Here is a 144,179-nt window from a genome sequence, read left to right on the forward strand (position 1 = left end):
ATAGAAGAATAGTGCATTGGCATGTTGAATTTTTCCAGCCAGCCTTTGCTGACCTATAAACCTTTGTGACTGGAACAAATGCAAATAGAGCTGACTTGCCTCACAAACTACTGAAGGGTATTCAAACCGAGTTGTGTCTAACAGGCTAACAATAACCCACTGTCCCACCCATGCAAAACACAAAGTCTGGGAAAAACAGCTTTAGAAAAGCACTTGACGGAGACATAAAACGCAGACCACGCCAGGAAAAAAAAAGCCATCTTGCTTCCTACCTCTTCCTCTAAAAAGCAATAATAAAAAAGTAATTGGGAGTAAAAATCATCCATTAAAATGAAGAATGCACAATTTTAAAAACAGACAAGGAATTAACAACTGAAAAACTCGAGGACTGCATCATCTGAAGTCAGATTGGGTTTCAGCCATCAAATTGCATGTCCTGAAAGCAAACCCACAGTAAATAACACTATCTTAAAAATGGTTGTGTGCTAACAGATTACGCACTACTAGCACTGAACTAAGTAACACTTTCGCAAAGAGTGTTTAAGAGTAAAAGTGCTCAACTACAGAAATCCCTGCATTACATTTCTCTTTGAATGATTACTATTCTCCCATTTTTACTTGGGAAAGGGAGGTATCTGAAAGTACTGACCTCTCCAGCTTTCATATGGCCTGAAAAATAGCTACAGATGAGGAAGATCAAACTCGTATAGTAATTCAGCAAAATAAGGCACTGCTGTACAGCATTTATTCACTGAAACACATTTTTTGTGAGGGAATTAAAATAGTGAAGCGGATGGCTCTTTTCCTGAGTATGTGCATGCCCTCGCTATCCTTTTATTTGACTCTGCATAGGCCTGTGACTACAGCCCAGGTAGCCATCCCTTGGTCTGCTTCCATCAAAGACCAATTAAAGCAGACCCACTCCCTGTGCAGAAAGAAAGGGATGAACAAGAGCAAAGCAACATAGGGAAAAATGTGGTGCTGTCTCAGTGCTCCTGCTGTTTGCTAGGCAGAGTCATTAGTGATTGTCTGACCCTACACTTCATCCTGTGCTTGCACTCACTGCTTGAACATTCATTAGGTAAGCCATATCATTTTCATTTTAATACTATAAGATAAATTCAGGTATCTGATTTATCACACCTAAATTTAGGTAGCCAGACATCTCATTTTCTGAAGCTGTGTGTGTAAGCAGGGAAGAAAAAGGGGCACTTCCTGATGAGCATTCAGATTACTGACTCTGTTGGAAGCCTAGTCTAAGCAAACTTCTAATCTGGTACTTTAATTTAGTCCCCAAATCTAATCTCCCTAAAGCACAAAGAATCAGGCCAGAGCACTAGTCCTACAAGCAGCTGCTATTAGTCTTCTTTCATTCAGCAAACTCCTTGTGTGTATAAAATTGATTGTAAGTTCTTAGATTCTAAGCATGGTGGAAAGATACATTTTTTGAAACCTTTTCAACATCTGGCCTTTAAGAACAGTGTCAAGGGAAGTTGAGAAGATTTGTCTCAAGTTTCCATTAAAGCATGTATGATATACAGTCATTTCATAAACATTCCCCCATGTTCAGAAACAATGCAGAGACAACTAGCACCAGGAATAGTCTAAAAGAGAGCGCAAAAGACAAGTTTGCTTTTCTACCACCTAATAGCAAAAGGTAAGGCATCACCCCTGTAAGAGGCTACTGAATTTCAACTGGAAGGGGCAAGTCCCTTCTGGACCAAACTGCTGTGTAAGCATATACTAGGAGGTTTAAAATGTAGTTTAGCTAGCTGTAGAACCACTTCAGAAGAACTGATTTATATGCAGTGACAGATGCAAAAAATGTCCAAAATAAGTAACATATCTGCGAGGAATTCCCAGGGATGAACTAAAAATCTGCCATGTTCTTTAAGAAAGGAGATAATATATCCTCAACTCTCTTCTTTTTTAAAAAAAGCATTGTAAATTCCATCACTGTTAAAGAAATATATGACACATCCATATAGGCTTTCATGAGTGGTGAGCCCACAGTGGAGATAAGAACATCCAGTCAGAGGAGTACAACTTAACATGACACTTCACACATATGTCACATCTTACATGAAACTCAAAAGAGGGGAAGAGTTGCATAGCAGTTTTGGAAACAACAGACTTTTTCAGTGATCCCATTTGTCGTCTTGTAAGAAGAATAGTTGAGTAGATGTCTCAGTCAATTTAACTTTGAATGCAGACTAAATGGCCTTTTCAGCCCAGGAGTTATTTAAAGAAACTCCTTTACATCAGATGGAAAAAGCAGCAACAGCAGAGATTAGATATGATATCAAAAGGTATTAATTGGGATACCTTTAATGCCATTAAAACCTTAGCAAGCAAAGAAGCGCACAGATGAGATGAAAAAATAGAGCACTTGCAAAAGGATACTCATGTAGAAGGTGAGCTTACATACCCTGTAAGCTTAAGAATGAGCTCAGAAAGCCTGCCTTTTATGGCCTGACATTTTTGGTCAGTGATCTATTTGTAGCAGGCTGTTGCCTTTTCAATCACAAAAGCAGCACCACTTTTACACCCATAGCTAAATGAAAATGGCACAGGGTTTGCTTCAGCCAGCTCCTTAGTGCAATGTTCTCCAGTGCTGAAACGGGTCAGAATCATTACAGTAGCACCAGTTGCCACTTTCCTGGTAAGCACTTCATGTTATACATGCTAAAGGACAAAGGTTTGAATAAGAAAATCTCTGGAAAATGAAGTTTGCTCTTGGCAAGGCAAGGCAAGATTGACTGGGACTAATATACCAAAAAATTAACAGGGAAAAAACCAAAACCACAAGCTTTCTCTCACGTAAACTCTTTTCCTGGCTTCACAGCTACAACAATACTACAGTTTATTGGTTAAAGACAATGGAACAGACTCTAAGACCTTCATTCAGTTTCCAGCCTTGATTCAGATCAAGTGCATGATCCTTGAAAACCAGGTTAACTGTTCCTAGAATCTGAAATAAGGATGCTGCTGCTTTCGTCTTCCAAGCCTGTTCATTGACACTGACTCCAGGTATAATGGTCTCTCAGTGCATAGACAGTTGTACCACCCAAAATGAATCCTGACTGGAGCTGGCTCTGCCGTTATGCAATTAGAGGTGAAATTATATTCCCATGGAGCCAGATATATCAGTTAAACACCCATTTGTCAGAGGCTCAAAGTAAAGAGTTGGAGGGCTTGACCTCCAAACTGTACTGCTAAGTGTGAGAGGTTCTTCAGACATTCTGAAGCAAGAGGAGCACATGCACAGCTGAATAACTTCAGGGGATGCTTACATCTCTATGGCTCTATAGCCTTTAGCCTCTTGTAGGCAATCACAATCCGTACCCATAAGGCTGAAGAATGCTGTGTGATCTCTGCTGCCAAGGCAGATTACACATAAACAAGATGATGGCAAAATGTTCCTCTGCAATTTCCATAAAATACACAGGCACAATTTAGCCCTTATTATGCATTTCATTGAGCACTACGTTTCATGCTTTAGTATAATCAGGATTAGGACAGATAATACACAAACTTGATTTAAACAACCCACCTCCTCATCCCATACTTTGTATTTTTTATCTAGCCTTTCTTACGCCATAAAGTAACACCTGATATGTGGTAGGTATGCACTGATATTTCCTTGTAGAATTTTCTGTGCTGCAGGATTGGAAGCATCCTTTCTTTATAAAGGATGTTATCACTGCTAGACAACTTAAGTATGTCTGTTTAGATAATATGAGAAAACATCCCTGTTCTTGTATTCCTGTGAACTGAAAATTTTCTCATGCACTGATCAGTTTCAGTTTAGCTCATCCTTGTTTGAACAGAGTAGCATTATCCCACATTGGGACAGAAAGAGCAAATCTTGCTCTTAACACAATATTTTGTTCCAGGATTAAAAGTTGAAATACTAAGACAAATTCAAGCAAGATCTGAATTCTGCATCTAAGTCTATACAGATAAGCTTGTTGAGACAAGGTATAAAGAACAAGTAAAACAAATAAACAAGGACTGCAGAGAGAATTTAATCCAAACTCAGCCCCAGAAATCAACCAGAATTTGGAGAGGATGCTTTTGACTGGGTTGTTAGCACTGAGTTAGTTTGGTTTCATCCTGGAGAGTGGTTACCTCCCTATGTAAAATTGTATATATTTAGTAAATCTTTGCATGAAAGGGACAATTCATACTGACACTATGGTTTTCAGGATATTGTAAACAAACAGGTGATAGAAGAGATGACTGATTAATTTTAAAAGGATAGTGAGAGAAGGTATTCTTTCAGGGTAAGTGCCACAGAAGACTTTTGCTACAGGATTTGGGATGTGAAGGCATTCTCGAGCAACCAATGTCTGTGAAGTTCTGTCAGATCAAGTCACACATAGTTATAAACATAAAAATATGAATCTAGATATAAAACCCAGATGTTTATCAGGTGCGTCTGACTTAAAAGCAACATTTTCCAATTAATTTAAACAACAAAACTCGGGCAGGGGAAGGGGGAATGATGGTGACAGTCCTGACTGTATCATCAAAACCTAATCCTTTGATAGTTCTAACAGTGCTTTAATAAAAAGTCAGATTTTGGCTTCTTTTTGTTTTACATTTAATGCAACTTCTGTGGCTTTTGCTGAGACAAAAATTAAATTGGTCAATTTTTAGTTTAGGAAATTTCCAGGAAATGCTTGTCCCAGTTACGTTTGCTAATATTTTTCTATGAATATGTCTATTCTTCACAGTATTACACACAGTGTTTCTCTTAGGCTGCTTGTCCTTATTCTGGAGGGCAAAGGGGACAACATGATTCTTCAGAAAAACAAATTGCTGCATCTCCCCTGAACAACTTTATAGCCCATTTTCTTATTTTCAACACAGCAGCATGGGCAGCGGCATAGAAATCTTATGCCACTTCCATGAGATCACCAAAGATCTACAGAATCTTCCTCTTGACTGTACTTTCTTCCACTCTAAATATAATGCAAACATCCTTTGTTAGTCGACACAAAGGTCAATTTGTATGATGCTGCAGTATAGACTGGTGAGTGCTGGACCTAGATCCATGTAGGCCCCAGACCTATTACAATAATTTACCAAAATGAATTTAGCTGTTAATATTACACTGGTGTTACCAGTACTGCAGTTCACTACTTGTATCACATGATGCTGGGAGAAGATGTGAAAAATGGCTTATACTGAAAATACTGATGGATCTTGAGGAATAAAAAGCCTGTTGTCCTACCACAGTGAAGTCTGTTCAAGTTTTGCTGTAGCTTTCAAAGAAAGTAGGATCCATCCTCTTAATTTCTGGTCTTTGCTGTAAATCAAGTTGCTATGAATTATAGATCAGAGCTTTAGGAGCTGACGGGTAAATGTTAAGAGATTTGCACAATTAGCATGAGATTCACATATGTGTGACGAGGGAGACAAGTCTTTCTGATTATTCATTTTTTTAATTTAAGATGCTTTCTTCTGTTCAGATACTTTCTCTAATATTCCCAAAAGTAAGTTCATGACTGAGGTAAAATACTGCTCCCTCTTAATTTTAGAAACAACAGTCAAAACCAGCGTAACAAGCATACTATCTGTAACACCACAAAATAGGACGCCACACAGGGTTATATACCTAGTTATACAAAAGGGTTGCCTGGCCAAAACATTTGGAATGGGCCATTAGGAAGTCTCCAAATGCTGAATTGAACAGCCAAGCAATACAATTACATCAATTGTTCTGCACTAAGGCAGTCTGTAGCAGGCCTGTGAAGTGGGAGGCATTTCCCACGCCTGCTTTAGGCAGCGGTAAATCACCTAGGTTGTTCACCATCCTTCTGAGCTTACAGTTTGTCCCAGCGTACTGTAGATGTCATTACTGGAGAGGGGGCAGGGGACGTGCATTGGATATGCCTCATTTCCCTGACAGAGATGCCCCTTAACAAAATACTGTAAATGAATCTCACATTTAAGAGAAGCATTTTCATTTTTAGGCTGTTCACTCACAGGTGGTGATGCAGAATAAATTTAAGCCACTTTCTCTGAGGCTATGGCAGACCACGCTATAAACAACTGAATCAGTAGAAAAGAAAAAGAATTCACATACTGTCTCAAAATGAATCCCTGGTTAAATACATGGAATTACGCCCTTAATTATTCCAAGAATTAATTTATTTAGTTATTGTCTTCACTGGGAGAAGCTAACACAATAATATGCTCATGCTCCAGACAAACTTCCTGATTGCTTTATATTCAGACTTGCAGACATTCATACCCTTAGTTATTCAAATAATGAATCTATCTACTATCTATTTTCTTTATTTGGGAAATTAATATGGTCATGCTGTAGACAATCTTCTGCATAGTTTTAATTGCTGACTTCTTCTGCCTGCCTTTTAAAATAGTATTTCTGTATACTGCACTAAGACCATTTAAAAAAACCCCAAAACTTTAGCTAAACTGGGAACTACAGGAATAATCATAGAATCATAGAACGGTTTGGGTTGGAAAGGACCTGAAGATCATCTAGTTCCAAATGCCCTGCCATGGGCAGGGACACCTCACCCTAGACCATGTTGCCCAGGGCTCTGTCCAGCCTGGCCTTAACACTGACAGGGATGGAGCATCTACCACTTCTTTGACCAACCTGTTCCAATGCTGCACCACACTTACAGTAAAGAACTTCTTCCTTATATCTAAACTGATTTTCCCCTGTTTAAGTTTGAACCCATTACTCCTTGTCCTATCAGTACAGTCCCTAATGAAGAGGCCCTCTCCAGCGTCCTTGTAGGCCCCCTTCAGATACTGGAAGGCTGCTATGAGGTCTCCACACAGCCTTCTCTTCCACAGGCTGAACAGCTCCATCAGCCTGTATCACATCAGAGATCTTCTATGTTAAATACTCTCAAAAACTACGGTAGTCTCAAAAATCATTGTACATTGATGTAAACATATCCTCTCCAACAACTTTCTATTCTTGAAAGTTTATTCATCCTTTCTTTGCTAATTTTTTGTGGAACATAATAGAAACACAGCACTGCATCTCTCTGAGGCCTGATTATTTCATTTTAACTATCCATTCTGCTTTTTGTGGGTTGATTTTATACAGCTACTTCTATGTTTTCTCATGTTTTCATTTGTAGCACAATATAAAAACCACATGGATATATGAGACAATTCAAAGTTGTGCTTCAGGAACATCAAAACGGGCCTTGGACCAGATTCTTTCTTTATATATCTGAAATCACTGCATATAGATATTGGATCCATGCATACTGGTAAGATTTTTCCAGATGTAGTCTCTCTCACTTCTCTAGACTGCATATCGGACACCCTGATAACAGTATTTTAATAGGGAAAACCTACAGAAAGGAAAATTAATTCTGTTCACCGTGAAAGTGTGTTTATAAGAAACTGCCACAACATTCTACCTTCATTCATGCACAGCGTGTGTTGAAATGCACATGGTATTGATCTGAGAGAAAGAGGATGGATAACTTTACCTCCTATAAGAATATTACAGTAAGTGTGTCACAGGGTAAATACAATTTCATTATATTCTGTTAGTGAATTACAGGTTCTATCTGAAGGCATTGTAACAATCCTATATTCCATATATGTATTATGCTACTTGTGAACTTCATTCTTTGGTCTAAATCAGATGAGAAAAAGCAATACAAACAAGGTAGATACCTAACATCCTTCTACTGCATGATTTTTTCCAGCAAAGAACAGCATTAATTTGTGCTAGAAATATTGCTATCTGCCCTTTTTTGTATCATGGAATGCAGTTTATTTTTATTATCTGAATGCTCTTTTTGTCAGGCCACACTCCCTTGGGAAGGAGGGGCTGTTTCCCAACATAAGAACAGACAACTCAAGAATTTGTAGCTCTACACTATGAGTGGAATAGATATTGCCAGCCCCTTTAGGGTCACATTTTTTGAAGGGGATCATCTTTCTTACTCAAGGCCTGCTTTGCAGAAGCACCCAGCTCTCGCACATACAAAGCAGAGTGGCCATGGTTTTAAAAGCACTGAGCTTCTGGGTGTAGGTCTCTTTTGCAAATCTTGCTCCAGCTCCCCATTTTGAAAACTGTAGATACTTAGCTCTAGATTTCTGGCTTTAGCATACAGATGCCACTAAATTTCAGAAGGCCATAATGTAGATGAGCACCAATCATGTGAGACTATACACATTAGTGGAAATAAGCCTGAAGAACTGAGCCCTATGGTGAGCTAAAGCGTCAAGACGATAGCTATTATTATCAGATGAGCATACATCCCAGACTTGTTTAACGAGTACAGATATATCACATTGAAAGACAGAGACTAACATGTTCCATGAACTATAGTTGTAGTGGCATCAATTGTTTACAACTTCTGTAAAATTCTCCAAGGACAACTTCTGCCTTGCCTGATGAAAAGGGGAGCACTGTATTAAATATAGCAGCAGCCTTCTTTTTATTTATTACTCTAACACAAAGAATATTTTTTTCATAAGTCATAAAGCAGATTTCAAGGATCTATATTAATCTGTGACTTCTGTTTCAGTTATTGTGAGATACCACAACAAATACCTGCACTATATTTAAGAAACATGCATGAACGTATTTAACATCACTGGAACATACTGAAATATGTTCTGTGTTGGAAAAGAAATCTCACAACTGAAACACTTTTAACATTTAAAATGTTTTGTAAAAGACAGCATCAAATGCCAAAAACATTTGATGCATGGTGGGTTATTGAGTATTAATATGGAATTTCTGTTCAGGCTTTCTGTTCATTACTGTTCATTACTTTTCTTACAAAAGCATAACAAAACTCAGATAGTACAAGTACTTGTGGGATCTCAGAAAAAGATGACATACTCTTATGAGAAAAGACAAAATCTTGATATTTATTCCTCTGAAATTGCCTCTTCTAAAACAATTCATATACAAAACAAATGGTATCAAGCTTATCCGGCACAGTATATGTCCTCTGGTATTTGTCTAATAAGATTTGTATACTGATCCTTCACTTGAGCAGCCACTTCTTAAGCATCACCTCATGAGTGTCACTTCACTTACACTTCCTGGGTTGCCCTCACTAGTTTTAAAATGCAGACATCTGAGAATGGGGGAAAACATTGCTTCACATTATCTTTAATGAAAAGTGAGTTTCATAGTCTTCCTAGTTTAATACTGGATTATTTCACTACAAGCAGAGTTCACTGAATATAAAATGCTAAGTTTGTTACTTTTCTAGTGGCAGTTCTGTTCATATAGGTAACATTTGTGCAGTCCTTGCACTGTACGATTGTGCTTTCAAGGCAGAGACTTCAGAGTGCTTTACTGTCCATAAAAACTCTGGAATAGTTTCCAGAGCATTTCTAAAAAGAGTTCCATGGCTCAAAATCCTCTGCTGTGTAGCACAAAGAAAAACAGCTACAAGACACAGATGCTTACAAGAAAAGCTTTCTCAATCCTGCCTTCTTAGTACAAAACTTCACATACAATTGACTTCTTAGGGCATTTAGGAAAACAATCGCCATCTGCAGTTAATTGTCATCCATATTTCAGTTATTAATTTTTATCCCCTTACTTCCAAGTAAGGGGGTTAAAAAGCTGCCTCCATGAAAAATGTTGTGCATATTTATAATCCAGTTTATAAATAAATCTTTTTCATTGCTCTTTGTGCTTAAAGATGGAAGAGAGATAATTTATACAGGAAGTTCTATCCACACACTGTAAATATACTGCAGAAGTTACACAGAATGAAAATGCTGCGGTATAACAGCTTTATCTCTATTATCCTCCTAACCACAAGACCCCTAAACTGTAAAGCCAAGAGCAATAAAGATCATCAGAAATGAATGCTGATATAACATTAATACCACACATGACATCACTGTATCTTGTGCATGTACAATGAAAATATCAAGAGGGTTGTTATTTTTTCTGGTTTCGTACATTATGGTGTGTCAGCCTCTAAAACCCTCAGAGGTGTAAGGAAAAATAGAAATAATATATTAAAAAATCACTAAATATAACCCAGTATAGCTTTTTTAATGTTCAAAACTCATTATTTTAAGACCTTTTCTCCAGAGATTACTAGTAACAAGTGCCATGTGTCCCAAAAACTGTGACTTGCTCCTTTCCAACAGCATAAAGACTTTTTTCATACAGATTTTAAACATGCCACTGAGCCATTGACTGTTGTGGACTCCTGGGCATAAGGCCAAAATAATTTTGGGGAGAAATTCCATGTATGCAAAGGGAGAAAAAATGAAATAGCTCCCTGGTAAAGATATATGTGTGTGCATGTCTTGCTAAGAGTAGCTTTGAGTTACTAGAAGAGATTATGAAAGCTCTTCCCAGAGATTAAGTATTGATGAACCAGCTACAAAAACAAAGGTCCATGACAAATTACGATTTATTTATGAGTATTGGCCAAAGATGTGTACATATGTACATGAGAACATTACATACTCACACATGAGAATACACCATTATTCCAGAACTACTGAATAAAAATAGATGATCCCTTCACTATGGCACAGGAAATAAGTGCTTCCTTATCCTGACAGTGAAAGCCTTAACTATGAGACAAAGCAAGCCTGATGATACTCAGTAAGAGAGTTATCCTCCAAGAGCTTTAGCTGCCAAAAAGCAGCAGTGCTGAGATTTAAAAACATGAGCAATATTCCTAGATGTAGTTGGTCAGTCTCATAAACTCTGTCCATAGTGAGGGACAACTCTAGTTTTCTGATCATCCAAGCCTGAGTTACACTGCTGATGTGCTGTGCAGCTTCCTCTCCACTTACATGCCCAGGATTTTATACAGCAGAAGGAAGGCAGTGTCTGCCAGTCTTATGGTCATAACAATCAGTAAGCTTGCAAAATATACAGCTGGGAACTAAGAATCTGGAATACAAGGCAAAGGGCATCTGCCCTTAAACAGATAACCTGCAAAGATCTGTTGTCAGCATCTGACAACAGACTCAGTTGCAGTGCTGCTAGACATCTCCAACTTACTTCTTTACTCTTACCATCTCCATGCCCATACCTACTGCTTCCACACAGGATTGAATGAGCTAGTCAGACCAATCCAATTAGTTTCTTCTCCTATACACGAGAAGAAGATTCAGTCAAAATCACAATCATCACAGAATACCATGTGAATTTGCCATAAGCATCATATCCATTGCAAAATTTAGACAAGTATCAGAGGGAAAAAAAGATATAAATGTTTTAAAGCAGCAATCATCTATTTTTCAGTTTGTACACTGCCTAGCACAACAAAGTAAAGGTTAGTTATCAGTATGACAAATATAGAAATAGCTCCGAAATATCTACTGGGCTAAGATGGAAAGTCTTGTTTCTGAACATTTGGCTGCAGCATCACCAGAGTAGCAAATCGAGAATGCAGATAACATCATGAATGGTTTCGTTTCCCATGTTTTTTAGAAATGTTTAAATTAGAAAAACATAAGGGAAATGGAGAAGGAATAACTTTGATAATTAATTTTTCACTTTCATTTTTAAATGTCAATGAAATAGCATTACTGTCACCTGATTTTCAAAGGCAGTCCAACACACGATGCCATAGGTGATGCTAAATTAATTTTAATCAACACTGTCAAGGATGGTAGGTTTTTGTTAGATGAACAGATCATACAGTGCTAATTCTTATTCCAAGTGGGTTTTAGGAAACCTGTCCCTGGCTTGGAATATTCTACAAGGCTAACCAAATTCTTCTGTTATTATGAAGAGTTTACACAGTTCTGGTTTTGCAAAAGTTATACCCTCTGACTCCATTTTGAGAATGGAAAAGTTTATATACTAAGAACAGAGAGTGAGAAAAAGCTGCCTTAATGTACAGATTTTTATCTGTGCCTGAGTAGTGTGGCCCATAACATCCTAGCCCTAGGACTTACACTCTCAGGATAGTGGAAGACAGCTTTAAGAAGAGCCAAAAAGGTCTAAATGCCCATATGTGATATTGTCTGAGTCTGAAAATGCAATCCTTTAATATTCAAATGTAATAAAATAGCAACGTTCTACACAAGGTGGTAGGTGAGAAACAAAAAGTGGATAAAATACTTAAACAGAGTAAAATAACTAATACATTTGCTATGTTCTCTCAGCTCCACATACGCTTAGGACTACATACCTAAACTGAATTCACTGCATTCACTGTTACAAGTATACAAGGAAAAGTAACAACCCTCTGTGCCTTCCTGTCTTATGTTTATTATATGCTTGTGCACAGCTTGCTTTACTTCTAGAAGGCATCAGACCATGGAAAAAGTGAATGCTTTTATTTCCTGACTTGCCTGATACTGTGGTAAATTGTTCTTCTGTCCTAATCAAATTAAAAAACATTTCCTATTACTGAAAGAAAAATAAATATGTTGATTCTTTTTGATTATCATCGCAACAGAAATCATGCTCTGAAAAGGTTAAGTATGTGCCAAATACAATACATATATAGTAGCTCTACGTAAGTCAAATAAAGGAGCTTCTGCAATCTTTACTTTAAATAGATTCCTAAAAGTTTTTGTTTGTCAAAGTTCTATAGAATATACTTAACTTAAAAAGGATCAATAAAAATAATTTGCCTTCAGTGAAAGTTCTTATTTAGATGATTATTCTCATTAACTTCAGTTTAATAGCCACTCACACAGGAAAGGCTTTACCAGACTGGGTCTGACTGAGTTTGGCGTAGAATATTGTACTGAAGAGCCTGAAAGACAGAAAGCATAGAAACACCAGGAGGTAGACTAACTAAAGACATTTCATTGGGAACTCTGGTTGAACAAATACGTTTTCTATGAGTCAGAAGCACCCTTGCAGAGCTTGACCTTGTGCAACATCTTTTTGTAGTTTGCTGCATGAGGAGCTAAGAAAAGGAGGATAATGATTGGAAGGTGATGGCCCAGGAGAGAAGGAAAGTTTAAGCCTGTCTGTTCTGGTAGCTACTAAACAAGAGCAGAAGACAGGCAGGTATGTTTGGAGAGCTCAGAATTTTTGTGCAACAGGGTAGCTGTGCTAGTGTGCTGCTCTGACTTCTTAGTTGTCTGTATAATAGATTGACACACTCTCTTCATGTTTCAAAACCAAGTGCATCTCATACAGACTAAACCAGGTTTCTTCAAAACTGCACTGAAAAGCCAATTGTTGGTCCTCAGCTTTTTGCCCAGAAAAGTTTATTTTGCATGTTTATTTTACTACCATCACGTCAAATAAAAGCAGCTCTTTTTGTGCAGCACTCCAAATGTGCCATATTCCAAATAAAGGCACGCGTCATTTGGGAGGCTTGTTCATTCAGGTCAGGCAGGTGCAGGTGCATGCACTGGATGTGAGAGCTATTTCTTTGCTTCACTCTCAGGAGGGTGCAGTACCTCTGCTCCTCTGCAAGCTCTCTCCTTTTAGCTGCTGTGCTGCATGTTGTCAGATTCACAGAGGGAGCAGGTCTTCCTGAATAACTCCTTAAAGTGCTGCCTCACTGCTCAGCCTTTATCAGATGTTGGACAGTACCATGTTTGCATGAAACACAGTAGGTTCAAACAAGAATTGCTAAAAAAATAAAATAAAAATCCAATGTAGTTACAAATCTGATTTCCCTCTTAGCTAAAACCTAAGACATTAAATTTAGAAGGTCGTGAGTTCTCCTAGCTCTTCATATAATTTTTCCAGAACAGAAGAGATACAAAGTGGCCTCAGGCTTTAGCCAGAACTTGAGGAGAGAGACAGAAGGAGGAAAAAGGGACTTATTTGTTCAAATGCACCATTTATCATGCTTTAATTAAATACATCTCAGGAATTTTCCCAGAATTGTAGAGGGAGGAGGACCACAGAGCTTGTAAGAGACATTTAGGACTTGTAGCCACAGTCTGTATCTTCCTATCTGCACAACATTCTGTAAACAGGCTACTTTAAATTAAGCCACATGCTGACCATAACAGCCCTGGACTTCCTAGTACTATTAGTTGTCCTCAAAATGCTTACTGCCCAAATTTTCATCTTCATGAAACACAGAGAAAATATTCTCTGTCAAAAACACTTGTAAACCCTGCGATTACTACTTTGAAATCCTCATATGCTAAGGTCATGCATAATTGCAAAGACTCAGACGATGCTCATTCAGGTTTAACTGTGCACAGCAGCCCCAGAGGACTACTCATATGAGTAAAGTGAGGCAGGAGTAAGAGTTGGCAAAATCAAAGGCCTGTGAAACTATTCTTTTCTTTCTAGTTTATAGTAAAGGGATAGAGGGACTGGCTGCTAACAGTCATTGAGATCTTTTCTTGAAGAGGCAGATTAATCATATTCTATCCAGCAAATGCCACTAGCAAAGTTGAGAGCTGTGGCTGCCGCAAACTCCACTTATTTTCTCAGACTCTGCTCCTCAAGCTGTCCATGCTTAATTCTGTTGGCTTACATTTGCCTGGACCTTTTTCATGTACCAGCTGGTATTTACCCCCAGTGTGACACATCATAGATAAACTGACACAGACTATGCCCTCTCCCCAGCTTTACACAGATTACAGACACTTATTACAAATAAACAAACAGAACCATGCTATGCAACTGATGTTCATCTTTTTTAGGGACTACATTTGCAGGAAAAAGGACTGATATAAAATATTTTTTTAAATTATTTCTTTCAGTAGTTACTAAATTTATTCAATGATTTTTTTTAATATGCCTTTTTACATACTGAATTGTGATGTAATTTTGGTTTCTGTCTCAATAATGTTCTGTGTCCATAGTTCCGGTTAAATTTCTTGAAGTTAATAGGATTCTTATTGAGAAAGTGAGGATTGGCCTAAGACCCTGTACTCCTGAGTGATATGAACAGCAGTATTCAGTGACCTCCAGTTCTGCCTCAGCACCTTATTCTTACTGCCTTGTGCAATCTTCTCCTCCCTTTAGCAAGAATGTTTTTAAACTTGAGCTCTTCATTTCCAGTTCCAGTGTCGAGGGACTAAATTTGAAAGAGCTTCAGCTTTCATTAGCAAATCATCAGTACCAACAAAACCACAAGCAACAAAAAAAGCACATCAGCATGCTTTTCAGCACTGTCGCTAACTGACATCTTCTCCTTCCCTGAGCTTTTTGTGTTTTGGGGGATTTTTTGTTGTTGGTTCTTTAATCAGTGAAACTAGACTATTGAGCTTTGAGAAGGAAAAGAGAGCCAGTCCTTTCATTTTATAATTAGTGGAAATTCAGTAGTGGCATTAACAGCTGTCTCTTTCAAAGAAGCGCTTAGCATCATCTATGCACAAGTTATAGCACAGACTGGGGAGAAATACTAGCAACAACATGTTTCACATCCATACCGGTGACACACTAGCAATTGCGCTTCACTAAAGGACAGTCCAAACTCGTTGTTTGGGCAGGCTAATGGCTTTGTTTGGCTCTTTTTGAGAACATTAACTTTTCATTTTTTACTTTTTGATTAACAATGTGGAGCAAAGAACGCACAAGAGAAGCAGACAGAAAGACAGACAGAGTGTCCCACATGATGAGATCAATTAGGCAATCATTTTGGACATGTTCAGACAAAGAAGGTGGTCTCCTTGGAAACTGCAATCACATGCACACACACTCAGAATAACTTCTCCCACGTTCTATTCTCTGCTCAGTACAACAAACTTGGATGTAAGCTCCCAGGGACAATTGCACATCCAGTGTCACCAGACTTGTCAGGGTTTCAAACTCCACAAAACAGGCTCTGACAAATTTACCACAGATTGGAGTATTAAAAGGTATATTAGGGGGGTGATGAAGAGGGGGGAGGCACAGAATCCAAAGTTTAAAGTTGAAAATTAAGACTTTCTAGAAAGCAAGATAGGACAAAAATACCTCTTAAAATCTTGAAAGGCTTCAGAAAACTCTCTGACATAAAATAAAAGAGTGAAAGAGTGAGTTTACTACTGGGACAAGAAAACACCCCAGATACTTAGTAGACATTTTTTGGTTTCAATTTGAAAAATAGGGGAAATAACATTTTATATCCGCATTTGCAAAAAACTCTTTGAACCACAGTGTTCTTGTTTACCAGGAGTATTTTACTACTGAAACAAAACCCACCCTCTTCTTTAAGACTGTGATATAATCTTTAATATAATGAGTGATAAAACTCAGACGTTACAAAAATTGGTATTAACTGTATTAACCATTATACCAACAAAAAGTGTTCATTTAAAAGATGAGAGCAAGATTAAAGACTTTTTTCAAGAAAGTGCAATTGCATAAGGTTAGACTCCTTAAAAATAAAATGTTTCAGTCTTCTATAACATTAACCTACAAACTGGACTTTTTACCATATTTAATAGCTTTCATTCTATTAATTTCTTCATATTAAAAACGTATGTCATGAGAATGTACTATAGCTTAATTAATATGAGAGAGACTTGGTGCACAGTACCCAGACAAAGCACAAACTGGAACATAGTTCTATGTAACAATAGGTGAAATACCTTCCTTAGCAATCCATACACAGGATTCAATTAACCTTGAAATGAACTTCACTTTTTCAGGCAAAAAGACAAAATTTTCTGACTGGAAGCTTTCCTAACCAAACAGTGCCAACATAAGCACTGAAAGAGCCAACTAACCCTGGAAGAGAAAAGATAATTTACCAGAGCTTCCATTTCACCCTGCACGAAAGTTCCGTATAGGAACTCCCTGCAAGTCCTGCAACAGCAACTTGAAAGTTAAAATAACATGGTATGACACACTTATCAGGACTAAAACTGTCAGCGGAGCCTGAACCTACCGTCTCGTACTGCTTGAGTAACTTTGAACTCTTCAGCTGTTCAATGACAAAGGCATTATTAGTATTGGGATCAAACAATAAAGGAAAATGAATTAGTCCCACATAGTACACTAGTAATTAGACTGGTAAAGACATTCCTTTTTCAAATGGACCTCCAGATGCTGTAGTAAATTCCTCCTTTGCCATCTGAAAGCAGATGCAAATTGGAGCACAGAACAAATCACCACAAATGCTTAAAAAGGGATAAAATATAGAAAAATCTGATCCAAATTTAAATTTTGAGCTAAACCCATGTTTCACAATAAGTAGGTCTATTGGAAAGATTTACACAGGATTCTTTTCCCATTTTGAATCCCAAAGGAAGCATTAAAATGGAAGGAGCACACTTGTCCTCTTCCTTCTGCCAAACAGCTTTTTACAAGAGGTACATGTTGAAACATATTTTTTAAACCTAGCCTAACACTCATAACAAGCACATTTTTCTTTCAAGAAACTGAATCAAACTGCAAAAGCTCTGCTGCTCAACAGATTCAGTTTCATGACTTCATCTATTTAGTTTTGCAGCTACAACACATCCTGCTTCTAAACTATTAAGTGGGGAGGATTAAAAGCATAAATTCCTAAATTCATAAAGCTACAAAGGAAGCAATTTCATTACCATAAAAGAGGCCAAAGATATAGAGCTCCTGCTGATTTCAGTGTGAGCCTTATGGGCTTCTGAGAAACCCCATTTCTGCAACAGTCCCTGAGCCGGCCTTTGCATACACTCAGCACGTGTTATTTGTAATCTCAGATTAAGTACAGGGCATTGCTGTGTAAGGAAGGATACACAGAAGGGGGTTCTTGGACTAATTTTCAAAGTTACAAAGTTACCAGCAAAAGGTAAAACTGATTTGTGGATCTTGCAAATCAGATCTCTCTATGCTTTTAGCAATGAAAACTTCAGGTGAACTACAACATTCTTCTTTTAAAAATTCAGAAATTTTAGCATGTTATTCTTTTGTCTTGATTTCACTGAATCATTTTTCATACAGAATGGTGGAAAAAACCCTAAACCTTAAAAATTATAGCAGTTGCTCTTAAATCTCTTCGGTGCAATTGATTATATGAAGTATTTTAAGTTTTGCACAAGTGTGACCCACCCATTTTTGAGATTCTTCAGTTCAGTCTAGTGCTTAGAAATGCTCACAAGCCAAGTCATACAGGCAGGCAAAGTCTCAGGGCATTTTAGGAGTTCCTCCCGGCAACCTGCTACCTTCCATTAATACAGGATATTAACATGTAGATTCTAAATCCTTGCATAAAGGTGATCCCACATTTCAAGCGAGGGTCTCTTTCCAGGGACTGCTGCAGGCCCAGAGCAGATTGTTCCTCCACTGCCTGTTACATGGAAGTCTGTGCTGCCAGGCTTTCCTGGGGAAATCTGCTGGCCAGGTGAAACAGGAAAATCATAACAAGCTGATTGAGTGCCTGCAGAAGTCAGGCGTTCTTCCAACAGACCTCAGCTTTCCCCCATTGCAGATTCACGGAGCTGGACTGCTGGGAGAGTAAGGGGAGGAGGTTGGCTGGACAGAATGAAGAATTCCTTTCCAGTTCCTTTTTCCTCACTCTTTCCACCACCCGCTTTCCTAGACATCCTGAGCACCCCCTGCTGAGATAGATGTTTTGACTTTCCCATGTTGAAATCTCACCATTCTACTCCTTTGCAAGAGGGATGTGTTTGTTGTCATTATCTTGAAGTATCAAAATACTTCCAAATTAAATACATCTTTTTTTTTTTCTTTAAATGTTTAATGTGTTAAAGAATCACAGTACATTCATTTCTACTTAGAATTACTAGAAAGAACACATTATAAACTGGTTTCCAAGCAAAATACTATCCAGTCTCTTAAAATATGAATACGGTTTTCTTCTTAGATCTAGGTGCTGATCTCAAGTCCAAGGACTCCATAAACACATTGTGACACAACTGTTTTTACTTTCCATCTGCAACCAGAAGAGACTGTCACAACCTAATTCAAGATGTGAAGTCCCACAAAAATCTCAATTATTTCTGTCTGATAAATATTTTAATTACCAAAGACATATAAATCTCAGAAATCACCATTAGGGAAATACTGATCAAGTGCAGACTGGTCTTAGCATCAACAGTACTTCTGTCCACTCTTACTTCTTCCTTGCCAGTTACCATCCAAGTCCTATGTTCAACAGTGCTCATTTGGAGGAATTATTTACCAAAACAAGCAGTACTCTTTCAAAGAGTAGATTAGCCCCACTCTGAGTATGAGACAGCATGTATGGGACTGCATGAATCACACTGGGGAGTAGTGATGGAGACTGTGCCAAGCTTCAGAACTCCTCATCAGTCTATGGCAGTTTACAGGGCTTTCCCCCCCCCCCCCAGCTTTAGTTCTGCACCAGAATACGTGTATGTGTTACCAAGGGCTTCATACATGTTTTACAGATTAGGAAAGTGATCAACAGATAAGTAACTTCATCAGTGTTATGCCCACAGAGGTCTGTGACAAAGCTGGGAAAGGAATTACCTTGTCTTACTGCCTTAAACTTTGGTCCTTCAGTCATCAAAGTCTCTCAAAGGCCAGTGTTAGGTCTTACCTAAATGTGTGTAACTCCTTCAAAATGCATCCTCAGGTATGATTTGATGCATTTCTGCTGTTGTAGCTCACAGACATGGCGTAAAAAGGACTTTTAAGACTACCACTCTTTCTACTGTAGAAGGCAAACTTTTAACACTTAAGATGTTAGAAATTCACCCTGAATATTCCTGGCACAAAGAATAAAATAGTAGGCAGAAACATGTAATATTATGTTTTCAAATCAGTAAACACTGTCGCCTAGAAGCTTGCACAGAACCAGTAATCCTATGACAGAAAATCACTGTTGCTGTTCAACACAGAAAAAGAGGTTCAATAAAAATGTGAAAATTGCTCCTTCTTTACAACTTCACATATGTGCTACTGTATTGACTCATTCAGAAAAGCTCTTAAGCAAAGGAAATCAGACCAAAACCAAATTACAAGCAATTGGCATCGTACAAGCTTTACTGTAAATTCAGTAAAAGCAATGAAAAAAAAACCATTGGTGAAATCATAATATTAACAGCTTCATGCCTACTACCTAGGAAGTTACAATATATCACATATTCTCTCATGACCCTATGCCCATATGTTTAGGTACTCTAGTGCTGTACATATGGAAAAAATAAAGAACTCCTTTTTTACTGCCACAAATTTCCACACACTTTCCATTCCCTTCTAAATGGCTGACTCACACAGATGAAAAGATGACAGATACTGTGGTGGGATCATGGCTTCTTCTAACCACAATACAGACACCTGGAGAAATGCTAAATGGGGCTTAACAGTCTCACAGTGTTGCCAAAGAGTCAATCAGATGCTTTCCTGTACAGCCACCTACAGCTTGTGATGAGCCTGTGATGAGTCACCTGGACATGGTTCCACTTCCATCCTCTAGCATAAGACTGCTAAGCATTTGGCAACACTGTCCTGAGTAATCTGACCAGGTTGCTTTCTGCTGCTTTCATTTTCTGGGGTAATAAAAATGAAGACTATCCTGATTTATGTCTGCAAAACACTTTGTGTTTCTTCCCACAGAAGAAAAATGGAAAGTGCTTCATTCTTGGATTGCCAAGCTTATATTCACTGAAGTCAATAAAAAAATAAATTCCAGAGGTTTCAGTGAGCCTTGGATCAGGTGCTAGGAACCTTCCAAAGTGGCGTATCAAACCAGAAACATATGAGGTGGTATTTTTCTTGTAAAAAAAGAGAAGCTGTGTGTTAAATAACACACTAAAAACTTTTCATTACAGAAAGCCACTTTAACAACGCACTTGAACAAATAAAAAGATGGAAGCTGAACCCCAGAAGAGCTGTGTACCTTCAATTTTAAAGAGATACAGGGAAAAGAAATATACCTAAAATTAAGGAAAATTCATCTGAACTAAAACAAAATCTATACACATTACTAGATTTTGGAATTGTCACAGCATTTCACATGCCAAACATGCTGCCATTTTCCATTCTTTGTGGCAAAAGGGCATTTTCTTGCTACATTTTTCTAGCCATCAATATATATATACAAGTTTCTAAATTTAGAAATATTTAACATTATTAAAAGAGGCTGATTTAGAAAAAGAAGAACAGGTCAAAATACACAAATCAGAATAGCAATACAGGTATCAAAACCTGACAGGACATGTCTTAAAAGTTGACATGCTCTGACCCAGCTCCTTACGATTGTATCACAACATGGTAGCATATATCCAGAGATTAAAATGCAGCCTTAGCTGGTGCTCTTTACAGTGTCAGCTACTTGTTCAAAAAGCCTATCTCTTCAACCCAGTTTCAGGTATTCTACAGTGTTCTGAGGACAGATGGAATAGCTAAGGATAGACTGGATCACAATCCCCTTACTAGAAGGTTGCACTTTTGCCTCATGGTAAGATGGGCTCAATTTTCCTTCCCCATGAGAAAGAAGCTGAAGTGTGCTTCCAAACTGAAACATAGATTTGTACTAAACTTGCAAGGCAGTGTAGAACTAGGCTCCAGGTTTTAACCCTCTACCATATTTAACCTCTTTGTTAAGGCATTCTTAGTAAGCTCATATATTAAGCAACAACTCAGAAGGCTTAAGAAGCAGCATCTCCCCAGCACATAGAAGAAAAAGTAGAATTCCTCTCCAGCTGTGCACAGCTGTGCATATTTCAACCAGTTATTATAGAATTAAGAATAATTGAGTTTGCAAGGGACCTCAGGTGGTCTCAAGTCCCACCTCCTGCTCTATGTAGGTGCAACTATTAGGTTATACCCGGTTACTCACAACTTCATTCAGCTGGGTCTTGAACTCCTCCAAATGTGGTGAGTCCACAACCAGTCTGAGCAACCTGTTTCATTCCCTGAATGACCTCATGGTAAATTTTTTTTCCATACATCCAGCTTGAACCTCTCTTTTTGATTTATGTTCATTGTCTCTGTATCCTCTCTTCATCATTGCTGGGACTCCATCATCTCAATAACCTCCCCTGTGGATACTGCAAGATTGTTATTAGAGCCCTCTGCCTCTTGAAGCTTTCTCTTGTCTGAACTTAACAGACTCCACTTCCTCAGTCTCCCCTTCAAAGACAAAGCTGTAGTCCCCTGACTATCCTGATGGCCCTTTACTGAACTCTCTACAGTTACTCAGTGCCTCAGTGCCTTTCTCGTAGTGAAGGCCCCTAAACTGGATGGAATTTTCTAAGCGAGGTCTTAAGAATATTATGTAAAGCGAATAATCTCTTCCCCCAGACTGCTGTTGTGACTGTGTTTCTGCTACTATAGCCAAGGATGTCGTTAGCCATCATCACCGCCAGGGCACAGGGACTGGCTCACACTCACTGCTGCCTGCCAAGACACCCATAGCAGAGCTGCTCCCCTAACCTGTATCACTGCAGGGGGATTCTTCCTTCCAAAGTACATGACTTCACATTTATTCCGGTTGAATTTTTTAGGGTTCCTATTGGCCCATTTCTCCAGCCTGTCTAGGTCATTCTGGATGATATTTCTGCCCTCAAGACCGGTCCCTACAATTTGATGTCATCTGCAAATTTCTGAAACATGCAATCAAATCACTTCCTCCAGTGATTGACTGCATGTTTATGCAATCACTGAAAGTGTTCAATGGCAGAAGTCCCAGCAGAAATCCTGTGGTGCTCTCCTAGTCACTACCTCCTACTAGAGTACAACCCATTACTACCCTCTGAACCCAATCATCCAACCATTTTTATTCATTTATTTGTCCACCCATCTAGATCATAACATTCTAAATTGTACATAAGAATATTTGGAGGCATGATCCAAAAAATCTTGCTGAAGTCAAGATAAATTACATCTTCTGCTCTCACTCATCCACAGCCTCATCCAGCTGGTTTATCATAGAAGGCAATCAGTAAAACCTTGGTAAATCCATGCTGATTGTTTCCAGTCATTGTAATTTCCCTCCAAATAACGTGTTGATATTTACTATCTACTCAGTGCCCCAAAGTACAGTCTATAAGCTATAGGTATGTAGAAGCTACCAGCCCACACACTTTGTCACTGAAACTAGCAGCAGAGACGTTACTTCAAGAAATGTTATTACTTCTGTACACATTGTGAACAAAACTTGTTCATTTGAACCATACAAAGCTTTGCTGCACAACATTGGCTACAGCATTCAACTTCAGTCATAAATAAGAGTATGCATATGTACATATGTATATGCATGTATTTATAGAGGCATATATAAAGATAAAGCAGTAACTTTTCAACCTCAGTTGTCAGAGTTCAGTATTGATTCCTGTCCCTTTTAGACTGCTGGTCAACTCTGATTAGCTGAGGTATTTTAAAAACAATCCTGCACTATGAAACCTAACTGAAAAAAAGGCAAATAAACCATTTCTTATTGCTTCCAAAATAATAAAAGCTAATAACTGACTCTAACATGTGGTATACTGCATACTACAATACGTACTGCAACTCAAAAAATTGCGTATTGCAACACATAAATATTCTACAGCATTTAATATGATGTTAACAACCGACGGTTAGATGTGGTGGTCCTGCTGTGGAATTACAGATTAATTAGATCTCTCAGAAATAAAAAAGCATGGTAATGAAAGGTATATGCTTTTAGAATAATTTCTATAGAAAAGCACATATTTATTCAATATAACAAATTTCTACAGCCCTTTTCCACAGAAGAATATTGCCTGAGATGAAAAATAACACATGCAACGTTCTTTTAGCAAGTCTCATACCTGCATGCTTTTGAGACTTCATTCTTGTTTCTGCTGGTAGGTGTTACATATATTTGTAATACGGACCATCTGATAAGCATTTTCCAAGACTTCTACTTCTACATGAATAGAAATAAATTTCCAGCACCTGGATGTCACAGCATAAAGACAGTAATTGAAAACCATGCTTACAAGTACAGAGAAGTATCTAGAAGCAGCATAAACATAATGGAAATCTTAGGCAGAAGCATAAAATCTGCAGGACCCTATACCACATCTGACTAGGATATAAGAACTGCTGCCAAAAGTGATAAACTGACCATACTATGAGAAATGTAGTACGAAGCAAGAGAAAAACGCCTTACGAGACACACAAAGTTCTTCCAAATGTCTGATATTATCAGTAGGGTTTGGGCTGCCTTTTTATAAAATTACTGTTGCATTGATGAACAAATGACTGACATGATTCATTCACAGTTGCAAAAATCCCCAATTTTGCACCTTTAAATACTGGGGAATTAGAAGCACTTCTGTGAGACTTTGACCACAGCTTCTGCTCTACTGACTTGAAGGAAAATATATCTCAGATAGAATTGTCTCAAGTTATAGTAATGCAGGTATTGATAAACAGATGTTAATTACTTTTGATGCTGCAAACCTATAAAAGACTGAGCTGAAATTTATTGTACCTTTCTACTTTATCTACCTTTTCTGACATGTATTACCTTATTTAAAATACACTGGTGACATTGGCTACATCCTAATGAATGGCTATGGTTTGATTTTCGAATTTCAGTTTGCCTTTGCACTTCAAAGAATAAATAGTCCACTGTTGATATAAAGGAATTTATATGAAGTGGTTGAAAGAGTTAATGCAGAACCTGAATAAGACATAGCAGCACAAACAGTTTTTTTTCATATATAAAATGTTGTTAAATTCCACTTATATCACTCAGAACTTATCTCCAGACAAAGCTGCATTTAGAAAAATGGGTATAATTTAAACATACTGTGTTATCAAAAGCCCTTCTTTACTGTTGACATTAACTTCATAGAAAATTGTGATAGGAAGATATGGAAGGAAAAAAAAATCATGAAGTAGTATTTTCTGTCTATAACTTTAAGGAAAAGTTTTAATACTGCAATTTGACAAGAATGCCTTTCAGAAACTTGATTGTTAACAGACCCTAGTAAAAAGTTTTATTTCAAAAATGACATTGAGTATTTCAGTTTGTAAGCTTTAAAAACATTTATGTAATGTTTGAGAAACTTCAAAATGGGAAAGAAAATGGGATTTAGGTTGTTTTTTAAAATACAGTTCAAATGACACAAGCACAAAACTGATTCAATTGGAATCCTTCTCTTTTCACAAAATAATACGATTTCTACAAGCAGTATTTTTTATTAGTTTCTTACACAGAAAAAAGAAGTTCCATGCATTCCAATGTGGAAACAGTCTGTGAGATCCCATATTGCTCAAGTGTCTCAACAGAGCATCTTCCTGATTAAAATTTCAGAAACCTGTAGTAAAATCTCCCACCCTTTGCTGAGAACAAGGGAGAAGGTCTAAAATGGGCTATAAAAGACCACAGAATCATAGAACAGTTAGGGTTGGAAGGGACCTTAAGGTCATCTAGTTATAACACCCCCTTCCATGACCATCTTGCAGAGCAATGTATCACACTGAAGTTAGTTGCCTATTCACACAGCTCTCAATTTCAAAAGCATGTGGTATGGCCAAGGCCTTATTACATAAAAATATTTCTTTTCTGAAGTCAAACATCTCTTAAAAAATGAAACCCGCTTTTAGGCACACTTCTTATTTCCAGCGGAGTTGTTGAGTAACTGGTAATTTTACTCTTTTCTAAAGTCTTCAGTAATCTGGCCAGAAGATATAAGTCTATAAAACAGGTATGTGAAAGATACAATATAAGCTTCACTCTGGTAGAATAAAGAGCTGGAAAGAAGGATTAGCAACAGAAGAGCAACAATGCAGAAAAGCAATGCGTAGGAAGAACAGAAAGACTGGAAACAATACTGTAGGTAGCTACAACAGCACCAAACCTGTACCCATTAAGTAACTACAATTATGTAGTGCAAGATTAAGAAGTATGTTGTCACTCTTTTAGAACTATAATTTCTCATTCTGATGTACTGATCTTCACTTTTACTTACTGGCATGAAGCAGAATTCTTCAGTTAAAGAGAGCTGATCTATTTATAGCTGAAATCATGCCCTATCCCTGGGAAACATCATCAACTCAATTTCAGGGACTCTGTATGCTTAGTGACCAGAATCATAAGAGGATCACTGAGAAGGAAACACACTTAAGTGAGTTTTCAAACCTTTTAACCATGGCTATATGGGAATCTCACACACCAGGAAAGCCAAGATATTAACTCCTGGGACTTTGCAGAAGCCCCTGCTTGTCTTGACAAGACCACATTTTTTTTCCAGAAAACAGTATGAAGCTATTTTATGGATTCTGGTTTGAGATCGGCAGTGATTTTGGATTAAGAATTGGCTTTAGCTTCATACAAGAGGTTAATGAGGTTGACAAAGCACAATTTATATTAGCCTTAAGATACCATTACATTTAATTGTAAGAGGCTTGCAACCTAAGGTAGGCTTCAGTCACTCTCAGTTAGAAGGCCTATTCTTCTTAGCCATCTACTGTAAGGAAAGCATCATGCAAAGGCCACATTTACTTCAACTGAATATGGTCAGTATTCTTACAATCCCGAATAAAATTCCATATTTTATATTTTTCACAAGCAGTAATTTGCTTCATGCCTTTATTAATTACCAGTGCTGCTTAAAAACCTTCTAACACTTCATAGTCCATCTCCTACTCTTCCAACTATATCATATCCTAAAGTGAATTCATATTTTCTAGCACAACAAAAACTTTGTTTCCCCTTAAATGCTAATATATGTTTTACCCCAAAAGATGTGGACACACATTCCAGATTAAAATTACATGTAGAATTTAACAGTTTAAAAAATAGAAGGTAAATTAATTTAAAAATCCTGAAAACTGCCTGCACATACCTAGCAACATTAGAATAAATGTTGAAGAGAGTGCAAGTTCAGTGAAAGTCCTTTTTGTTCATGGAGAATTCAAACAAGACATGGAGAGACATAGCACCATCATCTAATACTGCAACTTCATCCTAAACTGCCCAGTAACTTTCAGTCACAAGGTTCAAGTGGATATAAACTAGTTATTAAACAATCTTTCCCCTTTTGAGACAGCTCAAACAGTGGCTTCACTTAGTGTCTCTCACCTGGAAGTGGCCAGCGCAAAGAATAGATTTAATATTATTGAAAACTGGAACTCTAAAACTTTGATTTTGGGAGAAAAAGTGTGTAAGTATACAAAGAGAATGCAGTTCAAATAACTTCTCACTGATCAGAATTCAGGCCTGCTCTGAGTGTAATCATATATCAATTAATGACATGCAGCATTAAGTCTGAATGTGAAACTGAAGAACATTCTAATATATATATTTACAATCTCAGTATTTTAAAGAACAGTATGTTTGAAAATATCGCAGCACTGAGTCGGACTTAAACTGAGTTTAAGTCTGTTGCTGGTTTCCAACATGCCATATATGCCACACCTATAGATACTTTAACATGTGTCTTCCCCCACCAGCAGTCTTCTGCATCTCTTTGAACCAGAACTACTAATCACAGCAATTTGTCACAAGTGAGCAGGGAAACTTTAAGTGCCCTGCGCAGAAAGTTTTCACTAGCAAGTTTTGGTAATACCTATCTAGCAAATCGTGTATTTCCAAAAGATATAGTATTCTATTCTGCCAGGATGCAATTATCTAGGAGGAAGGGACTATGTATTTCAGCATAGTATGTGTTCAGCTGAAAGTAATACTGCTTTTTAACTTCACGCCAGAATTCTGCACTTAGGTCCTCTTAGTATCACTTCCTCAGTAACAAGAGGGACTGTTTCAAAAAGTAAGAAGTGAAGAACTTTACCTTTGTCTCTTCAGAAGTGTGTTTTTATCCTACGTTGCTATATTCAAACATTGTCAGGAAGTCAATGTAAGAAACTTCAGCCATAACATTAGTTCTAAAACCTCAGTTACAGTATGTATTTTGAATGCTATCCCATATCAGAAGCAATTTCCTGTCTCAGAAATTCATACTAATGTTCCGTAAGTATTACAGAATCACCTATACCTACAAGAATGTGAGAGTAGAACTGATCAATTCTTTTCTTTTGCCCCTTAGTATGATATTTTCTTCACATCTTTATGAATAACTTATGTCAATTCCACAAAGAGCACTCAGGGTGTAAAGCTCCTTTTTGGTATTATTTAGAGGTTCAGACCTAGGAGTAGAATATTTATTACCACTATTAAATGTGATCTGTGGTGCCATATGTCTATAAGCAACTATGTGCACACAAAGTTGCAAAGCAGGTTCTGTACTCTCCCCAGCTTTAACTGGGTACATTGTACCTACCAGTACAGAAGCTTTAATCGGGATGATACAAAGACAAGGTTATTGAGGTCATCCTACTATACAAAAAGAGAAGCAAGATTCATGGAAAAAAGGGTAAAGAGATTACTACAAAAACCATGAGATTGCTGCACAGTGAATAAGAAGCACTCCAACCAGATATTCTCCTAGCAGTTCTTGTCCTCTTTCCTACCTTTGCCTCTTCTCTGCATATGTAGGTGTTTAATTCCATCATTCAAGAACTTAACTGGAGAAAATGAGAATGAAATAGGAAATGTGTTTGGATTGCAGAATGTAAAGAATAAGCATGAGTTCTAAACTCTTATGAAACATGAACCATGAGGTTACCTTTTCATTTCTTGCCCTAAACATGTTATATGCTGGCAAAAAAAAAAAATAAATCATGGAATAAATGAAAGATGTTTAGTTTTTGAAAACATACCCACTTGATTACTGTGAGGGTGGTGAGGTACTGGAATGGGTTGCCCAGGGAAGTAGTGAATGCTCCATCCCTGGCAGTGTTCAAGACCAGGTTGGATGAAGCCTTGAGTGATATGGTTTAGTGTGAGGTGTCCCTGCCCATGGCAGGGGGGTTGGAACTAGATGATCTTGAGGTCCTTTCCAACCCTAACTATTCTATGATTCGATGATTCTATGATGAAGTATTGAAAAATCACAACTCATTTTTATCTTTTTCTTAAATATGGTATTTAACTGAGTAATTATTCAAGTCCCATAGATTCCATGAGGACAAGAAGCTGGATAGACTTTTCTGTTTATTAAATCATATATTTCCCATACAAACACGGCTTTACTAGAGCAAGAGAAGTACAAACTCCACTTCTGAGAAAAAAGAAAAAAAGAGGGGGGGGGGGGGGGAAGGCAAACTCTTGCTTCCTGTTATGTTTCATGTTATCTTTCAAAAGTTCAGCAGCTAAAAGCTACCATGAAACAAGCCTGAGTGTTTAATGAGACAAAACCTGGCAAATAACACATTTCATGGGACTAAGTTGGACTTTTTCTTCAAGCTAGTCAATAAATTGTATTTAATGCAAGAAAAGTACTGCCTATAGCTCTTTAAAGAAATATTAAAGGACTGGTGAAAAGCAGGAATGTATTCATTTGGGAACAACCTTTACTGCTCATGCCTCAGAAATTACTTTAAAAACTAAACTACTTGGAACAAAGAGAGTCTCTGCACATCAGCTGAAAGGTAAGGGTAATTTGATGAACTAGTATCTATATGAAATATATCCTACACTCTTTATGTAACTCCTACTGCAGTTTGGTTTTAAATAGGGTAAAGCCAAAACCAATTTGTTCTTATAATTTAAAAATTGCTTATTTGGTATCTGAGAGATTTTTCATTTGAATGTCTAAAAAGATTGTTCTCCCTGTATTTCTGCATTGAACTTTCTCTTCTGATAATGGTGAAATTTAAGCAACATGCTTAGCTTCATTCTTCCTTCTTTATACCTCAGCTATTCACATCTACTGCCCCAATTTCTGTTACTATTGATTTTTCTGTTTCAGTAGCATTCCATACCTTCCATACCTTCCCCCTTCATTCATTTCTATATTACTGATACAGTGTATTACTTAATGCCTTTCCACCCTATCACCCTGGATGCTCGTGTAACCGCTATATGGTAAAGGATGACTCAGTGTGGTGAGTTCACCTGCATCAATACAAACTAAACAATGCATGCTTCTGTTTTATCAGATTGCTCTTTAGGAAATCATGACACAATGTTTCACCTTCTACATTGCAGTCCCTTTGCACACAGCAATGAAAGGGTTTTTTTTCCTTCACTCAACTCAGATTTCAGTGCTTTCTACACAGTCTTCTGGCCCAATGCACATTTAGTTTTGAGTTCAAGCCATTGAGTAAGTTCAGCAGAGGGTCAAATAAGGGCATCTCTTTAACCAAAGTCCCAATTCTTAAAGTTACATTGAAATGTTTGCATGTATTTTATTATGCTATTCATGGAAATGGAAAACTAAATTATGTATCCTTTTTCCTACAAATGTTCCTTTTGCTGTATTCATATATAAGGTATTTTTTTACTGACATTTCTACTTGCAACTATAATACATTGCTATTTGCATCTCTACAAGACCATTAAGGTTTATCTAGAAAGAAACATCCTTTTAAAACTAAAAGTAAATACAGCATAATCTCTACCCAGACTTACAAGCAGTCATTCACTCTTTATCTATCAGCATTTTAGTATCATTTTCAATCAAATCAATTATATTGTATCTAAGAGAGAAAAGAGACTAGAAGTCATTCATTGAAGAAAGCTGTAGACTAACAATTCTTTTAGTCTTTTAAGCCATTCAAAGTGCTGAACTACTAGTTACACAGTTAATGCTGGAAACTAAAGAGGGAAATGCTGTCCAGGAAGACTAAAACGGAGCAATTGTGTATCTCTCTGTGCACAGTGAGGATCCTCAAAGAAGAAAATATATGTTACAATAAATGACAGAAAAGAGATTTTAGGAGCACCCATGCAGATAACACTTTTTGTCAGATATTCTACCACTGATTTCTAGGGAAGTGTTCCACGGAAGTTCCGAAGTCTCCATTTCTGTACATCACCTGCAGTGATTCAGGAAAAGCAAATCTCAAATAGCCTCTAAGTCACACAGCAGTATATAAACTTACAGTCTTGGAGGGGGAGAAAAGAAGTGCTGTATAGGCAAGTATCTCTTAATGCAAAAAGGTGGAGTATGAGGAGCATCTTTTTTACAAGCCTACTAGGTTGTGTTCTGTTTTCAATCTTCTTTAGTTTCATGGTTTGGTTGGTTTTTGTTTTGTTGTTGGTTTTGGTGTGGGGTTTTTTTTTCCATTTTTATGTACTTTTATTCTTTGTTTTTTCTAAATACTGAACCTCCTTGATTCTCCTGTTCTTCAAGCTGAGCACTGACAAAATCCATCAAACAAGAATGAACCTGTCCCTGGACAAATTATTCTTGCAATTTGGAGGTTGTATCCAGAAACTTTTCCCTTTAGCTGAGTGATTCTGCCCCTGGGAAGGTGTGGTCATCGGCAGTCACATAATATTAGCATTCAACATATCCATGAGTGATCTCATCTTTCTACAACCCCAGGGTATCATTGTTTCTCCATTTTTCCAGCACTCTCCTCTGTCTGAATTAGCACTGCAGTCATTACCAGTGTTAGCCAAGAATTTAAACTTTCAGAAATCTTGCACATATAAGAATCACCCATACAGTCTCTATGGGAAAGCAGTCACGAAGATCTTCTTTCTCAACAGATCTCCATGTATATACAGAAGAGCTCAAACAGACAATTTGATAGAGACTGTTTGGTTCAACTGGTTTTGAAACCATGGACAAGCAGTCTCAGCTTTACTGAAGCAGCACTTACTATGGAGTCCCTGTTACAAATTTGTTTCACTCAAACATCTGCACTGACACATTGAAAACAAGTAGCAAATGTCCAACCAAGATCGAACCAAAACTGAGATCTGACAAAACAAATGCTAATTTTCACAAATTAGTACATGTACATGTGAGGTACGCTCATACAGCCACACCAGCTGAATGAATATCTATATTCTTTCTTAACATAATTTGTGCTTTAAGTAGGTGTGAGTTTGGGGTCTCTGAACTCACACTTCCTGCTGTAAAATTCTAAGTGATATGTAACATTTGCTTTGGTGTTAGACAGTTTATGTCACAGAAACCATTCAAGTTCGACTGCAACAAGAAGCAGAAAGAAGATGATGGTTATTGCAGCAGTAATAGTCATGATTTTATAACTTTACTTATCCACATGCTATTAAACTACAGGAATACCAAGGAGCTCCACATATCATGAGATGCCCCATCACCATGCCTGTGTGATACAGCACCACTGATATGGTTAAAATAATGGTAAGATGCTCATCAACATAATGAAAAAACATGCTGGATAGCAGAATTCTTTGCTGGGTTGGAAAGTGGCTGGATAGTCGAGCCCAAAGAGTGGTGGTAAATGGCATCACATCCAGTTGGCAACCAGTCCCTAGTGGTGTCCCTCAGGGCTCAGTGCTAGAGACTGTGTTGTTTAATATCTTCACTGATGATCTGGGTCAGAGGATTAAGTGCACCCTCCATAAATTCACAGATAACACCAAGCTGGCTGGTAGTGTTGATCTGCTGGAGGACTGGAGGATAGGAAGTGATCTGCAGAGGAATTTGCACAGGCTGGGTCAATGGGCTGTAGATAGTGGCATGAGGTGCAACAAGGCAAAGTGCCAGGTCATGCACCTAGGCCACAACAACCCCATGCAATGCTCCAGGCTTGGAGAAGAGTAACTAGAAAGCTGCTCAATGGAAAAGGACCTGGGGGTGCTGACTGATAGCCACTGAACATGAGCCAGTTTGTGCCAAGCAGCCAAGAAGTCTAGAGAAGACAAGGCTCAAGGGGGACCTTATCACTCTCTACAACTACCTGAAAGGAGGATGTAGTGAGGTGGGTGTTGGTGTTTTCTCCCAGGTAACAAGTGATAGGACAAGAGGTAACATCCTCAAGCTGTGCCAGGGGAGGCTTGGACTGGATATTAGAAAACATTTCTTCACCGAAAGTGTGTTCATGCATTGGAACAGGCTGCCCAGAGAAGTGGTGGAATCACCATTCCTGGAAGTGTTCAAAACCTGTGTAGATAAGCCCTTAGTGACATGGTTTAATAGTGGTCTTGGCAGTCCTGGGGTAACAGTTGGACTTGGTGATCTTTAAGGTCTTTTCCAACCTAGTTAATTCTAGGATTCTATGCTGATATATGTAGAACTCCTTCATTCAATTATTGTCCCAATCATAATACACTCTTATTGTGCTATCTAATGGGTTCACAATACAAAGATGCTATATATATGAATACTAAAAAAAAAAAAATAGCACCTTTGCTTTCAAAATATCAATAGGGGCTCTCTTAAATTACTTTATTAGTAGCAAGTGGTCATGGATCCTTGCATTTTTCTCAACTAAGAACTGGGCCATGACTGAATCTGAATTTCAATTCCACCTGTGTATCTGGCAGAGCTTTTACAACTATTCCACACACTGCCTGGAATACTATGGTTTGGTTCATTAAAAGTATATATTCTAGTTTGGACAGGAATTCGAAACCAGTTCCCAGAGATGTGAAACTAATATTGCAAAGCCCTCCAGGAAGCTCTATTTTACACATGTATCTATAGGGATGTGTGTCTTGTATTTTATTATACTTATATATACTGCTGAAATTTATTGGCCCTCTGATGTCCTTTATCAGACTTAACCTGATTTCAACATGTTCAACATTGAGTGGATTCCTCAAATCCAACCTGTGGACAATTCTTTACAGGTTTGTTTTTACTATTCCCAGTGTAGCATATAAGTAAAAGGAAGAGGAGGATAAAGACTAGGACATCTGAAAAACACCTGTTAAAACTTGCTGTGCTGTCATTTACATGAATACATTTTAGATCCAACTGTATCCCTGGAAAACACAAACTGAAGCTTTATTGCTGCTAAGTTGTGAAGGCAATCATACAGAAACTGTGAGCTGCCTTGCTTCAAACTCTCATTTTCCCCAAAGTTTCTACAAATATGGAAAGCAATTTAATTTCCTGAGGTGACCAAGACTAAATGAAAACTAAAGGAAAACATACAGAAAAATTTAAATGCCTTTGACAACGAACAAATTTCTCTGAGTTTGAGAGTTAACTCACCCCTACAAAAAATGAAGTGTGACAACTGACCATTCCTATTCTTATTTTAGGGGTTGAGCCAATGCACCATAACTGATCTGAGTAAAACTAAATACTTTGCCTGTAGAGACAATGAAAAAACCCCACCAAATTTAGTAAAGCAACAGTTCCACAGGACATACTCATTTTCTTCCCTATAAACTTTATAATACTTTAAAGCAAAAGAGGCAAGGAACAGCAAAGTCCCTTAGTTTTCCCAGATAACATCTTCAATGGGCTTCTTCTTAGTGATAGGTGTCATTGCCACTTGCTGATTGATCTCTAGTAGGAGACTTGCCAAGCGTGTATCAAAGACACAGTTTTCTAAACTTAGAGATAATACTAGAGCATAATGCTGGTTCTTGAGGGCTAGTTCTTAAGGACAGATGCAGCATATACCAAGCAATTTTAGTATGCCCCAAATTCCTTCCAAGGTCTCAAAAGTCAACAAGAACAAAAAAACCCAAAGTTAAACCCAATAATTCATATTGGCCAAGCAGAGCTGAATGAAAAGCAAATAGGCAGCAATTCTCCTCTTTCTTTTCTATACTAGTACTATATGCAAAATATTTGACAGTATTGATTGTTTTCTTAAACAGAAGGTTCGCAATACGTAAAGTAGACAGCAATTAGACTGGCATGATACACCAGTGGTGGGAGAAACAGCCCCTTCCCCAACACCATCTTTCACAGGCTTTGTAATTCAGAGAAAAGCAGACTCAGAACTGTGTCAACAAGGCCTGCTGGATGGGGAAAATGAGGTTGCCTTCAGATCTGAACTCTGTAAAGCAGCCAACAGAAGAGCTCCAGTGAGATCCTCCATAAAGTCAGGATGGTTTTAAAGCCCACAGATTGAACTTGAGAAGGATAAATATTCTCAAGTATTGTTTAGGAGAGAGATTGCATGGACTAAAATTGTGCCAGGGAGCACACTAAAAATCTGAAAGCATGGGATGAATATCCAGTGTCTGAGTCACCCACATCTTGGCCCCATTTAGTTTGCAAGGATAGCTGTAAGCATTGTTTTCCACATGCAATTGGATATCGGCGTCTGGCTTCTCAGCACAGGAGAGGAAGCTGGTGTTGGAGAACCAGCAGTGAGGGGAGTTCAGTGACAGCAGCCTAGCAGAATACTAAACAGGCCCCTCAGGGAATTGTGCAGAGTCATAAGTACTAAGATACTGAGGTGCACAGGGTCCATGAAGTCTCAGAGGGGAAATGTAAAAGAAGTATTTCTTTAGGGAGACCCAACACAATTCAAGGGACGATACATGTCTGTACACCTATTTTCAAGAGAAAATGACTTCTTGGGTATGGCTGCTACCCTGCTCTTGCCTGAATTATGTATTCTGAGATGCACAAGACACCCAACAGGTTTTCTCAGGTGAAAACAGAGGCTGTTTTTCTTGTGCAGAAAGTGAAGGGCATACAGGGGATGTACAAGCGCCTCTCACAGAGCAAATAGCATCTCTCTCAGAGCCATGAAGATGGAAGGAGGGTAAGTAAGGCAGGTTATTGAAGTAAAAACAGAGCTTTTGAGAAGTCACCTGTGCAACCTCCCAAAAACTGAGACAGCCCAATGCCACCTAAAGTTGGAAACCTATGTCCTCCTATCTGTATTACAAGGTTATTTGAATAGGTGCTTCATAAGAACTTAGGACTTAATACCTCCAACAAAAGCCTCAAGGATACTCCTGGTTAGCTGGGCAGTAGAGAAGAGCCTCTATCTATTTTTCTATGAAGTATCTACCTGTGCCTGTTCAGACTTGATGATTGAGTGTATAAAATTGGTATATTTCTAATTAGCCCTTAGGATCCTACAGCATTTCTGAGGCACAGCTGCTTATTTTATAACTAAAAAAATAAATCCTGAAATTTCATTAGTTACCACAGTATCAACAGTAAGACTGTGAAAGCACATGAAGTGTATGCTGATGTGTGCATTAGCCACAAGAAGTCATCTAAATTCCAGCTGGGGAATCTTAGGGTTAGTGAGTGCAGCACTGAAAACACACTGAGTGGTTTTCAAATTGAACCCTTCTCTGACCTGCAAGAAAGTGAATCTGTAAGTCATTGAGAGAAAGAAACAAAGATAGACACAGGGAAAGGAATGAATTAAACACAAAATCCCCAGGATGCCATGTTTAGTCATTCTTTCAACTATTAACACACTGGAAAGAATTAATACTCTTACGCATGGCAGAGAAATAGCATTGTAGTTACTGCCTTTCTGCAGAATAGCAGCTCACTGGAGTCCCAGAGAAAAGGAAGTACATCTCAGATCTTAAGCTGTTGCTTTACTAGAAGAAAAAATAATTACCGAGATAAACTGTGAAGTATTACAGGGACTGCACTGTAGTAGGGACTGAACCACTGCATTGCTGAATCTTACTAGGTCTACCAAGAGGTACAAAAGTTGCAGATAAGACAAAGGCTAAAGTAAAATTCTTGCATATTCATGTTGATTTTAGAATGAGAAATTCTAAAAGCAAGGAATAACCAGAATGGAAGTTTTACCCACACACACACAATCAATGAGAGACTGTTGGGGAAATGTTGTGGTTTACAATTTATCTGGCAGTAGTACTTAGTTGCCACAACAAGGGATCACAGCCATGCAGCCTTGGGTATAACAGTACTTGTCATCACAGGTTACTACAGTCTTGAGAGTCACCAGACTCCCTAAACTCAGTGGAGAGAGGGGCTTTGCCATCATACTTACTGCTCTCTCCTGAACAGAGAGATTTTGCCTGTGGAAAACATAAGTATCCATACTAGTTGAGATTTTTTTTTACATTTTGGTCCTTTTCAAAGAGATAGAAACAAGGAGTTTTCTCTCCCTCTCTTTTAGAAACCCCAACAGGATTTAGTACTGAATTTAGTGAGTAGAACTCTACCTCAGTTCTAGTCTTACACCATTTCAAATATGAGTAATACTAGAGCAGCTATTCTATTAATGTATTTTCCTTTACATCTCTTAAACATGACCACCGGGAAGCATCTCTCAACCCATCCAGAAGTATGGAACTCATTGTTTAATACCGCAGAGTTTTTTATACAGGTTTATATAATCTCTGTTCAGCTGCTGTTAGGCTGCCAAAAAATAGAGTCATACTGATTTTGTGAGGGTTTTTGCAGTCCAGATGCTTGCACAGAAGAAACAGGATGTATACAACCCATTCACTAAAACTTTTATATGAAAAAATAGTTATTTTGACCTCTCTCAAAAGCTATTTTTAAAAAAGAATAGTAATGACGTCTGAAATGAAAACTCATAGCCAGATTACCTGCTCCAAGCCTTTCTTTTCATCCAATAGGTGGAGTCTCTCCTATCTAAACAACTAATTCATTTATTGGTACTGAATTATAAAAGCATCATTGCATGAGATACAAAGACAAAGATAAATCAAAAGAATGTGTATACATTACATTCAGACCAGCATAATAAAAAATATGCACTTTCTTTTCCAGTTTGCCTGTTTACTTAGCTAAAGGTTTTAGAACATGCTGACAGTTCTCCTTACCCACTTCCCTTCTTTCTCTTTTTGGTGGCTTACCACAGATGACTATCATTTGACCTATAATTAAACTGTTTGATGATGTGTTGCCATAAAATTATTCAGCTACATTACATGATGCAAGCACTTTTGTGTTTTTCACAATCTCTAATCCAGCACATTTCTGCTTCTTGTTAAGGAAAGATATAAGTGGTTCTCCTAAGAATGTACTTCTTTTTTCAATATGAAACCAAGTCTTTGCAGTTCAAGGCTGTAAAGATAGTAAATACAAGCACAGGAAAATAGAATGTAACAGAAATATGAGACCTAAGTCTTAAATCTAGGTGATAGTGTGTCCCAAATACACACACCTTCTTTATCAGTGTGTATTTTTCACTGTTATTTTACAATCCATATTTAGTAAATTCACAGAAAACCAGTATTAACATACAGAAAGATCAGAGAGCTTGAAACAATTAGCTATGATGGGTCTTTAAAATTCACTTACTTCAGTGTTAAATTTAAATGATAGAAACATAACCAAAGTGGGATGCCTGCTTACTGTCAGTAAATACAATGTAAAACTCAATACAGCTCCTGTTGGAGGATGATTTGCCTTTCTGTTCACAGGGACTAGAAGGAAAGGGAAGTAGGCTTGTCAATGCTTCCAGTTCTACTAATGCCTTCAGGTTTGTTCTGCACAATGTTAGTAAAATCTCTGCAAATATCTGTCTGGATAGTCTTGTTATAGTTAAAATTGTGTTTATTATGTTTAAATTATATCAAGTAAGTGAACTAAGCTGTACCAAAAATGTCCCCATTAATCTAAGATTGAACACACAGAGCACTAAACTATTTGTTTTGTATTGTCATATAATTATACTGGTATAGCAATTCTGGCAAATACACTTTTGTGGACAAGACCTCAGAATCATATTTAGACCAAAATGAAAGAGGTTAGTCTAGAATTGAAATAGTAGTTCTGCCCCTGAACACCATATGAAGCTTGACTAAACCAGCCAAATATGCCAGTGCAACAGTTACTGACAAAAAAGCCGTAATAGAAAGCCATAATGACTCAACAAACCAGAGGTTGTTTGAAAATGAAGAGCACAACAATATTAGCTGACACTAGCACAGAGGTTTATTATTCCTAGTACAAATGGTTTGATTTTCACACAAGTTCCAGCTGAAGAATAAGAATGGAAATGGAAGAAAGTGCCTTGAAACCTTCTCTGGCTTTGGGCAAGAAAAAAATCTTCTTATGGAACAGAGTAGGGTATAATAGAGCAATTACATTTCAGAAGAAATTCTGCTGGTCTATAAGTGACTTCCTAGCCAATATCTTGAATCATCTGTGTCACTGCAGTAGTGCCTCTGACAGAAAAGTCAGGGTGCAAAAGGAACAGAAGCCAACAATTTATTTACAAAGCTTATCTAACTTCTCAACTGTAATATTCAAAAAGGGGGAAAAATAATATCTTTGTGCAGAAATGCTTTACTGTTTTGTGGCTTTTACTATCCTTGTAAATACACATACATATTTAATCAAGACCAAGGACTTCACTCTGCACACTTGAAAATCAGGATCAATACTCTGAAAAGCTGTCACATGGAGTGAGCTAAAACCAAGATTTAAGAGCCTAAATGCTTTGAAAATTCTTCCTCAGACTGCTGGTATCCTTTCAAATATTGTTTAGCTTTCTGCTGTCCCTTACTTGTATTGTAACAGTACTGAAATGAAATTTTAAATCCAAATAAAACATCTGAAATAATAGGCACTGGATTAAGGCACACAGTGTTCTACTGCTATTTCTCTTCTAATGCTACTTACTACTTACATATTTGTAAGCAGATAGTTTTAGTATTAGCTCTCAGTAAAGAAACCCCCCAAAGCATTTTCAGGAACAAGAACAAAAAATTCCTGGGCACATGCTCAGCTTCCTCCTCTTGAGTCTGACAAGCAAATCTGTTTGCCCTCTCTTAACTTCAGCTTTCTACAAAGAAAATGCAAAAACATACAAACTTAGTGAATTACCATAACTGTTCAGGAATCAGAGAGTTTAGCTATATAGTGGTCTGGTGATCTATTTTGCCATCAAACTCAGTGAATGACTTCATTTTGTCCCATCTTTTGCTTGTCATATAAATAGGCCTTCTGTCTATCAAGTAGCATTAGATATACCATGTGATGCTGATGTCTAATTTACTGCATTCATAACCTCTCTTTCGCAATGACCTCACAGTAATAACAGCTTTTGTTTTCACATAAAATAAGCTGACATAAAATGATTCTAGAAAAGTATTTGTTATATTTATTTATATATATATATAATGAAAATTACATGTGGAATGTTTTTAAGGAGTTCAGTTACAGAAGTCTTGGAATTATCTCTTGTGTGTTTCGGGTTTTTGTTGGTTTTTGGTTTTGAGGGGGGAGCACATAAGTAAATTAGTACTGACAAAACCTTTGATGAATGTTTGATCAGATAATACACATTCAGACTTATAATACCTCTTTCTTAAACCAGGGGAAAGTGAACCAGGATTTTTAAGATACAAGTGTGACAAGCTACATGGAGATAGCCATTTTACATGCTATTATCACACACTTCTCCAGTCTTAAATACCCCGAATTCTTTGTCCTTCTTCTCTTCCCTTCACCATTCCTATCTGCTTCACCTCTATTTTCTGTGAGATACCATAAGTACTATAGGACATACATATTCTTGGGGCACATAGCCAACTATTTTAAAACACAAATCACACTATTTCCTTTTACTGAAAAATGCACATGACTTGTGGAGAGTTGCCAGAGTTGCTACCAGTTTCTTTCAGCTTTCCCAGCACTTTGTAAATTCAACCCATCATCTAGAGTACTCCAGCACTAATGAGAATGATCCATTCAGAGTCTGACTTCAAGTCAATATTGTTCTTCCTGTTCTAGCTCAGTTCAGTTAGCCAAGAAGATAGGTGCCCTCATACATATTAAATGAAATTATTAAGCCTGGCTCCACACAAAACTTTGCAAAATGCCACCTGTCACAAGTCCTATGTACTCAAAACATCTCAGAAATCTGACCATTCATACCCCTTTGGCTCCTTGCAGACCCACTGCCATAAGTAGGTAGAGACTGATTAAGTTTCTAATTTTCACAGCACCCAAAAGGCCAAGAAATTTCACTAATCTGACAAATCAATAAAAGTGATTTTGCAATCCCCTTCCCTGTAGTCCATGAACAACTTTTGCCTTACTCTACTGGGATGATCGAAATCTACATGCAGATTCCTTTTCTCCTACATATACATGTTAGAAACACCAAATCTCTTCCAAGAACAAATCCAGAACATGAAGTAGGAAATAATCTCATTTGATTAGAAGGACCTGCTAGATCACTTTTACTTGATTCTTTTTAGTATATTTCAAATCATGTCTAGTAACATTTCACAATAATCAACATGCTTATATATGTAGAAGGCTGAACAAGCGATTGTGACCTCCAGATAGTACAGTGATATTGTATAATGCATCAATCCCTTGCTTAGTCTGACAAATATGAGTCACTGACACCTTAGATTTCCTTTAAGAAAATGAAGAAAGAGGGTGAAACAAGTTGCAGCTAGTTTCACCTGCAAGCTAACCTAATGACTCATTTCAAACTCCTTTCTAAAGCATTCCATAAATCTAGCGTTGGTGGTCCAAGATTTATCATATCAAGTTTTTAAACTTGTATCTTCCCTGCCTCTGAAAGACTGATGTCATTCTTCATTAATTCCTCACAAAGTAGCATTATTAACTGCCTTTTCCTCATATTGAGAGATTACTTCCTAAGAAAATGTTTTGAGTTCACAGAACACACACTGACACAATGCAGCACAACATCAATATACAGGAGAGATGAAAAATGCATTTGTGCATATTGAATGAAGTCCAGTTTATCTTCATTTTACCAGTCTTTCGAGGTTCATGTACACTCAGAGTCAGGAAGACATATCATTGACAACATAACCCTTCAATTATGCAATTAGATTGATTAAGAGATAAGTGACCTTAATGAATACTTTGTTGCTAGTGCCTTTTCTTTATCAAAGATCCCATCAGTGATTTTACTAAATGCTTCCTCCCTTCAAAGGGGACGTCATGCACAACATGTATTATCATAGTCTAACACTAAAAGTTTTCACATAAAATCATCCAACTTAATAACAGAATAAAAACAGAAGTTACGTCAAAGTACATGATGGGAAAGACCAGAAAAGTTTTGGAGGGAGCAGGAGGGATGAAGAGAAAGAAAGTGGGAGGGAGTGAGAAGGAAAGAGGCTACTTTTCAGTCAGGAAACCATATTCCTGAATACAAGTAAAATAGCAGGTAGGAAAAGTCCCCCCGAAATATTTGAAGTGATGCATTATTTGAACGGAACAACCAACTATTGCTGAAGTCACTAATGTTGCTTCAGGCAGAATCTCCTGCATGCAAATGGATTTTCACTCCTCTCTTCCAGATCACAAAAGGCAGGGGATGATACTCACTGGAGTAAATACAGCTTTTCCCCTGCTCTTTCCCTCAGTGCACGAGCCAGCAGACTTGCCAAGGAACTCAATATTCCACTCCTTTGCCATCATTTCCATAAATCCAAAGAAAATGTTAAATTGCACTAAATGAAATAAGCAAGTTCCAGTATGTGCAAAACATTTAATACAAAAGTATAATCAGACTACATAATTGACCATGCCTTGAAGTTTGCGCTCTCATTAAGCTTTGTAATTTCTAAGGTAAAGTTGAAGTGACTTGAGGAGAACTCAGTATGAACAAGGACTTCAAGGATTAAACTTCATATAATAATACAGTATATTACAATGCATACCACCTATTTTACTATGAATGGTCTCAGGACATGCGCATTCATGCAATTCAGTAGTCTATAAGATTGGGATTTTTCTGGTGATATTATTTCAGTTGGAAATACCAGGCCACTCTGAAGTGTTTTCATGAACCAGGTAAAATTTCTGGCTAGAGTGAGTAATTCCTAAAACCAGAAAATAAGTCAGCCATTAGTGTACTCATCTGTACTGTGAGAGATGTGGCTTTACCTGGCTGAATGCTTTGGCCAACAAGATCTTCATGGATAGATACCACATTTTCTCTTGCTTCAAATTTTTTTTCAGGAATTTCTTCTTACACACAGATATTCAGCCAATTCAAATGACAAAATTTGAAGCTTAATTTGGATAGAAGTCTCCTCTCCACTCTGATATCACACAAAACACTGCACAGCACCACCACCTTGGAACAGAAAAGCCTCATGCAATCTCACTTTCAGAGACCTAATTCAAGGCAGGACACAAAAGATTAAGGAATCTCAAATCTTTGGCGCATCACACATTTGGTCTAAATCTCCTTAGCTCTAGAAACCCACCTGGAACAACAGGGACATAAGTTTTTCTTTCTCCTTCTACCTAGTAGATCAATGCTCTCTTATATCTCCTCAAGGCTGAGGTCACAAATTCACCACTTTCCCAGCTTTTTTCTCATCCTTGAAAAGGAAAACTAGGAGAGATCTCTGGGTTCCTTTTGTCTGTCAGATGATGGCTAAGTGGGCTAAGACGTTTTGTTTTAATACTTGTCCCATGTTTTTAAACTTAATTTTGATACAACTTTAGGTTTGTGACTCAGAATTTCTGCTTCACGGCTGTCAGCAGGTAAGAGGGAAGTACTAATGCATTTTGGAAACTATTTTTACCTGGCTTATGTATTCAAGCTTATCTTTTAAACAGAAAATGTATACCAATATATACAGGTATTCCTAAGGAAAAGAGAGAACTATGTATTCATCACATGAATCTAGATGCTGGCTATACAAGTATACATCTAAATTATCAGTGTTCAAAGTTTGGCACTTAATTATATTATAAAATGTCAGTGTAAAATAGACAAGAATTTTGCCTGGGAAACGAATTGAAAACTCAGGTGTCTAAGGGTCCTTGCAACCCAGGAGTCAAGTACTGGATGAAATGAAAGTATCAACATGTTTTTGTTTTGTTTTGTTTTTTCCAGCAGCTTCTGTCTTCTCCTCTTTTTTACTTCTGTGGAATTGTGTATAACTAAAGCTTTGTCAAACATTATTGACAAACCAACACACATATTTACAGTTCCAGCTTTAAATTGTAGTTTTATTTATAAACATTTCCCATATTTTTCACAACACTTACTAAGCTCTCTCTGGTGGTTGATTTCCCCACCATATATGTTTTCATTTGTCCCATGTTACTGTATTGCAATAAAAATATCTATTATCTATACTCCATGAAAACTGGAGTTGGACTGAAAACAGAAAAACCCCCAATGCATTTATTATGTATTTATATCTCTCTTATGCTAAACAGAAAGGGGAAATGTAAAATTTATATAGTGAAATAGTATTTTGCTACAAATAAAGGAAAGACTTTTGCTAGGTAAAGCTCAAATTTTGAAGGAGAAAAACAGATAAATACTTTACATGCAGTTTATGGTACTATTAGGAAATTTGTTTCAAGGGTAAATTCCCTGTATCATAAGTTAAAGGTGAACAAGTAGGTATTCTTAGTGAACAACAATGGACAAGATTAGTTCTGTTCCTATATGCTGCTGTCTTACTGAATGACCTTGCTTCAAAGTTTCAATTCCACATCTCACTTTTGCCTTTGCAGTATGAAACTTGGAATGTGGATTACTTCCATAAAATAGTACAACATTTATGCATATATAAATATACATCAATATACCAGATAACGTATTTTGTAAGCATTTAAGTAAACAAGTACCTTTGTCCATATTGTTATCTTCACCTCAGTGCATACATATGAAATGGATCTCTCATAAGAAGAAGAAAACAAAAAAACAACCCAAACACAACAAACCACCTGCACAAAACAGACTTCTACATCCACATGTCTCTCGCTGATTAGTTTAGCAGAGGTATGTAATGGAAAGAGACATTCACGTCATCAGAAGAGCCTTGCACAAAGTAGCAACAAAAAGAATTTCTACTCTTTGCCGTATGAACTGCCCAGTAAGGTAAGTTAATGTCCCATTTCTCATTCAACTCCAATGTAATTCATCTGAGGCACATGAATTTAGTGGACAATAACTTACATAAAAAGCATTTTCACCAAGACATCCAACTTATTAACTTCGTTAAAATCAGAGGGGATCCCTCAAAAGCAAGATTTGCAGATCACTATAAATTTACAGACTGCTTGTTATATTTGTCAGTCATTTTTGCCCCAATGGAAGAACAACCTCTGAAACCCTAGTTTTAAGATTTACAAGTATACTACATTCACAAATAGGTCACATCCTAGAACCCCCTTTGATACTGAAGACCCTGTAACTTACAGGAAGTAAACAGGATTAAGACTTGCAACTGAATGAGATTCTTCTAGAAAAGGCAGTATTTATGGTGCCTAGTTTTCAGAGGATTTGATCACTTGTGATTCTAGTAGATTGAGAATTTATACAGATAAGAATCTGTATTTTAAAAGAACGGCACTGAAAACAGAAACAACAGATGGCATAAAAAAGATATGATATCTATTTAAACCTACCACCTTAAGGAACTACCAACCAAATTATTTTCCATTAAGTCAGGCAAGTTTAGCAAGTAACAACTGAACTTAAATCAGTTCCTTCTGCCTAAGACATTGTTCTCTTATGTGGTTTTAAGAAGTCAAATGGCAGCAAGCTAACCTTAACTGTTCCTTGTTTAGCTTGCACCATTTAAATAAAAAACACATCTGTTTTTACAGATATAACATCTTTACGTTCTTCCGCACCCCCACACTGGGAGGAAGAAGGGCATTTGTCTACTAATTTTGCTCTGTACATGGGAAATGTTATTCATCATGTAGAGCATGGATGCAATTAAGTAACCACATTGAGAGCTGCTGTTCTGTTTCTTAAACAACAAAGTTAACTTGAGTAGACTTTGTCTTTATCAAGGTGGAATGGTTCCTTCAACCAAGCTGGCAAAGTTCAGCTAAAATGCTGTGCCTGGTAATGCGTACAGTGACAGATAGATTGAGACAAATGAGAGAATCCAAAAGTTTACAAGAATGAGAACCACTTGACAAAACAGGACTTAATAATGAAATTCTGTGACCTGGGCATCTTAATTCTGTGAAGAAAAGATTGAGGAGACATTATCACAACTGCATATGCATTTGAAGATGGTTATTAAGATGGTAGTTTTCCAATTTTGTCACATCTGTATGGCAGGACTTGACAGAATTGTACACCATGGGGTTAATGTGATTAATTTACAGGAAAGGAATGTTTGGTTGTTTAGGTCATATGAAAACTTGCTAAGTATAAAGAAAGGTATGCACTAAAACAAGTTACCTAGTAAAGTGGTGGAATTTTGGAATTATTGGAACACTGGGGCTGTTCAGCCTTGAGAAGAGAAGGCTGCATGGAGACCTTGGCAGAGCAGCCTTCCAGTATCTGAAGGGGCGTTATAGGGATGCTGGGGTTGGACTGTTCATTAGCAACTGTAGTGACAGGACAAGGGGTAACAGGTTCAAACTTAAACAGGGGAAGTTTAGATCAGATATAAGGAAGAAATTCTTTACTGTTAGGGTGGTGAGGTACTGGAATGGGTTGCCCAGGAAAGTTCTGAATGCTCCGTCCCTGGAGGTGTTCGAGGAAGGTTGGACAGAGTCTTGGGTGATATGGCTTAATGTGAGGTGCCCCTGCCCATGGCAGGGGGGTTGGAACTAGATGATCTTAAGGTCCTTTCCACCCAAACTATTCTATGATTCTATGATTATATTTCTATAATAAATAATAATGTTATTACAATTATTATAATTATTATTCACATTATTGGAATTTTTATAAAACAGGATAAATAACATCTCTCAGGAATAAGGTATACATATACTTAATGCTCAGTGAAAGCAGAAGGCAGGAGGATTCAAGATGATGTTTCTAGGTATTATTTCCTTCAAAGGGTTATTTTCTTCTTTTCCCTAGTGCACCTGGTTGTTTTTTGGTTTTTTTTTTGTAGAGTTCAGGAATTTAAAAATACCAACCATGACTAAATTAAATTTCCCTCTTAGAACAGGAAAGCAATACTGATGTCTCCAGGCCATTTATTTTTTCCTCTCATAAGTAAATAAATTTGTCTACAAACTAAAGTAAATATAAAATTGGTCCGTGAAGAAATCCAACACTTGTTCCTAAGACCCTTGGCAGAACAAAGCAGACTCTTTAGACTTATTGTGAAAGCAAAACTCATTGAAATCTTATATACAAGCTTTACTCAAATGTATGTGTAGGCTTTGTGGGTTTTGATACTATTCTTTAAAAATAACTGCCTTTTTTCTCATTCAACTGAACTCTTCTTCCCTAGAGACTTTCCTTTAAAACTGCCTAGCCATTGAAATAGCTGCTACTTCTATAGACTTCCAGGATATCAAGACATTACCTTCAATTAAATTATTTTTTTAAAGCTAAGTTCCCTAGTCACAGCAGAAATGGGGTGCAAACTGACCATAAACAATCACTTGTCCCCACTGTGTCCCTCTCCACCTCGCAAATCAGTCAAACTACATGGACAACATCTTAGATCAATGTTTGCATAAAGAATTTCAGGAATTATTTCAAGGATTTAATTCTAAGCAAAGGCAAATCCCAGAAAAAAAAAAGTATATATATAATCATCAAGAGAAAAAAACTCTGATTCCAAGTTCTTTAATAAGAAAATCAATTCTTCAAACATAGGAGCACTAGTACACAGAAAGAATAAAAGAGGATATGGCCAACAGGTGGAAAAGTAATCCATGCTACAGAGGAAAGAACATTTCTCGACATATGTCAAGAAAAGTGGAAGGATAAAGGTTTGAAATATGTGTGCTGTGAAACTTGTGTGCAGTGTTCAGAAGAACATGTACAGAACAATATGAGATAGAGGAGGCTATCTCACCTACTAATCTATTTCTTGTTTTGCTCAGATTTCCCAGGAGTTCCATTGTGATTCTAAAATCCCTCAGTTGTGTAAATCCTGCTCTGTACTTAAAATAGTTCTGTAATGTTTTGTGGCCTGGAGGCATTGATACCTATTCTCAACTTTAATTCTCTTTTAATACAGATTTTGCCAAGAATATATGCCAGCACTTCAGAAAACTGTTAAACAAATCACTTCAGGGGAAGTTACTTCTTAAAACACAGTGCTTGGCCTCAGGTAATCACAAGGTGCAGCAGCTGTCATGGCTACAGACTATTAAGGATATAACACTGGATCAACTGTTTTCATTCTTGGAGAGGCTCCAAAAGGTGGTATTAGGCAATAGCTCTTCTATCTAGAAAACTCATATGCTGGATAATATGGAGTCCTCCAATCCTCTTTGATCCAGTGAGTGTATGAGTCACTGTGGTGCTGTGGCCAAGTACCAGTGTAAAATCCCCCAACCCTTCCCATCCAATTTCAGCTGGATATTGCACTGCTCGGCTTCTGTCCCAGAGAGTGCCGTTTGTACAGACAGGCTGTGTGATTTTAAACAGCTGGTCCACATCACTGTATATTCATTGTATTTTAGCGGCAGGTGAAAGGAATTGTGCACTTCAATCTAATTGTATGTACAAGTGATACACTATAGTTTTCTAAAGACACTAATGAGAGGTTTTTAAAGTATTCTAAGAACTTTCTGAGCAAATAGGAAAAAGGTACTGTAAATGTAATCATTCATTTTGCATGTTCTATATTCTTACAATACCCTTGCCATGAGTTTGAAATAAGCATGGGAATACTGTGCAAAGTCACATACCTACTGTTAAATTTTTGAAAAGGCATTCTCAGACTCTCACACTGTACTATGGGGTTCCCAGGGTCAACGGTCTGTAGCCAATGTACAATTTAAAGAAGAAAATCAAGCAACACTTCTATTAAACACTCTAGTTCTGCTAGACTTTGCTGAGCCTGTTAGAGAAGACTGATTTTTTTCCTGGATGATAACGTTGCACAAGTAAACAGTGTATCTCAAACACACAGTAAACTTGCTAGATATTAGGAAAAAAATTCCCCAAACCAGAACTTGCTTTGCAAATTTTCAAACTCACAGCTGCTAAATTATGACCCCCCAGTATTTTATGGTCTAATCACATAGTCAGATGTTCAGAAAATATTAAAATTCATGTAAGTTAGGAAGACTGAGAAAAAAACAGAATATGTCACAGTTAATTCTTATCCTGTGCTCCACTCTGATTAATTTAATGGCATTAGTTTGTATTTAATCCATACTAATAGAGAAGAAAGTGGTTTACTATCTGAGGCAGACATGGATTGGATCACTCACTTAACTTAAAAGAAAACACAGTCCTAAAATTGCTGATACTTTGTCTGCTAAACTATTATATACTGTCTTTGTGGATTAGCAGAAAATTAAAACAAGAAAAAAAAACTAATTCCTGTTTCCATGAGGACGTATTACAAACTATTGTTAGTTTCTTTTCTGTGTTCAAATGAGAGTGGAGGAGAGCCTGCGGAAATAAATTGGTGTGGTTTTAATAATCCATCTATACTAAAAAAACGATGCTTTTTAATAACATGTTAACCTGCACGTCAGAATTCAGCACAAATAAGACAGTTTACTTCTAAGAAGTATTAATAGGCAGAAAGCAAATCTTGGACCCCACAATCATCCCACCTAAAAAGGCCTCTGAACTAAGAGCATAATTCCCAATGGGCTCCCTGTCATTCCCTGTAGTCAAGAGGCATACTTTTTAATAGCTGAATAAATTCCTGATAGTGTTTACTCCTCATCATTGATGATACAAGCAAGTTCTAGCTTAAGTGCCTCAACCTAGGTAGGAAGTATCCTACGTTCTATCTCATCTTCACCAACTGTAGTTTAAATGACAAATGACATTTAAATGACAACATGCCTCATCTACACTAGAATTTGAAAATGTGCTGACTGGCATATCCCCATGGATACATACCCCACAGAAAACATTCCTTCCTTTCCCCAGCTACTCTTCTAATGTGCTCATGTGCTCGTACACAAAGAAGGCGAGAATAAAAAGGAAGAAAAAAACTCTAACAAATCTTTTCTAATTCCTAAGGAAGCTGTTCTTTTCCTGGAGATTTCAGGAACTTTTGGCTTCTTTGAGTTTTCACAGTATTTGGAGGAAAACAGAACATTATCGTCAGAGACTCACCATCTCAGATCATCAAGCTGAGTCACAGCACATCGCTAAATACTACTTCTCTAGAAATGAGGCATTAGGAAGAAAAGACATTGTGTGGTGCCACGCAAGCTTTCCTGGCATGAGAACAGGCTTTTCATATTACCCACAAATGATAAAATCATAGGTAGTCATACAGGTTATTTCAAACCAGTGTTGATAAAATCTTGACATATCATCATGTCTTTCTGCACCAGGACTATGCCATAAAACAGGAGGTACATTCTATCATGGGAAAATCCCTATCTCAAAATTACTACTCTTGCCTCTGGTAGTCCTTTCATTTGGTGTCTGAATTTACGCAGGTGCATTCTGAGCAGAACTCTAATTTCTGTTCTCCCATATGGAGAAGGCAGCAAAGTTTCACCAACTTCCCTCTCCCCAGACAACCCACATCCACTTTGTGCCCCCTGCCCCACAACACACAAAACTCAACTGTTTAATATTTCTAGAGGTACTTTTAAATTAGTTAATAATTCTTCTCTGCGGGTATTTTTGGTGGTTTTTTGTTAATAAGAATTCTCTAAAGAGGGGGTAGAAGATACCAATCTCAGTACCTTGTCCTCAATACTTCCATAAAGTAAGTAATTTATTGCATTTTTTGCACGGAACCTTTCTCTGTATTACATGTTTCTTTTGACCAACAATCAAAGCTTGCCAGTTTCGTACTTCTTTTTTTCATTTGAACACTACAGATCTTACACGGTAACGTAAATTAGCCGATCTAACTGATTACAACAAGGTCTTGAGAGTATGGTAAGAAACTAGGACAGAGGTCTTCAAACTTCTGCTACCTTGAAATGGTTAATGCAGCTAAGAATTTTACCGTCTGCTTTATGAATGTATAGAACATAACACAATTTTGTGGTGTCCCACACCTGACTGATGTTTGCAGCCTTGATGAATCCATGAGAAAGCTGAGCAGATTTTGCAATGTTGCTATTAAAGCATGAAAGGACTGACTGAATGTTGCATTGAGACACCTCCCAGGTTTTGGCAAAATTTCCAATTTGTGCTTAAGAGTCACGTCCACATGACAGCCACTTAAGCAGTATAACCGTGAGCTTAGTATTTATGCTTTTACCTCCTAATTCTGACAGGCCCCAGCCCATGTCCACCTTTTTAAGCTCTCCCAAGGTCTAGAGAGATACTGAATGCTAATCTCTCCCTTAATGTTCCTTTTGGTGTTCTTTTATGCTGACATTTCTTTGACATACATACTCAAGAAATACTGTTTCAACTAAAAGTCTATCATTTTCTAGTATACTCTAACTGTTTCAGTATTTCCCACTTTCTTTGTACCAGAATGACATGGCCATCTCAGGGGTTGAGCAAAGACCTCACTTGCCAGCATGCCTTCCTTCCAGGCCATGCTGTCTGCAGTAACTACAATATACCTGCTCTGAAGTTTTAAAGTGTTTCTAAACCAGCAAGTTCCAGCTCAGAAATCAATATCTGAATAGAGGAGAACAAAAGACAGTGTGACTGTGGACCATCTCTTGTCTTTAATAACTATTAGCTGTCTCACAACAAGATCAGATACTTTACCCTGAAATATCTATGATCTTCAGGTAAACCCTGAATAGGGCAATCAGGGCACAGGTGCATTCTGAGCAGTTCTCTGTCCAAATGATCTCCCACTCCTGAACTGTAAAAACGGTGCATTGTACTGTGATACACTGCTATGGATCTTCTATAGCATTTAATTCTCCCACATAGTAAAAGCAATTGGTTACGAAAAATTACCTTCATATGACTAGACTATGAGGCAGAAAGCACACAGTTTATATTGAGAAGTTTTGCATCAAAAATTGTGTAAGCCTGTTGACAGACATCCATACTGACTATTCAGCTATGGAAGACTGACTTGGGGATGCAGATTTGCTTGTCAGAAACTGTATTTACTAGTTATTTGAGTCAATACTTATTGAAGTTCCTAGTTACTCAAGACGCTGACCACTGAGAGCTACACTTCAGCCCATCAAAACCAATATTGCTAGTAACAGAGATTAGATGGTTTAGGAAACAGAACCATAATCTTCAGAAAGTAGAGGAAAACACAGAGGCTATGCCTGTAAGTTTGACAACTGACATAAGTGCAATACACAGGTCCCTTGACAAAATGCAGGATACATTGCAAAAAATTTCCATAAGGGGTATGCCAGTGTAGCAGTGGCAATGAAGCATATTTAGCACCGATATTGATGCTATGCAAGTCAACCAGTGGAACTGGACTGCACTCAACCAATAATTTGATTACATCATTGAAGACACAGATGAATGAGGACGCGATGTACAGTTTATCCCCTCTCTGGAGACTTCAAGTGCAAATGAGATCACTGATTACATCCAGACTAGAGACACTGAGGCAGAAGTGCAGTTTAAACATCTGTAGACTGAAAAGCTCCAGGCACAAAAATTTCTATGTCTGAAACTGTGGGCCATCCCCCAGAACCGTAGCTGGTAGGCAAATAAAGCAGGCTGGTAGGTGACCAGATGCACGTCCTTTTAAGCAAGGTTTTACAAAGAGTATTTTTTCTGTGTTTTGACATCTTGTGTTTTGAAATATTCTTTTTTCAAAACTACAATTTTTTAATAAAGAAATCTTTAATATACAAGTATTTCATTCATAGACTCGGTATAGGAAGTCATTATCATTATGTGCATTACAAGGAAGAGGAAAAGGAAGCAGAGAGAGGTGACTCAATGAGGTAGCAACAATGCCAGGATCAGGACCAGGTCATCTACTTTGCTGACCAGGCCTCACTGCCAGATGTGGAAATTGAAAGGATCAGAAATAAAGACGAGACTAACAAATAAGAACAGCTAACTGGAGTCTTTAGGAAGAGCACAAACCTGTAAGTCAAAGACCTTTTACGCCTACATTTCCAATTGCATTTGTGTGAGTGTATTGCTTAAGAATAAGGTATCCTATCCTTCTGTAGCACCTCTTAGGAGACTGATGGAGAGGAAAAGAATCCTACCTAAGAATCAGGTAACACCAAATCCCAAATACAATATTTGAACGAAAATTCATACACATGGTAACTGGCTACTAGCTTTGAAAAATATTGCCGAAGTATCTGAAACAAAGTAGAAGGAAAAGGTAGATAGGAGATCAGTATTACTTGAGATGTAGTACAGCCTTGAAGAAAGAGGAAAACACTGCTCAGGGAGCAATAGACGGCGGAAATAGCCTGAAAAAAAAATCTTCAGATTTTTTTTAATCTAGTTTTGTTTAGGTCCAAAACATAAAGCTTAGAATAGCAATATGGCCTAAATTCAGTCCAAGGATCCTCAGCTTCGTTCCGCAAAATAGTCTTGCCCATAGAGTTTAAAAGCCCCCTTTTTTTAATAGCTCACAGTAATTAACGATTGCCTAAGTCACTGAGATTTAGGCAGCAAGAAGTTACCAAACAACTAACTTCCTTCATTTACTGTTTCCCCTGCAACTTCCTAGAAGGGGAAAGTCAAAACAAAGCAGAAGTAGTGCAGAAAACCAGAACAATGAAAACAATAGATCCTTGTAGACTTTCTATTTGAGAGAGACATATTCAACTCAGTGCAGAAAATCAGATGATAATTATAATACCTGCCACCTGGAACAGCACATTAACAAGAGCATGTTACTGACACAACAAAACTGGTTTATCACATCTCCTCTTCTATTACCATCAGATAAAGGTTGGTTTACAGACCGGATAGTCAAATACAAGTAGTTAAAATGGCATAACTAGATTTTTAAGTATGCCTGTTCTAACCACATTTAAAGCAACTAGCCCTATAGTTCACTTGAACTTGTCATTTCATCCATCTAGCCACGTGTATTATAGCAGATACCAATGTTTCTGCTGACAGCAGAGCAATTTGGACAACTGATTTGATCAAACAGATCAGAAGGGAGAAACATTAAAATTAGTAACATGTAAAAACAAGTTATAGAGATACACAATGTCATGTTTTATGCTGAAACATAACATAAAAATATAGTAAGTGGGATTTTTAACCAAAGAGAACTGAGCAATGTTGGTTTTTATCAGTGATACAAAGCTCTTATTTGTTTCTAGCAATGAAATAGGAGGAGGGGAAAAAGGTTTTAACACTCTGACATAAACAGTTATGCAAAAGGTGTTACTGAACTACATGCAATTTTTCCTATCCCAGACCATGGACACACAAAGAACAATACAGGAAATTCCATATTCCACTGAGGATAAAACATTTCAGTACTGTTTTTTCCCTTTCACTCCACCCCCTTCTGCAGGGGCAACTGTTTGAAACTCACACAGTTGAAATCTTAAAGTAAATGTTAGGGTGTTGAATCAAAATTCACAGAAAATGAGAAGGTGAAATATAACTTTATTCAGCTTGATTTTATCTATGTATATGTGCATGCATTCACTGACAGACACAGAATTCTGCAAAACTACAGTCCTACCACCAGATCAAGCAGCACCCTTTTCAGTGTCTGCCTTCCTTGGGACATCTCCAGCTTAAGCACCTGAGTGCCACAATTACATGGAGAAATTAGGGTCCTGTAAAAGTATCCATTCAGGAAAAAGAGTCTGTCAGCAGGGATTCAATTTCAGGATTCATCCCTTAGGCTGATTTTCTTTTAAAGATAATGTTCTCTCCTTTCAATCTCAACTTCATTCTTTAGGGTACAAGGAGACACTCTTTTTTCTGATAAGAATGTAACAGTCTTCCAGTGTCTTCTAGCAAATCTTTTTATCTCTTGTACCACAGAAGGTATTGTATTGGAAATCTAAATGGCACTATACAGTATGTCTAATCAATCAGTCCTGTCTTTTTCCACTAGTCTAGTTGTCTAAATATTGAAAAAATAAAAACTGGAAGGCTTTTCTATAGTCTGCAGAAAAAAAGTTTGATTTAAATGTCTTCATAAGCCATATGAATAGGATATATTCTGAAAAGTATTATCTGCTTAAGTAGTTTCAGAAATACACTTCATAGCACCCACCTGCAGAACTACAGATATTTTTTTATTGCTTATGGTTTATTTATTATTTATTGCCTTCGAGATAAACACAAAGAAATAACTTAATTTCTCTCTATCTTGATAAAAATAATAAAAATGTATCTCCAGTTCACTCAAGGAAAAATGAAGCTATTGAGAAGGTTCAATGGATATATATTTGGTATGAGAAGTATAATGAAAATATTTCACAGACCTTTTATCTTTCAGCAAGCAGGTACACCCATAAAAATATTAGCAAGTTTTAGGAAAATCCATCAGAGACTATTACACACAAAATAATAATAATAAAATAGTTGAATGAGTCCTTAAAAATCACAGGGTTCAATTAATTTTAAATATAGATATTTCCTAATTAAGATTAAATAACAAGAAAGTTGTGACAGCTTCTCCTTTTGAATTTCTAAAAGTACATACTATCTCTGAAGCAGTAAACACTCTGCCAGCTTTTATCTTCTCCACAAAATATTCCAGTGGAGCCAATGGAATGCCTTCTAAGGTGAGATGCTGCTCAAGATGAGTACGTGTAAATTATCTGATTCTCTGGATGTGAGGGAAAAGCCCTTGGAATGTTAATAGCAGCCTTTACAGGAAATTTTATTTAATTTCAATCTAAATAATTGGATGCAATTCAACAATACTTTTCTACTGTGTATGTCAAGAAATTACAAAGTTCATCAACACTTACATTCAACCCCCTTACTAGATAAAAACAGTTCAAAAGACAGAGCTGTTGTGCCAGAAATTGATACAATGCCTCAGCTGTAGTTGACTTTTACAGGAATAAACTTATAAACAAGAGAACGCAACAGTTTTCAGAAAAGTCTTAAATGAAACAAAGATTCTTCCAAATGCTAATCTCACAGCTATGAAATTTTGTTAATGACAATGAATATTGTTCCAAGTTTTAGAACTATCCAGAAAAGATCAAAGCTTCCATTTAATCTGTAGCAAGCACTTTAAAATTCTGTTTTGTATTTCTAATCACATTGTCACCTGTTACACATACTAAAAATCTGTATTTGTACATTCATTTGTATTTTTGCACGATATATTATTTCAGCACCTCATTTCATTACATTGATATTTACATCTACATACAGAAAAATAAAATATATTTAAAAAAACCCCAAACAATCTCCTGGCTTGAATTTCGCAGCTGTATACTCTGCCTGTTATCAGACTATTTACAAGTACTGCTTCACCTCGGTCAGCAACGTTCTAAAAAAAATCTAAACCTTCAAATACTTTGAATTTCTAATACTTCTATACAATGGAATGGGGGGGAGGGAGGGGAGGGGGGTGGAGGGGTGTTCTACCTGCCTTTTCTATCACAAAATTTTCAAGCTAAAGGAATAAACAGAGATTGAGCCTGCTGCTTGCAACATAAAAGCTGATTACTGCGGAGAACTCAAAAGAAAAGGAATTTATTCAGACTGAGAGCATTAAAAGCAATTCAAACTTTCTGGATTACATCATTGGAAGCAGTATGTAATTTGTTCCAACTGATGTCATTTGCTCACATAAAGCCAGTATTTTACAAAGCACCTTATTATATTTATACTTTCCTTCCTCCTAACACTCTGATCAGACTCACACCTGATACATGAAACAAGTGGAAAAGACAATGCAAAAGGATTAAATATGACAGATATACTTTGCCCAAACCAAATTAATATTAATAGATAAAATGGTGCATCACACGTATTTTTAATCATCCCCTTATAAGTGAAAATGTGAAAAGAATTCTCCACATTCTGTTCATACAATGACCTTGGATAACTTAGATCTGTTCTTGTGGGATTTGCAACTCTTTTCCTGAATGGATGCAAGATGAGGTAATGCCATTCAAAAGGGGCTGAGCAGTGAAATGTTACATGCAGGACTCAAATATTCTGGCCCCAGTTCTAACCTTGTAATTATATTTAACTGGGTCGATGGAATTTCTCAACTTCCATTACTTGTGTCTTTGCTTCTATATTTAAAGTGTGCCAGTTCCATATAGATAATACACTAACAGACAGTATTTCAAATTAACACTACAAAAACTGTAGGAAACACAGATTTGTGCTGCTTATCTACACCATGGCTGGTAAATTGCAGTGTGATACACTTTGTGCTTTGCTTATTGTATTATGGTAAGGGTAGGCCATTACCGCTTCACCACATCAGTAAGACAGATGCACGACTGCAAGTAATGTTTTTAATTACCAAGTGATACTCCTTTTGAAAAGTGCTTTAAACAACAGAATTTGCCTGAAACACAGGATAATAACTTATTTCAAATGATTCTGGGGTCAGTCAAAATGAAGCAACTTCATTGCACACCTTTAGAACTGAAGTTGTGAAAAAATACGTCCTATAGAAACTGACCCGTCAAAAAGAAATCTCACATTTTAAAATAATTAGAATAATAGTGGAACAAACAATGCAAGTGCTAATATAACACATGCAAAAGATGAGCACGTGTTAAGCAAAACAGAGTGGGTTTGGTATCTACCTCAAACTATCTACCCCACAAATATATCATACTAACCTTCTAAAATGTCATAAAACTGAACTCTCAGCAAAAATTCAAGAGGGTATAAACTTGTGCCATATTAATCATGATATCCATAAACAACTTGCACAGAGCTATAGATATACATAGATATATAGCTAGATAAAATTTCCTGCTCTGTTTTCTTTGCACAAAGCAATACTGATAAATCACCAGCTAACTAGTAGGAGGCTATACAATGCTGATGTTGAGGTTTAAAATAATTCCTGAATCTCCAGTTTACCTTTGGCAGAGTTCTTTTAATTTAAATGCATACTTCTTGTTTTAAAAAAAAATAAAAAACCCCAACAAAACAAACCACAAAAAAAGAAAAAATCCAAACCAAAACCCCAAACAAGCCCAGAAAAAATCAAAAAAGGACAAATTCAGAAAGAAAACAGAATAAAATTCCCCCTTACCTTTTCCATCTTTGATGGGTCACTGATAATTTTTTGTCTATGCCTCAAATCCTGTTTACAAACCATTTTTTAAATGTAACTTCAGAATAGTATGCCTGGCAACACTTTAAATCACAAATATAGTATAAATAACTGTATACACACACACACACCATTGCAAGGCGCATACTTATGGTTTCAATCCTGTGTCTTCTTCAATAAGCATAAAAGTTGTAGTAGCAAACACCATAAAGCATGCAGAACCGGGACAGTGCTGCATATTCTTCCTCAAGTGCAGATGGTACCAAAGGAGATTTTAAGATAAAAACGAAAATTAAACCTCATTCACTCCTCCTTGTTCTTCTTCTGGGAACACACACCCCCCTACACACATCACCAAAGAAAAAGAAATACCAAACATATTTGCAGCATGCAAGATATTACAATATCTCACACTGGGTGATCAAATTTTAACTAAGATATGTGCAGAGAGAACCAGTTTAAAGGTTTTATTTCTTTTCTCAGCTGGACATAAGTTGACAGCCCCAGTTAAAACTAATACCTCTCCACTTTGCTATGAGGGTTTTTTTTCAACAGGGCATCAGAATTAATTTTTCACATTATATGACTAGCAAAATATCAGAAGTTTTACAGATAAACACTAGTCCAAATATATTCAGATATAACCTTTCCTTAAAACTTCTACCAGAAATCAGTGTTTACGGAAGTACAGTACAATACTTTGCAGTTCAAGGTTATATCTCAAAAGCAGGAATGCCTTGGACATTTCCCCTTTCCAATTAAACCTTAACTTACCTTGCATAGTCAAAATCAGCTAGTGAAACTAAGCTGTTAGAAATCTAAGTTCTTTTGTCCACTACCTCATATTTATGTGCCTTTTTTTTCCATTCTGCTGCCATCTGCTGGCAGCGAATTTATTCTACATTTGACTGTTGCATCATTTACCACTGTTACAATATGAACCTTATTTTCCATGTATCTTGGCCAACCAATCAGGTAGTGTTACACTTCCAAGTCACAAAATTTCAGCATCAACGGCCTGTAGTCAGTGATCAACATGACTTTTGTCGGCCCGGAAAAACTGTGCCTGTAAATTTCGGTTAGTAACAATGCAGCATGGAATATCTGTATCCTTTTAAAAGATACAATTTCTTCCAGATCATTGAAACTATAAAAACATTTCAAGCACTAGTAAAACTTTCTGAATCTCTTATTCGTTCTTGTCAAAGTACAATACTGTATCTTGAAGTTTATGCGCAACCACTTCCTCTTGAGGTTTTTGTGCATTTTCTGATAAAATTCACAAGAGCAGTAAAATGTTATCCCATGACCTAAGAGCATAATAAATAAAAGGCAACATAATATAATTTTTAAAAAGTATGCCAAGTTCACAAAGTGCAGTATTTTTATGCTTACTAGTTTTTCATTAGCATTCTACTTTAAGAAAGCAATATGAGTGCCTCGTTACAATCCACTGAACTATAAAATACCATGCTTATACAATAGGTAAGGCAAAAAGCAATGCAAAAAAAGGAAAATGGTTGTATGTAGGCAAATGTTTTTGCATTCTAAAACTAAGGGAAGCACTTTCTAAGAAGAAAAAATAACTGATCTTAAACCAGAAAGTTATGCTGGCTAGCCTCTGGGTTACAGCTGTATGTAGCTCACCAGTCTAAGGGAAGACATGATTGGTTTTCCCCAAGTTCCAGGCATAACCACAAAACAAAAGGAATTATAAAGTATATCTTCAAGTTTTATGCAGGCAGCCTTTGTTTTGTCCCCTTGCCTACAGATGTACATATTAAATTTTTCTATAAAAGCAAGATATTCATAGAATCATAGAATGGTTTGGGTTGGAAAAGGACCTTAGATCATCTAGTTCCAAACCCCCTGCAATGGGAGGGAACACCTCACCCTAGACCATGTCACCCAAGGCTCTGTCCAACCTGGCTTTGAATACTGACAGGGATGGAGCATTCACCACTTCTTTGGGCAACCTGTATCAGTGCCTCACCATTTTCACTGTAAAGAACTTCTTTCTTATACCTAACTTTAAGTTTAAACCCATTACCCCTTGTGCCATTGCTACAGTCCCTGATGAAGAATCCCTTTCTGGCATCCTTGTAGGCTTCCTTCAGATACTGGAAGGCTGCTATGAGGTCTCCACGCAGCCTTCTCTTCTCCAGGCTGAACAGCCCCAACTTTCTCAGCCTGTCTTCATACAGGAGGTGCTTCAGTCCCCTGATCATCCTTGTGGCCCTCCTCTGTATTTGTTCCAACAGCTTCATATCCTTCTTATGTTGGGGATACCATACTGCATAGAGTACTGCAAGTGGAGTCCTTTGAGAGCAGAGTAGAGGGGCAGGATCACCTCATTCAATCTGCTGGTCATGCTTCTTTTGATGCAGCCCAGGATACGGTTGGCTTTGTGGGCTGCAAGTGCACACTGAAGCTGGCTCATATTCGTCTTCTCATCAGCCAACGCACCCCAAGTCCTTCTCCACAGGGCTGCTCTGAATCTCTTCTCTGCCCAACCTGTAGCTGTGCTTGGAATTTCCCCAATCCAGGTGTAGGACCTTGCACTTCATTTTGCTGGACTTCAGGAGGTTGGCATTGGCCCACCTCACAAGTGTGTCAAGGTCCCTCTGGATGGCATTCCTGCCCTCCAGTGTATCAACAGAACCACACAGCGTGTTGTCATCGGCAAACTTGCTGAGGGCACACTCAACCCCACTGTCCATGTCACCGAGAAAGATGTTGAACAGGATTAGTCCCAACACTGAACACTGAGGGACACCATTCGTTACACATCTCCGTTGGGACATTGAGCTGTTGATCACAACTCTTTGCGTGCTGCCATCCAGTCAATTCCTTATCCACTGAGTGGTCCATCCATCAGATTGATGTCTCTCCAATTTAGAGACAAGGATGTCATGTGGGACAGTGTCGAACGCTCTGCACAAGTCCAGGCAGATGACATCAGCTGCTTTGCCCCTATCCAGCAGTTCTGTAGCCCCACTATGGGAGACCACCAAGATGGTCAGGCACAATTTGCCCTTAGTAAAGCCATGTTGGCTGTCACAACCACTTTGTTGTTTTTCATGTAGTTTAGCATGGTTTCCAGGGGAATCTGTTCCATGGTCCTACCAGGCACAGAGGTGAGACTGACTGGTCTGGAGTTTCCTGGGTCTTCCATTTTTCCCTTCTTGAAAATAGGGGTTGTATTTCCTATTTTCCATATCCTTTTCAACAGCCACTAACTAAAGTTCAATATATGCATATCTGTTACTGACAGAGCTCTTCCAGGAGCTTGCATGTGTTCATTTAGCTTTCATTTTGCTTTTTTATTGTTAGGTGAGTCCTGCAACAACAAGTTCTAAATTTTGCAGACCTAAACTTGTTCTTTACAAACTGCACTGCGCATAAATGAACAGCCATGCTTTGTACTGTGAAAATAATCTCACAGTTTCAAGGCACTGGACTACTCCTTTTTAAGTCTAACTTGGCTAAGCACATGAGAAACTGAGTTCTCTCATAATCCAAGGACCACAGTGAGGCATCAGGTAGTTATGGTATAATTTCGTCTGTCTAAAATCCACAAATCTTTTGTTACTGATGTTTTACTCTCTCATGCAAAAGAACTGAAACAATGTAAAAGTGGCTAGATCTTAACACAAACAGAGCATCTGTACAACTCTATATTCAAAGCAAAACACATTCTGTGACTTTTTCAAATTCATCCATTCCATCAGTTCTTCCCCTAGTACATGCTGAACTACACCATTGTGACTCCATGGAATTGTTTGTGCCACCTCAACACTAGAAACACAAAGAAAAAGAAAAGGTCCTTTTTTGAGTTGTGAGGCTGATAGAGACTTTGATGATAAAGGCTAACTCCAAACCTCAGGTTAACAGCAGCTAATGAGAAGCCTACATCAGAACTCATAGCAAAGTCTTGATTGCATCCTCAGGTATGCTACAAGATTTTAGAGAGAAGAGTTTAAAGAGAGTATGCTGAGTGTTTCGTATTGTTCAATGGCAGTTCTGCAAACTGCCATCCTGGTCCATCAGAAGTATTTCAGTACTTCAGCAAACACTTAACAAATACCTCTGAAGAAAGTCAGGTCTTGGTTAAAGCAAAGGCTGCCATCAAATTCCCAGGGCTCTAGAATGAACACTTAAAAAAGGATATGATAATAAAAACAAAACAGGCTTGGGAAAAGTGCATTTACAGTCTCAGAGACTAGTTATTTAATACAGTATTATATAAATTTACATTTTTAGTTCTCTTATTTTATTTTTTGGAAGTATAACCTATGGAACTAAAGCGAGCATCTTCCTCTCTCCCCTCCCACCTCCCCCCTCGCCTTTAAACACAAATCAAATCAAACAGAGAAGCTTATACAACATGTGGCCAGTTGAACACCAAAGCAAATCAGTAACTTATATGATTACCAACAGGAAAACAATGTATTATCTACATGTGAAACTAAACTTAAGAGTCCTTGACTTTGATATAGACAGAGTTTCTTGTTCAATACTTGCTAAATATATATATATTAATCCAACAGCATATTAGTATTATATAACCTACCCAATGGCATTCTGAACCACCTTTCAAGAATAACAATTCTTGCTTTCAAGACAAACATCGCAAAATATATAAAAGTGGAAATATAAAACCTAGACATGCAAGCATGAACAAACACAAAGACATTAACACAGACACAGCTCCTTTTCCATACTTTAGGTAGTAAGACTATTACGAGCTAGTCCATGAGAAAGTTTTCTTGGAATCAACATACGATTGACACATACATATCCCACTATACCTCAGAATTCCCTCATGTCCAGTACTGAGACAAGTAGCATTTTAAACTGAAGCAGGGTTTATACAGACCAGATGCAACCATAAAAATACAAACCACTTGAACCTTAATAAAATACACAGTAATGAAAATGTCGTAAAACAGATACTAAAACCATAAAATCTTAACAAGCTTAATCACAATGAAACAGGGTCAAAGCCACTAAGTCCTGCCATCATTTGCAGAAAGCCAACAAACACCAGATGTATTTTAGTTTGGGAGAGGAGAAGGGTAAAAAAGAAAGGAAAAAACCAACCCAAACATATTTTGAGCATCATAGCAATCCGTAAGTGACATACAGACAAAATACATAGACCATTTAATATTTCACTTAACTTGAAAAGTTCCAGTTTTTCACTGTAATTAATTTGGTTGCAATTCATAACCTATCCTATAAAAGTGATACCTGGTATTTGTTAATAACACACAAACTGAGGGACAGATGGCATTTCTCTCCCCTCAACATTTTCTGAATCATTTTCTGAAGAACTCTGCAAAAACTCTGAAACAAGAAACTCCACTTTAATGCAGATCTATAAAACCCTAAAATATTCACTTTTAAGTCACAGATCTTTGTAGCTTAGTATTTCTTAAATGTATATGAGGGTATTTGTCATAAAAAGAAACAGTTATATGAAACATGTCTGAAAATGAAGTAATGCTCATATCTAAAAATGAGTGTGTAATTGTAATAAAGCAGGAAAATGCTCCCATATTGCTCCAAAGAATGTGTTTGAAAGAAGGGAATGATCTGCCACACCTGAACACTTTATCTCAGTTGTTTTCTTTTTCTTCCTTGTTTACCAAACTTTCTGAACCACTTCAACCTTCAGTTCTTTTAAAGTAAACACTACACTCTCTATCATGATTTGATATTTATGATACTGATTGAAAACACTATTTCCCATACTTTTATAAAATGCAGTTTATTCACTGTTAGTCGTAGGCTCTATAGGACAGTGCAGTATTCAGTGTAGTGCTCAACTCGGTGCTGGTTCTGCATGCAACACAAAGATACTTTTGCATTTCTAAATTGCCAAGGTTTAGGATTCACTTCTCTGGGCTTATTTCTGTGCTTGCACAGAACCCAAGCTAGTTAGCAGAATTTCACAGAAGTGTGGGATCAGAACCTCTAATAATGAGGAGTCCAAGCATTAAAGAAGCCTAAAAATTTACAAAGCAAACTTGAAGAAATTGGTTGCCAGCTCCTTTGTTTGCATCCTCTTCCTCTCTCCCCCCTCTCCCCTTTTATTTTTTTCTTTTAAGACTTTGCAATGATTTGGGGAGAAGGTGGGAGGAACTTGAATTTTTTTCTTCCAAAATAAAAGTGAAGATCCGTGACTCAGTAAATGTAGCTTCAGGAAAAACACCAAGAATCATGAGACAGACATGAAAATCACAAAGAACTGGCAAGATTTTCCTCTTGCAGGATTGAAGTAGGAGACTGCCAAAGTAACTGAACAATTATCTAGCAGCCAAGTTGCTCATACAGTTTTCTAAAAGCAAATAGCACTGCATTCCAGATCATCACATAAAACGAATGATGTAGGGAGATTTAGGCTACTTCAGGGGGAGGAAAAAAGTAAAATTAAGGATTAATAGAGTGAAGCATTGTCATAGATTTTCCAGGGAGATTGTGGGATCTCACTCATTAGAAGTTTTTATGAACAGGTTAGACAGGCATCTGTTGGGAATGAAGTTAAGCACAGTTTATCCTCTCTCGGGGCGAAGGAGTGGCCAACATAACGTCTGGGGGTCTCTTTCATTCCTACTTTCTGTATATTCATACTTTGCTATAGTCTGCAAAGGGAGAATGGAAAAATACTTTTAGAACAATATTCAAGTTTTGCCACAGTGTTAAGAAGCATGCTTGAAAAGAAAAGCAGGGCAATGAAAGTTCTAACAGTTCAAGCTGGAAGTTCTTTACCAGATATTGTTGCTCCCTAGCTTGATGAACATTATTTTATGGATTGCTTGTTAAATCTTCAAACACAACCAGTGCTGACAGATTTAAGTTTCTTCCTACTCTGAATTCTCTGGAAGTTACATTTTTTACTGATTTTTTATTATTATTATTTTATTTTTCCTTTTACCTGCAAAGGAAGTTCCTTTATTCTCCCCAAGGATAATCACACACAGAAACAAGCACATATTTCAGAATAGGCAGCAAGCCTGCACTGATCTGTCACCCACCAGACATCACCCTGCATATCTCCCAAAACAATTTTGTCACAGTCAGGTAATACTTTTTATTAAACACTGACCTTTAATCACCGCTGTAAGTAGTTACATCTTGAACCAGGTAGATATATACTGTCACTTGATACTTAAGATATCAGTCCTAATTTTATTTATGTACAGGCACATGTGTGTATGTATGGGAAAATCCTCTCTGGGGAGAAAGAGACATATTATAGCAAATATGCTTCACATCATAGCAAAGAAGAGAGAGGATCAAGCCAGGAGAGTCTCTTGCTCACTGAAATCGATGGAGTTATAGTAATTTCCATGAAGGCTTACTGTGGTCTTGATTCTGACATATACTCCTTGTATTTTTTATTTTAAGCCCTGCTTCCCTCTGTTTTAGTGAGAACAAAAAACCAACTGAAATACAGACTGAGAGGCGGGGTTCATGCAGCCTCACACTGCATGAACCAGAAGGGAAAAAGTGGACTGAGAGAGGTTTTCTGCCAGGGCCATTGTTAGACTCAAGTGATTTTTTAGAGGCCTTGAAGTAGCCAAAGCTGAATTGGCTGTGAAACACTGAACGTGAAAACAAAAGGGCAAAACTTCTCTCAGAATCCAATCCTGGGAAGAAGCTCACAGCCCGAGTAAATGGACTGCATGATTAGACAAATGTATTCAAAAGGCTCACCCTGCCCTGTAGGAACTGGCTTCCGTTCAGCTGCAGCTGCTATTTCTGCAAGGTGCGGGCTGCAAACAGAGCAGCAGATGTGACCCACTGCTCTCCATTATCCCACGGGGCATGGCAGGCTGGTGCAGGCGTGTTACACAGCCAGTTCACCCCTGCGACATGGTCACAGCCTGACACTTCATAGTCCTGTGTAGGCAACTGTCACCAGCCTCAGCACTGTGTTATGGAAGGGTAGCACTGTCTTAGTCTTCCAATGTCATCTCCAACACTGGTCACACACTATTTTGGAGCAAAAAACAATATCCAAACAGGGTATAATCTGTTACCATTAGTAGATTATTTTTTCTTTGAGATTTTAAATCTGATTTAATCCTACAGTACAGAACTTTTATACCCTATACAGTTGCCTTTGTTTTCTGGAGTAACTACATGTTTAAGCACTATGAGACAGATCTTCAGCTGCAGAAAACAGAGAAACAGCATTGCACGCCAGTGAGCCACCAATGTTTTTGTAATTCCACTGTGTTTCAACAATAGTGTCTGCACACCAAATTCAAAAATATTGTCAGTTTAACTGCAGACTATGTTTAAAGGGAAAAAAAGAAAAACCCTATAGTTTGTCTACAACATTTTATTGTGCTGTAAATGTTGCTTCGTATACCAAAGATGGGTGAAAAAAAACTCCCAGTCCATCATCTGTGCACCACTAATTTCTATATTTCTTATTATGACTGTCCTCAATTATGTCTTCTCTCATGTAGCCTTTTTCTTTCATTCCTATATACCTTCACTCATGAGCTCCTCTGCACTTCCAATTAATATTTATGTTTGCAAAATGAATATTTATTTTCTTTTTCTAGGTAGCTTTTCTGACAAAGTAACTACTACAACAGAGTACCACATATCAGATGAATGAAATAACATACAGAACAATATTAAAATGTTCCCTTAAAATCCTGATGAAAACAAAAATATGTCTTTCCTTATTTCTGCCTCAGCCCCAGCTCTCTCTGTCTGCCTCGTTTTTCAGTGTTTGGGACAATCTCATTGTTTAACTTCAAGTTCTACTTAGCCTACCACCCCCTCTATCAAACCTCTTGAGTTCAGAACTTACTTGGATAACTTCTAGACTGCATTTTTTTCTTTACTTAGACTTTTAAATTCACTTCCCAGACTGTACCAGCTAATTGGTTTAATGAAATGATTTGTTGTCTCGTATTTCAAAGGTAGAGCCTATCATGCAGGAATCCATCCTACTTTTCATGTTCATCATGTACACTGAAGATGTCGAACATAGTTTCCAAACCTGCAAAACTCTGGGAAATAGTTTTCTATCTGGGCATATTAGGAGACAAAAGTCATCATGGTGACTTTTCCACATAGGAGAAATCTTTTATTTAAGAGTTTCATTTGGACTTTGCAAAACTAAAAATCTTTGTATTTCTTTCAACCACAGAACTTCTTCTTTGAAGCTTAAAATCAGCTTTTAAAATCTGAGTCTGTTTTTTTATTCCTTTAATAGCCAAACTATTCTTTTGCAGAAGTATGTTCTAAAATGCAGATGTGGGCACATAAATCTGTAAGGGAATGTGCACTAACTCTTTACTGTAACTTATAACGTAGATGCTGTAATTAAAATAAGTACTAGCTCTTCCATAAAGTTATCTGAGTCTGTACCGGCTCCTTCAGCCTATAAAATGGCCAGTGACCTAATGACTACCTTCAAATTGTTTGATTAAATGTAGGATACAGTGTAGCATCCTGAAAATAACTTCTTTCTTTGAAAAAATGCCCCATGAGTGGGGGGGTATGAGGGTGGTGTGTGTGATGGAATTATTTGCTATAGTGGAAACAACTGTCCATATTTTGTTTCCAGATATGGATTAATTATGCTAGAATTAATCTGAGGTAAATACTACCTTCAAAATGATACTTCTAAATTAATCATTCTAGATCTGTAACAGTGTAACAAGGAGAATTTGATTTAACTTCCCCTTAAAACAACCCATTAATTTCATAGAGTCATTATAAAAATCTGCAGTTCATTTCTTTTATAAAAACAATCCTCCAGTATCAGCCACAGACTGGAAAACATAAATCCTTCAGGACATCTTTTGAGATTACTCTCATTTTTTGCTTATTACTACATTTACATGAACTTATCCACTTAGTTTATTTTTAAACCATACTTCTTTCATACAGGATTATGAGTTGCTGTGGAAAAGATCCTGCCATTCCAAAAGAAGAGTTAAATGTAAAGGAGATATTCCTTACAGTTTTCCTCATGTAAATAGTCATTAAATGTATGTAACCTATATCTCTTGACAGTGAAAAAGTAATGTGGCAGAAAAACCACAATGCTAGCCAGCATTGGTATCGTGGAATTACTAAGAGCACAATGAAATCCCAATGAATGTCCATACCAAATCTGCTTAGACAACCAGCACAGTCCAAAACCACTTCTAGCAACAGCTGTTTGAAGAGCAAATTTTTTCCCCTCATTTAAAAATTATGCCTTACAAGACAGTAAGAAATCCTGCTTTAAGAACATGCAACAGAGAATACAGTGTACTCCCCCATATGCCTTGTTTGAATCTCAACACTTCTTGCTTTAAGGATTATACGTTTAAAAAGACAAAAGTGGTCTTTTACCAGTAATGGAGCTGTTAGTACAAACACCATCATGTCAGCAAGACAGGCTGGCTTAATGAAGAATAAAAGAGATTGAGACTTAGGAAGGATCCTCTTGTTTGTTGGCCCCTTTTTATAGCAGTATTTAGGCACCTCACAATCTTTGGCTTCATACTATAATTGCAAAGTGAGGAATTATTATAATTGCCATTCTACAAATGAAAGAGAGACTAAGGGGCTATATTTTAAAGGTACTTAGGTGCCTAAAGATGCAGATAGACACCTACTGGTATTTTAGCTCTTAACCTAATTAGCAGATTTAGTTGCAAATTCTAGCCTTGGGCATCAGTGTTTGATAGCTGTGCTGTCTATTAAATCACCAGAAATATCATTACAACAGTCTTTCCAAGTTTTGTGTTGTGTTTACATGCAACTTTAGTTAAATGGAAGCATTACAGAATATTCCAGCAGTGGAGAATAGACTTAGAGTGAATATACATGAACAATTTGCACAAAAACATGTAACAGGCATTGGAATTATGCCAAGACAGGATATTAAATACACTAATTTACTTAGCTTAGTTGCATGGCCTTAGATGTATTAACCATATACTCTTTCTGTCCCATTACAGTTTCTCCTTTCACTCTGAAATTCTAATTCATTATACTCCATTCTAGGACAAGTAAAACACTACATTTATTTTGCTCTCAACTTTAGTGCTTAGCTATTTGATCCCCATATATTGTGTCTTTATCTGAAGTTAAAAAACCAGGAACCTTAAATGAACATAGAAACATTAATATTTTAAACCTCCTAAATAAAAATGAAACATTACAAAGCTGACACTTATTCTTCTGTATCACAGCTCATAAATTGTATCAGAACTATATTTGTATCATTTCAAAAATAAAAAAATGGATATCAAAAGTTTTTAATTGTTTAATGTGACTAAACTAGTTTCACTTGGACTGAATGACTATTGTGCCTCTTTCGTGACAGAAGTATTAACTACCTATAATTCTGCTGTATCAGGTGACATGACAGGAAATAAAGTGGCTTCAGTCTGCAGTTTTCCTTGGTGCCACATATTTGCCAGAGCTGTCACCATTCTGTCTTCTGCAAGATAACCTCACAGTTCAGAAGATCTCTAGCTGCTGCCACTGGTGGCATGTGCGTAGAATCACACTATTTCATTCATGATAAATCAGTCATTGAAATATGCAAGAAAATGCAATGTTGGGTTTTAGTATCAAATAAAAGCTAATAATTTAATACTGAATGTGAGTATTCAACAATATCTATTAATCATAGTATAGTTAGGGTTGGAAAGGACCTTAAGATCATCTAGTTCCAACCCCCCTGCCATGGGCAGGGACACCTCACACTAAACCATGTCACCCAAGGCTTCATCCAACCTGGCCTCGAACGCTTTGCACAAGTCCAGGTAGATGACATCAACTGCTCCACCCCGTCCATCAGTTTCGTAGCCCCATCATAGAAGGCCACCAAATTGGTCAGGCAGGATTTCCCCTTAGTGAAGCCATGCTGGCTGTCACCAAGCACCTTGCTGTTTTTCATGTGCCTTAGCATGCCTTCCAGGAGAATCTGCTCCCAGATTTTGCCAGGCACAGAGGTGAGACTGACTGGTCTGTAATTCCCTGGGTCATCCATTTTCCCTTTCTTGAAAATGGGGGTTATATTTCCCTTTCTCCAGTTGTCAGGAGCTTCACCTGACTGACATGATTTTTCAAATATGATGGACAGTGGCTGAGCAACTTCATTTGCCAGCTCCTGAAGCAAAAGATTTGTCATAGAATCACAGACTACCAGGTTAGAAGGGACCTTAAGGCTCACATGGTCCAACCTTTCTAGGCAAAGCACGACCTAGACTAGATGTCCCAGCACCCTATCCAGCTGAATCTTAAAAGTGTCCAATGTTGGGGAATCCACTGCTTCCCTGGGGAGAGTATTCCAGGGGCCGGTTGTTCTCATTGTGAAAAATTTTCCTTGTGTTCAGTTAGAATCTCCCCAGGAGAAACTTGTGCCCATCACCCCTCATCATTTCCATGCAGCTCCTTGTAAAAAGACAGACTCCAGCTTTGTAGCCAGCCTTTAAATACTGAAATATGGTGGTAAGTTCTCCTCTGAACCTTCTTTTCTGAACAAACTCAGCTCTCTCAGCCTTTCCTCATAGGCAGGCTTCCCAGTCTTTTGCTCATCGTTGCGGCCCTACTGTGGACTCTCTCCAGCAAGTCCACAGATTTTTGTATAGTGAGGAGCAAAACTGAGCACAGTGTTCCCAGTGTGGCCTGACAAGTGCTGAGCAGAATGGGATAATGACATCTTTATTTCTTCTGGTGATGACCTTGTTGACATAACCCAACATTTTGTTGTCTTTCTTTGTTGTAGCTGTGCACTGTTCACTCATATTGTGCTTGTCCTTCAGTGACACACTAAGCAAAGTGGATATTTGTTTTCAAACCATCTTTTTATGTTTTTCTGGTACTATATAAAAAAACCCCTTACCAGTCCCTAGATGCTGCTGTGGGGAAATGGTGAAGACCCAACTGCTCCACTGGCAGTCTTGTACAGCAACAGGAGGGAGGAAGGGCCAACCCTGAGACACAGATGCCCATCTGCCCTGTGCCAGCTGCCATCTATGTTTGCATACAAGACCTGCTACAACAGTGGAGAAGACTGGGAGCCCAAGGTTAAATCCAGCTCCCAGCAGATTTGCCATCGATTTTATAAAAAGTGGTCACATATAATAACAAGACAATAATGGCATTATGGAAAAAGAATGGCAAGTGCACTAAAGGTTTGACACCAGGACACCCTGCTACCAAAACTACACAGGGTCTGTGTGTGAGGCATTCCTGTTATAGAGAACTCAAGCAGACCATAGGCTAAAAGGGGCCTCATTGGCAGCACCACTAATGTCTGCAAAGATTTGTGGGTTAACTATTAGAAGTGTCAGAGAAGACAATATGAACCAGACAGAGTGGCAAGAGAAGCACGATTCAAGTGCTGAAACATGAGTGTCTATTGCCATTTTTAAAAACCCTGTATGGCCTGCCAGACCTCTTGTAAATCTTTTTCATATCTGCCAGCCCTCTGCTGGTGTCTCGCATACACAGGGCCATAAAAAAAGTCACCAAGTGGTTATGTGTAAGCACCTTACTCCCACTATCAGTGTTTCAGAGACGTTTCTAAGGGAGCAATTCTTGGGCTTTGATGAAGAAAAATATTGATTTAAGACAATTACAGCTAAACATGAAAACAAGTGTAATTCTGCCAGTCTGGGTTGTCCCACATGGGGGGAAGCAGGGTGGGATGGGATGGAAAAACAAAATACATCAGTAATAGCCTTCTGATCTGATTTTCTGCAGCTCTTATATCGAAGATGGGAAATGAACCACCAAAACAGAGGTTTGGCTTTCTAATGCTGTAATTCCAGAGACAGACAAGAAGCTTCACGATTGTGAATGAGCTCCAAGTTCTTCTCATTTCCCATTCTGTCTCTCTGGTGGCTGAGATGAGCATAAACCAAGCATACAAACCCGTGAGACTGACTCTCAGATATGACAGCTGGTGGTAGACAGCAACTGGGCGAGCGCAGACAGGAAATTGTTACCAGAGAGGCAGACAGGATGGCAGCCGTTGCAGGCTCCATTCTAAACTTCTTTTTCTTTGGGGCATGTGGCAGATTTGGGGCTGCTCTGCAGTTATTTAGGAATATCATGCATTAACTTAGTCATTAGAATGTTTTTTTTGCCTTCAGCTATGGTGATTTAACTCAGTCACAGTCTGGCTAGAAAACCAGGCAGGAAGAAAAAATGTGGCAAAATATGTACCACTTCTTTAAGAGCTAAAAGCCTACTGAAAAGAGTAGGTCTTTTGCTTCAGATTAGAAATGTGGTCCCTCCCAGTCATTCTTCCAGAGTCCAACCTTTCTCTCACATGGTGGGAGTGTTTTATGGAAGAGAAAAACTCAGCAAAGCATGTAATAGCTTTTATGTGTGAATGCAGTGTTCTCCAAGACTCTAGATCAGGGCTAGCAGTATTATCAATATTCACTCTGAGGTACCAATAACTTGATCCTGTCTTTTGAAAAATGCCAAAATAGTGTCTTATTACTTTGTTCCCTGTAAAATTTATCCAAATGGACTCACAACAGTCATTCAAGTTCAGTCTAGGTGTAATTTCCCCTTTTAGAGAGGAGGTTACAATAGGAATGAAGTACAGGGAGCAGCAGTCAGTCAACCCTCCCTGTGATAAGCTTTCTCTGAAATGGTAATCAGACTTTTTTCTTCATTCCTCATGAGACTGGAACGTTGTATGAAGCCTTGCTGAACTTTTCTTCTCCTTACTTCTCTAGTTTGATCAAAATGCAGCTCTTGGAAGCTTCTCTCTAAAGCCTCAGATAAGACATTTACTTCCTCCAGACATGAAATTGAGGGCTACAATATATACTGAATGGATCACACTATAAAAAAACCCAGCCTTTAAACAAACTCTCATAGATGCTAATGGGAGTCAACAATGCAGAATGATGTTAAAGAGCAGGAAAAACTAGATATAAAGCATCATAAACAGGCTTCAGTAAGACACTATCTTTACAGTGAAAGGAGGCATTATTAGAAAGGTCTACCTTGTCTGGTGACAATCACACACTATTTTATCAAAGGTTAAAACCAAATACAGGTGGCAAAAAATGCCATTATCTGGAGCTTCCTAAGTACCAGGGACAAGGTTTTCAGAATAGCAAGTACAGCATCATGATCTCACTCTCAAAAATTAATCCTTGGTTAAAAATTCTTGTCATCTAAAAGATTATACTAAAGCCAAAAGGTTGTACTAAAAGGTAAAGGAACCAACAACGGTGTTTACTACTGTTCTTTGAGAAAGATGCCAGTTACCTAACTTAAGCTGAGGCAGGCCCTTTAAAAATTTTTAACAATAACAAGGCAAAACAAGTAATTCACTTGCTGGAATCATGAACACAACCTTTTGGGTTTCTATCAATTATTTTAATACAGGTATATTTATTTGGACAAGAATATCCATCATATTATACATGTCTTTAATCTGAGTCATATTACACATATACACATTTATGCTACAGCAGATTTTAATGGATCTTCTACCATTACAAAAATAGTCCCTTAGATTTTTAGCTTAAAATCAACTCCTGCTTTTCCAGGAGTTAGTCTGGCATAAGGCTTACTTTCCCAGATACTGTGCAGCACCACAGCTGGAAAGATGTTATTGCACATGTTGTTCCTTTTTACTGGTTAAGTATCTCCAGCAATTTATACAAGGCGAGTTTTGAGATAGAGGTCACCATCATTTAATAGTATTATTCTTTTATTGTATTACTTATGTCTCAAGACAGGATACAGTAGTTTTATTAACTGTTGAATTCTTTTATAGGTATTTACCCAGTCCCTCAAGAATACAGCCCATGATATATTTTTCACAGGTGAGATAGAAAGATGTCAAAATATGAAGTCCCTGCCACCTGAGTAAACAAAGAACAATAAGGAGGCCTCTCCTACATTCATTCTCCTTCAACAAAGAAGCTGAAGCTAATTCCCTTGACTAGTGCAAGGGCCTGACCCTTCCCCCTGGTCCCAAACTGTTACCACTACTGGCCATCGGCGAAGTAGACAGCTGTGAGTTTCAGGCTGATGGACAGAACAAATGGCTTGAAGTTCATTTGAAACAGGGAAGAAAAATAGGGAGCTAATTTTGATAAGAGAATGAATTTAAAGGTCTCAGGAGCAGAGAAAAAATGTAAACAAGGAGACAGGAATGAGACAAGGAAATGATTATGAATGTGCTAAAAAGAAAATACAAATCTCAGGAAGTGGAAGGTTATTCAAGAGGGAGGACAGGGGGAGGAAGCAAGAGAACACACTGGCAAAAAACACTGACAAAGATACCTGAAAAAGCACAGCAAAGAAAAATTAGGGTAAGTTTACAGCTTTCCTACTAATATGAATGTTTTATTCCCTCTATTATTTTTTTCATATTTTCTCATTGGCTGTAACAGAATTCTCCAAGTTCTTTGAGCCAGTCAGTATGACATACACTAGATAAGAGAGAGAATCCCTCAACAAGTGGCAGGATCAACATCATAGCTGCTATGCCTCTAATTTACAGTCCGATTTAACTGACAGCCTGAAAAAAGGCCATCAGAAGCACTTCCCAGTCTTCCTCTTGTCTTGTAAAAACAAGGAAACAAACAAAAAACAAACAGGAAACCACCTCTCCTACAAAGGCAGAACCTAGTAACAGCAGCAGCAGACCCATAATTGCTGAGTATATGACAGGAGATTGAGGAAAAACCAAATAATCTTCAATTTATCACTTCACTGGTGTGTAGGTGTCAACAGCCCTGCTGTCTTTATTATACCAACAAGCAGTCCTGCAATCTATTAGCTACATCTCTTCAACATTATAATGCTGAAATGTGTGTTGATGTTATGTTATTTGTTCTAAAGTCACAAAAGCTAATCCATTTCTGTGTTCTAGCTAGTTGGCTAGCCTGGGAATCTTCGTATATGTTGATCATTCAATGCTAAACAAGTGGATTATTGACACAGAGAGTCATCACAAAAGACTTGTAACTCAGAAAATCTTTCTTGTTAAGTACTTTAAAACCAGCTGACCTTAATGCAAGTGACTGCATGAATCTACAAGAAAATACACTAAGAGAAGATAGCTGGAAATTTCAACAACCTTTTAATCCTCTCACAGTTCTTTATATTACCATAACTCTTCAGGAAATACACCATCAAAATTAGGCAATTGCAAACAGATGTGTGGTGTATTTTAAACCCTTGTCAATATCCTGGTTACTGAGCTAGAATCCCAAACAGCACAAAGCCCATGAACTTAGGGGGTCACAATGCTCCCTCATTTACTCAGTTCAAGTAATAAGAACCATACACTCTCAGCTTTATTATCAATGATATCACTTGTGCATTAAGACAGCACTCATCCTACTTTTGTAAGCATTATTTTTTGTCTTCTCTTGGGATAAGTATAATTTATTCTTGATGATGGAATCAGTGTATGATCATCTAACTACTCCAAGAAACTCTTCATACCAGCCAGCAGCATAAATGAAACACCGTAGTATGAATGTAACTTTGAAATAAGCTAAATCTTACAGTAGTTTTGAATGCAATAGACATGCCTACTCTTCAGAGTTGAATATGTACCACTAAGACAAATATACAACCAATATGAATTACATCACCTAGGAAACTATGCACTCTTGATGTGTGAAGCATGTCCAAACATTTACTTTATCTTATAAGCATACATATGTAGTTCTCAAGTACAAGTAAATCCGCATTTTGTATTCTTTCAGCTGAGTGAATGAACAAGTATAAACCAGAAAAAATATGAGAATAAAAATGGGGGAGAATACTGTTTTCAGATTATATGATGGAACTACAAACAATTTCATCCAGATAAACATTTTATTAAAACAAAAAAAAGTGAAAGCACAACTCACAGCCTGAACCTAAAAATGGCCAAAGTGGGATTCAACTCATTACCTGCATCAGTCAAAAACTTAGGCATACAAACTCTCCTTTATAGTTAGGCATCTATTCCAAGCCAATCTTTCCACCTCTTTCTGTAGTCAGCCTTTCCAAAGGCAAACTCATTCTGCCTATTGAAGGCACCTACTTTAGGATCACCATTTCCCCTTCAGAGGGAGGCACTAAACTTTCAGACGGCTAAAACCACACAACACAAATCTAAGGTTTCTGTTGCTATGACAGCTTATCAGATGAATGCAAAGATAAAGTGAAAACCTACATCAAATCTGAGATACCGAGGTGGCTAAATTCTGAAATCTGTCTCTTTGAATGACATTCCCAGACTTTCTTCAAAAATCTTAATATTCAAAAATATGGAAAATATTTTTGTTACTAACTTCTATTGCTCTTTACGGAGCTCCCTAGGAGTATGAAACACTGGCTGCTTTTTATAACAAAACATGAGTAACACTTAACTAACTGATTTATGTATATTTTATTCCTGCTTAACATTAAAAATAATTTGTAAACTACATGAAAAAGATAAAACAAGAACCAAAAGGTACACGGGGGTCTGGAAAAAAAAATTTGCACATATTCTAGAATAATAATCAAATTTATTTGGTTTGTTTTTCAGGCACATAATTTTAGAAAGGGATATTCACAGGAAAAAAAATCAACTGCGAGAACAACATGACTAAAAATGTTCTGAGAATAATGCAGTCTGTAAATAAGATGCTTTATGTCTTCTTTACAAGGCAAATGAACTGAACCACAAGAAAGACAGAATTTTTATATTACATTAAATCTTATATTAAGCTGCATGAGAAATATTTCTGTTAAATGAGATGTTAAAAAAGAAAGAAAAAAGATCCTCTGCATACGTGATTGTTATTCCATCAACAGCTGATGCATAATTAGGGGGAAAGGCACAACAAGCCATGAATTTCAAAATACAGGTTAAAGAAAATAATGCAACAAAAAAAATCTGTAAATATATGAATGTTACATCGTTCCTTCAGCTAGCTCAAATTTGTATTTACTCAGGTCTGTGCAGACTCCTTTTTCTCTACAAATAAAACAAGTGTTTGAGGAACCTCTCGCCTTTATATTTCCCCTATCAGTTCAATTAAATTGTAATACATTATTTTTTAAAAAATCTAAATTCCCTTCTAAGTAATTAAATACATCTTTCTGAATACAAATTAACATGTTTCAGCAAGAAAAGTTCTGATTATAACCAGATAAACCCCGCAACTACAGGAAAGGCCATTCAAACTTTAGTGATAACCTCTGTGTAAAATCACAGAGGTCTGCTCAGCTAGAAACACTGCTATGACTGCCAGATTAAGTAATAAAAACTGTCTTTCTGGCAGATATTGTGGTGGCATACTGCATGTATAAAAACAGCATAGCACTAAGAAGCTGTAGCAGAACTGGCTCTCTCATAGGTATGTAGGACACATCACATACCTGCCATCATGGTGAAATCTGGGCACAGCTTGTTTGTGTTCCAGAAGGCAATCCAGGTCAGGCACTTGACCAGTCTGAATGCAAGGCCTAAGAAACAAAAGCAAAAAATTCTGTCAGCATTCACATTTGCAGTGCTTGAAAACAAAGATGTCTTCCATGTCATGCTATCAATCACCCTGCTTTTATGCACTATTTATCATTTAGTTTGTTCCATGACAGAAAGGGCAAAAAACATTCAGACCTCATTTAGGCTCATCCAATTCAACAGTGAGATCTGAAGAGAAGAATTAAGTCCGCATATGATTGAAACATACTGTCATGAGCATTTTGCCAAACTATCTATCATCCTGGCACTATACATTGCCACATATTTTTGTATGCTACTTGATAAAGAATTTCTAGCCAATATACCCATCTGTCATGTATGTGAAAATAATCCCATGCAAATAAAACAAGGGAAATATGCTTGAGAAGCTAGAACAAATTTGGTTCTGTAACACTGAACATTTGAAGTTTTATGAACGTCTAACCCAAAAATAACTTTGTTACACATTATTAATTAAGAGCAAATATTTAATGAGAAGTTGTGCAAAATATCTATTTGAATATTACAGCAAATTATACAAAGCAAAAGGTATTTTAAAATAAAGATACATTGAAAGTAGTTATCCAAAAAGAAAATCATCTCTACTGCTGAAAATTCGAAACCTGAAAGAGTCTGATATGCATTATAATTCAATCTTGATCTAGGAGATCAAAAGGCTATTGCCACAAAACTTATTTGTGGCAATAAATCTCCAGAAGCAAAGTTAGAGTTCACAGTCAATGGAATAGGTCAAAAGACAACATTTAGGGATTGGACAATCTGCTCATGACAGTGAAAGAACCAATTTGCTATAGACAGCTTCCTTCTGCTACTGAACCTATTGGCAACTGATTATTTTTAACTTGGACATCAGACTTCTGGAAATTTAAACAATACTTCATCACTATTTAAAAATAATGGAAAACTACTCAAATTCAGTTTATAGGGTGAAGACATGTCTATGTTCACTCAAATTTTTGCTATTTTACTGAATTAAAGATCTAAACCAAAATGTTTTGGCTGCCAAAGACATGCCTGGGTTGTCAAAAAGCACTTAGTTGTAACCTATGAAAAGTGCTGTGATAGCAAATTAAGATGTTGCTTTTTCTTCCAAGGGACAATGAACTTGTACTCAGTTTAAAGGTGAAAAATACACCAAAGGAATATTTTTACATATAGTAAAGCTATGTATCTTGTAAAATTAAATATCTAAATCCAGTTCTTAAATATTGATCTTGTATAATAAGAGCTTAACAGTTTATACTAAAGTGATACTACAAAATTGAAATCCTTGGTAAACATTTATACTGTTATAACTCATAAAAAATACATGCCCTACATTAACTTTGTATAAACTACTGAAATATTTGCAGGATAATGAGTTCTTTTCAGTATAAGGCACTAAAATTCAGCAGACTAATTCATCTCTTCTGGATGCTATACCATACAGCACATGAGTTGTGGAATAAATTTTTACCATCCTGAAAGTCTCTAAAAATCTCTCTTTGTCACTTGCAGTCATTCTTCAGCACAAAGTTAATTAGGAAGTGCTAGCTTACATTTTACTTCTTTTTAATTAAAGAAAATAAATGTTACTTCCTAGGCAGGTCAACATAAAAGAAATTAAAAACCTAAAGTTACTAGCTATTATAGTTTAACCTGCCAACTGAAATTATAATGGCTAAAAAACCCTTCTGATACCCATTTGCTACTCCTCAACAAAATAAGACATCTATGTATTATGAATAAACCATAGGAATGTTAATAAAACTAGGATTCATGTGTCTCCAAGGTAGCTGCAGAAATCCATTCTGAGTTGCTAGTGCTACACAAAGTGTATAAATTTGAATGAAAAACTCCCATGGAGTTGGGAGCTGAACCCTTGCTGTCACCAGGTACCTCTCTGAAACTAATCTCTGCAATTGGCATCTTCATGAAGAATCTGAGAAAGGAAAGAGGACCTGAACTACTTATGTGTGGGAATTAACTATTGATGTCCTGTATTTCCTACAGATTACAATCTCAAAGAAAGATAACTTTTTTTTTCCTGAATACATTAGGCTCTTTTTTTATCTGAGCTGCAAGTGATGTAGAGACTTAATTTCCCAAAAGAAAACATTCTCATATCTCTTCTTCATGATTTTATTAAAAAATAAAGTGCAAAGAAATTGTTAGGAAAAAAAAAATAAATTGTCTAAGAGAAATCCTACTCTTTGTGCAGGACTGGTGTAAGATGTCCAATACCAGATAAGACCTTTCTGATAGAATATTCAAAAATGCCCTGAGAGTCGGTGAGAGAAGTGCCCACAGCCTTCAACCCGTTTGGAAGTAAAAATCTGAACACTTCTCAAGAAAGAAACTATACAAAGGGCCCTATAGAAAGAGAAGGAAGTCCTCTTCATGCATTTTGAGTTTCACCTTCTACAATTAGACACACTACACTGAAAATCATTACTGGTTCAACTTGCTGCTATGGAAACTGTACTGGGTAGTTATTCCCCTTTGGCAATGGAGATGCTCTGATTACAAGAGATGAAGGAAAAGTTGAATTGTCTTTGTTTTCACCTGACCTAATGAAAATTTGTACTTTGGCACTCAAAACAACCCATCACTGTACTTACGCAAAAATAAGTTATAAGAGGCCTCTGTAAAACATGTCACCATTTCTTCACATTATGTTTTTTGTATGAAAAGGACAGAATAAAGTAAGTTATTTCAATTTAAAAAGTGAAATAGCAAAGAGTGAAAGAGCAATAGAGAAAAAGAGACTCAGTATTAGCAAAAATGCACTACTGAAAGATAGTGCCTAAGCTTAATAAAAGCCAATTTACATGGCCTCTTTAATTACTAAGTTTGGGGCATTGGTAACATCTGTAGTTTAAGTCAATCTGTATCTAAAAATCATTGTTCATCAATACAAATTGTATACATAGTTCAAATACAAAAAAAAATAATCCTGGTTGGTTCTACATTTGCTTTACCATATCTAAACACTAATGATTCCATATTAAAGAAATACTTTCTGAACTACAATCATACTTGCCTAAAAACAGCCATTAAATACTCAGGTTGCTTGTTCTAGGAATACTCTTTCCATTCCCCAGCAGTACTAGTTACCTGTGTAGCTGTTTATCTTTGCTCAGCACACTGAAGAGTGCATGGCACACAACAGAATGCTGTTCTTGCTGTACCACAGCAAAAGTGCACCCTTCAACATGATTCATGCTCATGGAGTTAAAAGACAAAAAACACGCATCCTGGCTTATTCATTTTCTTTCACGAGACTCACAAGATCTCAATATAAATGAAAACTGTATTTGCAATGTCCCCAGAAGATTTTACTTTAAAAAAGGAAGACTCGTAGTTGTGTGTGTTTACAAGTAAAGTCTCCTTGCTTCTAAGATAGTAAATAAATTATTCGGACTCCAGCTCCCTATAGAGAAATACGACCTCTGTAATTGCTGTCAAGGTCAATGAGAACAGGCTAAGTACTTAGATGCTGGATATATAATTTACATCAGCCTGGAGCAATTTTAACATGAAGTTTCAACTTTTCCAGTCTATTTGTTTAATGTTCATTCAAACCCTACACTTTTGAAAAAATAGTTATTTTGAAGAAATCAAGTTCGCACGTGAGTCTATTTGATAACAATTTTTGTCTTCAAATATGCATGCTGCCTTTTCTGCAAACCTTTATAGCAAGACTTAGAAGAACTGTAGATTTGAATAACTAAAATTAAAGTCAAATGGCATCTCCTTCCCTTCTGAAATATCAACAACCCCAAGATGCTCCAGGCTGAAAGAGACAAAAAACAAAACAAAACAAAAAACAAAACAAAAACAAAAAATAGTCATAAATGGGAACTTTATTTCCTCACAATTTGGTGATAATCTTTTTGTGCAATTAGCTAACTGTTGTTAACATTTATTGAATTTAGCTGAAACACCTCAATTCCAATGCACAATTTGCAAAGTTCAGTCTCTGGGCTACATCTGTTAACAAAATGCTGCTAAGAGAAAGCAGATTTATTTACGTTAGATGGTAATGTGTTCCCGAAGTATTCCAGTAGCAAGACTGCATCAGTAGTGAAACTGTAAATACCTGTAATGATGAATTCTGACCCAAACATAGGCTTTATTTACCATTCTTATGTAACACCTCCTTAAATCCACTTGGTGCAGTTTCAAGATGAATGTGACCTGGGATGCTAACAGAACAAAACTGATCCACAACTCATTAACCAAACCAGAAGAAGCAAAAAGACCAAATTCACCTTCTCTCTTTCTTCTCCTTCACACCTGTAGACAAGAAAACACACAGCTCTGGGACATTGCGAAGCTGATCATAAATGCAGGAAAACAAACAAAAAAATTACGGAATGTGCCCTTTTACAGCTTATATCTTTGGCCTAGAAAAACTAATCAGCCTCCAGCTGGAATTCATGCCACTCTGCAACTCTCTGGCCCCAGCCAGTCAGTTTTCTATCTACCTCACTGTCCACTTAGCTTACTCATATTTCCTCTGCTTGTTCATTAAAATATTGTGAGAAATAGCATCAAAAATCTTACTGAAATAAAGGTAAACATCATGCATTGCTCTCCTCTCACTCATCAAACCAGTCTCCTCATTACAGAAGGCTATCAGGTTGGTTAAGCACAATTTCCCCTTCATAAAACCATAATTAATACTTCAAATAAGCTTCTTGTCCTTCACGTTTCTGGAAATTGTTTCCAGGATTAGTTGTTCCAACACCTTCTCACCTCCTCAGGCTGACCACCCTGTAATTCCCCTTCTTGAAGACAGCGGTTACAGTCTTCAGAAACTTACCCTGATCACCACAGCCTTTCAAAGACAATCGACTGAGTTGCCTTGCAGCAACATCAGACAGATCCCACAGCACTCATGGGTGCAATCCATTATGCCCCATGGACTTACTAATGCCCAATTTGTTCAAGTGTTCCCTAACCTGACCCTTCTCCACCAAGAGAAAGTCTTTGTTGCTTCATACTTTTCACCGGGTCTCAGGGACATTGGATTCCTGAAAACTTGTCTCTGTATTAAAGAATATCTTAACATACTTACCAAAACCAAAGCATTTCTAGATAAAATCCCATTCCCAGCTCTCCCCAACAGAAGACTGCACATGAACAGTAGGATTTTCTTCCAGTACTTCTCTATACGTAGTTATTTTAAGTTAGGAACTGCTATTGCAGTTTCATGACATAAAGATGATATATAGTAAAGAAATACCTCTGAAATCAAAGGAAAGTTTACAGAAGAGCAATTCCATTGACTGAACTATTATTAAAAACAAAATAATAAACAAAATTAAACAAAAACAATCCCAGCTTAAAATACAAGGTCAAGCTGGATGGGGCTTTGAACAACCTGGTCTAGTGGACGGTGTCCCTGCCACAGCAGAGAAGTTGGATCTTTAAGGTCTCTTCCAACAAAACTATTCTATGATTCTATGATTCCATTAAACTAGGTTACAGGAAAACTGCTGATTTTAGATGAGTAACTAAGTATATCAGTTACTTTTAACAGTGACGAAAAGAAATACTACCCTCACACATGCGAGTTTTTTGACTACTATACAGTTCTTTCCTGATGTGGAATGAAGGCCACAAACAGATTCAGAGTAACTCCAAGACTAAATATGGAAGCATTAAAAAATATACCACTGTAGTGAGTCTCAGGTGAAACCCACCAGAAAAAGCACCCTGTCAAATTCATACAAAAAAATCTGCTCCCTTGAGGTCAATCCAGTTCAATCAAGTTCATTAATGTAAGCACAGTAAATCAAGCCTTTACCTAGGTTTATTTTCACACTGTCCTCCTCCTCTCCAAATCTGAAGTTGCATTACATTTATTAAGAAAGCTCTTGTGAAAGGAGCTCTGAAATGAACATCTATTTCTCAACCATGCAACTGCAAAACCACATGATAGATGACCTGGGCTTAAGATTGCACGTGGCAACTTTTGTTATTCACACAAGGGACAGAAAGAAGAAATAAATGCATTAGTAAATTTAGATGGATAAGAATACACAGCAACAGAGTGAAGGACTGATATTCTATCAATACTGCAAATCAATGCTTTTGACAGTGCCATCTGGCAAACATCATTTAATGTAACATTAACAGAAAGTATAAACACAATATACAGTCATATGCACTTCCAGATTCTGTGGTTATCAAGATAATTTCTAATGAAGGCTTGGAAAATGCCTTCAGGGATACTGTCAGGTAAGATTCTGATAGTGTCTCTGCAAGATCTTGATAACATGCCTAATAACCATTGAAAAACAAGAAATTCTGCTGTGCCAGACTGCAATTAAGGATAAACTTTGAAAGTAGGGTTTTTGTTGTATACGCAAGAAGGCTGCAACAAATTACATACATGCATCGTAAGTACCAGAAGTGTTCTTTCACACATGGAAAAATATTGTCTGTTGAGGACAAAAGAAAGTATGGATACAAAATCTGGGTGCCAGACATGCTGCAAAACTGCACAAAAACATAGAGAGGGGAAGGAAGGGGGAAAAAAAGCAAAACCAAAAAATCCCCAAACCCACAGTGACCAGCTGTAACAAGCCAACAAATACCTCAATGAAAAGCAAAGTTTTTCCTTAGTGACAGCTGGAAATAGAGTAAATGTTGGGACCTACTGTAGACGGAAGCAAAAGAGAGCCCAAAAATGTAACAGGCCTATTATGGAAGTGACAAGAAAATAAGCTTTACAAAAATCAGCACATGGAATGGGTCTGTTCCTCAGTATGCACAGGACCAAACCAGTAAGTGTTGGCTTTTTAAGTATTAAAGATGTTCCAGCCTTCTCTTCCCCTTTCACCCCAACACATTCTTTCTACAGGGAACCCTGGAGAGCAGAGGAGGAGTCCCTATCAGGCAGCCTAGCTAACTGTCCCAGAAGTAGATATGTAGTTATGTTTACCAACCAAAACCACTACCATTGTGAAGATGCAGTTAGGGAAATTAAGTTTCTTCAACAATCTTTGCTGCAAGCCTCTATATTCAAAATCTGTGGCAAGTCTTTACTTCTGTGATCTTAATCTAAAAATTCAAATTTATGTCATTAATAAACATAAAATTTAATTAATCTACAGAAAAAAAATCTTTCTTCCATCATAAATAATAACTTAATCCCACGTTTCCTTTCATTTTGCATTAATTGCAAAGACAAAGAATCAGATACCAGCATTTGCTAGTTTCCTTGACTTTTCATTTAAGGGGTTTTATGAGTTTTAAAGAAATACTAACTTCAGTACAAATAGATCACCTAAACAAACCCAACTTACAGAATTAACTACAGAGGCAAGTTCTCATGACAGCTTTCACAGGTTTTTCACTCTGGATTCACCCTGTATCAGAAAACACCTGTAACATATGTACATCTGTATTGTTAGCCCTCTTTGGCAGGGGAACTCTATACAGACATAATGGAAGGATCATACTGGAGAAGGCTAGACATACATGGCCAGGACATAATCACCAAGCAGAGGGCAATAACCTTGGAAAAGAAAAAAAGTGAATGGCATATCTTGTCATTTGCACTAAGGAGGAAAGCCATTCACTGTAAAACAGAAAAAGAGCAAGTTAGAAAGGAGCTCAGCTAAACCCCAATTAGCTATAAAGATGCTCTTTCACTATGTATGGTCTGTGTGTCTTTCGGAAGAATGTTAACTTCCTGCAGTATGTTTGGACATGTAATCACTTTGGATCAAAATAATATTCCTGGCTTTCCTATGCAGTAGTAAAATATAGCATCAATAGGCTTTTCAACTACTGTTTACATAATATGACTCATTAAGTGCTGTTTCAATGCCACTCTTCCATACACATAAAGGGGGAAAATAGTAACTCCATTCCCAAATGAAAGAGTGACAGCTATTCAAAGGGGGGGAACCACCTACAGACACCAATTCAATAGTGCTGCACCTGCCCACTTTAAACCCGAATTTGACCCAAAATACCAAACTGGAAAAAAACAAATAAGCTCTTTGAGAATACCTTTATTAAAAGTAGTGAATGCATTAAAGTCAAAATAAGAATCGGTATTCTCCAAATACTAAGTAGGTTTCACAATTAGAAAGTTTTTTACTCAAAGCTTACAAATCATTACAAAAAATACACCATACATACCCCCCTATATGTATGTAAATCCCCAACATCCAGTACAGATTCTACTTCATTTTAGCCATGGAAAATGAAAAAATTCAAAGCAAAATTATTTGATTGTGGGTTTATGTGAAACTTGTGACAAAACCCAGAATACTGAACTCCCCATTATCATTATTTTGTTTTAATGCTGTTGCATTAAAGTAAAAATCTGTTTGCTGCAAAAACTTAGATATGGTTCCCCCAAGCTTTGGGCAGAGATTGAGTTAACTGATAGTAGACACTAAGCTCACAACATCTAACAAAATGAACTGCAGTGCTTTTATATTCAATGGGTTTAACAATGCATGCCTTATATACATGTAGCTACAACAGGAAGAAATTTGTATCGTCATTTAACTCATGCTTAAGGGGGCCTCCAGGCTCAAAGTGACTGACAGCTCCAGTTCCCCAGAGCTCAGACACCTCATCTAGTGCAACTAAGGGATACTTCATGGTTGCTACAGCTTCAGTGACTTGGATGAACAATTTAAAAGTTCATCTGCAGGCTATACAGGAGTCTCACATTATAGAAGACCCTTAGCTGGGATGACATCAGCTGCAAACATGGAACCTTCTTTGCTCTGTATGAAGAAGAACATCCCTACTAGTTATGAAAAAGGGAGAAAACTGCACAGTCTGAAGCAAATGTCTTATAATTTAATAACATAATAAACCCAAAGAATCTTCTTATTTCTCAGATGTACTTAAGGCAGTGAAAGTAATCACTGTTATACATGTAGCTTGACAATAATTAGCTCAAACATGCTTTCAGAAAAATGCATAGTTGTTCAATTAAAAAACCAAAAGAGATGACCAATGAGCTGCACCCAGTCTGCAAGTATTCCTAGAACTTTGCTCTGAGTGTCCACGTATATAATGCAGAGAACGTACCCATCAGTGTAACCTGACAACAAAGAACGAAGATTTTAATTTACCTTCACAAGAATACTGTCCACCATAGAAGTCTGTCTCATGTTTCTGTGATACTGCTCTAACTTCAAAAAGCATAATGGGACACTTAACTGCCTGAAGAGCAATTTAGAAGCCTTCTCCTCCCCTCTTCAGTAGGTTTCATAGAGACTTATATTCTCAGCGATCTAAATGTTCAACAGGAGCTGAAAGCATTACGGTTTTTCTCATTTTCCTGCCTATCTGCCTCCATTTACCACCCTTATTGCTTCAGACATGGTAAAATCAGGATGTAATATGCAATTTACCAACTCTTTCAATGAGTTTTAGTAAGTGCACTAGTAAAAAAATAAAAAGGAGGGGTGTGGGGGAAGAAAAGCGAATTTTACTTCTACAAGTCCTTTGGGTTCCATACAGATTCAGATATGGGTGAAGATAACAGTCCTATGCTTTATAGCTGTCTTTATGAGTTCTTCGCTGAAGCAATAAGTGATTACATGCATTTATTTTGCCTGCTATTCCTGTAATTTTCAAACAAAATCTGCCTTTGCCTACAAGCACAGAGCCTGCCTCTACCTACAACTCTCTTAAATGAAGACTCTGTTAAAGGAAGGGAGTCTCTCTTTGTACTCCTAGAAGAAATTTGCCTTCAAGAAATGCAAACAAAAAAATAGCAAACTGAGCAGATACCTGGCAAAGTGGTATTAGAGTTCCTTAGTTATCTACTGGGAGGGGGAGGCTAGGAAAGGCTTCGTTGACACAGTGACTGAGAGCTGAGAGAAAACAAAATACTGGATAGAGTTGCTGGGAATCTTCTATGGAGAAAAGTCAGAAAGCACAAGGAACAAGCAACCAGATAGCAAGGCAAAAAACAGACAAAGGCACTGGGAGAAGGACTGTGTGAAGCAGAGACTGAGGCATCTCGTTACACACAGGGAAAAGAAATTGCAAAGGATGCAGGAAAAGTATTCAGGAAATTACATCAGGTAAGCAGAGGTCTTAAGCCAGATTTGATTTACAATTATACATATGCCTCGATGCTGCTTGTTGCCTCATATGCAAGATTTAGAGATTATTCTTAGGAAAACTGAGACAATTGTCACCTGAAATTTTTATTTCAGAGTAACATTAAGTGATCAACTGACTCTGCTTCTGTCGCTCTACAACATGCCATATCATTTAAATGCATTTTGAAAGGACAGATTTTCAACATCATTAAAATAACGGATTGGGGGATGGGAGAAGACAGCATTTACACCAATATGACTGCAACTGAACAAAATGTGAAGCAAATAAATCATTTGGCTGCAGTTACAAAAAGCAATTTAGCCACTGGAATTCCATGATGATTTTCTGCTTTCTTGGACAAGAGGGGCATGAAAACCTGCTACTGACATCTAAAACACAAAAGAGCATCTGTCAAAATACTGCTCTCTGATCTTAAACTGGCAGGCTTGCAGAGAACAGCTCGTGCTTTTAACTAAAGAATGAAACAAATCACTGGTTTCATCAGTTCTTAGCAGCAAGTATTATTACTGCTAACTTAGCAATGCCTGTGTATAAAATAGAATGAAGAAAATCCAATTGATGATCTAACAGTCATGCAACTTCTTTGAGCCAATATCCGCATTCTCGAGTGGTCATGTGAATACCCTTCCTCTCCACGTCTCAGCTGAAAATGAGACACCTGTCATATGCAATTACATTACCAAACACAAGACAGGACCAAAGGATGTAGGGCAGAGTAAATGAGATAACATTAGTCATTTACTTTGAGTGCAACAGGCAAAAGCATTTGGGTCAGGGATATTAAACACACATGACCAAAATTAACATAAATAATACAAATTATTAAGTACTATGGAAATTTTGCAAAATTAACAGTTAAAAAATAAAAAAAAATAAAAAAGAACAAAAAATAAAAAAGGTTACAAAACATGCAATCATTTCCAGCAGATTTCAGCACTGTGCCATGTAAAATAAACCAAATATTTTGTAGACTACACTTAGTTTTAAACTCTATAGTCCACAATCTACAAAAAACACACACAAGCTGCAAATAAGCTAACCCAAAAAAATGCATATTGCATGGACTGAGTTTTTCCTGTGTGCGTGAATATTGCACACCAGGAGTTAGTACTATTATTTCTTAGAGAAATAAAATAAATTATACAATCCCAAGAAGCGATTTCACACTAACCATTGTGTATCTTTTTCCCTAAGAAACCTCATAGAGATAGTGAAACAGTGACTGCAAGATTCCAGGATGCTGGCAGAACTCCCTCGTCTCAGAAAGGTCAATTAGACACTTGCTAGTAGGAAAGACATGCTGTAAATAGAGCAATGATTTGATAAGAGATTGCAGTTAGGTTTGTATAGAAGTGGAAGGCAAAATCCCCAAAGGATATGTTGGCAACTTTGGTCTATCAATCCAAAATTACTAAAGATCTTGTTTGCTAAAGAGGAAAGGTGATAGCTCATTTCATCTTGGGTTTCTGGGTTTTGAGTGTTGTTAACTATTGGTCTTGATTATGCTTATATACTGTTTGTGATGATTGATATACCATAGTCTCTATTCTCTGATGTTATGCCAAATTTCAATTTAAAACTAAAGCAACTGAACACAAGTAAAGACTACATAATGATTGCAAACTCTTCAAACAAAAGCCTTTGAAGAAAACACAGACCAACTCAAATACTAGGCAAATTATTCCTTCACTTCTTCAGTGTTTTCATAATCATAATACTGATTTTATAGATTTATTCAGAAAACTAATATCAATGGTCATGAGCACCAAAGCAAATTCTCAGTTTTTACTTTAGCAAATGTTGGCTGATTCTTCATGTCATATTCATCCAGCTGCAATTAGAAATATCTGAAGCAAAGGCCACACCAAATCCCTTGCTAAGTTTTCTCTATAGAGGAATATATATAATAATATTACATATAATCTGCATCTATGGCAATACCCGTCTGTTTATAACAAGCAATATAAAAAGGATTAAGTAGGATCTGTGATAAGGATTTGTTCCACTTTAGCACTTCTTAGATGATATGACATCATAGTTAATTCCAAACCTCTTAATGTAGTTAACCTGATTTATAAGAGTATCATATTCCCACTTGGGTACAAGAGAAACAGCATACTAAAAATGACAGCTGGCACCCCTCCCAAAGAAACCATCAAATATTCCATTCAAGATCTTAAACTGTAATTACCCATTTAAAAAAAAATTCACACATGAACATACCCACTTGCTGTTTCAACAAAGCACTTCTAATATTAGAGTTACAGCTCTCCCATACAAATCAATGCTTTGTTTTACTTCGTCATCATGTATGTAATAAGAGATATTAAAATTGAATGTAATGAAAATCACCCATTATTAACAGATTGCATTAATTACGTTAGTAATGACTTCCATTCTGCAAAATAAGGAACACTTAAGATTTCAGGATGGAATCAAACTTTCATTGTGTCAATGGCAGCCAGCTCATACATATTGCTCCTAAAGTAGGAACCTAAACCTAAATTCCTTTAGAGCAATTGGTGCAATTTCTCATAAGTGTTGCAAATTGTAGCCTCTTCTATCAGCTCACTTTATCCCATATTTTCAAGTATTCCTCCACAGAAGCTTCTACCATTGACTGCTGCCTCTAAGTAAAGGAATAAAATTTCCTTCCCTCAATTTGTGCCCCAGTAGAACAGAGAGCATAGAAAATCTTCACAAAAAAATAAAATCCAGTGAAGCACTGCACTATTGTTTCAGTAGGCATGCTGCAGAAGGAAAACCATATCAGACAAGTTTTACATAAAATCCCAAATGCAAGACATTATAGATAAAAAGAAAAACAAAGTTATTTCAGCTTGCTCAGAATAGAACAGAAAGAATATGAAACACATCTCTACTCAATACCTAAAAAGCAGACAAAAATATGCTTACTAAATTCACTGCATAAACTTCCCATGTACCAGTGCTGTCTCAACACTGCTACATTCTCTTTACACCCAAAAGATGAAAACAGGAATAGCTTAGTGTTCAGATGTCTGCAACTGTGAGGACTGGAATTCCAGTCACTTGCGCTGTTAAATCTAAGCAAAGCTTGATGATCTTATGCAATACTTGTTTCTTGGATTGCATCAAACATTTATTTTGTGAAAGATTTAGATGATTTTAAGTAGAGATTTTATCTTTTCAGATCCTAGTCAGAATTAGCAGTACAAATGTGCAGGGTGTTTGGCTGCTACTGAACTGGTTTGGTTATGTAACACACTTCTCCAATTGAAAGCAGGGCTTTTGTACTGGTGACACCAATAATGAAACACAATCTTTTTGTTGAAAGGTGTAGGACATAACTGAAGCCATAAATCATTAATCTTTCTGAATGCAAACTCAAAAGCATGCTTTTCTTTCCCTCGGCTTGCCATCAAACATCCATCCTCAGTAGGGCCAAAGCACACAGTTCTTCCAGCGGATACTTCCAAAATATCTTTTTCCACAGGATCTGCTGCAGTGATTTAGCACTGTCCCTGGATCCTGTATCATTTTCTCCTTTCCCTTTAGTTCACCATTTTTTGTTTAATTTTTTCCCTTCTGTCTCCACTCAATACCCCACAGCAGCACTACGATTACACTTCCTCACACTGCAAAATGGGATTTAATCGCCCTAATGGACATGTGAGCAGGACAATGTGAAAACTCTATGGAGGAAGACTGTACTGTCTCTAGAAAGATGATTAGACCCACATAGAATGCACTTTTTGACATGCATGACAAATCTTGTTCTTCAAGAGGCAATCTACACCCCTTAGAAGGAAGACTCATTCAAATCCAACTGTATTATCCCTGAAGAGGCTACAGTGAGCTCCACTTCTGGTATTATATTAACACTTCAGATTAAAATATGGAATTTGGGGGAAGAGAGAAATTAATTGCAGGGGTTGGAAGAGAATCCATTCTGTAACTAGAAATAGAGTCAAGGCAAACACTGTCAGTGAGCTGTCATTAAAACCACTTTTCTGTTGCTATTGATAGCTAGTTTTTCTAACAAAAAATTATAAAATCAGGCTGATATGTGGCAGCACATAAAATGGACACTAATTTCAGTTAACATTAAGAATACCCTACAATTTCAAGAAATTAGCATTTGTCTTTTTTTTTCTTAATATTACTCAAGAAAACCCTTATAAAAATCTGTAACTTGCAGGTGGTATGAATTTCAGAAATTCCAGTAAAATTTGTTTCCTTAAAGACACAGGTTATGGAACCCAGCCATCCACATGTGATCTGGAATGGAACTTGGCACAAACATATTTTAGCAGACAGCATTTTGTCTCTGAAAGAGACACTCAAAAAATTTGTTTTAGCAATGTCTAGGTGGGTGGTTTTGATCAATGCAGTGAGGCTGCAGCATGAACAAAACCCTTTACAGACACCAAAGAAATGTCCAGGAGAGACAGTACATCTATGAGAAAGATTTTTTTGCTGTCTGATAAGGGCTGACCTCACCCATTATGAAGATAACAATGCAAGTTCTTTCCTTTATTCAAACACTCCTTCTTCCAAACTGCTGTTAAAAACTTGTGTAACTAAAGTGTTTCAGTTTATCTGTGATGGACAATGCTTCTCTTCCCCACAATACAATATTCCTTGTATACTTCCAATAATCCCTATGCTTCCACCACCACCAATTATTTTTGCCTTGCTTACCTGCTGGGCAAGTGCTGACCTATATCATAGCTGTAAGGTTGTTAAGGCTGCTCTTGCAAAGTGGCTGACAGTTGTACCTGCTCTGAAAGCAAGACCAAACAGAGTAGTTTGCATTTCTGATGCTTCAGGGCTGCACAAGGCCTTAGTATATTGAGCAGGCCTTGTGTAAAATGCAGTATCAGAACAGCAACCCCTCTGTCAAACCAGGTTAAAACTGGTATCAGTTCAGAGGTTTTTAAACAGATGCATGGAAGACAGACGTGGCACTATTGACTAATTCTCTTCTCCTTAGGAAATCATGTTAAAATAGAAATTTGGGGTACTATTAGTTTTAAAGAAGTTTTCCTCTGAAATTACAAAACTAAGACAGGAGTCCAATACAACAGCACTGTAATTTTTAGTCTGAAAGTTTGGGTTTTAAAATAAGAGACAGAACTACCACAAAATTTCTGTGGTGCATGGAAGATGGGACATATTAAAACTCTGGTTTTGTGCATTTATGAAAGCAGTTAAAAAACATTGGCCAAAAAGATTCAAGACAACGGAACAGCTAAAATGATTACAGGTAAAGACTGTAATGTGGAAAAATAAGCATTTTTGTGCAAAATCACAAACAAACTACATTCATGAAATTTATAATTATTCATTTTCTTTATAAAACATAATTTAAAAAAAAAATAAATATTCTGAGTTACTAGTGTCATTTTCTTTGTTTCCTGTTGTGTTTCTTGGTTGACTTGCAATCCCAGATAGGGCCTGATCCAATAAATGCTTCCAGATGTATAGCTCATATTTAATACTCCACCTAGAAATAAATCTTATTCCCACTAGTTACTGTTTGTATAACCCTTCTGAGTTCAGCCTTAAAAAAAAAGAGTCCAAATCCATTAGAAAGTTATTAACTTCCTTATTTCCTGTCAGAGATAAAGGAACACAGGCCTAGGACGTCAATTAAGGTATGCAGATCATCCATTTCAGTAAGGTAAAATTCCCTCTGACATCCATGGAACCTGGGATCTCATCCAGGTTATTAGTCTGACTCAGGACCACTGAGAAGGGGAGTGTGGGGTATAGAGTGACGATATCCCCACTGCCCCACAGAAATATTCCACACTTAGATGCTTAGTCTAGGCCACTGTGCATTACCTAACATCCTATTGTTAATACAGTAAATAGCCCACAGACATTAAAGGACAGAGTAAAGCTTTTACCCAATTGCACATATAACAGAAAAAGGAGAGCACTTAGATTTACTTACAGCATTCTTTCACTGGCCAACAAGTGGAAATAGCCTCGAGTTTCATGCAATACAGTAGATTGCTTTCCATGCCACCTAGCAGTCTTTTGGACATCAGTTATTTCTGGGTTTTCTTCCCACTTCTAAACCTTCCTTGCAACTCAGGCCAGGAGCTCAGCAAGATAATAGACATGTCTCTGCTAAAAGCTACTTTCAGAAAACTGCTGTAATCAGGCCTACAATGCTGACAGGTCTTCTGTGTCACTTTGTATGCCAAGGTAAGAAATCAAATGAAGCCTTTTACTGAGGCAAGAAGCATGATGTGATCTCCACAACTTAACTCTCTGCAAAACCAATAATAATAACTTCTACTATTATACATAAATCTGAAGTGCCTCTCAGGTAATTTACCCTTTCCAGACAAGCACAAGTAAATATACACACTGAAAACTGCCTATAGAAGAATGTTCAAGGATCTCAGTAGATTCTTTGTCTTCTTTTCTCTGTTTCCTTGCAACAGAACAACTGACTTTTTTTGAGCTACGTCATTTTGCCTCTTTTGAGGAAAAGAAATCAAGTATTTTCTCCTAAAAGTAACTTTAAAGTTACTTTATTAATGTAAACTTTAAAATAAGAAAACAGAAAAGTAAAAGTAATAGCATATTCCAGACAGTTTATTAAGTAAAATACAAAAGCACCTCTTGGGTGCTGGAAGCATTCATGCTTCAGCCTTATGCCTTTACAGCGGCCCCGTCATGTGTTAATGATTACATATATTCATTCACTACCAAAAATAGTTTCCTCTAGAATTATGCACAAAGAACATTTGTCCACAGTGAATTTCAAGCTTGGCTAGTCTGCTTGGGTTACAGTTACTCCTAATTTTACAGTGGCAAAAATCCAGAAGCCTATTTTGTGTTAGCAGTTTATCTTTTATGTCAGAAGATTTTATTCATTCATTCAAAAGTTAGGACAGTAGCTGCACCTAAACCTACAATCTCTACTTTATCTGTGGAACCAGTTACCACAATATACAGGTTACTATACCAAAATCCTAGTTAGTTTGTCTGGAAAAAGCATCTTTCTCCCTCCCTCTTAGCTTCTTCTCTCATTTTGGTCTCCTCAGGAAACCTCAAGTAAGATCTTTTTGACCACTTTCAGATGCCTTAAAAAATTAGTATATACTATCAATACTGAAACATTTGCAACCTTAGTAAGTAATGCTTACAAAACCAGTAGAAAGGGAAATATACAACAAAAAAACCCAATTCTACCCTTATTATGTCCACTGTCTTATAAAATATGAGTGCTGGGGGGAAGAGGGGAAGTTGCTGCACATTTTTCCAAGTACAGCCATATATTACTTAAAGTGTAAAACATTTTACACGTATTTGAAAAGTTAGCTGCATAGAAGCCTTTCTAAGATTTCTTGGTGTTGCTTTGAAGTCCTCTATTCCACCATCCCCCCCCCCCCTTTTTTTTTGGATGTAGAGAAAAATTGCTCCATTCCTGCTTGGAATCCAAAGGAGAACAGGAAGTAACGTCTGAGCTCCATAGAGATTCATTTTTATTTGCTTACAGGACGTGGCGGATTCAAAAACTGGCTTCGTTTTTCAGTATCCTTAAAGGACCTAACTTTTTCTTTTTTTCTTTTTGGCAGGGAACATGGTTGGAACTTCAAGTTCAGCCAAAATAGACAATAAAACAGTAAGAAGGCATAATGCCAAAAATGCAAAGGCATCAGCGTCCAGAGCATAATTCCACCCTTTTTTCTCTCCTCCCCCCTCACCCCCCCCAATGATTTACACAGGAAAACGTAAAAAACAGAAAACTCTCTTTGTCCTAGAATGAACTTCTCATATTTTAAAACAGCCTATGAACATCTCAGACCCACTGGAGGCGAGCTAAAGAATGATATTGCTCATTTAAGCTGACAGATTTTTTTTCCTAATCCATATGTTTTATTGTTATGTTCTTTTGAATATCATACTTTGTTCTGCTTCTTGGGAGAAAACATTTGTATGGAATAACAACATGTGGAATCTTTCACACAACACAATATGAAATTTGGTTCAAGTGTAGTCTTTTTTTCCTTCTCCCTCATGATGCACAGTTTTAAACATTTTCACTGGAAGTAAGTCTGTGCTCTCCTCTAAGCCAGAAAAAGGCCCAATTCATTTAAAAATTCAATTTTATTGCAGCAAAACTGATTTTTGAGGGTCTAACCTGCAAATAATGCTGTGAAAATTATGTGCAGTGACCAACAAATAAGTAAAGCTCCTCTGCAAGGATACGTGCAAATGTTTCCTCACATTCGCAACAGGAAGCCAGGCAGGATGGGTCTGGGGGAAGGTCTGGAAGCTGTATAGCAAAAATGGAGGGAAAGACAAAAATAGCTTTTAAAGAGGATATTGTCTTCCTTACTGCATTAATCCTTGTTTGGAATTAGAAGCTAACTATTCAGTATTTCCTTTCCATCATATAAAATTGAACCTATATAATTTGCAGAAAATACCCAGAATCCACACAATACCTTCTATTTATTAGCAAGAGTCAAAGAACTACCTCTGCAGAAGCACATCTAACAAACAAAAAAAAACTGAAAAAGTGAGGCTATCTCCCTCCTGTAAGTAATGCAAACTGCAACTGAAAAAAATAACTTTCTCTTTCTGAAGAAAATAAAGAATAACTTTGACACTTGCATTAAAAGCAATTAAAATCCCAATTAAAGCAAAAAGGTAGACATTGGGAAGGGTGCAAGTGTTTGTGAAGCCAAATACTAGAAACCTGTGTGACCGTAAAGAAAAACAGAGAAAATACCATCAAATCACTGAGGATTTAAACACCTGGTTTTCACAGGAACTGCAATATGAACTCAGAAACACGTGGGGCAACATGGCACACTAGTCTGAGCTAGTGAAAATACAAATCATCTATCAGGATAAGTAGGAGCCTACTAGAAACAACAAGGTGGTGTGGCATGAGGGGAAGGTGAAAAGGAAAAAACTAAATCTGAGAGAAGTTCTGGGACATTGACATTTCAGGCTGCCATGTTAAGAAAGGAAAATGTAGCAGGTATGTAAATTTAGATACAAACCAGATGGCATCAGCCTTGTGCTGATCGTGTGAATAAACCAATACAAAACAAAACAAAAACCCAATCAAAATGAAAAACCCCAAAAACTTCTCACATCACACAGAAAATCAGGCAAGTAGACCCAGAAAGGATGAAACAATCGGCTGCTACAGATTATTTAACAAATCCCTGTATTTTGAAAAGATGAACCCTAGATCATCCATCTATTTGGATGCTCAATACACAAGTACCTGCATGAGATGCATCTTTTTTTACGCTATCTCAAAGAACACTTGAAGTTACAAGGGCAAAGATCATACAGTGGTTTAGACTAATGTAGACTTTCAAAAGAAAAACAAAGTTAAAAAAAAAAAGATTACAATGGAAGCTGATATAGCTGGTAAAAGATATCCACTAGGATGCCTAGGTTTCCAGAGGGAAAATCAGGCTTTTGAAGCTCTGCTTCATGTGAATCATCACAGTATCTTGTGAAAATTTAATATGAAGTCTCTCATGTATCAATTCTACAAAGGAAGTCCTGCTTCCTGGCTGCACTGTAACATCCCTTAATGAACTGTATCTGAGGTCTAGCAGTACGTTATGAAAATGCACCACCCAGCACAATCATTCACTATGCTGTGGCCATAGGAGTTGTGAGATGTTGTTAAATGTGTATCAACACAGCCTTCTGCAAGCAAATGCACACACACTCTGCTTGCTATCCAGGTTGGCTGGGTGCAAGTCAAGTCTTAATATAGTTCAGGCTTAGTGCTGCACTGACAAAGATGTACTGTTTTGAAACAAATCTCAAACATTTTGCATTCAATTGTCTCCAGGCAGAAGGCTAACCCCATTCACAAAAGACTGCATATAGGAACATATGAAATTTTCAAGTGCTTTTTTTGTTAAATTCTCAGCTTATATTCCAAACATTATTCAAAACTGAACTCCAATTTATCCCACGAATAAATATGTTACTCTTCAGCTCTAACCTGAAAATAATGCACAAGAAATAACAGTCAGTACAATGCAAATAGCTTGAATCTTCAGGATACTATAAACCCAGTTGTAAGACTGTGCTATGTACACTATTTTAAAGTGGGAGAATATTGCTACAATATAGTCTAATAAGAACTGTCTATACCCTTTGTATCTGTAAATGCAAAGGACAATTGCACCCAAAGAACCTGGAGGTCTCTGTAGCCTTGTGTGGGGGTCATTTTGGGGGTTGTTTTCAAGCTTTTCCTTTGTTTCACTGACTTCTAATGTACATACAAACTACAGCTGGAAAGAGCAATATCATAATACATGCATCACTTCTGCAGTAATACAAAGTGAAAGGGCTCATCCAAGTTCTAGAAGCCCCAAAGAGAGCTGAATCCAGAGCTGAAATTTTTTTACACCAGCGGGACTCATTCAGCATAAGCAGAAACTCTCTGTGCTTATTTATGACAACCACGTTCTCTGCTAAAGACCTAAGAGTTAATAAAAGCCCATCCCTGCATAGTCTTTATCATCCTTCTGAACACACTGTTCAAATGACAGCAGAATGGTTAAGTGGCCTAGTGGGCCTACAACCAAGAAAGCAAGCTAAGGCTGGAGGCATGGGAACCAAGCCAATTGTCTAGACAGCAGGCAAAAAAACATGCTGGCTAAATTTAATCAGCTGCCTCCTTTATTTTATAAAGTGAATGGGTAGATTATACTCAGGGTGACACATAATTTGTGATTGAAATTGCTTGCTTAATTGTAATTTAGAAAGAGATGAACTTCATCCCAGTTCCATATCCATCATTCTCGTACTTGCACACCAGAACAAGAGCCATCTTCAAAATAACCAGAGCTGCTGAAAACCTCCAACTTCAGCAGTGTCTCTTTACTCCCCCTACCTTTATAGATTCTTTTGCTGATACCCTCACCCCTAAAAGAGAAAAAATAGCCTGTTTTCAGGCTACCATAAGTTCTCTGCTGTCCACAGAAGGTCTTTTAAGATCCAGACTGGCAGCTTCTTTCCTGAGAAGGGGGCAAAGTTGGCAAAGGACAAACAACATGATTTATAACATCAACTGACTACAATCAGTTGCACAGACAGCAGTACAGAACAGCTGGCAGGATAGCGATGAATAGTTCTTATTAGTGTTCTGCTATTTAAACACAGTAACTATATTCAAATTGTGATGCAAAGGCCCTAGAGGAAAAATGCTGAAATCCTAAAGCATTGAGGGGGGTGAGGTGGAAAGGCAATAAAATAAACTTTGACACTCAATTTAACCCCTCTCTAAAATTTAAAGTGGAAATTGTGATTACAGACCCCCTCAAGAAGTACACATTTCTTTGTCTTAAAGTACTGAAACTTGAGAAAAATCAAGGTAAGTTGGTAAGATCATCTGCAATCACTTATTTTTCATCTTTAATGCAGCCACTGAAAATCCCAGTGGAAATCTTAATGAACATTTGAATATTGACCAGTCCTGTTTAAAACTTCAGCATACTTTGATGCTGCTCTTAAGTGATTGTATGCAGAACTGACAAAGTTTTGCTTAAACCTTTAACAAAAGTATTCAAATGAAACATTTAATCTGAAATATATACTGTATAACAGCACCTTTTGTATTTTTTTAAATAAAAGCAGAATCACCTTTCATTATCTTCTCAGCTTGAAGTAAAATAGTGTATTATGATCCCTTTTTAAAAACAGGGAACGGTATCAACGAGACTTCTTGCCCAATGTGAGGATACAGTATAAAACGTTAACAGCATTAGAGCTCTTTCTTAAATCTAGAAAAATGTCACTAAAATATATTTATAATTAACATACTAATTTAAAAAGTGCACTCATATGTATGGGCTGGGCAATACTTTCTGAAAAGTCCCAGTGAGTTATAGCAAGCTTATTAATTCCAGCAGCAATAGCTTAAGTAAATAGCACAGAATATACACTGAAAACATATTCAAAGATCATAATCACAAGCATCGATGTTAAAAATCCTGTTTCCTGCACTCAGACTCAAAGAACATATATGTATCATGAAATTCACACTGCAATTCAAATAATCTCCATTTCACATAGCATCAGAAGTGACAGACCAAGAGCTATTTACAGGCTTTTGATCAGATGCCTGTAAAAAACAAATAAACTTAAGAAAATTGCATCTGATTCACAGATAATCTTGATCAAAGAGATTATTTAAGTGAACTGCTCGGATCACAGCAGGCTCCCATAATCACCTCACAGTATAAAATACTGAAAAATAAACACTTTTCTGCTCACTAAAGGAAAGCATGGTATAATTTACCAAATCCACACATTGCCTGTTAAGAACGCCTGCTAACACAAAACTACAATAAGCCAGTAACAACAAATAATTATATGTATATGTGTGTGTTATTTGTACACACTCCGCCTGGAGTTTAATTAAACCCCTCCAGGTTTAATTTTTTTAATAGGTACAAACATTGGAAGGAAAAGAAAGAGGAAAAAAATTCAGCAAGGGAACCTATATGGAATCAATAGACTGCTACTAAGTTAACCTGTAATATATAATACTGCAGAGTAATTGACTGTAAGTCAATTTGCAGGCTGTCTATTATGTTCTGCATCAGGGCTGCATGGGGTTCCACACACCTGCATAACACAAGTCAGCACAGATGAGAACCGCACTATAGGCAAGAAAGTCTTAAAGAAAACAAAAATAAAAATGAAAGGATCCTGTTCCTCAGTGTTCTGTAGAGCTTCAGGGGTTATTTCACCTCTCAGTTGAAGCTACCATACAGTAACTACCACAACAGATAAAACAAACTTCACTACATGGCATGGGTTGACAGTGTTTTCTCTCATTCCATATTCAAAGCATATAGTGTCTAAAATACAGTCTTCTCAGAGTGGATTTCATCCTTTGTTTACTTAACTTGGATGTACGGAGGAAGAGGCCGGAAGGCACACATTATGAACATTGAAACAGCAAAAAAAAAACCCAAGATCCAGAGGCAAAGAAAAAGTCTTATACTCATGAGAAAGAGAACAAATACTTATGCTAGCAACTTTCTAACAACCATAAATTCATGCCAATGGAACAGATGTAAAAAAGGTAAAGAAGAAGATTATAAAGAAGTACAAATAAGCTAGTATAGCAAACTGATATGTATTCGATTCCAGGGACAAAAGTTAAATGAATAGACATGTACTGGCAAAAGGCCAGCCCCTAACAGAACACAAACCTCGTAAGATTTGAGTTCTGTTTTTAATTTCAAACCCATGAACTTTAAGTGGATTTGAAATCAGGCAAAACATGTTCCTCCATTCCTATTTATAATAGGAAAGACAGACAAGCAAACTCTAGTTTGGGCACTGGAAAGGCAGGCAGTGACACAAATCATCCTTTTGCTTCCCAACCTGAAGTCTGGTAGAGCATGTGTACCCTGCTTTAAAGACAACACAAAGGAGCAACTCACAGCTGGCAAAGCCCCTCCTGGAAGACTGCAGTGTACTGGCCTGCAGATTGTCTCAAAAGCTCTCTTTTGTCTGGTTGTTGTTGTTGTTAAGTTTACAAGAAAAGGTTTCTATTCAACAAGGCAATGAAGGGGGGGCCAGGGGGAAACGTCCTGTAGAATTACAATGCAGGCAGGCCTACTTAGAGACCACACTGCATACATCAGAGCAACAGGGTTACTGTAACCACTGTGGTTTAACAACACAGGATAGACAAATTTGCAGAGATCTGTAACAGCTCTTAGTAGGCAAACAGATACAACTCGAAAAGAGAAACATTTCAAGCACATAACCCCTTCTATTTCAGACCTAAAGAAAACCTGGTGTGTCCAAAATCTCACTTGCAGTCACATTAGCAGGTCTACTGCAAGTTACAACTCCTCTCAACAAGCTTTTTTGAACAAAAAAAAAACCCAAAAAATTAAATAATATGTAAAATATCATTTATGCCTGGAAGCCTAGAAAAGACTTCAAAACCAAATGGTAAGCACACCATTAGTTCTGGCTCTGACACTAGTGCCATGATTTGTTGCACCATCTTTTACTGAGACATCTCACCCTTTACCTAAAAGAACGTTCAACACATTCTCTTTGGACAGAATTATTACCATCACACTTGGATTTAACCTAGAAAAGTAGATAAGGAGAAGGTATTGCTGTGGTTGGAACCCACTACAGCTTGGTGTTCTATGTCATCTATACCAGGTCTCCGGAACACTACATCCCCCTCTGGAATAGTCAGTGTTAAGGACAAGTAATGCAATACTGCACAGTGGTTACTGCCTTAAGCAGAGAATACTATAACTGTTAATTGACAAAGAGGAGCATGAAACTCATTCTTCAGCTTTTTCTTCTTTCCAGTGAGTTCAATCAGAGCAAATTCTTTGGCAAAAAAAGTTAACAAAAAGATCCAAGAAATCAAACATAAATCTGGTAATGTGCCGAGAGGGGAACAGAATTGGCAGGCTTTATTATTAAATACACTTTGTGTTATCCAACAGATCCAAGATTAACATACAGATTGGACTCTGTACAGGAAATCTATTATATTGACTGCTTTCAAGTTATGTATATTGATGATTTCAGAAAGATCAAATGCCTAACTCTGGATGCCTCATGAATAAACATGAACAGGTTTCTGTTTTCTTATGTCTGAGATAGACCTAGGCAAAAATTTTTCCATGGAAGCTGCTCCTCAGCAGTGAAACAGGTTTTCACTAAAACTTTCTTTTTGTGAAAGTATCTGCTTTTGGACACTTTCCTGCGATGTAATCCAGCTAGGAAACCAGGACCCTAGAGCAACTAAGCTTATTTTTATAATCAAAACCTGAAGCTCTCATTTTTTCATTTTTAAAGTTGTAATTCTGTTTGGTGGGAACTCTTTTTTAGTGAGAACTTTTTTTGCAAATTTCCATGCAGGGAATATATTTCATAATATTGGTAACTTTTAGCACTTAGATATAGATTTTACAGGTGACAACCATCCTTTTTTTCCAGTTTTAGATTTCCATTAAGCAAAATTTGCAGAAAAACACTGATCCCATGAGACCACAGTCTGTTCTAACCTTGTTCAGAGCTAAGCATGACAGGTACTTGTGGACCTGTTGCATCAGTCATTGGCCTTCCTGCTCAAACGGAGATCAGAACACCATGGGTTCTGAATATGGGACCAACCTATCTTTCCCTTACAACTGGCTGCATCTCACCGCACTGTGAATCAACAAAAACCTGCAGAAAAAGGGCTTTCATTGCTAGGGTGACTTAATATTTTAAATGCAGCAGTTGATTGCCTGGAAGGCCTTAGACTTTTTACCACCAGATGCTTCAAGACAAGCTTTCTACAGAAGCTGATCCTGCACTGGGTGACACCTAAATGACAGTCAGGTGATTCCTCAGCCATGCAAGATGTAATTCTACAACTTGCTCCAACTAACTGTAATGGGAACTGGACAATGACTACATATCCTAAAGTTTAAAAGTAGTGCTTAAAATTCTTTTAAAAAGTGTTTGAACTGTAAAAAAGTAGTGTTTGGTTCAATCCCTTGCCAAATAAAATTAGATTATATTTAAAATAAAGAATAAATGTTAATACTGATTAATCTCTCAATTTTCAAAATCAAGAAAATCTTAAATTAAGGTCTTTTAACCTGCAAGACTCTTCTGTGTAATTTTGAGAAGCCTCCTTTTTATTGCTTTAGCAGGTAACAAGTGCCCCCAGACAGAAACCACAGTACCAATCTGCAACCAGACCTATGTGTTTATGGAAAAAGTGATAATCCCTGAAAAGACCTGTCTGATAACTGAAGTGCTGCCACAAACTGCTCTGTAGCTAGAGGAATAAAAGAGCTTGGAACCAAGCAAATTGCTTTAGACTTGAGAAAAATCAGTGCCTAGAAAATCTACATCTAATAAATAATTTGTCTTTTAAACCTTTTGTATAAATATTGCAAAATTCAATGCTAAGAAGCAAGCCAAAGTAACAACTGACTTTTCAAAGTAATGATTTTCTATTTTTTGACATTTTTAATGAAATAAGCAGCCCTTATATGCCAGGTATTTTGGATTTAATTCATTTCAGAGATATTTTGATTAATTTTCTCCTTTGGAAAATACTTTCAAGCTACTGGTCAACAGATTTCTAAGATTAAGTTAAGAGCTACATTAATCAGAAGCACTTTGTATCTCTTATGCACAATTATGAAAAATAAATACATGGTGTACAAATATTTTTTTCTTTCTCCCCTCCCTAAACTTTTTAAGACTGTAATCATGATAATTCATGATTCTATGATTCTATTGTATGAGACAGCACTGGTTAATTTCAAAAGGACTCCTTACATGATCAGGTTTACTTGGCTGTGCTACAGAAGCACGTAGAACTCCAACAAGCACTATCTATTCAGTTTAACACACATTATATATATAATTATATAATTATAAAATGGATTACCACACTGGTTCCATAGTCATAAACTTTTAAAACTGCCGTTATGTCCCACAAAGCAGATCTGTGTGTTTCCAAACCTGCAGCTGAGTACTAAGGAGGATTCACAAGCAGCTTACTGTTTTGTGCCATAATTAACTGTGTTTCATGACATAGTGAGAAAGTGGGTCTCAAAGTAGTTTCAATCATGGCATCACAACCCAAAAAGCTTTAGAATAACTGGTTCCAGCTAATTATATTCCCCACTTTCTAAACCATCAATATAATGGACTATCTCTTCTAGCCATCTCTACCCAGCAACACTGTTAGTTTCTCCGTTATCTCAGGACTTTAATTCCACCCATTCAGCCAACTTTTTCAGAAATACTGCACTTCTTCCCATCTACAACCTATCCACATCCTTCAAATTTTACACCCCAGAAAGTAACCCCTGTTTTCACCTTGTTTGTAGTGTTCTCCCTCTCTTCCACTCACCAATGATTTTCTTTACTGTGCCCTTTTCCTCACCATGATACACACTTGAAGTCTGGAAAAACTACAAGGACGAAATGATTATTGGTACAAATAAAAGTGGATATACAGGATAAAAAAGGTATCAGAACAGATGACAATGTAAGTAATTGCTGCACCAAAAGACGAAAGAGAAACAGGATTTGCCCAAGCTGAAAATAGAAACAAATTGCCAAAAAAGTAAGTCCACAACTGAAGTAGGAATACAGTCTACATCTTTTGACAGTCAAACCAAGACCCTACTCCACACCATCTCTCTCAGACAGCATGAGAAATTAGTGCAGACACAGAGAACTAAAGAATTCAGTTCAGCTTTTCATATTTACTTAGCCGTGGTATTGTAATTAAGCATCATCTTAACCCTACAGGGATGCTGGAGAGGGACTATTCATTAGGGACTGTAGTGATAGGACAAGGGGTAACAGGTAGAAACTTAAACAACAGAGGTTTAGGTTGGATATAAGGAAGAAATTCTTTACTGTGAGGGTGGTGAGGTACTGGAATGGGTTGTCCAGGGAGGTTGTGAATGCTCCATCCCTGGCAGTGTTCAAGGCCAGGTTGGATGAAGCCTTGGGTGATATGGTTTAGTGTGAGGTGTCCCTGGCCATGGCAGGAGGGTTGGAACTAGATGATCTTAAGGTCCTTTGCAACCCTAACTATTCTATGATTCTATGATTCTATATATCTACTAATAGAGTTGAATGCCATCCTGCATACTGGAGGACTCTTTAATGCATCACTCCTCGGTCACACAACATATATGCAACTAAGACTGTGCAGAAATTGGTGAACTGGAAGAACAGGTAACAACTGTAACGAAATAACTTAATGTCATACTTAATAATCTCATAAAATCATCCAAAGTTCCAGCAAAAAAAACACAAAAACCACAAAATTTTTTCCTTATGTAAAAACTAACATTATTCCCTTTTCTACCATCTCAACCTCCAACATTTTGAAAAAGCACCAATCTTAGGCCAACAAGAAGATTAATGTAAATTTGAACAATGCATAGGTCAAATGAGAGTGTGACACATTCCTTTTCATAACAGATGATGCCATTCAAAATGGAAAAACAGACATATTATTTTCCATTCATTTACTTTAAGAGAAGTATAATACACTGCAAACATCACTTCTGCAGCAGCAAAAAATTAGAACTAACATACAAAGATCTCCTAGGGAAAGAGTGGATGCAGGGGGGATGACCAATACACACAGCTCAAAAGGCAAAGCCATTAAATCCAGCTTACAAGAATCATGTGTCTGGAATTAAAGAGAAAGTATAGGATTTCAGCATGGTTTTCACTAAAGAGAAAAAAACCCTTCTCTCAACTCTCCCTCACTTTCCCAAACACTGAAAAAGCACACTATAGAAGACATTTAGAAAATATATAGCCCACTGTTTGAATTGCGTTCTACACAGCTTGTGATGAAACAGTGTGCTATATTTCTTAGGTGCCACTCAAATATCTCATGTTTTACTGCTTGTGTGCTGCATACTTCATTATTATAGGGAAGTATAACATGAACCCCAAAACATTCAATATTTTTGAATTTAGAAGAAAAATGTGGAAACCATCAAGCTGAAATGCTTATTCTTGATTTTGTTAAATATCAATACAGATTGATATTTGATAAAAGGAGTACACTGCAGAAGAAAACATTGCATTTTAATTGTGAACATTTCAGATAAAATTTGTTTTGGATTAAAAATACTGAATTTGGACTAGAAAGTGTTGAAGGGAAATGTTCAGATTTATTCTCAGTTGTAAAAGTTCGTTGTTATTATTTGTTAAGTTGCTTCAAAAATTAAATCTGTCACATCTTAATGTTGCTAAATCTGCATTAATATCACTAAATACTTAGGTGGAAAAATTTTACTTGGAAATAAAAACCAGTATTGAAGCATCTTTCAAATCAAATGAAGTAGTTTTTATTGGAAATAAAACAGGTAGCATTTTGGAAAGCTTATGTTTTTGTCTCCATATGGAACAGAATTTAGTTGTCCATGGGCTTTCGTTTGTCCTTCTGACTTTCTCCCTTTCCTATTGTGCTCAGAAATTAACTTGGATGCTGGCAGTAGTTACAAATTTCATGTTTGTTACAACACTCCAAATTAATTGAACGAGACAAAGAATAATACAAAGTAAAACTAAAAATACAGCAAAGCCACATAACAAGCAAAATCAAATTTGTTTAACCCACAGGCCTCCAGGAAGCCAGGAAGAAAGGGTCAAACTCCCATCCTTTCCAGGTTTGGACCGGAAAACAAGCCAATTCTTGGATTCTGATGTGATTCGTTTTACTAGTTTACCTTTTTTGTGATTACCTTTTCCTCCTTTTATAGTGAGCTGGGGGGAGTACCTCTGTTCTTCATGTCCTGTCTTACATGTTCCTGGTGGACCAGATTTTCCCCTCTTACAGCTGCACCTGTCTGCAGCAATTCGTGGGATAGGAATTTATGGGCAGGAGTTCCTCACACCATTCCTCCAGATAATGGATGGAAGAGTCTTAGCTCTTTGCCACTCATCTCTCAGGCAATGGTGGGTGGAGTCCCATTTCAGCACCTCACAGCCTTCTCCCAGGCAATGGATATAGGAGTCTTATCTCAACTACTCTCATCTATCTCTGAGAAAAGAGATAGGTGGAATTCCATCTCAGCTTCTCATAGCAATCTTTGAGACAGTGGACAGTGGAGTCTGATCAGTCTCTCACAAATGGGCTTACAAGAAGATGGAGAGCTCTTCAGAAGAATCAGTTCAGGGATAGCCACACATCTGAGTTTTGATTGCACTGTGCTGTTCCCTTCTCCCTGAATCCCATAATGAGTTATTGAGGTATTCCATTTCTATTCTATTCCATTCCATGACTATTCTAGTTCATTCCACTTCACTCCATTCCATTCTGCCCCGCTCCATTCCATTGCATTCCATTCTATTCCATGCCAGCACCTGCCAATGCAGCCATCACGATGCCCCAGGACAGGATAAAAAGGAGAGCAGCCTGTTGTGTCCCGTGGCAGAGGTGGCACTGGGGAGCCCTAAGACATCCCAGAGGAAGGCCTTGAGCTTCTGGACTTAGCTAAAGAGGGCTCAGGCAGGAAGAGCAGCAGCTGGTCAAGGCTGTTGGAGGCTCTCGGTTGCAAGGCCAGCTGGTGGTGGGAACAGCTTCTTAGCTCAAAGGAGGGATAGCAGTCCTTTTCAGCTTGATAGGCATGGCAGAGCATAGGAATGTCTTGAGGAACACCGTAGAGCTCAGCATCCTTGTCCCCCACAGAGCCAGGGGCAGCAGCCATAAGCAATAGGATGCAGAGGTGTTTTCAGGGACCACAGTGCTTCTGTCAGAGGCCGCTGCGGTGGCTCCAGGTTTAAGAAGAATAGTGCCTGGGTATCTCCTGAGAGGCATGACCAGCCTGTGGACCAGAAGCAAACCCTGCTCACGTGCTCAGCGACAGCTGATCACAGCACTGGGATCAGGAAGGAATTTTCCCCTGGGGCAAATTGGCACTGGTCGGCAGGGGTTTTTTTGCCTTCCTCTGAGCATCAAACAGGACCACTTGTCAGGGCTCCTCTGGTCCATTCTGCTGGGTTACTGCCTGCTGCTCATGCACCATCGTGGCCTGCGGACTCCAATGTGTCCCCAGGGTTTTTTGCCTCCTCCACAGCTGAGCACAGCCCCTTCATGGGGTTCCTTTGGACTACTGTGGCCCAAAGGCTGCTGCTCGTGCTCCACACAGGTGATCCTCATGCCCCGGATGTGGGAGGAGGAAGCTTTCTGGCCTCCCAGGGTATTGCGCAGGAGTTGATGCTTGTCCTCTGTAGCACTGAGCACATCCTCTTGTCAGGGTTCCCCTTTGGACTCAGTTCTTGCCTGCTGCTCTTGCACCTCCAAGGTGCCCTAGCTCTCTTTGGCTCCATTGCCCAGTGCAAGCTTGGAGTGGGAGCGAGCTCTGCTCTTCCCTTAGCTTCATGTCCCTGGGAGTTCTGCACAGCAGCCTGTGCTTGGAAAGGCTCCAGCCTTGCTGCCCCATCAGTAGTTGCCACTCTTCAGCTCTCCCTATGTGCAACACCACTGCTGGAAAGGCAAAAGAGCACTTTTCATGCATCCTGGCCAGGAAGCACAGCAAACGAGCAAGTGTTGGAAGTCAATTTTGTGCTTATCATCAATAGGTGTCATGCTCTGGGAAATATCCCATGCTACTATGTGCCTTCTTCTTCTTGCACATTTGTTTGTGGTCAGTGACGATGCTCTTAAATAATAACATCAAACTTTCATGTTGAATATAACGAAGAAGTGTCAGGGTGCTGAGCACAGGAACAGGTTGCCTAAAGGAGCTGTGTGTGTTCCTTCCCCTGGAGATGGACAACACCACCATGTTGTACAGACCCTTGGGTGTCATCCTATGGCAACGTATGACACCATGTACAGACCTTTAGGTGACATGTCCTGGCGTGGTATAAGACCAGGCTCCGTAGAGCCTTGGGCAACATGTTTCTCATGTGAGGCATCCCTGAAAATGGCACGGTGGTTGGGATAAGGTGCTCTTGAGGTCCTCTCCAAGCCTAACTATTCTGATTTTAGGATGTAATGATTCTAAAAGAATGCAAACTATAAGAAACCAAACCAAAATCAAATGGAATAATAAAATAAAATCTTGTTTCCACATGAAAGCTTTGTGATTTGTGTTCTTGAAAATGTTTTTGGAGCTGAAAACCCCTAACATTGCAGAGAAATCAGTGTCACTGTTATTCACCTCAGGGTGAGTGTGGGGAAGAGAATGGAACAGAATGGAATGGAACAGAATGAAACAGACTACACTAGGCTAGACTAGACTAGAATTGGTACAGGTTATGTTACACCTACAATTATGCATGGCAAGCAACACCCTGGGTCTAGGGCACCCACCTAGGAGAGCAGCTCTCAGCAGCACAGGTCCCAGAGCCATTCAGGAGACAAGGTGAAGGCACAGCTACAACGTGGCTCAGGCAGGGACTGAAGGCCACGGGCTGAGCTGAGACACATCCTATAGGCCCTTGGCAGGAGTGGTGAGGTGGGGTCCCAGAGGAGATGGGTCCCAGCAGCTGAGGCCTTAGAACACCCCCAGAACCCTGGCAGAAGTAGACCTGCTCTGCTCATAGGCTCCTTTAGACACTTATGGTTGGCCACTTTGGGGACAAGAGTATTGGGCTGAATGGATCTTCCCTCTGATGGAGTACTGTTGTTCTCAAGCTCTCATGTTTCAGCATGTTTTCCTAAGGGAAACAGCTCAGGTATTTCTAGAAATGAGCACAAAGAAATAAAACCAGGTTCATAGGGAACTGAACAGGTATTGCTCACCTCAAAAAGATTTGGACCCATTTGGTTGAGGAGCATGTCCTGCTTCACACTGAGGCTTTGAGCCTTGCTAGTGTCAGAGATGTGGAAACCCAGCTCAACTGGATGAACGCAGAAGACTTCCAAAGAAAACATTCCACACCTGCTTTTTGCAAATCAGATCAGATGGTCAAACCACCTCGAGACAATCCACAACTCTTACCCCATTGGAAGGTACATACCTCCTTCCCAGAGGGTGATAGAGTCAATGCCCCAGTTGGGACAAGGTTATGGGTATTCAGTGCCTTCTGCTAGTGCAAGGCATACCTCTCGTATGAAGATAGGCTGAGAAAGTTGGGGCTGTTTAGCCTGGAGAAGAGAAGGCTGCGTGGAGACCTCATAGCAGCCTTCCAGTATCTGAAGGGGGCCTACAGGGATGCTGGGGAGAGACGATTCATTAGGGAATGTAGTGATAGGACAAGGGGTAACGGGTTAAAACTTACACAGGGGAAGTTTAGATTGAATATAAGGAGGAAGTTCTTTACTGTAAGGGTGGTGAGGCACTGGAATGGGTTGCCCAGGGAAGTTGTGAATGCTCCATCCCTGGTGGTGTCCAAGGCCAGGTTGGACAGAGCCTTGGGTGACATGGTTTAGTGTGAAGTGTCCCTGCTCTTGGCAGGAGGGTTGGAACTTGATGATCTTAAGGTCATTCCCAACCCTAACTATTCTATGATTCTATTCTAAGTGTACAAACAAGTTTATATATAGACACTATCCCACTATAGTAAAAGTTTTGATGCAACATTTGGTACCCTGAGAGAGGTTCCACCACTCCCTCCCCCCAGGATTGCATGTCTATTTCATTGATTATTCTAATGACTTATGGCTAGAGACCACTTAAAGGAAATACAGTTCTATCTTTATACACCGGCAAAATAAATAATAGTGCTATCTGCTATTTCAGCATCTTAAAGTTATTTTAACACTTCTGAAATGTTACAGAATGAGAGCAAAAATATAGAAGCTGCATTTTTCTATTCACAATGTACTCCTCAGAAGTCAACACACGCAGCTTCTCTAAACCATTTCAACACTTCAACACTTTTACTGTTGCACAGCAAAAAAGGAGCCTGTGAATGGAGTGTATGTACCCACTTTATCTTTTTGTATGCTTCCTCCCAGTATCACCAGTAGGGTATAGATAACTCTGCTTCTGTCCAAGTTATCTAAGCAGAGGACAGCCTTTACTCTTGGCACATTACTCAACTGCAGTGTTTTTATAACCTCATTAGCTGTCATGCTTCTCAAAAGTGAAAAATGTTATATAAATAAGACAGAGTGCTGGATTACAGCAGAACTTTTTCAGTATATATTGTTAAGCAATCATTCATTGCTAGGCAATGACATTCCTGCTGCAAGGATTTTTTGCTTTAGTTTATTTTAAGGGTACACAGAGAAAATGAGAGGAGATAAACCCCTGAAATTATCAGCACTGACCTCCACTGAGGATGGGACAATGACTGGTTAACAGAGTCATGCTATACACTGAAAGTAAGTATTCTAAGCTCATGAGGGTGATGATTCTGAAAAGCTTAAATAAATTTTACATAACATAACCCTAGAATGCAAGAAGAACTTTTTCTAGTGTACTGTGTGGAAAGCAAGAAGTATTTGTTGCTTGTTTCTACACATAGAGTGGCTTTGCTAAAAATAATGTGGCACCATTTCCACATACAGGTTTTGAATAAACAACATGGGCAGCCAAAGCATGCTTGCTGAACTAGTTAATGTAAAATGTTAATACCTTTCTGTCCATATCTAAAATCAACTCTGATACTATTTTTTTTGTTGCACAAGCAAAGCAGCAATAAATTAACACATCTTGGTCTCAGAAAAATACCCCACAATAGCAACAAACACAAAAAAAAAAGAAAAGAAAGACTAAATAAACCCCAACAAACCAAAAAAAACCCTAATGAACAACCTCACCCTCCCCCCAAAAAAACCAAACAAAACAAACACCACAAAAAAAATAAAAACCCAGACAGGATTTGGGCTTAAGAACATGCATTAAACTACTATTCACTATCAAAGTATTGCAAAAAAGGGCACTGAGTTTTCATAATTGTACAACTCAGCAAATTAACTGTAGGTATCTGTTTTATAGAAAGTTTTACTGTTAATATTTAAGCTAGCAAAGAGAATTTTAACTTAGCCAGGCCAGAGCAGCTACACCTAAAGGTATGTTAGCAGAACAAAGACATCAACAAAACCAAACCAAACTGGAACAAAATAAGGTAACTAACTGACACTGAGTTAAGTTAATACTCACTTAACTCCAAAGACCTGCAGCCAAGAGCATGCCTGACCATACCTTACATCGTTAAGATAATTACTAATGGGAGATCCTTCCTCTTCTCCAGTACTGAAAATGTACTTCTTAGGTTTTAAAAGAAATCTGGTGAATGAAGCTTCCCTTTTACTTCTGTCTCAATACAGAAACTGATATCTGGCTACATTCTAAAGGAAGACAGTAACAAATCTGAGCAGAAAATCCAACACTTACCTGTCTGATTTTTCTTCACTTTTTAGAAAAATATTCAATTCCATTCTTAATGCATATACAAACATTTTATGAACTAAAGAAAAGGAAGTATATGGCTAACAAAAAGAGACTAGCAAACTGGTAGCTGGATCTTTAATATATATTCCATTGTATTAGTCTACTCAGATACTGTGTTTTTGTCACAGGCAGCATGATGGAGAGCTGCCAGCAAATACAGGTGGCATTAAGCGCAGTTAGGCTGTTTTGCTGTAGTCATGAATACACAATAGCCAGGTGAATTCTTTTTATTTACAAGCCAACCAACACTCAGTATTGAATTTTTTTCTCCTAAGCTTCTGTGTGCTATGTTAAAATACCAACAAACAATAAGAAATAAAAAGAGAAACAGTTATGAGAGTAAATTTGGTTGTTTGCATTTTAAAATTCAATTTAGAAGTTAGACCTTTCAGCATTCCCTTTTCAGTCCTCACTTTAAAATACCTCAGATAAAAATTTTAAGGTTTATTTTACTGGAAGTATCAGGAAATATTAGCAGACATTAAGAATTACAGAGTCACACAACCTCCTATCTTGTTCGGCTCTGCACTCATCTTTTAGTACTGAACTTCTGAATCAGTTGTTTTATGAAAGACAAGCTAGTATTTGGTACAATAATGTAACAAGCCACAGTGGAGCTTCTGGTAATGATGCCATCTGACCACAAGTTACTATTTATTATTACTAATATTAATAGAAGTAATGACCCAAACCAGCGTTTCTCATACCTGAGTTGTAACTCTCAATGAAATAACAGGAAGATGCAAAGGGTGGGAGGCATAGAAAGGAAAGGGGAGATTTAATTAAAAAAATTAAGCTATTTAAAAAACAACAAGAAAAACAATAAAACCAAATTACCCTGATTTACAGCTGGAAGTAGCTCTTTTCCTCCAGGGGAGTCAGAAGCAGCTATAATTATCAACTGCACGTATTTACACTAGCTAAGAAACTACCAGCTCCCCTCAACTGCTGGCAACAGCTCAGTTCCTCCCAGGCAATATAGAGAGTATTTACACCTGCAGCTGATAATTACAGCTGATTTTCATGCCTTTTTCCCCCAAACACCCTGAGGAACTTAGCTGCTGCCAGCAATTAAAGTAGTACAGTAGTAAATTTTTCTGTGGGGATTGCATAAAAGCAGATGAGCCCAAACAGTGTTCACATTTGCAAAAAATTTGGGAAACACTCATCTACCCTTATCCATTATTTCATCAGTGAAGAAAATCTACGTTGGTTAATACAATTAAATATGCCTGAAACTAGGACCATGCTACTTCTCAAGGTTTATAGAAAACTTTTCCATCTAGATATAACAGAATTATACAGTAATTCAGGGCTAGAATTAACACCAATATACAAACACTAATTTCAAACACATACTACAGAAGACTTTGAGCTCTTTTTGCTTTAGCTTGTTCTACTTCAGCATTTGATCTAGTAAAACCATTCTGGCTCTCTCCTCAAGCCATCAGTGTTTCCAAGAAACCATCCAAATCACGAAGGTGGTATAATATAACTACACAGTAGGGAAATAGGGCATTCCTGGAAGATTTCCCTACAGGCACATGGGTCACAGTATTACAAAAATCATTAAGCTTCTAAAAATGTGCTCTCCATCCACATTTGGCTTAACTCACTGAAACAGAAAAACATTCTGTGCTGGCTGCTGCCTGCTTTACCACGTAGAGTGGCAAATTTTCAGATGTTGCCGTTATGTAAGGGGTAATCCTTGTCATTTGTAAATGGTAATATTACTACCTTAATATAATAAAAGTACATGCAGCAGTAAGCGACTTTTGGAAGAGTGGACTGTTTTATGCTGCCCAGTAATGTTTTATGTCCTATGTTTATGCTATGAATTTATCAAGGTATCACTTTATGTGAATGTAGATTCTTCTTCCTCTCTGCCCACCACACCACTCATCATGAAGTCATGTTTGTCCCTTAAGACTGATTTCATATTTTTTAATTAAAATATATATTTCTAATGCATTCTTTTACCTGAAAAAAATGAGACATTTCCCAGGGGATCTCTTGTCATGTAGTGGGCAAAGGTGTATAGCATTGCCCTATGGTTTTACATTTAGTTTTTTGTTTGATTGGGTTTTTTTCTGTGAACAGAGAAACACGGTATTAGTCTGACAATTTTCAGTTCTTCTCAGAATTTATATTATATAATATAAAGCAGACCATTTAAAAGAAAGTATCACCCATGTATAGTCTTAGTATGAAAATTTTGAAAGTCTAGTCAAAAGAATAATGGCAGAATAGTTTTATTTTTTAAAACCATTGGTTATTTCCAGGTAATTTAATTTCACAACTTCACCAATTCAACATTTGGAAAGCCTATAGATTTCAAAACACATACATCACATCTTCCAGTTTACAACTATATTCAACTAGGAATGTGCATCTGTGCCAGAAATAAAACTCAAAACTCCTTCATAATCTAAGCTTTCTCCTAATTGATTTTTAAATTAAAATTATTTCATTTCACAATTAAGGTAGTCTCTTTGTTATTCTTTTTACATTATAACACACTGAATAATTATTGTAGCTTCCAGTGTATAACTGCACAAACAGAACTACTGCAGAGTGGACACTGATGTAGCAGAGGCTGTAACCTCACATTCCTCACAAGCAGCCCTGTCCTCCAAGCTGTCATGGGACAGGGAGGCATTCCATAGTTACATTCCCTTAACCACTGCAGGTCTCTCAGCCCCAAGAACCACCCTCTATCTTCATTGACAGATAGTTGGGGGTGGTTTTTTTATAGTCATTTTGTCGTGAAATCCTACCTGGAGGAAAGGTTTCATTAAACTACCTTCCAGCAGGTACATTAAGCCTGTCCTGTGAAAGGATAGCTAATGTGTACTTTGTTGAAGCAGCTGTACCTTACAGGTTACAGAGGCCAACCAATTAAAATTAAAGGCCTTATAGACAGTAACATGTTTATCTGTGATCATGTTCTAATTAGAATTCTAGTTATCTGAACTACGAATGTTTGATCAGGACGTATAGAAAACATCTGCCATGTTTGAGATTACTTCTGAGTCACATTTAAGATCCTTAAAACTTTAGCACTACAGCAAAAATGTCTTAAAGTTGTACATACATAGTATATACGTCACTACTATTGTAATGCGTATGAATGTAAGTTCACCAGCATTCTACACTATATAAGTGATTAAACGTCACTAAGTTCATAGAGTTCTACAAAGTAGTAAGTTGTCATTATTTTGCACTTATTTCTTCCTTACATATGACTAAATAAATAAAGACTGGTCACCCATACAGTGACCACACTCAGGCTAATTCAGTAATGGGTATTAACAATAGCTTGGGAGAGACATCATTAATGAGCCCTGCAGAACTAAATGGGGATTTGCCATTACTGAATCTACTTTGTGAGAAGGAAAAACAGATCAAAACCAGCCTTCAAAATGCAAAGTGAAGTTGTATTTGAAGAGGGGAAAAAAAAAAGAAAGAAAATGAAAAAAAGGAAAAATTAAAAGAATTAATGAATCAAAAAATAATTACTCCTACACTGGTGGCAGCTACTAAGGATTTACAACTGTGTTTACATTTATTAAGTTCTTCCTGAAGAGGAAGAGATTAAGAAATAAGTGAAATTTAAATGTCATTGACAATTAATTCTTTCCTTTTCCTTTTCCACCCCACCTGACCAAGTTAAATTTCAGAAAGAAGGTCCTACTTATGATCAACTAACGTATGATAACCTTAATTTACCCAGGGCAGGCAAATTCAACCAGTCCATCCAGAAGATGAAAATGACTACTGCCCTTCAACCTTGTCACTCCCCAAATTCCCTAGTGAAAGATGCCACAAACATCTATTTCATCATGTGTCAACCAGCCTACACTCCTACCTGTACCCCTTCTCACCACCACACAGCCACCTTCAGGCACCCTTTCCATCAGCAGAGACCCTTCCTCAATCCTTTCTAACCCTTCTTCCCAGTCACTTTACCCCCGTTCCCGGGGAGAGAGGACACCTTAGGACTAAGCCTCCCTCCCCATCCATCAGGTCTGTCCCACTGCCTGCTTGCTGCTCCCTCAGCTCCCACCAGCCCCTTCCTTCTGATGGGCCTCCTAAGCAGCCAGGCTGAGCTGCAGATGCTCCCTTCAGTCGCAATCCCCCTCTCTAGGGAACAGACACTTTCCTCTTAATACCTTTAGTGTTTTAAGGGCTCGTTGATGGGGAAGGGGAGTACTTTTGTTGCTGGATCGTTGGGTTTGGGGGTGGTTCGAGATCGCTCTGACCCTGTGCCCTCCACACGCCACCTCCACAGGCAGCTCCAGGGGGACGCAACGGACCTTCCCCACCTCAGCTGGGCCCGTTCGCCCCCCGCCTCCCCTGGGGCGGGTGGGGAGCTGCCGTCACCCCTCTGCCAGCGCCAGCCTCCCTTCCCACCCTCCGCAGCGGGCAGGGACCCCGACACCTGGACAGACCTCTGAGGGGAAGTACCCCCATCCGGAGCCCCGGACCCTGAGGGGAAGTGCCGCCATCCTGGACACCCGGACTCCTCAGCCACGGCTCGGGGCTCCCCGCCCCGCGGTGTGCCAGAGTCCTGACCAAGAGCCCGCAGCCCCACTCACCTCAGGCCGAGGGGCAGCGAGCAGCGCCGGGTGCACCTGCTGCTGCTGCCGGCGGCGGCAGAGCGGCCGCTGGGCTGGCGCGGCGGCGGCGGCGGTGCAGGGGGGAGCGGACGGGATGAGCGCTTGGGAAAGCGGAATTACATCTGGGGGAGCGGAATGCGGCCGCTCAGCCTAAGCCCGAGCTCGGCTGCAAGGAACTTCGCACGCCGGCGGAGCGGCTCCTCGCACAGCGGCCGCAGCCCTCTGGGAGCGGAGGGAGGGCGGGCGGGAGCGCGGCAGAAGCGGTGGCACGGCTCGCAGCGAGGAACTCGGTGAGGTGATGCACACCAGTCACCGCAACACACTACTCGTTTCTATGGTTGGGGGGGGGGGGGGGTGTCGTATTTTGCTGTACACTGGAGGCAGAATCACAGAATGGTTTGGGTTGGAAGGGAGTTTAAAGCTCACCTAGTTCCAACCCCCTGCCATGGGCAGGGACACCTTCCACTAGATCAGGTTGCTCAAAGCCCCATTCAGTCTGGCCTTGAACACTGCAAGGGATGGGGGAAACACTGCCGAAGATGGTCCTCTGCCAGCACCCACCATGTAGAAAACTCACCAATTTTTGCAGAATTTGTCACAAAAGGAGAGGGTATTAAAGGAAGAGTGAGAAATTCAACACAAACAAGACATACTTAAATATCCGTATGACTCTGCAAGGCTGGATTAGCTGGATTAGAGACTGAAGGCTTGTTAATGCATTTCATATCAAATAAATCTCATCTGGAAAATAGTGTATTTATTCCTAGGCTACTTTATAAGACATGGCCCTGACTTTGAGCTACTGAGTAATCCAGCACAGTTCCCACAGTCTGAGTTTATGTCACCTCCAAAACAGCCACTCTGGGATAGAGAACAGCAGCCCGACGGGTGCTTTGCGAATGTGGAATGAAGGTGGTTTGGTCAGCATGCCCTGGTCTAACTTGGAAACACAGAATTTAAGACAAGAAAAAACAAGAAAATATTTCCTACACCAATTCTGAATATATCATAAAAGGAATGATCAAATTACTTTATTTGAAGCTGCATAAAGATGTCAAGTGATGGTTACTTTCCTAGGTGTCTCATTTACATCTGCATCCAGAGTCCCAAAGATGTGAAAATTAAGTGAGGATCTTTATATTTGGAATGAAACCTGTATTTTTTTAAAAAAGATCTTGTATTTATTCCTAAATTATATTAATAATAATATATGTAATAAATTTTTTTACAATTATTTTTAATATGTGCTCAACCTCTAAGAGAACTTCTCTGAAATCACTTAGTTAACGTAAAGTTAACATAAAGTGAAGAAAAACAAAATGTGGATGTTATAGTTTATAAATTGGGGCATAGTTGTAGCTTGCTGGTACAGCATCCTTAACATAATCTGCAGCCTTCCAAACTATGATGATCTGGGTGAAATGTAGCTCTTGCCTCCTCTAACGAGGCTTTAGTCTCTGCTTTCAGACAGATTATTTCCTATTTCATTTAGTAAATATAAAATTTATGCAACTTCCCTCTCAGTACCTAATTTGGAGTGATCAAATGTAGGAGTAAAACCTTTTAGTGCCCAGGGAAGACTTAATTCCCAGTTCACAAGGAAAATTGTTCAAGTGGATTTAGGTGTCTACAGACAGAAAAAACTATATAAATAAGGCTTTCACTTCTGACTGGGAAATACTGATACACTGAAAATTTTTTAAAGCATGGGTTTGTTTAGAAATTCTACAGACTTTAGGTATAAATTAGCAATGTTTTGTGTTAAGTTTTGTGTCCACTTTCTGCAGATTAGATGCTCATGTGCATGTTATGTGTGCGGATAAAAGAATTATTCACCACTCGTATATCAGTCTGAAACCCTAAGATATTCATTGTTATATTCTAGGACCCTTACTTTACTAAACTTGAAAGCATTAGAGAAAAAGAAAGTGTAGTAGATCACACATTTCTTTTTATTTATTTTTTTCTTTTTTTTTTAAAGACCCAAGAGAAAGAGGCTTTCACCTTTCAACCCAGTTCTGCAGATAGCAGAGTATTTTATCATATGCTCATTTATGGTAAAACAGAAGCTGCTCTCTGACCACCAACTAGAACACAGACCTCCCCCTCAGTGCCTTAAACACCATATTATGAGGTCATTCTTAGTCTTGGTTTTTCCATCTGTGGTCCAGAGAGGCCCTAATTCCCTATGTACCTGCCAGTGTTTCCAAGGAGACTAAGCAAGCGAAATACTGCTAATTTCTGAAGCAGCAATAAGGGCAAGTGCTACATTTGTTTGGAACTTGACCTGGTGTCACCCGACACTAAAAATTGGCCCAGAAAACTCCCTTGAGTTTCTGCCTTTTTCTTGCTTTGTTTTGGTTTTGTTTTTCCTGACGTGCTGTCTGTTTCAGGAGTAAGAGAATTCTCATCTATTCATTTTTGGAAAGGATCAGTCCTTAATCTCCAAAATGAAGCAGAACAGAATGTAGTCTGTTTATACCATTTCCTAACTTTCATAAGAGTTTCTGCAAATATATGGATATGTGCTACTCTCTTAGGGCCATTGGAAAGCTGAGCCAAGCAGGTGGATTTCTACACCTCTGTGAAAAACCACAGATATCAAGGGGCTTCAGCAGGCTTTGGAGATCCATCTGAGCGGATCTGACTACACAGCTGGGGTCATAGCTCCAGCCTATATAGACTTCTGCAGCACTGCTTTCATTCAGCCTCAAAGGGTTGCATCACTTTGAAACCTATTAATGCAAATAACGGCAAAATCTCCGTATGAGATCTTTATAGGTTTACAATAAACCCCACGCTCAGGCTTTTTAATCTTCTGTCTGAGTTGGCTATGTAGATTAGCCACAGAGCAACATATCTCGATTGAGCTCATAATCTATCAAGATTTTTGGAGACAAAACCAGAACTGGAAAACTTCTGTTTAAAATTAAACACCTCCAACTAGAAACAAGTAAATAGAAACGTTTAAAAGAAGTTACCAAAAACTTCAACAAAAATCAGAAACGTCAGTGTTCTGTGGCTGCTACAGTCATTAACTGCTATGCTTTTGGCATGATTCACAACAGTCAGTGCACTGCTAAACTGATTATTACTGGATCCATTTCAATGTATAGTGTGTCACAAGAGGGACTAGAATATTGTAACCATAGGAAGATCGCTGTTTGGGAGCACTGAGATTAAGTGTATGCCAAAAGCATTAGATTTTCTAACTGCTGTATTAGTAAAGATCTGTATTATTTTTGTCAGTGCTGACATGGAATTAAAGGGAGCCAGAATATTAAAACCAAGCATGAGTATGATTAAAAATCTACACAAGAAAATTGCTGGTTTATTTTTAATGCAAGAGGACAGTAATATAGTTACTGCTGGCTAATAATTGTACAGCTTACACAAATACTGAAATTTCTGGGTTAATTTAGTATTTTATAGGTCCAACCCAAGCATAGTTTTCAGCTCTTCAGGATATCACCACTCATTAGGGAAATTATAAAATCACTGCTTAGAGAACAGAATGTCAAAAACTGCAGCTAGATTAAAAAGAAAAACAAAGAAACAAAAAACACCACAAAACATTGCTTAATTGCTTAAGCAAATAAAATAGTTATGCATATTAAAATGGCAGTTAATTTTTGCTCCTACATCATGGCTTAAGCCAGCCATCACAGCAGTTAAGTCGGAACCCAGAACAGAGCATTGTACAACTGGTTAGATGTGATGCAGTAAAAGGTTGTCTCATCAGGCAGTATTTTTTATTTGGTAGACCAAATCTGTATCATGTTGTAGCAAATACTGTATTGTCAGTTTCCTAGTTAATGGGCTTCACAGTCAAAACCAGCATAAACACAGGGGTATGTGTTAGATTCTTTAGCATTCTTCCATTTTAACACAGAACAGTGCTACTAATGCATATGCAAGAAACTTTAAAAACATGGTATTTTTAACCTGGCACTATCAGTTTAATGGCTGAACAACAATGAGAGGTAGGGAAGGGAAGAATTGACTCTACTATGAATTATATAGCACTAATCAACAATATCCACCAAACTGTAACATGAGATGGCCTGCTGAACTGGACTGAAATCTGCTGCAAACGTATTCTAGGCACCTGTGGGACATATCTATAATGAGAATGATGGAAACCACATATTTAACAGGTTTTATTTAGTACTATCATATTTCACTGCACTATAAAGCATGAGTGCTTTGAGCAGGTGACTACCAAGTAAGCACATTGTCAAAACTTGTTTCAATAATATATTTGTTTTTAATAATGCATTAGTCTATAATAACTTACAATAGTAACTCAAACTGACATTATCTATAAAGTATAAGATCCAATATAATTCAATTAAATACCAGTCTAACAATTTTTATGCAAATTACTTTACTCCATCTTGCACATTCTTTTATCTCTGGGGATCATTCTCAATTTCCTTTCCTGTAGCTTTTCTAGCGCTACACTGCATTCTGGTAATATCACCACTGAAGCTGAAGACAATATTTCAACTATTAAGCCTACCAGAAAATTATAGTTAGATTTATATCCAGTTTAGTCATACAACTTTACTTTCCAATGATTTTTCAAAGTACGTTTCCATAAAGACTAGAAAGTTCAGACAGGACACCAACATTGTTTTCAGTCTATTCTGACTTTCAAACTAGTTTTCAAGTATATTAATAGCCTTTGTACAAGCATGTTCATTAGAAAGGAGGCTGTTAGCACATCCTAGATTGCCAGACTCTTCCCAGTTGCTTATAATGTTGCCAAACATTATAAGCTTGGGCTGAAATTTTCCATGCAATGTCTGTGCCTCAAGCTGAGATGTGTTGGAAAATTTCAGCTAAAAAAAAATACAACTGTTTCCAAGAATGAGGGCAGGGAAAAAACATTCTGTTTCACTTGTGGGAAAAAAAAAGGGAAAGAAATAAGTAGAGACATTTTCACTGCAAAGCTCACTTGCTGTGATGCACTGCCCTGAAATTGGCAGGAAAGAATAATTTTGTTAAGAATTACACTTTTTTTACTTTCCCCATGAAAATCAACTCAGTATGGGCTACTTACAAGCCTTTGAAAAGTTGTGGCCTGTGTGAATTTACTACAACATGGGATTGGAAAGAACTGCCTAAGGGGCTGAAATCAGTCCCATGCACTCATGACAAATGTACAGTAGATGTCCAGGTCCCAGAGCTGCACAGACAATCTTGGCATGTGCTCCTGCAAGCCCTTGGCCCCAAAACATTCTTATTATACTCCTCTATTACAACACACTGAAAACACGAAGCATGAGGTTAAAGCCATTATGCCAGATTGGTACAGGAAGAAAGCAGTAGAATCTGAAGAAAGAGATGAGAAGGAATTGCTAATAGAGTTGCTTGAACTTTCAAGGTGACCTGAGGACCAAACTGCTGGGCAAACTGCAGGGTACACAGGTGGCAATTGTCCTTTGCAACTTGGTAGTGTTGGGGGGAAATTCCTTTTGACCCCAAATCTGAACTTCAGTTCCAGCAGCAACCATCAGTGGCAATTACATGCATGCTGACAAGATTTTCATCTCTGGTCTCAGCATTACTGGGGTGCATTTGTGAACAAAAAACATGACATCTCTCTCCAGTACTTTTAGTGACTGCTGCTGACACAGAGGAAGAATCTGGTTAATTCAGAACACAGAACAAGATCCAGCTCTGCAGCAGCCGCTGCAATGCTTACAAAGCAAGTCAGCTGGGGAGAGAAACCTGGATTGGACTGATATTGGTTCAGTCTGTAGGAGCAAAGGAAGACTGCAGTGCCCAACAATCCACATATGGCACACACATGCCATTTTCAACTTTGATATCCAAATGATTTCAAGAGGCAAGGCTGTCCTGCCACCAGCTTTTCAAATATACAAGCCAGCACTTTTCTGCAACCACAAAAGAGCAGTTTGCTAAGGCTGTGACTTCTCTGGGATATTCAGCTTCATAAGCCATGACAAAAAGATGGTCAGGATCCACAGCATCTTTATGGGGACCAAACTTCTTATAAGGGTTGGTCATAAAGAAAGAACAAAATTCCAGCTTATGATGATCTTGCTTTTTGAATTGTATAACTTGTATAACTTGTTTTGGTATTCTTAGCTGATTCTGCCCTTGTTTCACAAAGCTGTGGTACAGTCATGCTAAAAAAGTACTAGAAAAGTGCCTTTCATGGTTTCTTCTGGTTTCTTCATAGGGACAACACACAATCACTCCAACAGAGTCCAGAGCATTACTCTGTTATTTTACAAAAACATCTGACGTGAACAAAAAGTCTTTGTTGTGTCATAAATATCTAGCTGCCATCAGCCCAAACTTTGAATTGCAAGCATCAAATGAACTAGTTGGAGATCTAGCAAAGACTGTGAGAACCAACTCCTAAGTAACAATTATGGCTCATTTCCATACCAGCTCAGGTATTAACAATAAATGCTGCGGTTCAAGAGATTTGGGATGAGTTTCCATACAAGTTCATGAAAACTTAATTTTTGCATGTGGAAATTCTAGAACTATTGCTGTTCAAAATTAAAAATTATATAAACCCATTTTCTCCTCCTATGCATCCTACATATATGCCACATGCATTTAAAGAGAGGTACAATTATAGTATGGATCACATAAGTCTCATGCTTGTTTTCTGCAGATTCAAAGCTTCACAGAGCTGCTCTGTGTGACTGCCCATCATGAACACTTGTGGTGCAAGGACAAAATGCTCTTCTGATAAATTCACAGCTGCTTCATTCTGCCACAAATAGATAAAAATGAGCATCCTGCTAAGCCACTGAAGACAGACGTTATACCACATATCGGTGCTTATTCACATTCAACTTTGGATGGCGCTAGGACAACTGGTATATATCCCTGCCTGCTTTAGCATCACTCACATGTATTTGGCAACCAAGGTTGTCTGGTATGTTGTGGTAATAGAAAATGGTAATGGAGAGGGGTAGTTTGTAGGCCTTGAGTTCAGGGCAGAGCCTTCAAGTCTACTTGCTATGGAGAAGTGCTGCAGAAATTACAGAAATCAGAGGAGAAAGAACTACATCTGCTTCTGCTGTGTAGGTCCTATATGATGGAAATAAAATAATAGTAATCTCCTCCACAGGTTCAAGAACATGATCTGAGGAAATGCAGAACTGTCACAGCTGGAACTAAAGTAATTGAGAATTGCAGTTTAGGCATATAAAGTGCACTAATAAAGCTATGAAGCCTTGAAGCTCAGGAACTTTGAATTCAGCATCTGGCATTTGTGAATGCTTTTAGTCTCATAATTCCTATGAAAGACTAGGAAGCTGTTTGGCAGACCAAGTAGCTTAAGAAGGATGACTTGTAAAGTAGGGATACCCTTTGTTACCTATAACTGCCATCCGATTTTATTAATCAGTTGTGTATGGGTATGTATATTTGGACCCCATGTGTGAAAACACATCACAAATTATCATAAGAAAACCCCACAAAATAATAAATTGAAGAAAGGAGAAAAGCCATTTTACTTCATCTTCCACAAAATGCTACCTCAGAAATAATTTGTCCTCTCTTTCTACAAAGGCTATTTTGCATAAAGAAGAATGAATGCAGACTTTTTAGTGTGTGGCAACTGTAACAGAATTTGCATATATATCAGAGCATCTTTGAAAATCATCCTACCATTACTTTCCAATATGGGATGGATAGATCTTTTAATCTGGAGGAACCGCTAGTGAATCATACTGGTAACTGCACTTCTGTTTTATCCATTAGGAGTAGAACCAGATTTTTTAATCAAACAAAACCAATTCTAAGTCATGTCCATTTTGATACCTCTTTAAGGAAGTCAAGCATAAACTAGGCAGCAATATTTTCAAGTGGTTTTCTTTCTTGCTCAACTAGCTCAGAATGAGCATCCAGATGTTCTTATGAAGCATCAACCTGAGAAGAAAATTTTTTTAGTTCAGAAAAATTTATTCCCTGAACAGATTCTTTAAGTTATATATAGACAAACTGGGAGCTCTGAATGGACACAATTCAATGTTAAATTGTAACACCTGTAAAACAAAACTATTTTTCTAGTAACACATAAAAGTAACATTCCTATCAGATATCTACATCATGCTACCATGTATCAATATGATCTCTATGTTTATTAAATCCTTAATGTGATTTTAGTTTAAGAGTCAAGGTGTTTCATTTAGGATGAAAGGGCAATAGATTTCATCACATACTTTGCTGCTCTCCAAGTCCACTTTCTTTTGCGTCTTATTTTGCTCCATTCTTACCTGTACTGGACACCTAAGAAACTCTAAGAGGTCTTTGTTCACAGAAAAAACAGCTGTAGGATGAGGACCTTAATTTGGTTTGTGAACTTGCTACCACCTACAGTCTGCATTGCAACCAGAGAACAATTGAAGAGAAATCAAATCAGAGAACAGTATAGAAATCATAAGTCCTGCTCTACTAGAGGTAAGGCCTCGATTTATTTGCTTGTTTGTTTCTCTCCTCTTGTAAGTGCATGAAATATGTGCACACTTTAAGCATCACAGTCTTTAGTTTTGCATATGGACAATTTGAAAGAAACTTTTACGATTAATTTAACAAAATACCCTAAACTAAAAGAGAAAGGCCTCAGTGCCATTGAGCAGTCTGTCCTAACTTAAGTTTCTTTCATCCAAAGGCTTTATTGACCTGTGTAAAAGTTAGCATGTGCTAGTGATTTATCAACACAGAAGAGTTAACTCTGTCATACCTTGAACCACTTGAGGAGGTTTCTGTTCCACAAAGAAAATGTTGCACGCAGTCATCATTGCTGAGCTAATTTCAAGGCTAGCTTCACTTCTTGAATTTCTTGAGTAAAAGCTTGATCTGTCAAATTCATGTTGCACAATTCTTTGCATTGGTTTTGCTTAGATAGAACTTATGAAGGAAACTGGGATCAACTACAGGATATGTAAGCTTTGTTAAATATTTAAGGAACCTTAGCACAGTAAAGTCTTTTTAATGTGGGAAGAAATCTTAACTATGCTAAGACACTATAAACACTTAAGTCTCCTTAGGAATTTAGAGAAGCCCAGCTACACTGGGACAATGTAACAGCTTAAAGAACTTTTAATTCGTTAGTAAGCCATAAATTCTTAAGGAATCTTAAAAGATTAAAGGGCTATAATCTCAAATGCTTAATTCTTTAACCAGTCAAAACAATCAATGAGATAAAAATAAGCCTCTGAAGTTCAGTATATTTTTCGTTTGCAACACTAGGCCAAAATCTGCATCCATGCTCAGCCAAATCTTCAGCTGTCAGAGAGCTCAGCCTGCTCTGAATTAATTATCTCTTTGCTATTTGAATGAATTTGAACTACAAGCTCAATCCAAAATACTAGTTACTGAAATGTTACCAGATTCTTCCCCCAAGCTTCCTGTGGTACTCACCAGATCTGTTTACTTAGGGCCAACCTAATACACCTGCAGTCGTACTGAGCTGCCTGCCTGTCTCTCAGATCCTGAGCCAGTGCCTAACTAGTAATGTGTCCTGTGATTTAGGAAGTCTATGAGTCCTCATTGAAAAGATGTATTGGTTGTATGCCTGAAACCTATTTCTAAATGAAGCTGAATTATCTTGTTGGGAAAACACAAAAAATTATAACACTTCCTAAGAAAAATTCAGCAAGCAGTTAATGATTGCCTTCAAAATGAGTGCTCCAGATATGTTAGTGAGTTGCATATCAAAAGGCTGAAATAAAGTTCCTATGCCTTACATAGTAGAGTTGTAACTACCCTGTTACTACGTACATTTATAATTAAACTATCTGTATCCTTCTCCACCCCACCCCCTATTATGCTATTGTTAAATAACACTTATTTAAAAACTTAGACTAATTATTACTTTTTAATGGTTGGCTGATGACTTTTTTTTTCTAATGGTAGTTGATACTAATAAAATAATTTACTGACCCTCCCTGGTTAAATACTGTTAGGCAAAAACCTCAATTTAAGATCATTTAATAGGGCAGTCACTATAGACAAATAGCTGTGCAATCAGCAAGCCAAAAGGGTGCAAGGATTAAAGCAATGTTCCAGGAAAATGTATAAAATTTAATTAACCAGGTTTATTTAAAATATTATATCAGACTGTAATGGCTCAGAAAATACATATTTTGCAATTTTAATAATTATTTCAGGACAGAGGGAGCTTTTAAAAACACCTGATAAATTTGGGCATCTTGATCCTATACATTGTTGCTTCTAAGTCCTGCAGATAGAGAAAGATCCCCCCACATACCTCAACATTTCATTAGTGGTAATGCTATGTATATGTCTTCTGACTTCTTACAGAAAACTGGTTTATGACTATTAAAAGAGTCTTATGAATAAGTAGTAAATTTTAGCCACCATTTGTAAGGTGGAATCTTACTGGATTCTTGATATAGAAGGGCTTGATATACCAAGGTCCTAAATCTGTAGATTGGAATAATCTCTCAGAAGAGATATGGTTATATTGCCAGTGAAAGGTTAAACTACATTTTTTTCAGCTTTGAAATGAATCAGAGGATGCTACTGAAGAGCAGTTACACTTCTTATGAACCACTAAACTACATTTGAAGGGGTTTTTTTTGCTTGTTTTTGTTTGCTATGGAATCACTTTGAGCAGCAGCAGCTCATAACTAGATGTAAAGCCTGGCTCAGTTGTTGAGTGTGACATAATGCAGGTGAACAAACAATGAATGAAACAACCAGCAGGTATCACAGTTTTTGCAGCAGTGAATGAAAGTGGAATAGACAAAGTCTTAAAAGAATAAAAGGCCTTAAAAGAATTAAAAAAAAAGGATGAAGGAAAACCTTGTAACTTTAGCCCTAAGGAAATTATCAGCTGAAGAGTTGTGAGGTACACAGATAGTGAATGAAAGAGTGTGTCTAGAGACAGCAATCTGGTTCTGAAGCCACATTGAAAGCTCGCAATGAGGAAGGAATATGAGGAGGCCAGTAACTGTACATCCTGGATGAGGTATGATTGTAATACACATGTATTAGACTTACTGAAGAGGCTCCACGTGTCCTCAGAGTGTTCTGGTGTTACCAACTGTAAGTACTCAAAAGTGCAAGTCAGTCTTCAGAATATGATGACTTAAAAATAACTGGATTTATAAATATCTTACTTTTTTTTATTACTGCCTGTGTGTTCAGAAACGAATAAAAATTTGTTTAAACTTTTTTCTCTACAACCATGAAAACTAGAAATTCTTATTTAAAAAACATTGTTTTAAGAGACGACAATTCTGTCTTCTATTACATAAATTTAAGGGTTGGGACAAATACGCAGCTTCCATACGTATGAGCTAATCTGCCTAGCATCTTCCTGGATCAGTCAGTTTTACTGGAACAATCTGTAATTATGCCCTTCATTTAATGTTTGCTGTTGCCTCAGTGTAACTCATTTTAATAGTGCAATTGCCATATATCTAACAAATCATTACTGCTCGAACAAAGGCTGCTCCCAGGCCTACCTAAAGCAGGAGAAGAATCATTATTACTTTTTATTATTATTCATAACTAGAGTATTGCTTCTTTTTATCTAGCGAGTTAATTCCTAAAGCAATTGAGATCTAAGAAAGCATTGTGATCTATAAAATACCTACTTATTACAAGCTTTGTGGATTTTGAACAAAAATATTTGGATATTTAAAAATTGCAAAGTAAATCCTATGTTAGACGGGATAAATACAATTGGAAAAAGCTTGTTTGTATAAAGGCTAATTCTCTCCAGCTTGTAAAGATGCATATTTTATCTATCTGTAGATATTTCTGAAGGACAAGTTATGTTTTTTTAGGTGGGAGGATAGACTAATTTTTCATCCTTCATTATGCTATAATCAGATTAAATTGAACTCCAAAACTGAAGTTATTGAAGTTATATGTAGTATGTATGTAAACATCACATACACACAGAGACGTAGATCTATATTTCAAGATTCTCTCGGCTAGCATGAAGAAAAGGATGGAAGATGGACTGGCAAAACGATTGTAGTGATCTGAGCTATCAGCTACTCAGCCAGTCCTCCTACCAAACCCAGGAAGGCTTCTGCTTAGCCCTATTCCAGCCTGTTCGGTTTGAGCATGGCTTAAATTCCTGTTAGCTAATTCTTTCTAGCCAATTTTGCCATGTTCTGATTTAGCTGCATGCTTGCTTTTCCAAGGCTGAATTAATCCAGGCCACTCAGGAATGTTTTGATTTTTTTTATGCTGCTCATGGCATCAATTTGAAGTCATATTTCTGATTACCTTTCTTTCTATATGCTTATTACCACTACAGATCCTAGGGCTACTGGTCTTTTGGACAGTTAGCAGTTGCAGCTATTACAGTATTTGTCCTACAGCTTTGGGGAAAAGATACTGGATATGAACAGATCCTGGTAGACTGGAATCTTTCCCTTCCAGCTCATTGTACCAAAGGAATAGATTCTCCCCTATAAATCAGACACTATATTTGCATACCAGACACTGATGTGTTTGGATATTTAGTTAATAAAAAAAGGTTGTGACCTGATATTTACTGAATCAGCATTGATGCCAAATTAGTTGTTTCACAGTAAAAGCTACTCAACAGGTGCCGAGGTTGAAGCTAGTAAGAGCCTGTGAAGGTTATATTGTTAAAATGAGTTGTTAACTCTGCATTTAGCAATTTCCAATTAAACATCAGAGTGGCTGTTTCTAGAAACCCACTATGCATTTAGTTTCTGTTTGTGCTCAGTAGGTCTCATTTAGGTCATTATTGTTGCCTGTGTTCAGTAACAAGAGACAAATAAAGAGCTTCTTTCTTTTCAGAAAGGTCACTGGTTGTGTTTCTACTTCCAATACAAAAATTTGTACTGTGAATTCTTGATCTGTTTCATTATTTTGACAGCTTTCATACCTCCCAAAAGCTATTTATAAAATAAAGGTGGGGCTTTTTTTCATGGCATGGTGACTTTTCCCAGCTATTTGCCACTTATCTGAAGCCACAAGGAAAATAATTAATGAATAGTCTAGAGATCTAGTGAATTTGAATGCATATTTACATTCTAATGAAGTCCATAGGTCTTAGGCACACAGTTGAGCACTTGGCTGTGTGTCTAAGTAAAAGAAAATCCACAATACAAAAAGAATGCAAGCTTGAAACTTAAATATATTCACAATGCACGTTTTCAGAAGTGATCTTTGTAAAGATGTATTTCTTTTCCTGGTATATTGTCTTTACTTAATAGTTATATTTAATTCTGAACTTTCCTGCTTGTGAAATATTAGAGAACCACCAACATGCAGCCTTCTCTCTCCTATTCCATATACGTGCTGAAAGGAAGTTATCTGTTGATAGACCAACATATATAATAAGGTTTGCAATACTTTTTTAGCAGTAGACATGCTTTATAGCTTCTGTAACAGCACAACAATTGTAGCCTATTGTATTTTTTTCCAGTAGGTTTATGTTAAAGAAATGAATCTCCATTTGTACAATTTGCACAGGAAAATGACAAGTGGAACTCATTCTAAAATCTTGTGCAGGTGTTACAAAAACTAAGTAGTATTGCACCTATTCCAAAAATGCTACAGTAAATACATCACAGCAGTACAGTGTGGTACACTGCTGTGTCCGCTGGGATGTGCCCCCATTTGCTTGCTGTCACCAGCCAGCCCAGAGAGCTGCCTTTGGGTGGTCAACACTTACACAAATAAGGTTGGAAAACACTGAAAAGGAATTATGGGTTTTTATATGCAGTATTGTCTGGACTCTAACCCACTCCTCTGGCTCAGCCCGCTGTTGGGCTGTCCCACTTTGCCCTTCTTCTGTGGTTTGCAGCTGAGGGGCAAGCTAGAATGTACCCCTATACAGCTCTCGTAAAACTGGATTGCTGCAGGCGGTCAGGTCTGTAAATAAATCGGAGTAAGTTCAAATCATGGATAAAATGGCCTTTGTTTCTCCTCAGAATGCCTTCCTTGCAACTCCAGTTCCTGCTGTGCTACTGCCATGCCTCACATATCCACCAAAGGTCAGTGCTTCTACATGCCTGCCTGGCTTCTGGTTGCCCTCCTGAGAGAGCAGATTGCCTTAAGTTGCTAGCATATGTCTTTTTATGTGTTTGGGCAGACAACCCTCAGGTTTGGTGGAAACTGACCTAGAAGAACCAGAGTCACCCTTCTTTGGCGAGGATTTACATTTCTATGCCATGATGACAATGAGTTTGTGCTCTGTCTGTGGGCTCTCCAGTAGCATCTGGAAGAGCAGCTTTGTAGGCACATCAAGCACCCATGCTGCTGGAGAAGAAAGAGTAAGATCCCAGAAATACCCTATAAACCAAAATGGCCATTAAGAATCTTTCCTAATTAAAGATCAGCTATGCAGTAAATCCCTGGTAGGTATCTGTTGTACATTATTTATCCATTCTGCTCCATAAGTGCTGTGAAGAGCATGACCAATCAGTTAATTCATATAACGGTGCTTATATAATCTGGTTTGTAAATACAGCCAAACAGAGACAATGTCATTCCTGGAGCTAGAGTATTTCAGGCATGATGTCAGCCAGTTCTATTTATATTACCCAGCAAAACTATTTTCTCAAAGTACAGCAAGAGGCAGTGAGAGCCATCAAGACCCACAAGTCTGAGAAGGACAGATCTGCCCATTAGGTCCCCAGCCTTTAAACTGGTGAAACAGGTTTAGATTGCCTTGCTTAAATTGCATCTTTAACTTGGTTTTCAATTTCATTAACACTTGGAGACTACTACACAACCCATTATGCAGATTAATATGGAACAGAGGGGCCAATCTCAGTTCCCTGAATTTAACACCAATGTTGAAGCAATTGGGGTAAGGAAAAACTGTGTCTGGAAAAGAAGAAATTACACACATGAGGACTTTAGGGATATCACATCACACTAATTTTAATCTAAAGAAGAATTTTATACCATGACAATTCAAAACCCAATAATAAAACTCTTGTAGCATCTCTGTTAGATAAATAAACAACATTTTCACTTTTAAAAGTCCAGAATCATTCCTCTGACTTTACTTAGATGTATATGTGTATGGCCTTACGTCTTTCATTAGTTTTCAGTTTGAATATGGAGCTGGAGACAAATGGGAGCATCACCTTCAGTCAGGGCTGCAAAAAAATCCAACCAAACCAAGATCAACAACAAAAAATACTACCAAAAACCTCACATGACACCAAAACACCTTTTCAAAAGTGAGGTTCCATGAATGTGACAAGTCATCAGACCTTTATAGTCTTTTCAACTGCACTGGAGGTGTGGAAAACAATCCCTTTAAGACAATATCCCAGACAAAGACTTGTGGTGATGTGGGGGTTAATTACAAACAACAGAGGCTCATTATACATTCCACAATGTTGTCCTCTTACACAAAAGGCTCTCTCACTTGTTAAATGTCTAGCCTAGACTATCAGAAATTGCATTACACTGCTGCCCCTCCCCTTATTCCCGGACTTTCTTACCCTGGCCTTTCCCCCCCCTCTCCCTTTCTCCCATCTCTATTGAAAGATAGTAATTAAACACTAAAGCCTCTCAGTTTCTGCAGCACTGCAGGGGAACTCCTCCCTGTAATAAGCACCAATTACTGGCTGCGACTGCAGCTGATGAAGGATTATCCTCTCACTCGGCTACGGCAAGCTCTAGAGTATAATCTTCAATTAGTTCAATTCATGTAGCACACTGGCAGGCAGGCCACTACGTTTCCCACGACTTACACAAACAGCCTTTCTTTGACACCCCCCATCTCTGCACAGATGGTCCCAGGACTGTCTGTTGCAAAGTTCAGTGCATCTGGCCCCTAAACCCACCTAATGCAGGCAGCAAAACAAAGACTGGGACTCAAGTGCTCTACAGTACCTATTTGTTTCAGTAACAGCAGGCTTTTTTTTTTTTAATAAAAGAAAGAGAAATTATTCAAGGAGTCAGAAAACAGGTGGATAAACAAAAAACAACCAACAGATCTTCTGGACCGACGCTATAAATCACGTCTAGTCATTTTCAACTGTGTTTAAATATTTAAAAATCCAATCTTATATTCATATGAATTATATGGCTGCAAAAGGCAGAAGCTAAGGAAGGCAAAATTAAAACTACAAGTCTATTTTTAGCTCTTTCTCCTTGTGCTCAGGTATTGCAGATATCCTCTAGAAGTAGTTGAGGGTTTCAGTTTGGCTTTTTTTGTGTCGTGTCTGTTCAGTACTTGTAACAAAGGCTGTTTTGAACTCAGACGTATTCTGGGCTCTGACATCTTGCTTCTGCATCCTGATATTTTGTACGGTCTACGTATCAACTTTCTTTAATTGCTGACTCTAAAAAGAAATGTAGTGTTACTTGTTTAAAGAAAATATTTACAAGCAGGTAAAGGTCAATTAGTTGTTGGTCTACCTTTGTCTGTTTGTGATACTGGAAGATTTTGCTGTCTGACAGCTAAAAATAATCATTAAATAGACTAAAATAGATTAGTTCCCCTGATGTCATCTCATACACCGACTAATTCTGTTGACCCTTCCTTTGTTTCAGAGGAGCTGCCAGGACTGTAAGGAAGTCTGTACCTAAAGGCACCCTGCTCATAACACCTGCTTTTATGACCTAATATTTGCATTCAAGAGATGCAATTTCCACTGCTGCCTCCATGTGGCTGCCTAACCAGGAAAGGACTTTTTTTTCCAAAATGAAGGCTTGTCTTCACCTGTAGAGAGGTTGTGTACTCTTACAGGATGAATTACAGCAGATAGTTAGCCATATTGTAAAAAAAAAGAAACACCAAACCAATACCATAGTGATAAGTGCATTGGTTCTGCATTTCCATATAGACTAGATGCAGAGGCCTCCATTCCCAAGCCTATCTGTCAAAGAAATTTAGCAATATAAAGACAGTCTTTCAAAAAATCCATATTACCATAGTAATAAACATCAAATGTGCATTATTAAAATTATTCATTTTCTTAGGACATCCATTTTCAGGAAGCTGAGGAGAAGCATCTTACTCCATACCTCATCCCACTCAGCAGAGGAGCAGGAAGTCCTCGGGTAGGGACCCTGTGCAACACGCCAAGTGCTACAGACCACATCATAAGCTGACTGCATCTGTCTGAGTACCCAGACTTCTAGGACAGCTGCAGTACAGTTACATAGAGTAGGACAGAGTTTATGAACACTTAACTTTTTTCTATTTTTTTAACCAGAGCACAGTAACTTCTCTTCCAACCTAACATTTTATGCCGTTACGTACTTAAGGTATATGGGCTCTTATATGTCATCAGACCTGGGAAAGCGCTCCTATATCTGAAAGCATATGTGGCTTAATTCATTGTTTTGGTAGTTTTTCCCAAACTACACTCATTGTATAAAATGTTCCCAAACTACACTCATTTAATAAAAGAGATTAATTTGTAAAGCTTGTCTCAGTCACATCCTTATACTATCATTTATATCATCCTGTTGAGGATACAACCATCTACATTTCAACCCGAAAAAAAGAAAACCCAAACCAAAACAGACAGACAGATCCCCCAGATTTGTTTTAGCTGGGCTGTTTATTTCAGATAGTGTGGCAAGAAAGCCAAAAGTAAAATGTAGGTCCCAGTTTATGAAACGCTACATACCTCATGTAACTTTCAAGTAAACACCTTCTAGCCATTCGTCACTCTACCTCTCTTCTAATTCCTCAAATTATATAGTGCTGAGGTGTTTTCATAGAGAATAAAATAAAATAGAATCAGCCATTTCTCTAAGGAACATTTAGTTTATAAGGGTGTTTGTCAAAATAGAAATTGTATTTGCAGTAATTCAGACTTCTAGACTTCAAGCACGCTAGGTTAGTATTGTGTAAACACATGCACGGCTTCCAGACAGAGGCAGAATACTAATAAAGAGGATCTGAAAGAGAATACCTTCCTTATTTTCTATAGACCCAGAAGTTGAAGGAATCCAAGTTACTGATTTCTAATACTGGGATGGATGATTGAGGCATCCTGCTACCATGAAAACAAGCAAATGTGAAAGAAAAATGTTCTGTAAAGTTAACTTTCCTTTCTGCTGGGAGCTCATAGGAAAAAAACTGAAACAAGACAAAAAAACCCCAGCAAACAATGACCCTTACTTATCATGTGGACAGTTTTTAAGTGTGAGGCCTTACATGCAAGTTTGTATCTCACATCTGGATGTCCAAATGAGTACTTAGTTTTACTAAAATCGGAAGACCATTTTCAGGGCTGCTATAAACACCCAACTGTTAGAATCTGATCATATTAAAGTGTTATATTTAAAACTGTATTTGTCACAGGACCAAAATTAAAAGCATGGAAGATTATTTTATAACTTGGTTGGCTGACAGTGTACTGAGCCTGAGATCCCACCAAGCTTACAAACCTCACATCTAAGCAGCTGAATTCCTTCCCTGACTACCTGGGCACTTTAAGTTTAAAGCTAAAATTGCCTAATGAAGCAAAGATGCATGTGGGAGAAGAGTACTTTGCATTTGAGCTTTCCTGACCTTGGTTGTCCTCTTTCGCCTTCTCCTTCCAATATTTCTCTCACATTGAACAACTTGTTTAGCTCACTACCTAGACAAGTAACATACAGCACAAAATAAGCTCATGCTCTCCTTTGTCCTGGGCATTTTAGTCAGAGAATAACACAGAGTCTGTTACAAATAAGAGAAAAGATTCCCCCCAAAATGCTGTAACCACAGAAATTTGAGGAAATAGAAAACAAACTAAAGGAAATTAGTGGAAAGAGTCAAGTGAGCACTTGATCACTGACCCTTGGCAGCTATAGCCAGGGGCAGACAGCAGGTCATGACCATCATGCAATGCAAGTATTGCTTCTACTATATAGTGAAAGAGATCATGAGTATTATACCTCCATTCTTCACGCAGTTTGGAAGAAAAAGTAAATAAGTGAAAATTATCAGGCCCATAAGGATTTAAAAAGTTGTAATGCACTGAATAGATAAATAGACTCCATACAGTACACAGAAAACACTGAGGCATAGATCAGAAAGTATCTCGAGTTGCACGGGACCCAACGAGGACCAAGTCCAGTATACTGAGAATGTTAACCTCAGGCCTAAAAACATGTTTTCAGAATTGGATACATAGTATTTGTAAAAGACAGAAATCAGAGCATACTCATATGAAAAGAACTGACACCAGTATTTGCTAGGGACCCTTTTTTTAACTGGCAATTTTCTTTGCTTAACCCTAAATAAGAAGAAAGACACACAAATGTAAGCAATTGTAATGCTGCCTTAACTCAGGAATTCCATCTCAGTAAAGTAAATCCAAGTGATCTACTTCCTGCCTCAGAACCCTACCATTATCTGGTTATTCTTGAACAATAATCTATTTTAAATTTCCAGTTTAGGCTCTAGACTCTATCAAATGCCATTTTCAATTAGCAGTAAGATAGCTAATACAGGAACTTCACAGAGAAATCACTTCACCTCAATCAACCCATAGATCTTTTTATATGTATAAATGTGCCTATCTACATATATATCTATCTGCAACCATGCTGAACGCAAGCTCACATGCAGCACTGGGAGCAAACAGGAGGAACTGGAGGTCTGTTTTTCATTGCAGTGCTACAGTCTCACTGCAGTCACAAAGATGTGGCGCAATAGCTCAAACAGTGCAGCAATGGCTGGACACAGGCTCTGTGGGAAGGACAGGCTGGGAAAATGAGGAGGGGGAGTTGCTCAGTATGTGAGAAAGCAGCAGGAATGCATGGAGCTCTGCCTGGGACAGACAGCAAACCAGCTGAGAGCTTAGGGGTCACGTTTAGAGGGCAGACAAATATAGGAGATGTGAAGGTCGGTGTTAACTATGGTCTGCCTGGTCAAGAAGAAGCCATTTTCAAACTACTGGAAGAAAGAGGGTCACATTCACATGCCTGGGTCCTTATGACAGGCTTGAGCCTCCCCAGTATCTGCTGAAAGGCAGCACAGCAGGACACAAGCAATGCAGGAGGTTGCTGGAGTGCATCAACAACAGCTCCCTGAGACAAGGGGCTGAGGACCCAACAGAGAAGTGCTCTGCTGGGCCTGCTCCTTACAAACAAGGAAGATCAGGTCAGGAAAGAGAAGGTTTGGGGCAGCAAACAGTGAAGTGTTTATTTTAAGCACAAACCAGCAAAGAGCAGCAAGTTTCAGACAACCAATCACCTGCTTAAAGTTAGGTGCATGCTTAAAAGCTTTCCTGGACCATGGCCATTATTGGCCATTAAGACATACACTGGGAAAAAAAACATGCCAAATCGGTTATAATGCGTCTAAAGAGCAAATTGTGTCTTCAACACTGCACATACATTATTGTGCTCTGAGTTGATGAAGCGTGCATAATTGTAGTGTTTGCATTAAACAATGTACTATGTTTCATATAAATACCGTAAATAGGAGGCAAGCTGAACAAAGAATGCTGTCATACCTTTTAATTGAGAGTGGGAGGATTCAAGTTTAGAATCTTGTTGGATAACACCAATCATGCTCCTTTATAAACTGCTGAGACATTAAAGGACAGCTTTCTCTCTAGCACCCTAGGAAATATAAATAAAGCATGATGTGTTATTACTGAAAATATTTGTAAGACATTTACAAAGTCTGCAACCAGCATTATTAACTGCACAATAACAGGGGCTTTATTCATCAGGATGTGCATGTGATTTATTCCATGTAAAAATCATTATCACAAATATCGAACATGCAGTGGATAATAAATGACAGGGCAGTAATAAAACAAAAAGAGCTTTGTTTCAGGGCACAAAAGCAAGTTGACCCTTTTGATTTATTTGTTTTTCTAAAGGAAGGAAATGCTCATTTAGCAGATTAAAAATGAAATAGGGAACTTGAATGACAAAAATCTTGATGAAGATGGTACTTGTTAGAACTGTATGGAAAGATAACAAGTGATTATAATAGAAAATGTGAACAGTCCAATAAAAACCACAAGTATGATCAAAGCTGCGAAAAAAGCAATTAAGCCATTTTGACATCTGACTGATGTGTTGAATGCGTGTGTGGATTTGAGGCATTTAAGCTATGTGCACAAACACTTCTGTTTATGGAGCACCTATAAGCATAATTTTCTTTCATCTTGCCACATAAAGCAAAATGGAGGATATCTCAAGAAATACAATGTCACTGGATTAATCAGATTTATTTTGCTACACTTTCATAGAACACATGAATTTTACATTCCTACAAGAATGACACCTGTAAGTTACACAATGGTTGGAAGATTCGTTGTAGCACAGGGTCTTACAATACAGGGTGTAAGAACAGCTCCAGACCTTGTACAGTTTCCTTTCGGAGAAACTTCTTTACGTAAGCAAGTGAGCTATCCAATATGCAAGCATATCAAGATAACTGGAAGCTTTTTTCTTTCGAGGCTACAGGGAAAAAACGTTAATATCTTGCTCGGTATCTAAATCCAAGTCAAGAATTGGATCTAGAAGGCTGTTTAAAGTCTGATACAGTGTAATTCAATAAAACAGATTGAGGTTAGAAGATTCAATTGCGTTAGACATTGGTTTGAGATGTAATGTTAAGAACCATAAGGTGATAAAGAGGACACAGTTGTTTCTAATTGTTACCACATTTTTGATGCAAGATCCAAACTGACAGAGTCAAAGGGAGTTTTTGCATTGATTTTAGTGAAACTGGAGTTTCCTGCGTATCATCTGTACTCAAATGATTGATTCTTTCTTTTTAAAGTTACTATATGTGGAGTTTGACAGGAAATACAAACAAATAGGAGTAAATAAGAGCAAGACATGACTTTGTCAGTGTTTCTTTGTGGTGTGCAAATATAAGGCAGGGCTTCAACTGTAGACATTTCCAGGGAAACTTTGGACAAAACATCCTGTTCTCCAGAATTGCAAAGTCAGCTCTACTCATCTGAGACCCATTACACTGAACACAGAACAGAAATACCTCTGTCACCCTGACTAACAGGCAAGTAGAGGTTGCATTAAAGAGGTAAGGTTTCAATACAAGATTCCTACATGCACTGTCCTGGAGAGGCAGCTCTTTGAAACACAGGAAGATGACAGAAGTTCCCAAAAAAACCCCACCAAACCATCAGCCAGTAAAATCCAGTGGCCCCTATTCTTGTGTGCTTGTTGTTTCTGAAGGTGTGAAATAGTAATAGAAAAGTAATGTTTCCTTTGTGGAAAGCACTGTGGAAAAGCCTAGGAGAAGGCAGCTGGTATCCTGCCTTTTCACCTACAACAGTGTTGACTGCCTCCTGCTCTCATTGCTCCTTTGCACTTTGGAGTGGTGGAAAAAGGCAAACAAATGAAAAGAGATAAATCTCTCTCAAGTTAGTTTGCCCCGATGCCATGCCAAAAAGAGACAGTGAAATGGAGCAGTATGAAAAGTGGGTGACCTTGTTTCTAGACACTCTAGTTTTGATTGAGGGCTTAAATTCAATGAACTATGACATGGTAAGATGAACACACTTGTTACATCCAATTTAGTTAAACATACGCTGACAAATAAAAATCAAAAGCTTCATGATTTCTGTTAAAGGCTACATTATTACAGCTGAAGTCTCAGATCTTAAGAATAGTAACTACAGCACACTACAGATGAAAGAGGAGAGGAAGGTATGAAAAAAAACTAGCCACAAGGAACCACTATGCACCTTGTGCACATTATGCACATGCAGCCCCCTATGGACACCTAAAATACCCTGTCATAAGCCTTGGAAATGGACAATTGTAGATACAAGTGTAGACTTGACAGTTTGGAAGGAAACCACTGAATTAGTTCTAGAGAAAGTTGTCAGGCTCTCCCAGCTCATGAAGCCTAAAACACTACAGGGCCTGTTCTGCTGTCATTTATACCACATACAGCTTGGCTTTGGGTGTCACGTACAGCACGAGTTACCACGTCACTCCCAGATCCTGCAAAAAAGAGCAAATCTCACACTATTTCTTAGTGAGGCAAGGAGGAAGTTGCCTCCCAGAGGGGTCCTTTTTTCCAAACACACTAATTACAGCCATTCTTGCTTTGAAAAGCTTACAATCTCCCACTCCGTGCAAAACATATGCCACACTTAGCTCAGTGTGCGACTGAGAGTACTGTGAAGAGAGGCTTTACAAGACAAACTTGAGGATATTTCTGTGAGTCATATCATTTCACTAGATGAATATAACTCTTCTGAACTTCACCCTTGCAGGGTAGAGAGTTGCGTATTGTCATGTTTACTATCCCACTCCCTGGCTAGTCTAGATAGGCAGCTGTCCAGTTCACTTCTTTCGTGCTCTCCCCCTCAATCACTTAATGCATCCCCTGACAGCTCCCCATCGCATTTTCCTCTCTTCAGTTTCTTACACTTTACATTTTCCTTCTGTGCCTTGTCACATTATTCTCCCTCTTCACATCCTCCAGCATGTATGTGAGTATATACCCCTCCTCTCCAGAAGCATTTCCAAATTTCTTATAACATCCTGGCTAACTTCTCAAAACACTACCTCTACTTACTGCTCCTGCCAGTATCCTAATAACTCCGTGTCCACACCACCCTGCCTGGCCCCCTTGTCATGAGTAGCATGCTACCTCATTTCTCAACAGCAGCTCACCTGCATCCTTTTAGAAACAACACAGTCTTGCCAATCCTAGACATTAAGCAATCCTCATAGTAGCTCGAGCTACAGAGATTTTCCAGGAAACAAACAAAAAGCCACTGTAGAATTATTTTTATATTTTTCCAGTTTTTTGAGCCTTTGTCTTGGATTTTTCAAACTTTCTCCAAAAACACATAAACATCACAATGCTTTTGTATTTTAAAATGTAATTAGCTTTTTTTCCAGACAGTGTCATAATTGGCATTGACAATACTAATACGAAAAATAACCAATAATGTTACAACTCCCTAACCTTTCAGGAATAGGAATTACCTTTTCATTCTGTTGGGATGGCACCTGAAGTCCTGCCAACAGTGTCAGTACAAATGCTAAGAAACACAACACTGTCACGTGGCTTTGATTTCTTGCAGCATGCTTTAAATTGTGGTTAAATGGTCTTGAAGGTTTGAGGAACAGTCCTGTGACTATGACTTCAGCTATATGCTTGCTAAAAAAAGAGTAGTGAACATTTCAGATTATGCTACTTCAAAAGAACAAAAGTCTCAAGTTAGTCTCAAGAACTAGTGCAAAGAACTGGAGAGAATAATTTAGGTGAGGATGCACTGCTGTTTTGGTCATCTTTATTGCTACATTACTAAAATGATTATTCTGGCACAAATCATATGGAACTAAAAGTAATCCTACTGGGATGTAGACAAATAATTTCTTCAAAGTGTGTTTACACGGCTTCCACATCCATTGCAAGATAAATACAAGACCTTAAGATAAAATGTTTGAAACACAGACTAGTAAGAATTTAGCTGTGCTTCAATACATTGATTTCTTTGTAATTTTTTATTTCAGGCAATTTGATATTTTTGAGAGTTGTAGCAGCCACATTGGAGGATACTCACAACAAAGATCAAATCTGTTTTGTTTCACTGCCAAATACTGGCAACATGCTGAGAAATATGTAATTACATTTACCATGTGATAATCCCTTTACATGCTGTATCTATGGTGATATACTTTCTAATAAAGTCATGACAAGGGAAGAAACCTATTGTATGAATGAGAAGCCTACAGGAAAATGATGAAGTGCACTGGCCAGCTTTCACCCTCATGTCTTTATTATGCGGCTCTTGACGGAATAATCACACCTGGGGCTAAAGGGATTGCTGTGTGGGTATCAGCCACGGGTCACTGCTAAGCTATTCCCTGGATCAGTTCTCTTTAAAGTCAACAGTAAAACTTCCCTGCATGTCATTGAGAGCAGATGCACTCACCTTAAGCTCACAGAAAACAGAAATTAAAGAGAGGTTAGATAGCATTGTTTGCTGCTCATATGTGTTGAGCTTGAAAGAAGAAGGGGCAGCATTAGAAGTGAACCACTTGAGGTCCAAACTGGAAGAGATCTGCAGAAAGTTTCACTGAAATAATGGGATGGATCTGCTACTTCCAGAAGCAGCATAGACAGAAACATGGAGTTGCATGTAAGCAGAAATACATATTATTGTTATTATAGAATTAGGTTATATTGAAAATTGTGTAATTCCAGCCCTTTCTGCAGCAGATAAATAAGAGGAAATACCAGTACTGCAGGTATGTCACCAATAATCAGTTATTCCAGCTTGTGAATAACAGCTGTATTTGACAAGAAATCATTGAAACTTTAGAGTTGGCTTTGGTAAACGGTGCAATTGTAATAGAAAAATAATTGCAAAAAGATTAAATTCAATATTAACAGTTTGACACATAGCTGCACATTTGGGAGGGGAGAAATCAAAGTACACTCTGAGCTGTGTTTGGCAGCATCAGAGAAAAGTGGTGAAATAGAGTACTATATCATTTATAGATAGTGCAGGGAAATGTATTTTGGATTCAAACTGGGGGCTGTCAAGGTAGAAATGACGAAAACAGTCATCTGGTTATTTTAATTGACCAGAACTTGACTATGAAATGCTGATATGATGCAGCTATAGAAAGATATATTGGGATTCATTTATCTTTCCCTGAGAAAGAATTATGAAACCTATTGCAAAAGCACTCATGAGACATCATACAGAATACCTGTGTGCTGTTCCGCTCATATGAAGACAAAAACCAGAAAGCCATGTTAGCAGAGGAATAGAAAGTAAACTGTAAAACAATTTGACTTGCTTAGCCTAGTATTAAATAAGACTAAATAGGGGAGTCTAAAAGACTGCAATTACTTGAGATCAATAATAGGAAGAAGGATCATTTAAATGAAAAAAAAATGTTAGCCCAGCAGAAAGTGATGTAAAATAGGAATAAAACTAGTCTCAAAATTAGAGAAAGAAATAAAGGTTCTGGACCAGTGGGCCTCTTGAGACATTAAAAGCAAAGTATCTCTCTACTATTAAGGTTGTAGGATGAGCTTACAACACACTGGCCTTAGGCTTGGAGATCACCTAATCACAGAATTGTGAGGGTTGGAAGGGACCTCTGGAGATCATCTAGTCCAATCCCCAGATCTTTGCCAGTCACATGTTCCTAGGAGTAAATTTTAAAGCAGTTAATGAGTAATAGGGAACTGGAAAAAAAACCCTCATAATTTTAAAGAAGCTACATAATGAAACTGAGACAATATAATACACTTGCCCTTGGCTTTAGCATCTCTTCATTTTAAATCTTCTAACCATAAAACTCTAAAGCTTGGTTACAAATTTGAACATACAGTTGAGTTTATATAGTTTTGCTGAAAGACAGCAATGAACTAACTCAAAGAATATGAAAAGCACATGGGTGATGGTTTATCTGATGGACTGAATTTATAAGGTAAATTCAAGCAGTGAAACACATTTTTACTGGAGTTTAATAATGTTGTTTTGGAGTAAGACTGAAATTCTTTGTAGTTTCTGTTTCATAACACTGCCCAGCTGGAATTTCCATTTCAAGTTATTATAATACAAAGCTTTACATGGTATTTTAACTGTTCATTTTAGATGGTTTTCACACAGAGAAGTTTATTTGAATACCAGATATACTGTAAACATCCCGAACATCTGGTAATTAAGTATAGTGCACAGTAATCTCCATAAAGCCTCTATCTGTGGTGAAATCTTTTTAATAAATAGTTGATAATGGAATGAACCTATTAGAAGAATTACAGCACACATGGGGACATACAGCAGTTATTAATTCCACAGCATATATAAAAGCTTTTAACTGTCCATTTTACCAAGAACCTTTAAGATGGGACTACTCTGAAATAAGTGTCAGCATAGAAATATCCCATTTGCAACAGAAAAAAAATAGACCCCCATAATTGTACTAGATTATTTTCATAACTAATCAACATACTCCACTTTGTGACAGCATAACCTCAAAGGTCTTCTCTAATCTGGCCAGGACACTGTTCTCTTTACACAGTGGGAAGGGAGAATAACTTCTATTTCACTCCCTTGCACGACATACTCCACCATGAAGTAGTTCATGCACATCATTTGGATTATCCATTTTCACCCTCAGCAGCAGCAGAGAAGTTGTCTTCTCTGATCAGAGTGAGAACTTGTCTGAACAAATGTAAGCACCTACCCCTCCTTGTTAAAGATTTCTTCAGAGGACTCTTAATACAGTGACATTGCACAGATACGGATTGGTTTATTCTATCAGTAAACTGAAGATTCCATTCTTTGAGCTCAATTCACTGACAATTCGCAATATCCCAAACAAGTCGTTATACCACCAGCCCTCAAATTGCATTACCTGATTGCCACCTACACTTTATTTCAAGAAACCCATAAGTAGAAACAGTTAACAGAACCTTTTTGTGCATCCCCTTCTACCAGTGTCTGCTTAAAAATTAAAATAAAAATAATTTAAAACATTTTTATAGCAACTTTTCACCCCTTGTATTTATCAGTGATTCTTATTCTTAAATCCAGTAAACCAAGGCTGAGTTCATCATCAACTTTAAGATACCATGCTACAGGTTTGAAAGGTTGCATGTCTCCAAGTTCATAGAGACAATCTGTTTATACTACTGGGTGCATTTCAACTTCAACTTTTCCAATGACTATGT

Source organism: Melopsittacus undulatus, chromosome 5 (assembly GCF_012275295.1).
Source record: "Melopsittacus undulatus isolate bMelUnd1 chromosome 5, bMelUnd1.mat.Z, whole genome shotgun sequence".
Taxonomy (NCBI): Eukaryota; Metazoa; Chordata; class Aves; order Psittaciformes; family Psittaculidae; genus Melopsittacus; species Melopsittacus undulatus.